The 108,964-nt window shown below is 47.6% G+C and overlaps 7 protein-coding genes across 14 annotated transcripts; 4 read left to right on the top strand and 3 right to left on the bottom strand.

Moving 5' to 3' along the window:
* Positions 1-5,478: 5,478 nt before the first annotated feature.
* On the top strand, positions 5,479-19,780 carry KHK (ketohexokinase). Of its 5 annotated transcripts, none has more exons than XM_048515900.1 (8): positions 5,479-5,737; positions 6,953-7,069; positions 9,331-9,465; positions 15,713-15,785; positions 17,290-17,436; positions 18,390-18,478; positions 18,950-19,107; positions 19,312-19,780. In XM_048515900.1, exons 1-8 carry the CDS (start codon positions 5,646-5,648, stop codon positions 19,395-19,397), a joined length of 897 nt encoding a protein of 298 aa, XP_048371857.1. In that variant the 5' UTR covers positions 5,479-5,645; the 3' UTR covers positions 19,398-19,780. The 5 variants fall into 5 exon arrangements, with proteins under 5 accessions (XP_048371857.1, XP_048371847.1, XP_048371866.1 ...); XM_048515890.1 differs by lacking the exon at positions 9,331-9,465 and adding an exon at positions 9,125-9,259; XM_048515909.1 differs by lacking the exons at positions 9,331-9,465; positions 15,713-15,785 and adding an exon at positions 9,125-9,259 and having other exon boundaries at positions 17,295-17,436.
* Positions 19,781-20,447: 667 nt separating this feature from the next.
* On the bottom strand, positions 20,448-34,895 carry CGREF1 (cell growth regulator with EF-hand domain 1). The gene is made up of 7 exons (XM_048504598.1): positions 34,830-34,895; positions 30,866-31,220; positions 29,980-30,079; positions 29,434-29,505; positions 28,409-28,479; positions 23,864-23,988; positions 20,448-21,979 (listed from the first exon to the last, which is right to left on the bottom strand). Exons 1-7 carry the CDS (start codon positions 34,893-34,895, stop codon positions 21,605-21,607), a joined length of 1,164 nt encoding a protein of 387 aa, XP_048360555.1. The 3' UTR covers positions 20,448-21,604.
* A 924-nt stretch (positions 34,896-35,819) lies between these two features.
* ABHD1 (abhydrolase domain containing 1) lies at positions 35,820-45,715 on the top strand. Its single transcript, XM_048515868.1, has 9 exons — positions 35,820-35,953; positions 38,873-39,033; positions 39,242-39,427; positions 40,101-40,146; positions 40,392-40,504; positions 43,472-43,645; positions 44,097-44,145; positions 44,264-44,429; positions 44,626-45,715. The coding sequence occupies exons 1-9, from the start codon at positions 35,882-35,884 to the stop codon at positions 44,931-44,933; spliced, it is 1,275 nt and encodes a 424-aa protein (XP_048371825.1). The 5' UTR covers positions 35,820-35,881; the 3' UTR covers positions 44,934-45,715.
* Positions 45,716-47,295: 1,580 nt separating this feature from the next.
* On the bottom strand, positions 47,296-53,841 carry PREB (prolactin regulatory element binding). Its single transcript, XM_048515879.1, has 9 exons — positions 53,514-53,841; positions 52,445-52,652; positions 51,794-52,014; positions 51,527-51,607; positions 49,280-49,404; positions 49,028-49,201; positions 48,578-48,650; positions 47,972-48,122; positions 47,296-47,766 (listed from the first exon to the last, which is right to left on the bottom strand). Exons 1-9 carry the CDS (start codon positions 53,646-53,648, stop codon positions 47,672-47,674), a joined length of 1,263 nt encoding a protein of 420 aa, XP_048371836.1. The 5' UTR covers positions 53,649-53,841; the 3' UTR covers positions 47,296-47,671.
* A 57-nt stretch (positions 53,842-53,898) lies between these two features.
* On the top strand, positions 53,899-59,443 carry TCF23 (transcription factor 23). Of its 4 annotated transcripts, none has more exons than XM_048515972.1 (4): positions 53,899-53,998; positions 55,007-55,235; positions 57,774-58,043; positions 58,829-59,443. In XM_048515972.1, the coding sequence occupies exons 2-4, from the start codon at positions 55,134-55,136 to the stop codon at positions 58,952-58,954; spliced, it is 498 nt and encodes a 165-aa protein (XP_048371929.1). In that variant the 5' UTR covers positions 53,899-53,998; positions 55,007-55,133; the 3' UTR covers positions 58,955-59,443. The 4 variants fall into 4 exon arrangements, with proteins under 4 accessions (XP_048371929.1, XP_048371946.1, XP_048371936.1 ...); XM_048515989.1 differs by having other exon boundaries at positions 53,935-54,019; positions 55,067-55,235; XM_048515979.1 differs by lacking the exon at positions 53,899-53,998 and adding an exon at positions 54,022-54,082 and having other exon boundaries at positions 55,067-55,235.
* Positions 59,444-64,495: 5,052 nt separating this feature from the next.
* On the bottom strand, positions 64,496-92,996 carry SLC5A6 (solute carrier family 5 member 6). Its single transcript, XM_048515856.1, has 16 exons — positions 92,883-92,996; positions 83,361-83,959; positions 82,322-82,387; positions 80,796-80,847; positions 76,547-76,614; positions 76,170-76,324; positions 75,825-75,965; positions 75,548-75,677; positions 74,553-74,641; positions 74,336-74,448; positions 73,938-74,005; positions 69,790-69,876; positions 69,235-69,416; positions 68,340-68,443; positions 67,312-67,433; positions 64,496-65,776 (listed from the first exon to the last, which is right to left on the bottom strand). Exons 2-16 carry the CDS (start codon positions 83,688-83,690, stop codon positions 65,600-65,602), a joined length of 1,884 nt encoding a protein of 627 aa, XP_048371813.1. The 5' UTR covers positions 83,691-83,959; positions 92,883-92,996; the 3' UTR covers positions 64,496-65,599.
* Positions 92,997-99,209: 6,213 nt separating this feature from the next.
* Positions 99,210-108,479, top strand: ATRAID (all-trans retinoic acid induced differentiation factor). The gene is made up of 6 exons (XM_048516000.1): positions 99,210-99,490; positions 100,596-100,667; positions 101,797-101,868; positions 103,576-103,697; positions 104,826-104,926; positions 105,278-108,479. The coding sequence occupies exons 1-6, from the start codon at positions 99,285-99,287 to the stop codon at positions 105,380-105,382; spliced, it is 678 nt and encodes a 225-aa protein (XP_048371957.1). The 5' UTR covers positions 99,210-99,284; the 3' UTR covers positions 105,383-108,479.
* The last annotated feature ends 485 nt before the right edge of the window (positions 108,480-108,964 follow it).

Here is a 108,964-nt window from a genome sequence, read left to right as displayed (position 1 = left end):
ACTACTGTTTTACCCCAGAGAAGTTATCTTGCATGGTGCCACAAGGTTCAACCTTGATGCCAATATCTATAGCCTGACGCTAGGAGAGATCGTCAGGCAATATGGAATGCAGGGAGGTGAGTATCCTGCAAAAAACAAACAAACAGGGCCTCCTCTGCTGTGGCCCCTGGCCTTTGGCACACTCTTCCCATTGTTGTTTATCTGGCATCTAACTTGACTTGCTGAAGTTTGCCTTTTTAAGAGTCTTCCCCTTGACCTGGATGGTCCAGGCTTGCCTGATCTTGTCAGACCTCAGAAGCTAAGTGGGTCAGCCCTTGTTAGTACTTGGATGGGAGTTCAAGGAAGTCCAGGGTTGCTATGGGAAGGCAGTCCAGGGTTGCTATGGAAAGGCAGGCAATGGCAGGCCACACTTCTGTGTGTCTCTTGCTTTGAAAACACTGTTGCAGTTAGCTGCAACTTGATGTCACTTTCCAGCAGGGCTTTTGATTGAGGTTGACAGATTAGATTAGGATGGATTTTTGTACAATTTTATTATTAGTTTCTCTGCTGGCTGTTATTGATTATTGTAAAGATTATTTTTGCATGTTTTTGGTTGCTTGCTGTTGTATCTTTTGATTATTTTTACTGGCGATCTCATTAGTGATAATTGACTATTTTTAGGGACTGTTCTAATTGAGGATTATTTTTATTGATTTATGTAAGATTCCTCAGAAGCCTTGAGAGGTATATGGGATATAAAGTATTTAAAATAAACAATATGTGTAGTTCAGTTTTCATTCAAGATCAAGAGCATTTGTAATGCATATACCAGCACCCAGACTATTATGAACTAGATAATAACTGTCAGCTGAATGCCAATAGGATTCAGTCTTGAAAATATTTAATAAATCAGATAAAATAACTATGATTGACGGATCACTGCATTGTCAGTTTGGGGAGTATGTTTATACTAGCTTGCATCACACTCCCCAGGGACGTAGGTATAGATTTTTTAGGGGGGGGGTTCGGGGTGGGGCCATACCCCACCCGCCCCAGGGCATGGCCATGCCTCCCCAAGCCCCGCCCCTGGCCTAGAGCTTATAAAAGCAGCTCTCCGAGGTTGGGGATGGCAGACTCCCCTGCCCTGACCCTCTGGGCTGAGGCATAGAGGGAAAATGGAGCCTGGTGCAAAATCTGAGTTTTGCGCCCCCCGCCCCCCCCGGGGCAGCCGCTGTGATGCAGGAATCCACCCCCAAACAGCATCACTTTCAATGGTGTTTAAACTAGATCCACCTTAAAGGGAGAATCTGGGGTCCCTAGTTAAACAACATTGAAAGTGATGCTGTTTGGGGGTGGATTATCCCCCACCCTGAAACAGCATCACTTTCAATGTGGTGTAGTGGTTAAGAGCGGGTGCATTCTAATCTGGAGGAACCAGGTTTGATTTCCTGCTCTGCCACTTGAGCTGTGGAGGCTTATCTGGGGAATTCAGATTAGCCTGTGCACTCCCACACACGCCAGCCAAGTGACCTTGGGCTAGCTCAATGCTTTTCAGAGGCTCCTCTCAAAGCCCCACCCAACCTCACAGGGTGTTTGTTGTGAGGGAGCAAGGGCAAGGAGATTGTAAGCCCCTTTGAGTCTCCTACAGGAGAGAAAGGGGGGATATAAATCCAAACTCTTCTTCTTCTTCTAAACTGAGGACCTCAGATTCTCCCTTTAAATCCATGCTGAAGGGGGGGGATTTAAAAGGAGAATCTGTGTACTGGTGGGTGCCTGCTGTCAGTGGTGTATCGGTTAAAAGAAGCTAGAAGTACCTCCAAACTTTCAGGGTATCTTTTTAGGAGTCTCTCCTAATGATACCACCCAGGCTTGGTGTAGTTTGGTTCAGGGGGTCCAAAGCATGGACCCTCAAAGTGTAGTCCTTCATCTCCTATTAGCTCCCAGTTGGAAACAATGGAGGGATGGGGCGCACTCCCTTTGGGAGTCCATAGCTTTGGGACCTCCCTGGACCAAACTTCACAAAACCTGAGGTGGTATCAATAAGAGACTTCTCCCGATGATCCCTCCTGAGGTTTGGTGTGAGAAGTTTGATTCAGGATGTCCAAAGTTATGGACCCTCAAAGATGTAGTAGCCTTCATCTTCTATTAGCTCCCCCCATTGCAGAAAACAATGGAGGATGGGGCATGCTCCCTTTGGAAGTCCATAGCTTTGGACCCCCTGGACCAAACTTCACAAAACCTGGGTGGTATCAATAAGAGACTCTCCTGATAATGCATCCCAGGTTTGGTGAAGTTTGGTTCAGGGGGTCCAAAGTTATAGACCCCCAAAGGTGTAGTCCCCATCTATTAGTTTCCATTGGAAACAATGGAGGATGGGGGCACCCCCTTTGGGAGTCCATAACCTTGGACCCCCTGAACCAAACCTCACCAAACCCGGGTAGTATCATCAGGAGAGTCCCCCAAACAATCCCTGAAAGTTTGGTGCTGCTAGCCCAAACAATGCGCCCCCTGCATGCCAAAAACCAAAAAATCACTAAAACGTTTTAAAAACCCACAAACGGGTGGGCGGAGCTTCGGACATGAATGGGGGGGTTCAAACCCGAGAACCCCCCCCCCCTTACCTACATGCAGGCCACTCCCCCTGAAGGATCAGATTTATGGTTTAAGGATTCCTTGGCATTCTGCTCTGCTGACTGATCGGTGCTGACCAGGAGTGTCTTTTATCACCTTTGGCTGATAAACTGGCAAACTAGTCAGCTACCTCTTATGTTTTGATAATGTCATCTACACTACTACAATGGGTTGTCCTTGGAGAGAACTTGGAAGTTGTAGCCATATTCTATGACCTGCTTTTTTAACAGATAAATAATACACTCATAAAAGGAGTTTGGATTTATACCGTCTTTCCCTCCTGTGAGGAGTCTCAAAGTGGCTTACAAACTCCTTTCTCTTCCCACAACCTTGTGAGGTAGGTGGGGCTGACAGAGTTCTGAGAGAACAGTGGCTTGCCCAGCAGGCATCATCTATAGGAGTGGGGAAACAAATCCAGTTCACCAAATAAGAGTCTGTCATTCATGTAGAGGAATGGAGAATCAAATCCAGTTCTCTTTATTAGAGTTCACCACTCTAAACCACTACATAATTCTGGCTCTCCTGAGCAAAGCATTCTGAGAGTAATGGGGAAGATCGGCAACTGCCTGTACGTGTGTTCTTTGTTATGGCTTTTACCTTCCATGACCCGCCTGAGATCAGGAATGTTTCCACTCTTCTATCATTCCGTCAAATATGAAAAAAAGAAATATTCAGGAAGTCATTTCAATAAAGCAATTAGAACTGTAGTACAATGAAACAATTCAGGAGGGTGCCTTTATAAGGGAATTGTAGTTTACTGCAGTGTTTATTATATGTATCATCTTTCTTTTACTACATTGTTTTCTACCTTTGTAACCAGCTTTCTGTATTATGGTGTATCATACTTAGACATTCTGTAATCCTAATTCTGGAGGGAAGGTGGCATGGTAGAGTCCGATCTCATCAGATCTCTGAAGTTCAGCACGCCGAGTACTTGGAAGGAAAACCATCAAGGAAGGCTGTGAAGAGAAGGGCAATGGTAAATGACCTCCGCTTCTCACTTGCCTTGAATGCCCCTTGCTGGGTTTCCCATAAATCGGCTGCAACGTGACGACACTGTACACACACAACCCTTAGCTCTATTGCCTTCTTTATTGGATGTCTCATGCTGTCTGAATTGTTTTTCACATTTTATAATCTGCCTTTTCTCTATGAGAAGCATTCTCTGCTTGCCTGAGACCTCACAAAGTTGCTTGCCAGCAGTGCCCGCAGTGCCTTTTCCAAAGCATCACAAGCTTGATTAAAGATGTAATCCAAATGTCAACTGAGTTGATTGATTAAAATCTGGGTCCCACAAACAACAAGGATGCTTGAGAGAAAAAAAATCAACACTTCTTGTTATAAGAACATAAGAAAGAGTCCGCTGGATCAGACCAGAGTCCATCTAGTCCAGCACTCTGCTACTCGCAGTGGCCCGCTCACCAGATGCCTTTGGGAGCTCACATGCAGGAGGTGAAAGCAATAGCCTTCTGCTGCTCCCGAGTACCTGGTCTGCTGAGGCATTTGCCAGATCAAGGAGGATCAAGATTGGTAGCCATAGATCAGGGGTAGGGAACCTGCGGCTCTCCAGATGTTCAGGAACTACAATTCCCATCAGCCCCTACCAGCATGGCCAATTGGCCATGCTGACAGAGGCTGATGGGAATTGTAGTTCCTGAACATCTGGAGAGTCAGCAGGTTCTGCACCCCCCGCCACATAGATCGACTTCTGCTCCATAAATCTATCCAAGCCACTTTTATAGCTCTCCAGGTTAGTGGCCATCACCACCTCCTGTGGCAGCATATTCCAAACACCAATCACGCCTTGCATGAAGAAATGTTTCCTTTTATCAGTCCTAATTCTTCCCCCCAGCATTTTCAATGTATGCCCCCTGGTTCTAGTATTGCGAGAGAGAGAAATTTCTCTCTGTCGACATTTTCTACCCCATGCATAACTTTATAGACTTCAATCATATCCCCCCTCAGACGTCTCCTCTCCAAACTAAAGAGTCCCAAATGCTGCAGCCTCTCCTCCTAAGGAAGGTGCTCCAGTCCCTCAATCATCCTTGTTGCCCTTCTCTGCACTTTTTCTATCTCTTCGACATCCTTTTTGAGATATGGCGACCAGATTAGGTAGAAGAAAGTGTCTACTACCAATGCTCTAAAAATGCCTGGCTGTTTGAAATCCAATAGGGGCTGAGTCTATTCAACAAAAAGAACTGAGTAGAACTGTAACTTCATCTGCCATGTGCTCTTTGTTTTAGAATGCTCCTGCTCCGCTTGGGTCCTAATTCTTTTTGTTCATAAAAGTATGAAGGAGGCTTTTTATTCCTTGCGTTCAATCTTATTTTCTCTTCCTCGCCCCTCCCCAACACCCCCCTCCCCGCGCCCCCAAATCTGGAACGCACTGGATGGCAAGTCGCACTTTAAGATGAGACCAGAAGAGCTCCCAAAGGCACCTGGTGAACCACTGCGAGTAGCAGAATGCTGGACTAGATGGACTCTGGTCTGATCCAGCTGGCTAGTTCTTATGTTCTTATGTTCTTAAGACGAAGGCTAGAAAGTCAGGCAAGCCACCTGATCTGATGAAAGGGCAGAAATGCACGAAGAGCCCTGTGCCGCTGGAAGGCCGGCGACCCTTTCTCCGAAAACATCCAGTATTGCAAACTCAATTTACAAAAGCGCGCCGAGGAGTACCGAATAACCCGGAGGAGAGGGGCAGGCCCAAAGCAAAGGCGCCTGATTGGCGACACTAATTTCAAGGGCGGACCAAAGGGACATAGCAGCAGTGATGCCCTATGCAGCCAATGGGGTGACGCTAATTTGCATAGTAGAAGAAAGCAACCAATCGGCGTGTGGCCAATAGTTGCAGGAAGCCAGGAACAGACGAAGGGGCTGGGCGGCCGGTGGAGTCTGCGTCGGCGAGGAGGGATCTGGGGACGGCGAAAGCTGCGGAGGTGGGCTGGGCCGGTGGTGGCCGGAGGGCGGGCCGGCCATCGATCGCCTCTGCTGTGTGCCAGGCGCTGTACAAGCAACGCAGGCATCGCCCAGCATCCATGGGGGAGAAGCCGATTCTGTGCGTCGGCCTCGTGTGCCTGGATATCATCAGCGTGGTGGAGAGCTACCCGGCGGAGGACACGGACACCAGGTACATGTTGGAGGTCGCTCCATATCCCCGGGGTGGGTGGGGAAAGATCAGGGCCTCGGGTGAAGGGTGATGTTGTGTGCAAGTGAGAGGGACCGACTGCGGCGGTGGTGATCGGGCAAACGGCATGTGGGTCATCGGGTGTTCTTTAATCCGAATTAAACTGCTTCTCCTGCAATAGTTGCATGCTCGACCGCGAATGTAGAATAGACTTCTCCTCCTCCTCACTTACCCCGTTCCCATCTATTAACGAGAGTGGATGCAATGCTGGTTTTGTGACAGCTAATCCGTGATGAATGTCACTCGACCTAGAGGCCAAGAGCATCGTCCAGTGACCCAGAGCCCCAAATCTAGTGGGTGCTGGCATTGCTCAGTCCGATTGTGGCTGTTATTGCTGGGCAGGTGCCTTGGCATCCAAGCAAGTTGTGAGCTCTGCCTGGTTCTGGATGTTTTGCTGAAACATGTGCAGAGTTGGCAGACCTATCAGAGTCTTTATTACTGTGTATAGTTCCTACTGCCAGTTGATGTAAATCAGATCCAGCTATATCATTTTCACATTATTAACTTGTGTCATGTTAATATTTATGCAGTGCTGTATTAACCTGGTAGACAAAAGTAGCGTATACTACAGTCCCTGCATTTTCGAGGGCCCCACACAAAATATTTGTAAACTTTCTGGTGCAATCGGCATCTCACAATCTTGTCAGGGCAGGTAATGCTAAATCTAGAAAATATAGCTTTAAAATTGTAGTTTTCTTACTTTTGACTTTTGACATTGATACCTGTATGTAAGTAGTAATGTCAGTTATTTGATGTATTATCTGGCTGAATGATAAATGAAAAAAAATAGAATTACTTTACCTTGCAAGTAAATAATTTCTGTTTTAATATTTACATGCATTTTATAGAAAAAAATTAGGGTTCCTTTATAACATATGCTGCAGTCTTCACACTAGCTTAATTCAGCCCTGTATTTATGTTTTGTTTCAGTTCTGTTTTCACATTTCTGATTTCTACAATGTTATTGCATTGCTTATTAGTTGTCCTAGTGGGAAAAGTGGACTATAATGTTAACAAACCAATAAATGTTGGTTTGAAATTGCTAATGGCTATCTGAAACACTTTTGAAAATAATCAAGATTGTGCATTTTATTCTGCCAATTGTTTTTTGCACAAAAGAGTAAGCTCCATTGAGGCTGGCCTTTGGTGTGTTTCCAGGTGTCTGTCACAGCGCTGGCAACGAGGGGGGAATGCCTCCAACACCTGCACGGTCTTGTCTCTGCTTGGGGCACCCTGTGCTTTTATGGGCTCACTGGCTCCAGGCCATGCTGCCAAGTAAGTATGGGGGAGACTTGCACCTTTTCTCCTTCAGTTGCTGGAGAAATTGATTGTCTTCTGAACTTCAGAGGTATAGCTAGGGGGGAAAGCACCCGGTGCACCCATGTATCCTCCGCCCCCGTCCTGCCCCAGAACGCCCCCGGAACACCCTCACCACACCCCCACAGGGGCGCGTGCCCAGTGCGTCACACCCCCCTCCCCCCCGGAGCTACACGTCTGCTGGACTTAAGCAGGTTCCTAGAACATGTGTGTTTGGGCACAAGTGTAAGAGCATTGGGGGACAGGGTAGACACAACATTAATCTCTGCTTCCTTGCCTTAGCCAACAGGAATACAGCTTGGGTTGGCATCGCTGCTTCTATTTGGGTAGTGCCCAACTAGTTTGGGGTAATAAGTGCTTTGTTGCAGAAAGGACCAAGGTAAAAAGTCCCCACAGGTCTCCTCTTCAGTGTAAGTTTCTGACTCTTTTCTGGTACTCTGTGGAATGGCTTCTCAGCACAGCCTCCAAAGTAATATTCAGGGTAGTGGTAGTGGAATGCATTTCCTTCTGGGGCCATCTCTTCCCTTGGAAACTGCCTTGAACCCAGAGGAAAGGCAGGATATACATGCCATAATAAATAAATAAAGCTCTCCTTCTCTTTAGCACATTTCCCCCCTCTGCTATCCTGCCGTAACCCTTGTTTCTTCTTTGATGGGATGCTCATGACCCTGGAACGGAAGCATGCTGCAGTCCGTGCTAGGTCAGTTGGCAGATATGCCCAGCATAGTGTGAGATTCAGACACAAGGGTCAAAGCATCTCTCTGTTCTGGCCACATTTACCTTTGCTGCTTTTGAGAGAGGGAGAGCCATGGTGCGTTGCAGGGCTAGTAGAGAACGACAAGCCTTGGGCCTCCTCGGTTGCAGCTGCCTACCACAGTTTCCAGATCTTGCTTTGGTTTTAACAATGCATTTGGGAGCCCATTTTAAATGGCAGGCTCTGGCCTTCAAATATGTGAAATCAGAGCAAGCAAAAATGTCTTTACATGCGCAGAGTCCTTCTGAGCCTTGGTCTTTTTAGAACAGTGGGACTGAAACCTGAAACATGGGCCATAATAAAGCCTGTGCCCCGGAATACTTTTAGTCACCATTGGGTAGATACCGTGTGTTGATTTGTTTATTTAATCACAAATCTTTCTTTCTCACAGGCTCAAAGTCACTTCCCAAAGTCTAGATTAAAGAATGGGCGTGCCTTCCAAGTGGAAGGTGGAACCTAGGGTTCCTTTCATTTTTTTTTTAGAAACCAATCACTGTTATTTGGGAGTGACATTTTGTGCAACATAACCATTAAGAGAACAAAGTATGTAGATGCACAATTTGGGGCTTGCAAGAAACTGGTTCCTTTAAAGCGGCTCAAACTGTAAAAGGACAGATAGCCTTCAGAGCTGCCTACATGTTTCATTCCCTGAAGAAGTCATATCTGCTGGCATCTTTCTTTTTTTAGGAAGGGATGAAGTGATGAGTATGAGACTCTGTTGCCCTCTATGGGAAGGAAAATAGACTAGATTGCAGCAGAGAGGCTTGGGTTCCCTGGATAGAGTTGGACCCCTTGGCACGAAGACCACTATCTCACTTGCAGAGGCGGAGCGCTCACGGGACATGTGGTGTCACATGTCCCCGGACACACCCAGCTGGTCATGTGGGGGGCAGAGAAGTGCCCCCACACCCCTCCTCTCAGCCCTGTCCTGCCAGGCTGCTCCTTTGGCTGGCAGAGGCTCTGCCGGTTGAAGGAGCAGCCTGGCGGGATAAGGCCGAGGGGTGCCTAGTGGCGGCCCAGCCAGGTAAGTGGCTCGCAGGGACGAGGCCCAGAGCAGGTTTTGCCCCGAGTGCCATTTCCTCCCCCGCCAACAACACCTCTGCTCACTTGAATGTTCACTGCAGCTCCTAGTGCTTTTGGGGGCTAGTTCCTGTTGGATAGCAGGAATGCCTGTTCTGGTTGGGAACCAGGTCTCCTGGCTTCTGTTCCATCCCCACAGAGAGCCCTCCCCAAGATGCTTCTGTTCTCTGCACACCCAGCTTTGTCCGTGATGATTTCCAACGCTGCAACGTGGACCTTGCCCATGTGGCCGAGCACCTGGCATGTTCGCTGCCCCTCTCGATGGTGATCAGCAACACGACGACAGGCACCCGCACCATCCTTCATGCCGCTAGGTGCGTAGGCAGAGTGTTCCTTGCTTTCTACTCTAATCCTCCTCTTTCTCTCCCCCTTCCCTGGCCCCAAGATTCATCCTGTCTGATTTCCAGCACCGTAACGTGAATGTGGCTCATGTGGTCTGGCAGAGCTGGGGGGAGACGCCATGTGCCTGCTGCATCGTCAACAAAACCAATGGCTCTCGGACAGTCACTCTCTTTGACACGTAAGGCCCAGCCTGGCTGCTGCTGCTTCTTCTGCCCTGCCAATGGGTGGCGCCAGAGGGCACCCTGCCATTTGCTTTAGGGACCAGGCCTACTCTAGCAAGCCCTTTGTCCTTTCAGTCAATCACTTCCTAACATGAAACACTAGGGCCATGTTGGTATTAACAGTGATTTCACCTGTTTCATGCTCTCAGTATGACAAGACAGGAAAAGTACACTCTAAAGTATATCTACCTGTTCCTCTCATTCCTATGGAGAGAGTCTTTGATGTAGAGGAGAACTCAAATCTGTCTGAATTCTGAATATTTTGCATCAGGAAGCATTGGTCATGTGACCTGCAGCTCAAGCACATTTGCATAGTTGAACCCGCATTTCTGCATTTTAAAAAAAAGTCTGCTGACCATTAGGAAGCAGCAGGAAAATATGCTGGCCGCTGGGAAAATCTCATTTAGCAGACCCTTCTCCTATTCCACCTTCATTGGCTTTGCAGAAGGATCCAAACTCCAAAAGCAGAGGCTCTTGGGAATCAGAATTATTGGGTCAAAATTGTGTTCTGCTGGTTTTTGGCTTTTGTGTGGAAGCGCTGCATAACTGGATGTAAGAACTTACCAATACAACATCTGGCCATTGCCTGCTCTGACTGGAAGTGGCTCTCTAGTGTCTCTGGCAGAAGAAATGTTTGTCATCATGAGTTAACTGGGGTTTTTTAGGTGGAGATGCCAGGGTCATTCTGCATGGATCCCTTGTCACTGAGCTTTGGTCCTCCTCTTGAAGAAAGCAAAGCAGCCATTGGGCCCAGCATTGTCTGATTTGCCTGACAGTCATTCTCTAGAGCCTTTCCCAAGAGGTCCTATAACTGGAGATATGAGGGATTGAACCAGTGACCTTCAGCATGCAAGACATTGTCTCAGTAACTGGGCTATGGGCATTGCAAGTGGAGGAAGGGGCTAGAACCCACCCCTCACACAGCATTCCTGGTTACAGTCATATTAGCAGTCTAAGACAGGTTTGGCCTTTTTGTATTCCTTGTGTGGGGAGACTAAAGTCTGTGGAGAGGTAAAATGTAGTCTTGAGAGTAAGGTTGCCAACACCCCCTGCGACACTCTTCTGCTTTCAACATCTGGGCAACATGCCGAAATATAGCAACTGAAGTATGGGTCAGAAGCCCTGCCAGAATGTCTCAGACTTATTTCTGCACATCTGTTCAGCTCTGTGGACCCAGCTGCAGAGAAAGGCTGGACTCCTGTCCCTTTAATAGTTGCCTGAAGAGAGAATTTTGGCAGAGACAGTTCTTCTCGGCCCTGAATAACAAAGCTGAATCTCCCTAATAACAAGCAGATGTATTGTATTTTCAGTGGTCATGGCCCTTCGTGCATCTGTTTTGATCCATCCTCCCAACGCCCATGGAAGACAGGGCTCTGCTATCATCCTGTGTTGCAAAGGAGATTGATGCTGAAAAAGGACTTGCCTGTGGCAAGTGAGGGGATGTTTGAATCAGGATCCTCCTAGATTACAACTCATTCTCATAGCCATTGTGCTATATACTTCAGCAGAACTATGGAAGGAACAACCTCATAAATATCTATTATTTTTTATGATGTAAAGGCTGCCTGGGAATTGTGATACTTTAGGTTCCCTGGAAAGGGAGTAGAATTTAAGGAGAAGAAAAAAACTTTTCTTCCTCAGTAGAAGAAAAATAGGCTTTGACCTGGCAGAAGCTCCTGTGGATTCCCACCTTTACAACTTGTCCCACCTTTGTGGAAAAGGATCTCTGTAGGGTGCCGTTTCTCTTCTCCTCTTGTGGTGTCAAATGGGTAGGGGAGGCACACATATTAAGGCGCCCCATGTTGGGCCCCACCCACTTTAGATGGCGGACTTTCAACAAATTATGTTTGCAAGGAATTCTGATACAGCTGCCCCACAAAATAATCTGCCAATAAAGGACCAGGTTCTCTATACGAGCTTGGTTGTTTGGATTCCAATTTGGATTGTTACCCTGAAAGAAATCTGCTTTTACTAATGGATTGGCATTATTGCTACCTGCATTACAACGGGCATCAGGGTCCTCAGTAGCCGCAAGATTGACTGCCTGCAGGACCAGACCTCACTCCTTGCTCGAAAAAGGGAGTCCAGAAGCTGCTGGTTGTTGACGTAAGTGGGGAGGTACGTACTAAAAATAGCTTCAAACAATTGGACCATACCGAAGGGATCCTCACTATAGGTGGGGTTTCAGTCTTTCCAATTATAGAAAAAGTTGGATGTGCCCATCACAGTGCAGATGGGAATAATGCTAATCTGTTAGTAAAAGCAGATTTCTTTCCAGGTAACGATTTCACCATTATTGGGCCAGGACTTTGGAGTTTGACAACTGATATAAACCCCAGACGCTTTGTTCTTATCAGCAATAATTAATATTAATTATCCATCTAGTAGTCTTGATGTACAAAGTGCTTTTTGATTGGTATCTTGTTGGTCGTCACAATGTTTTGAGATTGCCCCTTTTGACAGACACCAGTTCAGCAGGTAAAGCTTGGTACACAGAGAATCTTTGCTGAATTTCTTCTTACGGTGCAACTATTAAAAGACAGCTGGTGACCCACCAGGCAGGTTGAGGTTTTTTACAGGCTGGAAGAATTGAGGCTCAGATGATGGGATGCCACTCAATAAGCTGGTGGTTCAGCAGCCAGGACATGCAAGTTCTGATTCAGTTCTTCATCCTCTGATCCATAGCCACAGCTGTGCTGAAATTACAAACCAAACTATGTAAGGTCCTGTGACCTCCAGCTTACGGTGCTAGGATTCAAAGACAGTGCCCTGAATCAGGACGTGTAAGGGTTTGCTCGAGCAGATCAAAAGAGTCCCCACCACCCAAGCAGGTTCCCAGAACGGCGCCACCCAGTGGGAGGGAAAATACTATTTGTGCGCAATCAAGCAAGAGCTGACTCGCCTAATTCTCCATAGATTCATCTACTAATTCTACACAATGCAGCCAATCATCTTCATCAATCTTAATTCATGATTTGTCCATCCTGGTAATTGCACACTATTGTTGGGATATTCCCTTCTTCTTTGAGTCTTGTTGACTCATGGACCTGCAGATGTGAGAGCTTCTAGACCAGAGCAGGGGACACGTCTGGAATCTGGACAGCGGAAGGTGAGAAGTTGTGGGCCTTCAAACAGGCTCACCTGGGACTGGTAATGCAAGGCAGAATGAAGAGATACCATTGTGCAGTGGGAGTGGGGCAGTGCTTCTGTGAACTCGGGAGGAGTCTCGGTGTTCCTCCTCCTTCCATGTGCTGCGAGAATGCCCTCCCACTTTCCATGGTTGTCTTTTGAATCCTGTACCTGCTCAGGACCTAGTAAATATTCAACCTCGCCATTTAAATATGATGTTGTGCTCAAGTGTGTGCTCCTGGGGGCAGCGGGGGTCTTAATCTTCGGGGATAGGGCGGTATAAAAATCTAATAAATAAATAAAATAAATAAATCTTTATGGGAAGGGGACACAGAATTCCCATTCTGCAGCCAGTGGAGCAGAAAGCCTTGGTTAATGATTTCTAGGGGCCTGCCCAGGTCCTGGAATGTCTTCCAGGCGGCCTTTGCCCCTGGGGCAGGTTTTGAGGGTTCTAGTGGTTAATAATTGAAATGGGGTAGAGTCCAGTTCCCAAAATGGGGGCTGAGAGTCAACTATTAACCCTTGGCCTACTAGCGCCCCCCCCCCCCCCCCGACTGTAACCCTCAATACCTCACTGTGTCTCAGTATTGTTTTTAGTAGTAGAGGTCCATGAATTGAAAATATGAGTTTTTCTGCGCATGGGTGAATGTTCTTTTCCAGCCAAATGGAATAACCACAGTTAAGCCCCACACGTCTAGGATTTGGACAAGCTTGCCCAATCAATGTAACCCTGAACCCATCTTTCATAGGAAATGGAGCCTCTCTTGTATACCAATGAAGGCAGTAGGCCTGAGATTGGTGTACAAGGTTTCTGTGCAATCACTTCCAGAACAGCCAAAGACTGACCAGTTTCCATGGCAACCAAAAAAGGCAAGGTCAAGCAGGTGGTGATGTACTTTGGCATTACTTGAAACTGATTAACTGCCCATTTGGGGGTGTCTGATCTGATGCTTTGAACGCTGAGATATCTAGTAAGATGGGCTACCCTCTGGCATCAAGGTAGTGTCAATTTCTTACCAGTACGGCCTCTCAAGAGGGCTTGAAGCACAAGATGATTGATACCCACTTTAGCCACTTTGTTACTGCTACTATGTGCTGGTCCATACTACCTTCTTTTCAGAAGAAGAAGAAGAGTTTGGATTTATACCCCACCTTTCTCTCCTGTAAGGAGACTCAAGGTGGCTTACAAGCTCCTTCCCCTTCCTCTCCCCACAACAGACACCTTGTGAGGTAGGTGGGGCTGAGAGAGTTCCAAAGAACTGTGACTAGCCCAAGGTCACTCAGCACGAATGTAGGAGTGCGGAAACACTGAAGCTGTCTCCTACTTGAACGTTTCAGAGTGGAGAGCATCAAGAGCTTCTTTTTGTTTGGGGAGAGGGGTTGAGGCCTGTCCCAGTCATTTATAGTCCTGTAAGCCCTATGGGCCTTTCCAGTCGCGGGGCGGGGTGGGGGGATTGGAGCTTTTCCTTGCTCCCCACACCACTGGAAGCCCGATGGAGGCGGCAGGGTGGTGTTTCATAGGCGCCATGTCCTGCTGGCTCCAGCTTGATGGGGCTGTATAGCATAGATAATAAAATCACATTGTAAAATGATTAAAACCAACTCAAACACTTGTTTGTTTCCTCTGTGGCTGGCATCTTCAGAGGTATATCACAAAAGATGCCAGCCACAGAGGCAGGTGAAACATTAGGAACAAGATCCACCAGACCACGGCCACACAGCCTGGAAAACCCACCACAACCAGGAAATTCAGAGTTTTGGTGCTTACTCGTGGGTTGTGTGAATAAAGCACTGTTTAATTGCAGCTGACTTATGGTGACCCCATAGAGTTTGCAAGGCAAAGAGACTAACAGAGGTGCCTTCCACTGCCTAAAGACCCTGGACTTCCTTGGTTGTCTCCCATCCAAATACTAACCACAACCAACTCTGCATACCTTCCAAGATTTGACAAGATTGGGCTATCCTGGGTCATCCAGATCAGGACTCTTCTGAGCGGCCACCCACCTAATCTCAGAAGGTGGGGGTACACAAAGCAGGACCTTGGAAGATGATCAAGATGAGTAGGTTCACAATGGAGTAGACAGCCCTTCAGGTATTCTGGTCCCAAACCGTATAGGGCTTTAAGGTTCAAAACCAATGTTTTGACTTCTACCCAGAAACAAACTGGAAGCCAGTATAGATGGGGCAAGATTGGAATGACATGGTTCCTATGACCCACTCATCAACATCCTGGGTGCAGTTTTCTGCACTAAAGGAAGTTTCTAAACACTTCTTAAGGGTCGCCCCATGTAGAGCATGTTGCAGTGGTCTAATCTAGATTTAACCAGGGCATGTACCACAGAGGTCAGATCTTTTCTGCCCAGGAAAGGCTGCAGCTAGCTAACTCTTTGAAGCTGGTAAATTATACTCCTGACCACAGCTGCAATCTGTATATCCAGTACCTGGGTCCAGGAGCACCCTAGTGGTCTGTTCAAATTTTACAGCATTGAGTTAAGAGTCCAGGCTTCTTGGACACATTGTCATGACATCTTCAGGATGTTAGAAACAAACCCCTCAGGGCTTCGTTAAGTTGAAGCCAACACTTAGAATTTCTTCCTGAATACTGCTGGGAAGGAAAACTACCACTGTGCTTGCAGAGCCTGCCCCCCCCCCCCTTACTCATAAACAGAACCTCTGTGGTCAGAAGCAGTCTGCCCCTGGGTACCAGCTTCTGAGGTTGAAAGACAGGGATGGCTGGCTCCTTAATGCCTTGGCTATGAGCTGCCCAGAAACACCTGGAAGGGTGCCATGGAAACACAATTCTAGGCAGTCTGGTTTCTTTTGGGGGGGGGGGGGAGGGTTGGCTACCAGACAAGGAAGGCAGAGTTGAACAGGGTTAGTGGAGGCTTAAGGGTTGTTCTCTTGTCAATTTTTTCCGACAGGTATGCATTTTAATCATGATTGCCTGCTTTCCTGATTAATTGATTTAAATAAATAACCTGGGGTGGTGAAGGGGGGGGGGTCACCATAGCACGTGTCCTCTGCTGTCTCATCGATCCTTGTCTCCATATCTGTCCCTCCCACCCCTCTCTAAAGCAACCTGCCTGATGTTACAGATGCTGATTTTGAGCAGGTTAACCTGTCTCAATACAAGTGGATTCACTGGGAGGTGAGTGAGACTGCTATCCTAAGTGTGGTGAGCTAAAAGTATACCCACTAGACAGAATGGAGCTTGCTCCTAAGTAAGACTGCAACCTGGAATGTTGACCCTTTGTGTTTCTATCGCCTGTGGAATATCGATAGTGGAGCTGTCTGAGAAGATCCTCATTTGATATAAGAGTATCCTTTTGCTTATCTGTGGATGGTTCTTTGCTTCCACTGCCTGCTGCTGCTGAGTTCACCAAGTTATGCATCTCTCTATAGATGTTTATTTAAAACATTTATTACCCTTTCTGCCTTGCAGAACTCAAGGCAGCTTACAGTATATTAAAAAAAAAAACAATTGTAAAACACACATGCAAGACCACAATTTAAAATTGCCTATGAATGCCTCTGTATGATAGTGGCAGACTTTCTCCTGAAAATTACTAAATGCCAGTAGATTTCCTTCGTCCTAACATGTATATCCTGTATTGTATATGCTTTTTAATCTGTTTTTATTATTGTTGTACTGCTGTCTATACCAATAAAGGCTTGCTAACTAGCCTATGAATGCTCATCACAAATGCCAACAAATAAAAGCTAAATGAGTCAAAGAGAGCACTTCCTTCCAAAATTTGTTTGCTGCCTTTGTGCCCATAGAGGGGTATCAAGATGGCTAACAGTTAAAATATCATAAACAGCAAAAAAAAACCCATTAAGATACAAAGCCATTAAAAACAAAAATAAATATTAAAATACATAAAATAGTAATTAAAATATACAGCAGGAAGAGGAGAACTCTAGATGAAACAAAAAAAGTATTTGTCTGCTTGTGGAAGATAATGATGGAAGAAGACAGATAAATATCCCTGGGGAGGGAGTTCCATAGTTTCGGTGCCATGGCCAACAAAGTTATTTTTCAGTTTGTCACCTGCCTAACTTTTGGTGGGGGGGCATGTGTGACCCAAAACATGGCCTTGGAAGATAGTGGATATATGCTCCTCCTTTTGTATTCAGAAGGTCTTAGCTTTGGTCCCTTTAAAAGAGCCTAACCTGCTACTGATGAGAAGGCACCATCAATGGTCAGTTAGTATAAGGCAACTTTATATAAGCAGATGTTGGCTCAGCCTTAGTCCCAGGGCTGCTTCCCCAGGGTTGTTTGCCAAAGCCCCAACATGAGAGAAAAACTTACCCTACACCATGCATGGAACACCTGAGAGGACAGCTCAGACATTTGCGGGTGATGATAATACAGGGTGTGTATTACAGAACTATTGGATTATCATGAGATCATAGATGTGAAGCATTAGGGAAATGCCATGTGTCAGCTGTGGATCAGGGAGCTTGCAGCCTCCTGGAGAAATTGGAAGGGGCATTGTCCATCCCTACAATTCTCTCCACCCAGTTTGTCATACTCACAACAGGGTCTTCACCGAGCTGGAGATTCAGCTATTGCAAGGGATGGGTGGGGCAGAGGTGTCTGCACAGACAATCTGAGTAGCCTGCCCCACTAAGAACAGTTTTCTTCCCAGGGCAGGAATGCCTCTGAACAGGTGAAGATGCTGCAACGGGTAGAAGAGTATAACCACGCCTGCTCTGAATCTCAGCAAGTGGGCACATCTGTGGAGGTGGAGAAGCCACGGCAAGAACTGTACCAGCTCTTTGGCTATGGAGACGTGGTAGGGAACCCTAAAAGGGAGGAAGCTGTCGGGAATCTAAGGGGGTGTCTTGGCTGAACTTGGGAAGGCTGTGGCTACTTGAGGAACAACCCAAAGAGAGGCATTCCACCCTGGACCAGGAAGTGCCAGACAGCCATTATCCCATTAGTGGTTACACTGCAAGCGTGCAAGATCTGGTTGAGCTGCACATCTTCTGCAGAGTTTTTGATCGGCAGCTGCTGTAGAGATCTGCATCTGTAGCATTACAAAAAAAATTCCTATGGAAGAATCTACAATGCTCAAGATACTTTGGAAGTCAAAATGTATTTTAATGGCTTAGTTGGCCTTCTGCTATTGACTTGATCTTCCTTGATCTCAGATTGCAAATTCCTTAGCAGACCAGGTGCTCAGGAGGAACAGCAGCAGCAGCAGCAGCAGCCCATTGCTTTCACATCCTGCATGTGAGCTCCCAAAGCACCTGGTGGGCCACTGTGAGTAGCAGAGTGCTGGACTAGATGGACTCTGGTCTGATCCAGCAGGCTAGTTCTTATCTTCTTATGTTGCATCCATTTGTTCAGCTAGAAGCACGGGCAGCTGGCATGTCCAGATACCTGCTAGCTAATTCTAACAACAGTATAGAAGAGAAGAACCAAGGGAGGGTCCAGTGCCCAAGCATCTGCTTTGCAAGCAAAAAATCCTGGGTTCAGTCCCCAACACCTCCAGTTTAAAAGGATCAGCTAACGCGGAAGACTTCTAGTCGAGGAGAACCTCTGCCAGTCAGAGTAGGCGATAACTGACCTAGATAGAGCAATAGTGTGATGCAGTAAAAGTGGCTTCCTGTGTGCTCAGCATTCCTTTCGTGGCCTGTTTATGAAGCCCCCTACACCCCAAGCTTCTTGCCGACAGGCAGCTGAGCTGGGCTAGACAAAGGGGCTTGTAGTGACAGTGATTTTTCTGCATTTCTCTGTCTCCAGGTGTTTGTCAGTAAGGACGTGGCTAAAGATTTTGGTTTCTGCTCTGCTTCTGAAGCTGTGGAGGGGCTATACGGGCGTGTGAAACCCGGGTAGGTGGAGGCCCCAAAGTCAGGTGGAGTGATGTGGCTGGACTTGCCTCAGAGTACTTTCGCCAGTCCTCGGGGGAGACGGGAATGTATGAAGTGGATCAGTGGCATAGAGTCAGAGGGCAAAGGGTTCCCTTCAGCAGCAGGGGAAAGTTCCTGCTTTAACCCACAGTTGGCATCTGCCCTTAACACTCTTTTGAGGAAGCCGGAGAGTGAGACTCATTAGCCTTCTGTCACAATTCCCTCCACCAGTTTGCTCAACTGGTCTGAAAATATTTCTTGACCCCGACCTGAAGCTGCTTCTCGTCCATGAAGGCACATGTATGCACACTGCAAATGGCTCCCACTCCCAAAGAAATGCAGCTTTCTTTAATAACACCACTACCTTGCAGTGTTCACAAGCAGGGAGCGTGCTGGGAGGGGGCTCTTGCATCCTCACCCCACAAACTCTCTCTCTTCCCTGCTGCCCTCTAGGGCCACCTTGATCTGCGCTTGGGCTGAGAAAGGGGCCGATGCGATGGGGCCAGATGGTCAGCTGGTCCACTCAGACGCCTTCCCCCCTGACAGTGTTGTGGACACATTGGGGGCTGGGGACACGTTCAACGCTGCTGTTATCCTTTCCCTAAGTGGAGGTGAGTACTGGTATCCCACCCCCCCTGACAACAGTTCTGTCCTGTCTAATTTAACAAGCCTTGTCAGATAGCAGCACTAAGGTACAGCACAGATGTAGATGCTTCCCTCTCCAGATTTACCCTTCAAGCCTTAGCAGATTCAAACAGGCTGCTAGCCATTCCCCTGCATTTTGGACACAGCTGACACTCTGCTTTCTGCGGCAGGGAAACCCCTTCACGAGGCCATCACATATGGGTGCCGGGTAGCTGGCCGGAAGTGTGGGGTGCATGGCTACGACGGGATCGTATGAGCTGCATTCCGGAAGCCGTTTCTGCAGGGTCTGGGACCCTTTTCTGAGCCAAGGACCAAAATCTCCCACCGCTGCACTGCAAACACACCACGGATGCTGCTGCTGCCTCTATGCAACTCTCAGCTGGTGGGAAAGGGATAGGCCAAGCCTGACTTTCTGCCAGTGGTGGGATTCAAATAATTTAACAACTGGTTTTTTACAAGCACCATTTTAACAATCGGTTCTGCTGAAGTGGTGCGAACCTGGTGAATCCCACCACTGCTTGCTGCCCTACACGCCCCCGGCCATCTGCTCTGGCTGGCCCTGGCACTCTTGTCCCCAGTGGGGATTCTCCTCTAAGTCACCACTTCCCAACTGAAGATCAATAAAAGCACTCAAACGTACAGACTGTGACTGACTCTGTGTGCAAGTTCCACACAAAAGGTTTGCAGAGAACGGCTGTCAATCTCTCGGACAGCCAGGAACGGCACAGATTACAATTCAGAAAAGACCCAGGACAGGAGCAAGGGGCAGGCATCTGGACATGGCTGGGGCGTTCTTTGTCTTTCAAAATGACAGTGGAAGGAGGGAGAAGTTGCAGCTGAGGGAGAATCAGGATGTGTAGTTTGGCACTCTTCCTGTGCACTCTCCACCCCGCCATGCATTATGCTTCATGAAGAGTCACGGGTATCTTTTTTTGTGTGGGGGGAGGAATTCCAGCCTTATGATAAACAAGTAGCTTTATGGAGTATGAGCGTGTGGAGAATAGGAGGCTATTAATCGCCAGCCGGAAGATCTCTAAAGGGTGGAGATTCACTATGGAACAGATGCTGCCACTGTGGTTTTCTCTATAGCATTGGGAGGTCACAGTGAGTTGAATGAGTGCCAGGCTACATGATCTGATTTGGCCTGACAAGTCTTGAGAGTCCTGAGCATTGCTGATTCTGCTAGCTTAGATTACTGTGGACAGAGCCCAGCACAAAACACAGTCCAGACTGCCCTGGTCTCCTGAGCAGCTCCCTCCAAGATGTTGTCGGGCCGCTTGTTTGTTTCTTCTGTGACACAAACACATGAAGGTCAAAGACACTTTATTAGGACAAAACACAAGAGTTTTATCAAAATACAGGAGAGTGAGAGATGTTGATGCTGGAGCAATGCAGTCAGCACTCGTCCCCTTATGGGGCCTACACAGTCAACAGCAGCTACCCACTTGGGAGGGATGTTGTGGCTCAGTGGTGGAGCGTCAGCTTTGCATGGTGGAGATCCCAGGTTCAAATCTGGGTATTGCTAGTTAAAAGGATCAGTTGTGATCAGCTGATGTGAAAGACTTCCACTGCAAGACTTTAGAGAGCTCCTGCCAGTCACAGTGGACAACACTGGCCTTAATAGACCAAGGGCCCCTTCCGCACATGCAGAATGATGCACTTTCAATCCGCTTTCAATGCACTTTGCAGCTGGATTTTACTGTGTGGAATAGCAGAATCCACCTGTAAATAATTGTGAAAGTGAATTGAAAGTGCATTATTCTGCATGTGCAGAAGGGGCCAAGTACTCGCTTGATAGAAGACAGCTTCATGTGTTGGGAGCAGCCAAGGCAGCCAAGGCACTCCCTTGCATGGAGTGAGCAGGAGGCGTTGTGCTTCTCTATTGCCCATCCTGAGTCTAGAGGGTGGGAGTGGGAAATGGTTCTTTGCCTGCTTGGCCTGGGTAGGGTACTTGGGGGAGGAGAGCATCACTGGCACTGCAGCCCCTAGAGCTGCTTGCTTGGTATCCAGAACGGTGGATGAAGCCTTCTCTGCCAAGAGGTGTTGTTCTATGAAGGATATCAAAGTCTGGTCCTGGGCTTCTGATCCGGGCAAAGCTGATCAGTCCATCAAAGGATGGATGTGTCTGGAATTCTCAGTCGCCATTTTGAATGGGATGATATTTAGAGCAGGCAAGGGGAGCAAAGGTTTGTGGCCAAAGCTCTAGAGCTGCAGAATGCACTGACAACTGAGAGGGTGAGAGGTCTGGGTGGTTCCAGGGACACAGGTGCAATAGGAAGCAGCAGCGGCAAGACTGAACTGGCTGAAAGGGAGTGAACTGAGGGACTGGGGTGGGATTTTTCAGTTCCAGTTCACCACCTGCCTGCAGCCCCTTCTAAGGAACTGCTCTGGGGTAGCTCTGTTCCTCTGTCCATAAGACCAAGCCAAACGCCAGGATTCTTCCTTTCCTGACCCAGGTATGTTTCAGTTTCTGGGACCAGGAGGCATCTCAGGTGCTTGTTCCTGTGTGTCCAGTGGTGCTTCCTGGCCAGAATCCCCTTTATGCATTTGTGCTGCAGGACTCAGGGAGGGGGCCTCCATGACTCCCTGCTCCTGAAAAGTCTCTGGGGAAGATGATGGCTCTTCTGTACCTTCCTGGAGCGGGAGGTCTGAGAGCCCAACACTTTGTGCATCCGACTCTGGAGGGGCCCACAACACTGCCCCATCCTGTCCGCTGGGGGCGGCAAGCGCTGCTGGTGCCTGATCTTGCCAGGGGCTGAGAAACAGCTCGGAGGGCTCCAGCAACCCATCCTGGTTCAAGTCCTGTGTCTCCAGGATGCTGTCCACCATCAGCACAACCTGCACAGGGAGATGAAAAGGTCAAGCCAACATTTCTGTTATGGTCTCTGTTTTTCCAGAGATTTAATCTTTTATTTGCCTTTCTTGCAGTCTTACTAAGATAATGGAGTTTATTTAAACTCTACCTAACAGATGCCTCCAGTGTCCTCTATCTATACCCATAGATCTTCCTTCCAAGCATCTTCCTTCTAAGCCTTAAAATACCACAATGTTCAACACTATATGTGAGGTCATATTGAGGTCATGTGACAAACTCTGCTAGATGCAGCCAAGCAAGTGCCCTGAAGGGCAAAACAAATGGGACACAGAGAATAAGGTCAGTGGAGCAGCATAGTCTTTAGGAATACAGTGTCAAAAACCAAACTTAGGCCTCAACTTCACTTCACTTGAAGGCCCAGTTGTGCCCACCTTCTGGATGATTTAAAATGAGGAAACTGTTGGCAGCTAGGAATTCCTAGGGAACAAACTTGAATATTCCTGCCCTTTTTATAAGAAGCCTGTGGCAACCAGAGTTTGAGGTGACGGAGGCAACTCCAAAAGACCTGTTCTGGTCTCATAATTGGGTAACGAGAAGAGCTTGAATGGGTTTTGCAGAAGGGGCATGCAGACCAGAGAAATCAAGTTAACTCAAGCTGATCAGTTTCCCCAGGGAAAAGCTTAGTGACACCTAAGAGCAGGGGTCTTCAAACTGTGGCCCTCCAGATGTTCATGGACTACAATTCCCATCAGCCCCTGCCAGCATGGTCAAGTGGTAGGGCTCATGGAAATTGTAGTCTATGAACATCTGGAGGGCCATAGTTTGAAGACCCCTGCCTAAGAGCCTTGAACTTCCATGGCCCAGCTACGCCTCTGCTGTGGCTCTGCCTGGGGCGTCGCGCCTCCCCCACACCCTGTGGGCACTACTGCTGAGGCCTGTTTCACACATGCCCCAAGAATGAGAAGAGGAAGGCCTGAGGAAATAGAGGAGACTGTTTCACTCCACATTGCAGGTGGATTTGAATGTGCTAATCCAGCAGGGGAAAAACTAATCCAGCAGGGGGGGGGAAACATTAAAACTAGTAGGGAGGGAGAAAGGCTCTTTGCCTGAAGTTTTTATACAATGGGAAAGATGCTAAAAATAAAAGGTGATCTCCCTGCAGTCTGAAGTGGTACAGTCTGCTCTGCATATCTGCTCCAGGCCTCTTTAGAACCATCCCTGAAACTCAAGGGAATTTCACTGAGGAGGAGAAAACTGAAACGTAGCAGGAGACAAAAGATTTTATTCAAATATTCTGAGCAATTAGCGCTCTCAGGGGACTGTCACAAAAATACATTAGTAATAAGACTGCTGCATTCACATGGAATAAAAATAATAAGCACATTGTGTTCTTGAAATATTTCTACACAGTGTTTTTTTACTTGCATGTGAATGCAGTATAGTATAATGACTTACATATTTTGTTTTTTGATAGATCCCTGAAGATCTAATGGCTTGAAACAGCTGCTCCCACTATAGGAAGATGCTTGTTTTGGTACCTTCTAACATTCTGTGTAACCTTGACAACATTTTGTGATTGACCCAGGGGCAGCCATTTTGTGGCTGGCCCCAGACACCATGATCGCCATTTTGCCATTGGTTCCAACTTCCCCTCCATGGCAGCCATTTTGTTGTTGCGGCCTCTACCTCCAGAGCGCTCACAGGTTCAATAAGGTTGACAGTCCCTACTCTTGATGGAGTTATGACGGAGAGCCAAGAGTGGTGGCCACAGGGGTGCAACAGGAAATGGAAACCAGAGGATGCAAGCAACAGCAGAACAGGATGGCAGAGGGTGTATTTCTCTTAGGGCTGGCAGAAGTGCTGATGCACCTGACACAACAAAGGCCAAGGAACAAAACAGTACCTACCAAGTCAGGCACGGGCTGTCTTTTGGCCTGTCCTGCTGCCAGCTCACTAAGCAACCGCATGAATTCAAGGCCATCCAGTCGACCACTCTTGTCATAGTCATGAAGAGCAAACAGAAGCAAGAGAGCTGCAGGTAAGGGGAGAAGACTGTGTAAGCCACAAGGAAAACGACTGGGGAGACACTGTGGGAATGATGATGATGGTAGTGATGGATTTCCATTGGTGGTCCATCTTTCTCACCTAGACTCAAGGAAGATTACAAGCAATGAGACTTCCTGTTGGCTCAACACATATATCATACCATACTTGTAATCTGACTGGAGCACCAGTGAAAAAGGTGGATTATTAATGAAAATACAGAAATAACCCCTTCATTCTTTCAATTTTAATCTCACTCTTCCTCCAAGGAACTCAGGGTTACACGTATGGCTCCCCTTCACTTTAGTCTCACCTCAACCCTATAAGGTATGTTTTCTGCCTCCTGCCTGTAACTTGCCTGTATGAAGCTTGCAACTGAGCAAGCGCTGAAAATAAAGGAACAGTGGTAGGAAGGTAAGCAGAATTCAATTACTGCTGATGTGCAGTGGAAACATGGATTGAGTTGCCCGCAGAGACTGCCATGAGATTACAATAGCAAAACCATCACATTTTAATGGTAGGGGAGCTGTTTTTCTCATGCAGCACAAAGGGGCCCCACTGGGTAAAGAAAACAAATCTAGGTCATTTTAGTAAACTGGCCACCAAACTTAATGATAGGTCAAATGCTAGGGCTGGAATTGGGCTGGAATTGGGAAGCATGCATGTACTTCTGGCAGCAAAATTGGGGATGCTGAGCCTGAATGCAGGCAGCTGGGTGGGATGCACGGAGCTTGCTGGGCCTGGAGTTTATAAGGTGCTTCTGGTAAGGTGCACTGGGAAGGAAAATGTACTCAGCACAGTTCTGTTTGCACAAGCAGTAGCCCCATGGGTTCTTCCAACACATAGCACTTCAAGGAGCAATCAAATGTGCAATCCATGCTTTGCAACGTTTAATTTGCATTTCAAATTGTACCAGAAGAAATAGCTTGTGTTGTATGTGTGTTGCACACCCAGGGAAAGGTGTAAGGCCTGGAGTACACAGAGATTTTCCAAGAGATTCAACCCAATGTGTCTGCTCAGGGTCTGCTCTGATGGGACAACCTCTGCTAAGTTGCACTGCTTGCCACACAGGGAAATCCTTGCAAACAGCATTTGTAAAGAGAGAGAGAGCTCCCCCTTGGCTTTAAGGTTACCACTAAAGCACTCTAAAGGCCACTCTAACTTGGGGAAGAGGAAGCAAAATGTGTTGCTTGCCTGCTGAGGTGCAGCAGCATCCTCAGCCTCCAACAGGGCAAGGTACTGTAAGCTGCAGCCAGCTAGTTTCTTATTTTAGGTCTGTGTTACACTATGTAATTTTATTCTTGGTTTCTGTTGGTCAAAGCTGATCACAAGGCAGCAGGGGGGAAACAGTGATGTGCCACATCAACTCAGTCCATGTCTCAGAGAAAGGGAAGGACATCTTTTAAGGTGGAATCATTGCCACCAGGCATTAAAAATGCTGACTGTTTCTCATCTGAGAGCCTTTTCCAACTTCAACTTCATGAGTATTATTTCACATTAGAAGAGTGGGAATCTGCCTTAAATCATCACACCTTCTAAGAATCACATGCCAGCTAAATCAAAAGGAGATGTGTAATACAATCCTATGTAGGGTCACTCAAGTCTAAACAGACTGAAGAAATTATCTGAAAAAATTGAAATTCTCTTTTTAATTTGCTTTTTATTTTTATCAGGATGTACATACGTCACGGCCCTCTGCCTCCTCAGGTATTGTCCAGCCCGCCTGCCACTTAAGACCCTCTTCCCAAACCTTGCTCTCTCGCCTTCATATCTGCAGATGTCAGGTAGATGTTAATCAGTGACAAGGCTTTTTCAGTGGTGGCACCTAATTCATTACAGTCCTGTAGGTGCAAAGCCAAAACATTTTTTTACCCAGGCTTTGAGGATTTCAATATGTTAAAGCTTTTTTAAAGGGTCTGCTTGAACATCATTTTAGGTTGCTCAGTGTTTGCCTTATTGTTTTTATATCCCTGACTTATTTTTAGTGGCTTGTTTTAATAATAACTTTTATTTTGCAGCTTATTATTTTATTATATTGCTTCTGTTTGTTGAGCTGCCTCAAGCAGGTCTCTGGAGAGTCAGCATATCAATTGTCTAAATAAATCAATAAAATATACCTCTGTGCACAATTAGATGATATCTTTATCAAGATTAATTAACACATCACAAAGTCAGGAGGGAGCTTTCAAGATCTCTGTAATTGTTCCTCAAGATGGATGTCACCATTGTTCAACTTCAAAGAGCGACTCCAGTGTGAAACAGCTGAAGTAGAACTGAACAATAAGTTTAATTGTCTTAACCAGGCCTTGAACAGACATGGTAACTTTCTGGGTCAATTATAGCTATTAAATTACTCAATAGAGATTATGTCAGCACCAATTACAGTTATTCTGAATGGTCACTGTACTTGTATATATATTTAGTTTTGCATAGGAATGTATGGTGTAGTGCAGCGGTGTCCAATTCTGGTGCTTCAGATGTTCATGGACTACAATTTCCATCAGCCTCTTTGGCCATGCCACCAGGGGCTGATGGGAATTGTAGTCCATGAAAATCTGAAGCGCCAGAATTGGACATCCCTGGTATAGTGGTTAAGGTGTCCAACTAGGACCTAGAAAACCCAGGTTCCAATCTCCACTAGCATCATGGAAGTTTGCTGGGCAAGTCACAGACTTTGAACCCTGACCCTGGCTAGTGGTTGGATGGGAGACCTCCAAGGAATATGAGGGTCGTGACACGGAGGCAGGCAATGGCGAACCACTTATGAAGGGTTGCCATAAGGTACCTGTGTCTTGGTAGCAGAAAAAAAGGAAAAGGTCCGGATTAAACCTCTGGCATTATGGCCTTTCTACTACATAGTGTACACATAGGCATACATATTGCCCACTACTCAATATATATACAATGTAACCCCCCTCCCCCAAGACTGTGGTAAAGGGCGGGTTATAAATGTAAATAGAAATAGAAACATACACATACACTGCCCCTGAAGTTTCCTGATGAAGTAAGCTTGAGATTACACTATAGTAAATCAGTAGTGGATGTTATACAAAAAACACCCACACACACACCCTATGGAAGGGAGTGAGATATGTTCTTCAGCAATATTGGACTAGCAGACTTTGGTGCAATCAAAAATCTTTTCTGTGTCTAGCATGGACTACCTTAATTAAATCTACATCATAGATCCTCCATTTTGTTCAGTAATATTTCCCCCCTCACTTCCCTCCTTTGTGTTCTCATTTTTGTTTAACAACTGGACTGAAGAAGAGTTCTGGGGAAATCAAAAGCTTGATAATTGCTTTGATCCTAATGAGGATATGTACTCTATAATTTTACTTTAGGGTTTTTTCCTTTTAATGGATCAGTCCAGTTAACATGCAAGTTCTACACACTTTGTTATTACTTTGTTTGCATTTTTAAAATTCCATTAGAAACTTATTTCTGCATTTGCTTTGGAATGCTTCATTCAGCAAGTTGCTGCATTCCACTTTTTCTCATGTCATGCAGTAAAATTTGTTCAGATGTATTCTTTGTGTCCCTCTGTTTCCTAGAACATCAGCAGAACTATAGAGATAGGGGATAAGAAGAGTATGGATTTATGCCCCCCCTTCTCTCCTGTAAGGAGACTCAAAGGAGCTTACAAACGCCTTTCCCTTCCCCCCTCACAACAAACACCTGTGAGGTAGGTGGGGCTGAGAGAGTTCCAAAGAACTGTGACTAGCCCAAGATCACCCAGCTGGCATGTGTTGGAGTGCACAAGCTAATCTGGTTCAGCAGATAAGCCTCCATAGCTCAAGTGGCAGAGCAGGGAGTCAAACCCGGTTCTCTAGATTAGAGTGCACCTGTTCTATTAACCATTACACCACGCTGGCTCTCAGAAATCCCAGACTTGGGATTTCCTTACTACCAATCCACTCAAAACAACACCAGGCACTTGGGGCAGATCACCCACTCATCCTGCTTCAGCTCAGAACAGTCAACCAAATGCTGTACTTGCAGGGAGGGAGTGAGGGAGAGGATGGGAGGGAGTGAGGGGTGGCATGCAAGGGAGGGGAGGGAGGGGCCCCGGCATATGGACATGGCCCACCCACCCAGAGGGAGAGGGAGGGGAGGGAGGGGTGGCATGAAAGGGGAGTAAGGGGTGGCATGCAAGGGAGGGGCCCCCGCATCTGGACCTGGCCCACCCACCCTAGTGAAGGGAGGGGGAGGGGTGGCATGCAAGGGAATGGGAGGGAGGGAGGGGTGGCATGCAAGGGAGGGGACCCGGGATCTGGATATGGTCCACCCACCCTAGCGAGGGGAGGGGTGGCATGCAAGGGAGGGGGAGGGGACAGACCTTTAGATATGAGATCGAGAGATGCCACCTACTGCCAGAGGCTGGCCTCAAACACGAGTGTGGTTCTTACCCTGTTCCCTTGTCATGGCATCAGCATCCTTCTCAACCTGACCAACGTTCTTCAAGTAGTCTTGGAGCATCCTGTGACAAATGGAACCACCAGTTGGTACAGATAGAGTTGGAAAGCTCCAGAGTGAGGGTAAAGGATGATAGCGACTGGAGGTATTGCTTGAAGGGCCCTGGAATTGCTTTCAGATATGCACCCAGTTGCTCCAAATGAGCTGAGACAGAGCCCTGTGTATCCTGATAAATTTCAGGGGGGGAAATCAGGACTTAAGTATGCCTGGAAAGGGAAAACGCATTAGAAACTTTATCCCAAAATCCCACATGTATGCAAGGTTCACCACCAACCCTACTCAGCAGTGAAGAAACTACACTCTGTGCATGGGCAGAACCTGGTTGAAAACATCGCTGCCATTTCATCTGGCCTCCTGTGGGCATAAAGGTAGGGAGGGGGGAGGATGACACCATCTGATGAGATATGGTTCCGGTTTTTATTCTTATTATTGCAAATAAGTTTTTATGGTATGTTTTTAAGTTGTTTTATCATTGTTGTTCACCGCCCTGAGCCCCTAGGGGAGGGCGGTTTAGAAATCAAACAAACAAACAAATAAAAACCTTAGCCCTGAAAACGAGCTCTGCAGTTGACATCTTTCTAGTTATGCACTGAGTGGCCACCAAGCACAACTGAGAACTTCCAGTTTGTTCTTGGGGTGGGAGAAGGGAGTCTTTTCTGCTTGGCGAGGAATCAGAACTGAATGGCTCATCTTTGGGACTGAAGGGAAGGAGGTTCTATACTTGAGCCGCATGGTGTGGTTATGCCTGTTAAAGACAGGGGTGTGAATTTGTGGGAATCACAGCAGGATGGGAGGGAACTTTTACCTGTCAATTACTGTCTCCATCTATTCTCTGTTCCCCTGCATCTCTGCCTCCGCTCTAGTCAAAAAGGTGCTGCTGAACAAGGCTTAGAAACCTGGAAGCAAACTTGGTATGGGCAGTGTGTGTTTGCGTGGGTGCAAGGGACAAACCACTCACCTCACATTCTCCTTCCCTGGATGCAGAGGGTTGAGGATCGGATGATCCCTTGAATCATTGAGGGTCTCTGGCCTAGAATTAACAAAGATAGGGGGTAGATCAGGGGCTGATTGGCCATTTAACTTACAGTGAAATGTCCTGGTGGGCTACTGAAAGCCAGGAACAAGCAGAGCAGACCTCCAGCAGTACTGCCAATTGCTCAGGAGCCACTCAGCCCAGCCCATACATCAAGAATAGTGGTAGGTGTCTTCTCCCGCACTGCATCCAATCTGGGGGGGGTGATGCAGTGGTGAGCTAATGCATGGAGTGACCCCTGCAGGGCTGGACTGCTGCACAGCAAAGGCTTGACTTGCTCTGGAGCCGTTTTCACTCTGCAGCCCACTCCTGAGGAGAATGCCCTTCTGAGCATCTGAAATGGGGCAAAACACAAAAGGCCCCACTCTCATTCCATCCATCTAGGTGTGAGAAGACCCTGCTTGCTCCAGCATCCCCGATTTAGAGAGGCAGTTCCCGGTTCCTTCCCCTCCTCATTTCCCTCCCTGGTACCTCTTACTGCCATCCTTTGGCGCTGCCCAGCTGACTGGCAGAATGAGCAGCAGAGCAGCTAAAAGAACCTCCTTCATCCTGGCACCATTCAGGAACCAACCTAGGAGGAAAATGAAGAGCCTGCATCAGTGAATGCCCTGCAAGGGGTCAGCATGGCAGGGAGACCTCCAGTGGCTACTTCCCACAGCATGATATACCATTATTACTCTAGGTCAGGGATGTCCAACTCTGCCGCCCCAGATGTTCATGGACTACGATTCCCATCAGTCCCTGCCAGCATGGCCAATTGGCTGATGGGAATCGTAGTCCATGAACATCTGGGGTGCCAGAGTTGGACACCCCTGCTCTAGGTAGTAGTATGGGTACAAAGGGGTCAAGGCATATTTCATACCTTTATTGGCAGCAAAACAAGTCAAGGAGGAATGTTGTAAATGGCCCTGGGTCTCCACTGGGGCAAAAAGCAGGGTGTAAAGATAAAGAAATGGTTTTAAATGCCCCCAAATCAAACAGATCAGTGGAGTACATTACACAAAATAGTGAGTTGCTTATCAGGTATTTTTCTGCCCCCCTCCCCCCCTCCTGCATTCTGTTTCCAACAGCGGTCAGCCAGAGGTCCACATGCACAATGGTGCCATCTGATGGACCCCCCCAGACACACAGGCAAGCTGTCCACAGTGACCCAAACCGAGCAGCCACACAACATCCCAGGCAAATATTCGACAAACGGAGAGGAGCCCCCGAAAGTGATGAGGCTCGACTCCTGCCCATTCATTCCTCTGGCAGGCACCAAGCTGCCCTCCGATCTGAAAGCACCCCCCCCCCCAAACCACGTGCAGCAGGTGCCAGCCCCCTCCCAGGCAGACCCTCCGGCGCGCGCGCCGCCCACCCTTCCTCTCCCCTCCTGACACTGCAGTGCGGCGCCGTCCACGGCTGGCCGCGCACACGCGGGGGGAAGGCTCCTCGTCACGCACCGGCCTGCAGCCACCTCCGCTCGGCTTGCAGATGGCGCGTGGGGTGGAGGGGGACACGGGCTGCCTCTTTCTCCCTCCGCCGTCGCTTGGGGCCCAGCGCAGTCCCAGGGGCCACGTGGCGTCGTGTGGTGGGAGAGGCGGGCGCTGGCGGTCCCTCGCTCGGCTCTGCCCTGCGCCCCACCGCAGCCCCACCCCGGCAGCCCCCTTCCCCCGCCCTCTGGCCGCGTGGCGAATGAAGCTCCCTGCGTCGGCTCTCCCCAGTCTTTGTTGCTAGCAGTTCTGCCAGTCAGCAACGCTACACGGGGGATCGAACCTGGGACTTTCTGCAAGAGGCGTAAAAGAGCTGCGGGCCGGGTGTGTGTGTGTGTGTGTGTGTGTGTGTATTGGGCTCTCCCTCATCATCTCGTAAGAACCAGCCCAGAGTATGTACAAGGAATCCCTAACCGAAGCGGACTACAAAATCGGTTTTGTGTGTGATTTTGGTTTTAAGATCCTTTTCGGTTTGCTTAGGAGAGAGCTCTAGAGCTGGCGTGAGCTTTGGGATTCCACAGGTCTCTTCCTATCTCGCCTTGGACAGTGGCAGCTGCCCTTTCCAGATGTAGCCCTCAAACAAGCCGCCAGCAAAAATGATAGAAAGAGATGTAAGGACAATTCCACGCAATAAATGTATAACGGGTTGCAGTCCTGATAAAGGAACCTGTTTTCCTGTTTACCCATTCACATGTGTCCCGTGCAGGGAGTGATTGGAGCCTAGGGAAACAGTCTGGGTTGCTGTGGCCTTTGCAGGGAGATGCTTCTCTCTTTTAAAAAAATTTCTGGCAAAACATGCATAGCTATGCAGGCATGCAGTGATGAACCCCCACACCCATGCCAATCACCCCACAATATGACTGGCTGCACCTGCGTAGCTACGCAAACGCAACCCACAAATTTTTTTTAAGGAAAAGGAACTTCCCTGGAATAGGTGGGCAATGGCAGGCTCTCCCCGTTGAAGGCACAGTTAAAGAGAGGCAAATAAAGCGGCTCCTGCCTGGTCATTCACTTAGGAGCGGCTCCAACTCAGGATTTTTCAAAAGAATAACTAGTTCAGAGATTTTTGAAAAACCCAGGTTGGGGGAAATAAAATAGGACAGACTCATTTTGGAGGCGGGATCTGTGCAAAGTCCTCCCGCCAAAACAGGTTTTATAGCATCCTACAGCCTTGTTTGTTGGCTGATGTAGAATGGGCCTAAGCGCTATGGATTTAGACGAATGTTTATATGTGTTTGACTTCAACCATTTCCCTAAAGAAGATGCTCGAAACGCACTGGGATTTGTGTTATATTTTGTTGTTGTTGTTGTATATTACAAAACAGATTTTTAAAAATTGAAATAGATTTCTGTCACACTTTTAAAAAGAGGCAGTGTGATACAGTATGTATTTATTTGTGTCATTTGTACCCCACCTTTCCTCCCACATGGGGTCACAAGGTGCCTTACATAACTCTCCTCCACTTTATCCTCACAACAACCCTGTGAGGTAGATTTGGCTGAGAGCGTGTGACTGGGACTGGCCAAAGGTCACCCTACAAGCTTCCATGGCACATCTGAGATTTTAACCTGATTCTCCCAATTCCTAGCCCAACACTGAGAGTCCCAGGTTCGAATCCCCAATGCCATAGAAGCTCACTGGATGACCCTGAGCCAGGCACACACTCTCAGCCTACATCACAGGGTTGTTGCAAGATATAAACAGCTTTGGGTCCCCATTGGGGAGAACATTTGGCTATCAGTGTCATAAAAATAAATGAATAAGATTTCAGTTTGCCTTGTTTTTCCACATCATCCCAGAGGTGTCGTGTAAAGGGGAGGGATGGTGTGCATCCGTAACCTTTCGAGCCAGGCAACCAAGAACAATGCAGAGACTGTTGAGCCTCTGCCAGGAAGATTTGTGTTGAAATCGCGACTCAGCCTCTTCGTGGCTTTGGGAAAATCTAATCTATTATGCCGTATAGTTAGCCTTCCAGGCTCATCTACCTTGTCGGGTTGTTGTGTAGACAAAATGAGACAAGGCCATGTGTGCCATCCTTTGCTTTTTGAAAGAAGGGGTTAATGCAAATGTAATAGTTATAAGGGGCTCAGAACCAGCTTGCAAATTTGAGTGAAGGAAAGAAAAATACTCTATGCATGCTCAAGAGGCACTCTCTACTACTCATCAGCTGGTGTTCACAGCAGTTTTGAACATTGTTTTTATTGGGCTTGGGGTAAAGGGGCAATGGTCTTGTCGATTTCCCCCTGCGATTCCCCTTTCTTGTTCCAAGTCACAATTGGCAGGCTTCTCCACCTGTGGGTTAGTATGCCACCAGTCGCCAAAAGGAAAGGCAGGGTACCAAGCCTTTAGTAAAGACATACTCAGAAGTAAAAAGCTGGAATCCACAGAAAGATTCAGTGAAAGATACTCAAACCTTGGTGTGGTGCTTTGAGACAACCTCAGCCTCACTCTCTCTCAACAAATACCCTTTCTTGCCCACTTGTTGTGAAACAGAGGAAACATTCAGAAGTTTAAATAAAAAGACAGAGAGAAATGCTATTGAACTGTTGGAGAAGGCATCAGGCAGTGGTCCGAAGCGTTAACAGTTACAAACAGCAAATGTTAGAAAAAGCCACCCTGGAGAATAAAAGAATTATTCTGCCAGAAGCTTTCTGGGCAGCAGTCCCACTGGGTCACAGGCACGAGATGCGTTTTTCTCTTTCTATGAAGTGGGCTTTAGCCGAGGAAAGCTTCCGACTGAGGCAATAAATTGGCTAATAGCTCCAGAGGGACAGCCGTTTAAGTGAAAATAAAAAGGACTAGAAATCTTGTACCGCCTTAAAGGCTAGCCATGTGGTATTTCAGCACAAGTTTTGGGGGAATAAAACCTGCTTGTCAATATGCTATTGTTACCGCCAGGAAAATATTAAAAAATATTTTCCTAAGCCTATCGCTAGACTGCACTGGCTAAGGACCAGAGCAAAGAGACCAGTATTACCCAGAAGTCTCCATAGGGTCTGGAAAGGACGTGTATATGTGGTTGTGCCAATGTTTCACATGATTTTCTTCCTGCTTTTATTTCTTTTAAGACTTAGTGTAGGCCCCTCAGTGTTGGATTTATTGTTTGCCTAATGTTTATGCTTATGTCACTCATACGTCTTAACTAGGTTTTCCAGTTGATTCAAGGTTTATTAATGTTAGTTTAGGATATTCTTATTTACATATATATGTGGGTGCTGTTTATTACATTGTAAGTTCTTTAGGATTGCATCTAATGTTTAAATTAGAAATGTTACTTTAGATATTTCTATCTGTTAGTAAAAGCAATCACTTGTAGCAGCTGATACCCTGTTTCCCCGAATATAAGACATCCCCGGAAAATAAGACATAGTAGAGGTTTTGCTGAAGTGCGAAATATAAGGCATCCCCCAAAAGTAAGACGTAGCAAAGTTTTTATTTGGAAGCATGCCCGACGAACAGAACACAGAAAAATAAGACATCCCCTGAAAATAAGACATAGCGCATCTTTGGGAGCAAAAATTAATATAAGACACTGTCTTATTTTCGGGGAAACACGGTATTACAGCACCCAAGGAAGTTAGTCCTGGAATTCAGTTTGGACCAACACCCGGTAAATCTCTTCAGCAAAAACAAAAACCCGTTTGGAATTACAAATTGAATCTGATGACGGCACCCCAGATGTCCCAGTCATTGAAGAACATGCCAAGACCACCATTGGACCATTTGAACTTTCTTTTGTTGCAGGACTGAGGCGCAGGAGCCTCAGGACATAACTCAAGGAAGCAGCCCATCTGATAACCGGATACCTGGGTGCATTAACAGCCTCACCCAGTTTTATGAATGGACACTCTCCGCTCCCTGTTCCTGCGCTCTTGTAAAGTCTCGTGGGAAGATGCTTGACAGCGAGATCTCATGGTTCCATTCACAAAGTTGTAACTGTACCTTTGATGTTTCTTTATTGTTGCAAGGTAAGGGGCCTGCCCCCTTACCTGCCCCCTTGCCCTCCTTTGATGTTTGTGTATAAAAGGTCCTGCATTCAGCTACAGCCGCACGGTCCCCTGCCTGAGCTGTGGCAATCACTTTCGAATAAAGATATTCTGTTTTCGAAGAGCATCAGCTTCCTGCGCCTCACTACGTTGCCTGAACTGAAATCACTTAATGTTACCCGAGCAGCAGCAGTAACACTATGAGGGGATCCTCAAGGTTTCAGGTGGGTCTGTGGTATATGGCCAAGGTTCGAGCACAGCAGCACCTTAAAAACCAACCAGTAAACTTTCCAGGGTATAAGTTTCTGGTATCTTACCAGATACCCTGGACATCTTGAAGATCATTAAGTAAGGGGTGGCCAGCTCTGGCCCTTCAGATGCTCATGGAGTATGATTTCCAATTGGCAATGGTGGCAGGGACTGATGGGAACACTAGTCCATCAACATCTGGAGGGCCAGAGTTGGACACCTCTGCTTTAAGGTGTTACTGAACTCGAATCTTGATCAATAATACAAACATCTCTTTGGGAGAAATTTGTAGCAGGTCTGCTCAGAAATAAGTCCCACTTTACTTAAGAGAGCTCATTTCCAGGAAAGTGACCTTAAGAGTTGCAACTTCCGTCTCTAAGGAGTCACAAGACTCCTGTTGTCGGTGTTGTGGTTACTTTGGCTGCAACAGACGCGAGTCAGAGGACAATACTCTTTCCCTTTGCTTCTGCCCCCCTCCGGCTTGAATGCATTGTGCCCGTCACAAAGATGGCCGCCAGTGGGCGGGGATTGGCTTCAGCCCATCTCAAAGTGGGCAGCCCAGCTGAGGAGGTGGGCGGTGCTTGCAGCTTCCTGGTAGGGGCCGTCGCCCGAAAGGGATAAGGATTAGTGCTGGCGACAAGCCGCGCTGCTTGGGACGGGAGAAGATGCTGGGATTGTCGCTGCTGGTGGGCTTCAGCACCGGTTTGCTCGGCTATTACTGGGCTCGCGTCCCCAAGGTCAGCGCCGCCTCCTCGAGCGGCTTCGGCGGGTCGGACAGGCGGGAGGAAGCGAGCGTGGTCTCCCTCTACGGGAACCGGGGGTAGAAGGACGGGCGGGAAGGGCTATTCTGCCCGGCCAGCTGTTCGCACCTCTGGAAAACGAGTGTGGCTCAGCTTTGGTCCCCTGTTTCTGCTTCCTGCGCTTCATTCGTCCTTTTGTGCCGACTGAACATGTGCAGAGTGCCTTCCCGCTTTCCATGAGAAACCCCAACCATCCCAGCTTGCTTATTCGGGGAGCGCGGCTTTATGCAAAAGGGAGGTTGCGGGGGTCTTCTCCTTTAAAGAAACAACCCTGCTATGTCTTCGCTCTGAACTCACTTCCTTGTGTGTGTTTAGGGGGGATGATATTAACGCTAGGCCTGCAGGTTGGCACGGTTGTTGGGGGTTTCCCAACTACCCCTCCCCCCCCCCCGTTGGCACAGCAGACTGCTTATGCCCCCGCCCTTCCCCTATGCCTGCCTATGGGATTCCTAGTGGTTGATTTAAAAAAAAAAAGTGGTGGGGCTTTCCAGAAAGTTTGAAGTTCTGCCTTGATATCCCAGACGGAAGTTTTTTCTTGTGAAAGGAAAAAGATGCTGTGAACATACTTGGAGACTGGTTGTTGTGGGTTTTCCGGGCTGTGTGGCTGTGGTCTGGCTGTGTGACCATGGTCTTCTCCCTGTGATACACCTCTGAAGATGCCGGCCACAGATGCAGGATAAATGTTAGATACAAGATCTACCAGACCACAGCCACACAGCCCGGAAAACCCACAACAACCAGTTGAATCCGGCTGTGAAAGCCTTCGACAATACTTGGAGACATTCTTTCCTTGATTATGAAGTCACATGTTTAAGGCTTATTCCTGCCTCAGAGTGTAGGTCTTGAAGCGCTAGCTGGGAATCTGATAGTAGTTATTATTAAGTATGGAAACGGACACCCGGTTTCTCACCTCCCATCACCGGCTTCTCCTGTTTGTTTCTCTTGTCTCTTTCCTCTTGCTTGTGGGCCAGCAGGAGACTGCATGCGAATGGATTTCCATGCAGAGGTTGTCATCTGGACCCCTCTAGCATACGCTGCTCCTTCTGTGGTAATGGTGCCTGAGGCTCTCTTGCTGATTTTTGTCCCGCAGCTGGACGCTTTGCCCAAGTGGAGAAAGTCTCCAGTTTCCAAGGAGAATCAGCTTGCCTCCTTGTGACTAGACACTTGCCGGTAGGGAGAAAAAAAACCACCACAAAGCCAGTGTAAACCCTGTTACTCTGGGGTTGGGAATGATTGTGGGTTGGTCGGGAAGTGCTTCTGTCTAAGGGCAGCTGATCCACTTCACAGATACTTCTATTGTTCATCAAAGCAAAGATGCCTGCATGGGAGCCATCACCTGAAGGAGGATAAGGAGAATTGTACACCATGGGCAGTTCCTGTGTTATCCTGGGAATTTGCCTCAGTTCTTGACTGGAACTTAATTACAGGCTGGGTTCCATGAATTTGAGATCTGTGTAATCAGAGGTGGCCAACCTGTGGTGCTCCAGATGTTCATGGACTACAATTCCCATCAGCCCCTGAACATCTGGAGCACCACAGGTTGGCCACCCTGGTACCTGAACAGATCAAGTGAGAAACCCATCTCATATATCATTGTTCACCTGGGGAAACGCAGGCTCAAATCCCTCCTCAGGCATAAAGCTTGCTGGATGACTTTAGGCTAGTCACCACTGCCACCACCCCTCTCAGCATCACGTACCTCAAATGGTTATTGTGAAGTTAAAATGGAGGAGAACTTTCCTGTACTCAAACCCACCTTGCCAGATACACAATTCTTGAGGACTGGTTGCATTGACTTGGTCTTTGAGTTTCTGAACTGGAGGTCTAAAACTCTAAATGGCTGTTGTGGTTTTTCTGAGCTGTGTGACTGTGGTCTTGTGCTTTTAATGCCTAATGTTTTACCCTGCACATGTGGAATGACATTTCTTGCGTGTCACAGAGGCATGCCACAGCAAGTTGTATTTCTTTCCATGGCACAGTGTGGAGTGATTTGTATTGTTGGGTATCTATTTTGTCCTCCTCTGAAATGGGAGAGGGTGAGGCGCATCAGATGGAGTTCATTTATTGCATGTATTTGCATGTGTCCTGGTAATTTGAATGTATATCACTCATCTCAGAAACCAGAGTGCGGTGGTGGGAGGGGAATGGAAGGAGTTTGTAGTATCTGGTGGATTGCTGAATAGTGTTTGAAAGATCCCCTGGTTTTTGGTCTTGTTATTTTTTAGTACCAGTAGCTAGGTTTTGTTGAATTTCAGACTCTCTTTTTGCTGAAACTGTCTCCATGTTTGTGGATTTCAATGGTTTCAACAAAAAGGAAGAGATTCTGAAAATTAACAAAAAACCCTCCCACCAGACAGGTGGGCAAAATAAATATCCACCTACACACAAATCACTCCACACTGTGCCATGGAGAGAAACACATCTTACGTTGACTTGCCTCTGAAGATGCCAGCCACAGATGCGGGGGGACGTTTCGTGCTAACTGCCAGACCTCCAGCTCTGAAAACCTTCAACAATACAAAGGAGTCTAAATCTTGAAAATAAGTTATCTCAACTGCTAATTGATTGATTGGCTGTGGGGTGCTGGACATAACAACAGAAGCAGAGGTCTGTTGCATCTTGTCCCTCAAAACCACTAGCCTGCTTGCCCATGGATACAACGTAGCCATTTGCAACACATAGACAGCCTGAAGTTAAAAAAAAGAACTCAGTTTCTTTCCTGGTTGCCTCAGGACAACTGTTACCTCAGCAAGTGACGATTACAAATCTCCTATTTTATCATTTCCTCCCAAAAGTCCTGGGGGTATTGGTGGGTCATCTGAAACTGAAACCACTTTGGCTGTTTTTCTCTTACAGCGCCCCCTGCTGGTGGCTTCTCAGCCGTTCCGCTCCTTCCTGGAGAAATATTGTCCCATTGTGAATGAGACATTCTACCCTACACCATGGTGCTTCGAGGGCCGGCTACAGACCATTGTCCGGGTCTTCCTCAAATCCCGCCCGCCTATCTCCTACCGCAGGTAGTACTGGAGGGGAAGACTGGGAATGGCTCAGGGGGCAGTTATTCTTCCTTAGACTTCATTAGCAGCTGTTGGCATCTGTTTAGGCAGGTGAGCACCTGGTTTTGATCCCCTTGCATACTGTTGATCCCTGCCCGGCCTCTGTGCTATAATGTCCTGTTTTCTAGTCCATCTACCCTATGTCCTTGTTCCTCCATTTTCCATTCAGTGAGGTGCTACAAACTGCAGATGGAGGGCAACTCTTGCTGGACTGGGCCAATGATGAAGAGAAGAGTTCAAGTTGCTCTGACCCAGAGAGGTGCCCCATTGTCTTATTCCTGCCAGGCCTGACGGGAAACAGCGAGGAAACCTACATTCTGCACATGGTGCGCACTGCCCAACAGCAGGGCTACAGGTGAGAAAGCTTCACTAGGTAATCTGTGCCAAGCTTGATAACTGTAGAGCAGGGACAAAGAACTATGTGTGGAGTACCTTCCCCTTGGGGTGTGCAAATTTTAAATAATCCTCTCGTATCTACAAGAGCTGGGACCTGTCTGCTTGAAGGATCGCCTCATCTGACAGGAACCTAAGGACCCACATCAGGTTCCCTCAGATTCTGCTTCAGTTGGAGCTATTCATCTGACTACCATCCAGGCTTGCTTCTTGATAACAGAAGCTCTAGTTTTCTAAAATGGTTAACTGGAGAAAATACAGAAGGCTCGTACTTGGCCTACTTCTGCAGGCAACAGAAGGTCACTTTATTCAGGCAGGCCTTTTAGGTATTAAATGGTGAATCATCTCTGCATAGATTTTGAGGGGCATTTTAAAATCAAAAGGTTCACAGAAATGTAATGTCTAGCTTTGAGTCACCCTGAGTCACCAATGTGAGGTAAAATATTTTAAAAGGTGAGGAAGAGCTTCATTGCCACCTTAGTTCAAATGACTACATTTAAAAGACTAAATATTGTCTGAGGGGCAAACGTTGGCATGAGCCAGGGATAGTGAGTGCTGAAGGCCTCTTGGGTAGGGCAGTACCAAGGTAGAGGGAGATGCTCCGTCAATTGGCTCATCTTCTCTTTCTCTTCCAGAGCAGTTGTGTTCAATAACAGAGGTTGCAAAGGAGAAGAATTGCTGGTGAGTGCTTCTAAACCCTGTTCTTGCGTTCCCCTTTTGCCCACACTTTGCTTGTGTGATACTGGGCATGCTGGGTGTTTTTGGTGATAGATTCTTTGGCATTTCTGGGTTTGAAAATGCTTATCATGCCCATTCCAGACTGGGCAGGTTGGTTTTCTCTGCAGAAAAGGTAACTTCTCTGCCACTGGGCTGAAGTTTCCCAGTACTGTCACTAGGTTTTCACTAGGCCTGCTTCTCTCTCTCAGACCTACAAGGCTTTCTCTGCCAATAACACTGAAGACTTGGAGCTGGTAGTGGCTCACATCAAGAGCCAGTTTCCTTGCGCACCGCTGATGGCAGTTGGCGTTTCATTGGGCGGGTGAGTTTCAGCTTGGGCGACAGTTTGTGGAGGAAGATATAATTGTCAAAGGAACACAGATGAACATTTGAATCTGCCTTATGTTGCCTCAGACCACTGGTACACCAAGGTCAGTAATATCCACTTTGATGGCTATTTTCAGGCATTGGCGTTTTATCAGAGATGCTGGGGACAGAACCTGCGACCTGATTACATGCCAAACAGATACTTTGCCATTGACATCTTGACCAAAAAGAGGCCCTAGTCTATACTCCTATTCACCTTTCAGATTGGTCAACCTGCTTGGGTATTTCCTGGCCCAATCAGGAGCTTCCTCAAAGCTACAAAATCCATAAATCTTGCTTGGGCCACATGCGTCATTTGTTTGTAGGGAAACACCACTAAACAGCCCCACCCCAGCTAGTTCTTGCTCTGTCAGGGCCTGCTTGCAGGGTGTGATCGAGTTGATGACTTCCCCATTGTTTTGTCATCCTTGTTTTTGTGGTATGTTGCCCTTGGGCACTTTTTAATCTTGACAGACGCAATCCCATTTTTAAAGAAGTGAATGTTTTTCTAAACCACTGGCTCCCCACTCTCTTACACAGCTGTCAGTCCCACTCATTTTAGTCTGCTGTGTTATTCCACCCCACCCCACCCCCCTCTAAGGGCTGCCAGTCATTCTTTTCCTTTATTATATTAGGTGGGCTTGGAATGTAGAAGGAAAAGTCCATTTTTAGGAGCAACCAGAAAGAGAATTTTTAGAAAAAGAAACCCTGCTACTGACAATGTGATTCTAAGCAGATTTATACCCTTCTACGCCCATTGACTTCAATGCACTTAGATGGGTGTAACTCTGTTTAGGACGCACTATAGCAACGTGTTTCTGTTTTTTCTAATCACGTTGATAAGTCCTGGAGCTTTTCTATCCACAAAAAGGAAAAAGTCCCTTGGGAGCAAACAAGCTGCCCCGTCACCTTTTTAGGGGGCAGCTAAAATCCTAGTCAATGAGCTTCTACACCTCATGAGGTTCTTTTTCTGGTGGGTAATCAGAAATAAGAGCAAAACCAAATATTCAGGCCTTGTCAAATGAGTAGCAGCCACAGCAGACAGAACCAGTATGAGGTTTCAATGTGACTCATGCCTACTGGTCCAAATTGGCTGGTCATCAGTTTCATACATGAGCCAAATAATGAAAAAAAGTAAGTTACCCCCGAATAATCGCACAACATTTAATGAACAACAACATAATACAACTAGGAAAAATGTGATTTAGTTCAAAGAACGGAGAAGACACACCACAGAGGTTCTTTTAACAGGTCCTTAAAATCAGCAGAGCCATCCAAATGAAATGTACAAATGCTTCTGGGCTGTGATTTCAGCTTTTCCTGAGTTATAAGAAGGCCCACATCTTCAGTGATTTTTGCTAGTTATAGTTAAAGATCCCAATTGTCTCCACCCACACCAGATAAAGCTGACAGTACCCCTCTGTGTTCAGAGTATCCTGCAAAAACTGTGGGGTTTTTTTCCTGCTGTCTAGTTATATCTGATTTATGGTGACCCCTGATGGAGTTTTCAAGGCAAAATACATTCAGAGGGGGTTTGCCATTGCCTGCCTTTTTTGCACAGGGGCTCTAGACTTCCTTGGTGCTCTCCCATCCAAAAATTAACCAGGGCTAACTCTGCATATCTTCCCTGATCTGACCAGAATGGGCTAGCCTGGGCCATCCAGCTCATAGCTTTATGAGCTTTAGAAAAACAAGTATTCAACTGTGCACATAATTAGTCACTTCCTTTTCAATATTGTATCCCTTCCCCTCAGACTTTGATGTAAACCAGCATGCATGTAAACAAGCATGCTGTATCTCCCTAATAGTAGTGATGTTGCTAACCAAGCACATGCAGCTTATTTGTGTGCAAGACTAATAGTCCTGAGTGACTCAGAAACTTGCTGTCACAAGACAAGTACTCCTCACTGAACCAGCTGGTATCTCCTAGCCTGCTTAATGCTTCGTGTGGTGAAAGCATTCCCAATATCAGCAGGGAGAAATTGCAGATTTTGGCAAAAACTGATACCCCCTTTCCCCTTGGTGTCCTAAGCACGTATTTATTGTATTTAATGGTTAATCCAGGACTGCCTGATGGCTATACTCTTTTCCACTGAAAGGTCTAAGTTCATGGTTTGGCGGAAGTGAAAGAAGCGTATTTTCACTATTCAAAATAGTCCCTATTGTTTATGAGCATTAAAGAATATTTTTTTAAACACAGCCTTCGTCAAAACCATAATTCTGTGCACTGTTAAACATGATGATCAGATAAAATATCATTTAAAGTGCATTGGACTACTATCAGCAAGACATGCTTTTTTTCTGTAATTGCACGTGCCATTTTCTGCTCGGTTCAATGCTTCTTAACGGGAGGTAGACCAGCCCTCTGAGTGGTTGCTACTCTAATATGCATTCTGCTAAGCTTCGAAGATTGTTCATTTAAAACAAAAAAGAAAGAAAATAAAAAAAACACATGTTGGCAAGGAACACAAACCTTATCCACCAACTTTTTTAGAGTGAAATGGCCATTGGATGATGGCCGCAGCAGCATGGAGGCTCCTGAACTGGGCAGAAAATGGGGGGGGGGGGCGCAATTATAGAAAAAGACCAGTTTTGCTGATAGTTGTTCAATGCACTATAAATGCCATTTTATCAAATTACCATGTTTAATAGTGCACAGAATTCTGTTTTTGACCAAGGCTGCATTCAAAAATGATTCTTTAATGCTCGTAAATATTCAAAAGTGTGGGGGGAACGGAACTAGGTAGGCACCAGGACCACTGTGGAGCATTCCCTAAAAAGGTCCAGGAAGAGGTGGCGGTTAAATTCACAAATATCTTGAGATGTTTTGGTGGAAAGGGTATAGCTGTCCTCAGGACTATAGTGGGGGAGGGCGACTCTATAACCTTTGCCTCCCACAGATTGTTTACCTCCTCCCTGGCAGGATTTTGGTGCTCAACTACCTGGGGCGAAAAGGCCGCGAGGCTGGGCTGGTGGCTGCCATGACCTTCTCTGCTAGCTGGGATTCCTTTGAGACCACCCACTCACTCGAGACCCCCCTCAACCTGGTGCTTTTCAACCAGCGGCTCACGGCCAACTTGCGGAACCTAATCCAACGGTGTGTGTTTTGGAGGGGAGGCACAAGAAACGGAAGTACTGGACTCACATGGTTGAGGACAGAATGAAAGGGAGGGAGGGAGAGGATGTGTGGATCTTCAGAGTAAGGAGGACCTCAAGACCCTGTTCAGGATAAAGCTAGGTTTATGAATTCATCCACTATTTTCTAGATCGTCTTTGTTCTGGAATGCTCTGCTTAGGTCCTAGTACCTTGGGGACAGCACTAGGTAGGCACTAGGACCCAAGCAGAGCATTCTAGGACAAAGACGGCCCAGAAAATAGCAGATGAATTCACAAATCTCTTGTCACCTTTATCCTGAACAAGGTATAGGTGACCACCCCCAGAGCAAATGGGATCCTTCTCCTTCTGTTGTGGTGAGACCCCAAGAAAGGTCTTCCCTCCCCTTCTCATTACCTTTTGGTCCCCCCACTGACTCTGCATCATATTCCAGGCACAGGAAGGTCGTTGCCGAGATACTGGATGTGGATCATGTGCTGAAGGTACTATTTCCCCCAATCCCAGCATCTTTTTGTCTGCCTTCCCTTGCCCTGGCCTTGCAGTGCCTAGAGGCTTGGTGTGCCCTCATTCTTTTCCTTCCCCACCCCTCCTGCCAACTAGGCTCGCAGCATTCGGGAGTTCGATGAGCGCTACACAGCCGTGGCCTTTGGGTACAATTCATGCGAGGAGTACTACCAAGCAGCTAGCCCATGTCACAAAGTGCAGCGCTTCCACGTGCCTGTGTTGTGCCTTAATGCCTCTGATGACCCTTTCTCCCCTCAGCATGGTGAGTTTTATACCACCTCCCCCCCTCCAACCCATTCCTGCTCTTCCAGGCTGAACTCTCTGGAGCAGTTGTGTCCAACTCTGGTGCCCCAGTCCCAGGGGCTGATGGGAATTGTAGTCCATGAACATCAGGGATGCCAGAGTTGGAAACCCCTGCTCTGGAGAAAGCAGCTCTGACTTGGCTTTTGCTGTTGCAGCTATTCCTCTGGATGCAGCTCAGGATGTGCCCACGTTGGCCTTCCTGGTAACATCCCATGGGGGCCACATAGGCTTCCTGGAGGGCCTCTTCCCACGCCACAAGAGTTACATGGACCGTGTCTTTGCCCAGTTTGTGGGCGCCGTCTTTGAACATCAAGAGGAACTGCAGGCTGCCACAGCAGCTGAGGGAGGCAAGGAGCATGAACAGGGCCAGACTGCTCAGCCGCTGGATCAATCAGATGATGCCCATGAAGATGACCCTGTTCTGTCCATCTATGGCTCTGATCCTACAAGCCCTCACGTGTGAAGGGTCTGCATTAACCATCTCTTTTAGGGAGGTGGCCAGCCGGAAGCCAAGCCAGGTGCCAACATGCTACGAATTCATCTTTGTCTCCTAATGTGATGTGTCCCATATGACAGGCTGTGCCCTGAGGGGATATCCCAATGTGTTCTCATCAGCATCCTCTGCCAGGATCCGAGAATTGATTCATTTGGAGAGCAAATGGTGGGATGCTGAGCCAAAGACAAAGCTAGTTTTCCAGTGTCACAGAGGGGTAAGCATTTCACTTCTTGGAATGAAGCTAGTTGTGGGCTCCGCTGAACCAAAGAGAAATGCTATTTAACCCTCTTGGAGAGCACTTCACTTGCGTACCAGTATGAAATCTGCTACTCCTGCCAATTAAACTTCCCTTCCCCTTCATTTCACAAAAGCAAATGGCTTCAGCCAAAAAAGGCTTTGTGCCATGTCTGCAATACAAATTGTTTATAAGAAAAGAGCATGTACACTGGAAAAAAAATACATTTCCCCATGAGGCCACAGAGAGCCTCAACAGAATCTCATCCCTGCACAGTCAAGGGTCAGAGCCGGTTCCTTCCAGGTAGCCGATGGCACCAAACCACTGAGGCCTATTGCATATTTGCACATAATCTAGTTGGAATCATAGAGTTGGCAGCGGCCATACAAGCCATCTAGTCCAACTCCCTGCTCAGTGCAGGATCAGCCTAAAGCCAAATGTTTTGTCCAGCTGCTGCTTAAAGGTAGCTGTTAATGCGACTGTGTGTGTGATTATTAAAGGGGAAGGTGGTGCACAACTTGACTCCTTGCTCTCAGTGAAGACAATGTTGTTTTCCTTAGGGAGGGGCACATTTACAGCAAAGTGTTCTTACAGGAAGTTTCACTATGAGGTCAGAGGCCCCTAAATTCAACTTTATGCACCAAAACCCAAAAAGCTTTGAAGACTAAATTTGAACAGAAGGAATTCAGGTGCTTGGAATATTAAGCTGCTCTATGCTTCTGCCACAAGGAGAGGCAACAGTAAACGGGTAGCATGTTACCCTTGGCTGTTCAGACTTTCACATATGATCACATTATCTTTCCTTCACTAGTTGTGAATTTAAGAATTTAAGATAGCAGGGATGTGCTGTTTCCCTTTTCAGTAATGGCTCACACAAAATGCCTACAGATTGGCGTAGTAGATAATCTCACCGCTGGCCTTGAGCAGCCCTCTGCAGAGAAGGTCACAGAAGTGGGAGCAGAAAGCATGGATATTGGCCCACGGTCCACCTCTGTTCAGATTTCCTTCTGCACCTGTCAGCCTGGGCCAAAGCTCAGGGCATCCCCCTTGCCATCTTTCTGGCCTGATGGGGGGCCATCTTGGGCCCTGCCCCAATATTTTAAGCAGAGGTTGTGAGGAGGATGAATCACAAGTCACCTGCTGCACCCCTGAGTCCAGGCTAGCCACGGCTCTGGAGAAAAATGCCACTGAATGCACCTGGGTGATCACCGTGCTCTGGAGAAAAAGACCGGGTACCTTCTGTGGCCAATGGTAATTTCCGTTTTGGAGACAAGCTAGCTGTGGGTGCTTGTTGCACAATGAAAGGGGGAGGGGAGGGAGAAGAGCATGCAGGACGGCAGAAATACTGCAGTGGGGTGGCCCAGTGGCACTAACCGGTAGGAAGATCAGGGAGGCCAAGGCTAAGCAGCCCCTAAACTCAAGTTCCCAGTTAGTGGCTGCCTCAAGGGGTAAGAGAGGCCCAGTTCAGAAGCTGTGTCAATTGAAAGAATAAGGAACTGGTGATAGGAGCAGGGGCATTCTCCATTCACCTTGCTTAGCCCCAGAAGAAGTGTTAATGCAAACAGGTGCAGGTAGCTTGGAGTGGCACAGAGAATTCCTAGCATTCCCTGTTCAATGGGCAAAGGCTGTTGTAACAGCTGCACCTTGATGATACAAGGAACATCCAACTGTGGACCGAATCACACACCTATACATTTACTTGGGACACGGGAAATACCTGATACTGAGACAGTCCACTGAACTGAACAGGTCAGTATTGTCTACCCTACTGAGCCATCAGGTAGAAAGTTGTCACCGCACCTGCTGCTTAATTCTTTCAAGTGGAGCTGCTGGGCCTTGAACGTGGAAACTTCTGCATGCAAGGCAGGTGCTCTACCACCAAGCCACGACCCCAACCCTTCCACCCACACTGGCAATGCTAGAGCACTAAGCAGCAGCTGGGCTCCACCCTTCCAAGCCCAGCAGGAAGCACTGCTGTTAGTGATAGCAAAGGACCTGCTACAGTCACCCCCCCCCCCTTCAAATAGAGCCCTGCATAAGCCCCCAAAGGAAAGGAAGAGGCATCAGACAATCAGGGACAGCAGGGAGAAGAGATTTTGCTCCGTCATCCTATTTAATTACAGCTGCGAGGCTTTGTCCGTGGGATGGAACGGGACTTGCCCGCTCAGAGCAGTCAAGGCTGGAATGTTTCAATTGAACAGTCAAAAAACGGAGCGGAGGCGGGAATCCTCCTCCAGGGTATAAGACAAGAAGGAACAAAGTTCATGCCCAGGACTTGATCCAAACATGGTCCTGCCCCCCTTCCTCCAGGCAAGCAGCTCAGTCCAGCTCATCTGAGCACACGTTCAAGTGGAGTGCTCCATGCCCAGCTTTCTGAGTCACTCCAGCCTGTGAGCCCAGGAATGGGGTCAGCGTAGTCCCCGAGGGAGGCTAGAGCGGACTCCATGCTTCCTGTTGCGAACAAGGAGGACTAGAGGAAGCCTGGGAAGGCCAACTGTAGCAGTAGGATCGTGCCCACAAGCAGTCCAGCACACAAGAGCAGCACCAGCCACACCGGGAAACTCCCTGTGAAGAGACAGGAGTGTTTAAGTTGTGTGTGCTGAGCACATGTGTGTTACCCCACACTTCATTCAGAAACAAGGAGTGCTGCCCCACGTCCCACCTCCTAGAAAGACCCACTGCGAGAAGAGCTCACAGGAAGGCTGAGATCTCCAGCCTTGGCATTGGTACCCTTCAGCCCCAGCTTCCACCCTCCTACCCCGGGACGTACGCCGGCAGGGGATCCGGTGCAGACGGCAGCGGCTGTCCACGGCCACACTCAGCAGGGCCACCTCATTCTCCTTCAGCAGCTCAGGGGTTTCGGGCAGGAAGGCAACAGCAGTGACCACGATGCCATGGGCCTCCCGCACATAGTACAACCTCTGTGGGTGAAGACACAGGGTTTTTTTTTAGCAGAGGCTCAGCTAGACCTAGCGTACTTGAGCAGGGGCTTGACAACATTATCACTCCAGTGCCCTGGTGACCCCCCACCCCCGGAGGAAAAGGCATCAGATTGCCAGCCCTATGTTCAGTCCACAGGGACCATAGTCTGCCTGGTGGTTAATCCAGCCCCACGAAATAGTGCACGCAAATCCCGTGGCCCCACTCCAAAACACAGCCACCCTACGATCTAGCTCAGGGGTCTGCAACCTGCGGCTCCCCAGATGTTCATGGACTACAATTCCCATCCCAATTGGCCAAGCTGGCAGGGGCTGATGGGATTTGTAGTCCATAAACATCTGGAGAGCCACAGGTTGCAGACCCCTGATCTAGCTGTACAGATGCCTCCCTTCCCCTGATCTGGCTCAGTCTTGCACATGACCTGAAGACTCCATACCTGCAAGGAGAAGGAGACAAAGATGGCAACGGAGCCCGTCACAGTGCCCAGACCCAGGAACGTGCCACTGTCACTGCAAGAGACAGACACAATTGGTAGCTACAGAGCCAGGCAGACAGGTGCTGAAGTGGACTGGAATTGCTTTTTAATCTTGAAACGCACAAACAACTTCTAAGACAGCAGACCACCTTTCTTTAGTCACTGATTATACCTGGGATTGGGGAATGCGCCCAACAGAGGATGCGACTTGCAAGTTGGCCTGACTTCTCTCTTTTCAGAAATAAAATTCTATCACATGCCACCTACACGCAATTCCTTTCCTGGCCTCCTCCCAGCTTTCCAGAGGAGGGAGAGAGGGACATAAAAAAGAAGCCTGACCATTGGCTAGGGTAGAAATTAAATAAAAGTTCTTAAAAAGTAAAAGGAAGAAAACCTTCCAGGTGGGCCTACCTGACAGAGAGGCAGGAGATTACCTCGTTACCGCATGGCTGAGTAAGTAGGGGCAGGAAGCTGTGCCCATCCCACTTGGTAATGTAGCAAGGGGGTGGCCGGCGTTCCCGCTTGTAAGGGATCTGCACCGTGTACAGCCGCAATGCCTTGGCTTGGTCCTCCACTGTCCCAAACCTGTGCCAGGAAGAGAAGGCATCAGAGCAATTGATTTGCTTAAACATAAGCAAGCACGTGCAAGGCCCAGATCATTACCTGCAAGCCTGGTAGCGGTAGGCCTTATCTGGGATGCCCGGAAGGTTCTCGTTCCAGTGCAGCGCTGTCACCATCTGGTCCCGCTGCCACACGCAGCACTGGAAGTCCCGTCCCACTGTCACGATCTGCGGACCCACAAGAGGGCGGTGCTACATTCATCGCTAGGACACTCAACACCTGCCCTGCACAACCCCAGCCAGAGGGGGACAAAGGTCTCAACTGCTCCGCCTTTTTCTGCCTCTGAGTCATGACCAACTCAGAGCAACCCCACGAACTTCCACCTCATGGAGTTTTCAAGGTGAGAGATGAGCAGAGGTGGTTTGCAATTGCTTTCCACTGCACAGTCGCGCCAGTCTCTCTTGATGTCTCCCATCTCATCTAAGTGCCGACTCTTCTTAGCTTACAAGCTCTCATAAGAGCTGGCTAGTTTGGCCTGTTATGGAGATTTTTCTATCCATTAGATTATCTCTGAGGGAACAACCTACCAGAGGAATCCTCACCCCACCCCATGTCATCTTATACCGGAATGCCTAGCAATCAGATTCAACTGGTTGTGGTGGGTTTTCCAGGCTGTGTGGCCGTGGTCTGGTGGATCTTGTTCCTAATGTTTCACCTGCATCTGCGGAATCCAATGTGAATCACTCCCTGGACTGAAAAACCCCACCTGCAATACTATACTATCAACCACACTCTTGCATAGCAAGTTCCACACAAACACTTACTGATTGGTTCCCCACCCGAGGACATGACAATTTATACCCCATTAAAACATTCCCTTCTCACTGGATTCAGTGTGTAACAGACGTCCCTCTGTGATAAACCTCTGAGGATGACAGCCACAGATGCAGCCGAAACAAGATCCACCAGACCATGGCCACACAGCCCGGAAAACCCACCACAAGATTTGGAATATTTTTCCAGTTCTGAATGGTACATGCATTCAGCCTTTGTCTGCTTCAGGTACAGATCGAGACTGTTGGTGCCAGGCAAGGCAAAGCAGATTTTTTAATCCTTTAAAATAAGGGACTTCTGCTCTGAACACCTGGCTTGAGTAACAGCTAAATGCATCTCTATAAACATTCCAGAATATTAAATATACCTAGGACTAAAGACAGACTTTGTTTTGTTTTTTTTACAAAAATGTTCTTTGGTCTTTTTCCCCTCAAATGCTGAGGTGCTGTTCCCTGGCTGCAGAAAACCAAGATGCTCCACTCTGACCGAACAGATCCAGATTCAATATCCCAGTGACATTCTGAGAGCATCTGCCTGAGCCGAGGACATAAAGGCACACAGTCCCTACATGTTCTCGCAGGCATCTTTTGCCGTCAAAAGCACTGCTTTGGGTTAGAACCAGGCAACTCTCCTGAGGTTTTGACCATCTACACTAGCAGCTCCAACAATCAATTCTAATGGGCACTCAGGTTGCCAAAAGAGATTCATATAGCAGGGGGGGCAGCTCAAAGCACACAACTCCACGCAAATCTTGAGCACAGGCTTAGAGGTCTCATCAGATGCATATTTGGGCGGGGGTATGAAATGGTGCCTGAATGCACGCACACACACCCGCCCAGCCCCTGCCCCCAACCCAGCAGCTTCTACCAGTCTCCAATAGAGGTGGCGGGGTGCCGGCAGCCTGCTGCGAGCCTGCCAAAGTGCCCCTCGAAGTGCGCTTGCAGCAGGCTGCTACACCCCCGCGCCCCCAGGTGGGGAGGCTGGCAGAAGCCGGTGCTGGGAGCCTTTCATAAGCCTGCCGGGCGCCCCAAGTCGAGGGACACCTGGCAGGCCCGTGGCAGGCTTTGGTGTGTGGGAGGCGATTTTGTGCCCCCCATGTTACCTGCCTCCTGTCCCACTGGCAGGTACACCCCTGGGTCTCATGAATAACCATAAGATCCACAGAAACTCACGAACAAGAAGGGGTAGGGAGTAGTATTCCAGAAGTGGTGGGATGCAGGACATCAGCTATCCACACAGACAAGACAAACAATGAAGACTTGCTGACTACCCATATGTATACTGACCAGGAAATCTCTAGCATAAATTATTTCATGTTACATATGTCAATACATCACAGTTCACACTATTCTTCCCTGCCTAGGTGGCGGAGCAGAAGGACACTGTTGCTGTGACATGCCAAGGATAAGGCTGTGGGAAATCTAGCAACAAACCTCTCTCTTCACCGACAAATACAGCCTTTCATAGCAGGGACACGGTAGATAAATCTGGTCTTGGACAAGACAACACCCTCACCTTATTATCCGGACTGAGTGCTATGTCTTCAATCTCTCCCTTGTGAGCCTGGAACTCAAGAGTTTTCTTCATGCTGGGAAACTAGGGGACAGAGAGAAGAGGCATTTGCATTGCCCTCAGGAGGACTAATTTGGGGAAGAGAGGGAGAGCACTTCTTATGCTTTCACATATAAAGAGCCAGTGCCTAATTACAGCACGCTTTTAACCCTGTCCTCAGTTGCAGGCCATCTCTCCTGGCCCCCACCCCTGGACCAGAGTTGCTTGTACCTCCCAGACCCGCAGGAATCCATCCACACCACCAGTGGCCAGGAGGGTATGGTCATCACTGAAACACACGGCCTTCTGCAGGGCATCTGTGCTGGTATCTGTCTGGACACGGTGCAGAGTTTCCACAGTCACTTCAGTTGTCTCTTTGCACGTATCGCTGTTACTTCGCGGTCCACTGGGTAGGGGGCCCTTGCGCCTCCGGGGACCCTTCTCGTCACCACCTGCAGGCAGAATGAAATTGATAGACAACTCCAGGCACATCTGCCCTTTATCTGCCACAGATCACCTTGGTAGGCTTCTCAGCCCTGTTTCCTTGGCTTGCAGGAAACTGTTCAGACACCACTAAACTAAGTCAAGAGGGGCAGGCTGTCCTGACTCTATTTGCTAAGCAGAGCCCTGCACAGAGGAAATCTATAGGCCAACATTCCTATTCTGCAGATCTGCTAAAATCTGAACAAAATAGAGCATCTTCAGAAAACACTGAAGGTTGGTAATTAATCACTGTAGGTAATGTTTATTTCTGCATACTGTATATTTTAATGGACATTTTATACACAGGACTCTTCTCTTGACTCTTCCACCTGCCCTGGACTCTCTAGGTGGGATAGGTTACATAATCCCACCCCCTCAAAGTAACCACTAAGTCCTCACTTGCTTTATTGGCGGCAGAATCACCACTGCCCCCTTTCTGACTGGGTTTCTGCAGATGGAAATTCAGGATGTGGCAGTCGGCATCCTGTCCAGCAGCAATGACGTCCCCTGCCAACGCCATGGTCATGGTGGCTCGTGTCTCTGTGTCGTGCGCATGCAACAGTGAAGCAGACAGTTCGCCTCCTCTCCAGTCCAGTTGCAAGAAGTGCTGGGAAAGAGAGACGGAGAAGAGATTTGGATGAAGAGCCCACAACATGCATCAAAATCAATTCCATAATTGACTCCTTTGTATTTCCACAGATTTTGCCCCTGCCCCCCATCATAACGGAGGAGTTGTTCCACACAATTGCCAGTCCCCCTTCTCCCCACCACTGTGATACCGTCCCAGCATCCTGTCTCTGGTCCTTGAAACTAGGAGGACAGCAGCAGGAAATCCACAAGCCAATGGTCCTTTGGGGGAACAGCAGCTCCAGAGCACCCCAGTCAGACTCTCCCACATTGCACAGGGCAACCTTTCCCTTTTTGCTGGCCTGATGCAGTACCTCATTCCAGAGCACTAACTAGCAAAGTAACTGCTGTAGCACACCAATTCCGGGTAGCTGTGTTAGTCTGTAGCAGCAAAACAAAATAGGACTCAGAAAATCTGTTCCTGCATCATGGGTCACTTCATCAGATGCATGAAGTGCCCACCTGCACATCCTCTTTGGACATCTGCACCTGATAAAGTGTCTGTTAACACACGAAAGGTAGGCTGGAATAAATGCTTTGTCCCTGAAGTACTGCTGGACTCTGTTTGCTTTCTCCAGAAAGCGCCAGGTAAATGCGGCGCAATGTGTCCGTTCAGTGGGCAGAAACCAGTTACACCTAGAGGTGGCCAAACCTTGTACCCGAGCAAGAGTTCCACCTGTCTCAAGACACAGTGACACTGCTTCTGCCCGATGGCCAGATGATGGGCACAGAACTGGCATTCTCTATGCCAGTCCGTGCCAAGTTATCACGGGCACGTTGACAGGTGCAGACCCGGACCGACGCCAGGCGATGGGCGCAGCAGCTCCCTCCCTCTGCTTACCAGGCCATTCTTGATGCCGGTCTTGGCAGCTCCGCCGCCACCCGCGATCAGAACCAGGCCAGCCTCTCGATGGACGCGCAGGGCGTAGAGGGGGAAGGGAGCCCGGTAGAGCTCCGGGGGCCGCCGGGGGGCCATGGCCGTGGCGACAGAGGGGCCAAAGGTCAGCTCATGCCAACCCTAGGGAAACCTTCCCCTCACTTAACCCTCCCTCCGACACGACCTTTGACCTCTTCCTCGCCCGCCCCGACGTCCTCCCCTCCCCTTCCTCCTTAGTTTCAGTCCGTTCCCGGTAGCCGCAGCACTCAGTCCCCTACTGGGCATGCGTAAACTTCGCAATCTTCCGCACAGCGCAAGCACGGACTTCTCGGTACACGTCAGCATAGAAGCTCAGCCGGCCGGCGCGCCGTGCCTCGCATCACGTGATCATCTCACGGGCTTCACATACTTATACGCGCCATCTTTCTGAAGGGCGGAAGCTGGACAGGGTAGACACTTTGAAAGAGCAGGTAGACGAGGGCAAACGACTGTGCCCGATGGATAGGCTTATGCACGTTTATGCTGACTTGATTGTGCGTATGTGTGTAGAATTTGCCTAAATACTGTGTGCTCTCTAGCAGACTCCATCAGGAACTACGTTCCCACATCTGACAAAAGGATCTTTGACTCTCAAAAGCTTATGTTGCAAACATGTTGTTGGTTTCTAAGGTGCTATTGTGTGCCACACACGTGTGTGCCATTGAAATCATAGAAACTTCAGTTGGTCACAGATGAGGTAACCTTGGTATTGTCAGGGCTGGATATCAGGATGAAATCATCGCTATAGTGTAAGATCCGCAGGGGATGCATACTTGCTTCCAAGTACAATTTAGTGTGCTGGTTCTTGCCTTCAAGGCCTAAATGGCGTGAGTGGGCAGGATATCCAAAGTAATGTCCCCTCCCATAAGTCCATCCTGCCAGTTAGGAGAACCTTTACAAGGCCAGATCTCCGTGCCCAACCTGCAGATGTGGTGTATAGGTTTTTTTCAGTCATGATATCCTTGCCTTTGGAAGATTTGCACCACCACCACACCCACATCCACATGCAATGAACATGCAACCCCAACTTTAGTGTCCTTTAAGTACAAGGTACCTTTCCCATTAACTGAAGTGTTGCATATTTAAATTGTTTTTAACGCTCCGCTTTTAGGCTGAGGTATTTTATGGATATCATTTCAGAACCTTTAATTTTTTTTGTGGCTTGCTTTAGTAATTATAATTTTACAGTTATTATTTTAATGATGTTATTGCATCTGGTTTAACTTTTTGAACTATCTTGAGCAGGACTTTGGAGAAGTGGCATGTCACTTTTCTAGATAAAAAACGTTAACTAATGATAGGGTATGCCAAATAGCACACCCTATTTGGCTCAGATTGGAAAAGGGCTACCACAGAGCTGGCTAATTGCATGCCTGGTCTTCTTTAAAGTTTTTATAGCACTATTAATTGTCTTCTAGGTGATGTATGCATCCTCTGAGAAACACAGCTCATCTCCAGAATGCTTTGTTTTGTGCTAGGTAACCGACTATTCAATCCTAAAAATGCTTTCCTGGGAGTAAGCCCTGGTGAACAGACCTGCTTCAGATGGCACTGAAGAGTGGCCAAGGAATAATAGGATGGATTCAGGATGCCTCCAGTGAAAGTGGAATCACAGCTAAGGAAGTTCATGGAGCATTTCTTTCCTGGGTCAGAATCAAGAAAAGTATTCTCTTTCTGTTTGATCCCCATGGGAAGTCTACAAACATGGCAGGAAGCCACCCCAACCTCTCCGGCAACTGGTATTCAGAGATGCACTGCCTTTTAGTTTGGAAGCTCCATTTGTGGTGAATAGCTGAGGATGGGCTTCATCTCCCTGAAAAGGCCTTGTTAAAAATGTGGGCCTTGAAGTGGAGAACGAAGTGGCTTGACAAGGGTGTTGCAGTGGTTCTCAACCTTCCTAATGTCGCGACCCTTTAATACAGTTCCTCATGTTGTGGTGACCCCCAACCCTAACATTTATCCATTTTACAGATGGAGAACACTGATGCAGAGAGTCTTAGGCGACCCCTGTGAAAGGGTCGTTGGACCCCCAAAGGGGTCCCAACCACCAGTTTGAGAACCACTGGTGTAAGGGAAGAGGGGTGGCACACTTTGGAAGAACACAAGGAGAGAACAGCGGGAGAAAGTGTCTGATTGAGAAGAACAACGTCATGGGAAGATGAGAAGTATATTGTCAAGGTGCAGAGGTGGAACATTTAGTTTGGAGCACAGTACAAAGTCTTCTACCCATAGTGGGATTCAGCAGGTTCGCACCACTTCGGCAGAACCAGTTGTTAAAAAGGTGCTTGTAAACAATCAGTTGTTAAATTATTTGAATCCCACCACTGCTTCTACCTATCCTGTCCATTTTATACATGACTTCCAGGCTGATCCATTAAGCTGTGGCTTAAAAAAAAAGTAGATGGGAATATTTTGCCATCCTCCCCAAATGGTGAAGGTGATGGACAAATTACGGGAAAGTTGGATTGCCCTATCAAAATGAAGGCAACAGATCTTTCCCCCAGGGAGGCGGCTCCTGGCTGCAGATTAAGCAGGAGCCCTGCCTTGAAGCACAAGTTTAGGTTCATTGTCAGGCATTTCTAGCTAAAAGATTTTGGTAGCAGGGCTGAGGATAGAACCTGTCAGAGTGGACCATTCTAGGCTACATGGGCTAGTAGTCTAACTTTAAGGGTAGCCTCTGGAGTGATGCCAAGATTTGGGTCCTCTATGTGCCATTTGGCAGGGAAGACCCACAGGTAGATCAGTGGTTCTCAACCTGTGGGTCAGGACCCCTTTGGGGGTCAAACGACCCTTTCACAGGGGTCATCTAGGACTCTCTGCATCAGTGTTCTCCATCTGTAAAATGGACAAATGTTAGGGTTGGGGGTCACCACAATATGAGGAACTGTATTAAAGGGTCGCGGCATTAGGAAGGTTGAGAACCACTGAGGTAGATAGAATATAATGTAACTAAGCCCCTGTTTAGTAGGCTAACAGGACACAGGGAAGGGCTGTGGCTCAGTGATAGAGTCTGCTCGGCGTGCAGAAGGTCCCAGGTTCAGTTCCTAGCATCTCCAGTTAAAAGGAATCAGGCACTGGGTGATGTGCAAGACCTGAAACCCCAGAGAGCTGCTGGCCAGTCTTTGTAGACAATACTGACTCTGATGGGCCAAGGGTATACTCAGTATAAGGCAGCTTCATGCATTGTGTCATTTTCTTCTCAGCGCTGATTCCTAGTCCTTTGGGGGTTCTGCCTGATGAGAGGATCCGAGGTGGAGCTGGCCAAGCTTTCCCAGAACAACAGGGGGGCTGGGCTGGTGTTTGGACCTCCCAGGAAAACTGTGCACTGCATGGGGGGTTGGGAGGCAAGGCAGGCTCCCAGGGAATCCACCAGGAGTCAGCATCTCTCTCTGCAACAGCACAGTGGTAACTACAACTTCTGCCCTTCCTGGAAACCGCCAGCTGATGAGGTACACTGGGTGCCTTTTGGCCTCTGTACCAGTAGCAAGAGGGATGTTTGAGTTCAAGGAGGTGGGCGCTGCTCAACAACTACTCACGCTGGACACCGGGACCCTTAAACCAACTAATCTCCCACATTGTGGGAGTTGCAAAGACATCCAAAGGAAGACGTGGTCTTCCTTTGGCACTAGGAGGATGGGACGAGCGGAACGGAGCAGGGGCCAGAGGAAAACCGGCAGAAGAGAGACCCTGCTGCCCAGCGATGGACCACAGATCTCAGCCACAAAAGGGGTAATGAATGAAACACACTTGGGGGGGAATAGCAGGAGATGCTTCACAGTACGAGGTTGGTGGGTGTGCTGACAGTGCAATCCCGAGCAGAGTGACACCCTTCTAAGCACATGGACCTCAGAGGGCTTAGAAGGGTGTCACTCTGTTAAGGACTGCACTGTTAGCTTCTTAGTATTGTGGGATTCAGACTATCTGGAACTGTGAAATCTTGTAGGTGCTTTCTGAACTGGGCTTAAATAGTTGCACTTATTGAAGAGACAGGACAGCAGAGGATGAAGCTGCCTGGAGCATTTGAGGAACCAGGGCAGATTGCGGAGATGGGGTAGAGCCAAGCTGCTCCAGTTCTTGGGGAAACTTTAAGCAGAGGGTGGGAGGGGAAGCTGGCAATTCTAAGCAGCTGGGCTGGAGGCAAGTCCACTTGTCCGTGTCTCTCAAGCGGCTGCTTCCTCCACGCAGGGCCGGAGGCGTGCTGCTCTTGCCCTCGGAGCTGCCGAGAAGGTGCAGTGCCCGGTGAATGCTGCTCGGGAGCGAAGCCGTGTGCGGACTCTCCATCAGGCATTCTTGGCGCTGCAAGCGGCACTGCCCACGGTCCCACCTGACACCAAGCTCTCCAAGTTAGACGTGCTTCTCCTGGCAACCAGCTACATTGCCCACCTGAGCCGGACCCTTGAGCAAGGCCTCCCCGGACCCAGGATAGCGCCAACAGTCTTCTTGCACCCTCTAAAGGTACTGGATGCTGCTGAACTCCCATGAGGGGGATTGGTTAGGCATCAATAGTAGGGTTGCCAGCTCTAAGTGGGGAAATACTTGAAGATTTGGGGGTGGAGCCTGAGGACAGTATTGTTTGGGAAGGGACTTCAATGAGGTCGAATGCCATAGAGTCCACCTTCCGAAGTGGCCACTTTCTCCAGGTAAACTGATCTCTGGAGAGGAGATGTGATCCCCAGAGATTTGCAGCCACCACCTGGAGGTTGGCATCCCTAATCATTAGGGGAAAGCTACTGCTAGGTAACACCTCACTGTCACTTTTCCCTGGTTACCTCTTAGTCTGTACTGCCGTGGAGTGGTAGCAAAATGAATGGATAGAGGGATGGTCTAGGCTAGCCTGATCTCAGCAGATCCCAGAAGCTAAGCAGGGTCAGCCTTGTTTGCTATTTGGAGGGGAGACCACCAAGGAATCCAGAGTCATTAGGCAGAGGTGGGCAATAGCAGACCACCTCTGAACTGTCTGGCCTTGAAAATCCCATGAAGGGTTACTGTACATCAGCTGCAGCTTGAAAGCATAGAAAGGGGGAATGGTGGAGCCAGGTTGGGGGGCGGTAGAAGAAATGCAGGGCTGGGGACCTCTGCATGGCAGCCCCCGTTTCCTTTGGGTGAGGTGCTGCTGAATGCCACAGCTCCGGAAGCCCCTATAGTAGCCCACTTGTGTTTTATCAAAGAGCAAAAACCTTTGAAGACACAGAGGGCTTGGGAATTCCATCCTTAATATTTCCCCTCTTCTTCTGTTGCAGAAATGGCCCATGAGGTCCTGCCTCTATGCCAGTTCCTGGACCGGAGGCATCCCCACACCCACTCCCTTTGCTGTCTTTAGTGGGTGGCCCCAGCCAAGACTTGAGGCAAGAGGAGCAACTCTGTGACCCCAACAGTACCTCCCTCTGTAAACTGCACCATTGGGGCTTTTGATGGTGATTGTTGTTTCTCTTCACCCTGTGGCAGGACTCTCGCTACACAAGGAAATCTACAGGCCTTTCCTTGCCCTCTTCTTCCCCTCACCTGCTTGCCAGCTTCAGAGAGAGAGACCTCGCCTGCTTGCTTTGTGCCAGGTTTCCACCCCTAAGTTCTAGCTGCCCACCACTTTAATGGGGAAGAGGGGTTGAACAGCCCTTCAGGGTTTACTGTCTCCATAGCTTAGTCACAAGACCTAGTTTTGTTTTCCCAATTAAATGGGGAGTAGTTAGATCACTGATGCTTCCGTGGCTACTAATCACACTGGCTTCTAACCATGATAGATACCTCCTGCATCTAGTATGCCTGTATAAATCAGTTGTTGGGGAGCACGGGAAGAAGGCTCTGTGGCGTGGTGTAGTGGTTAAGAGCAGGTGCACTCCAAGCTGGACAACCAGGTTTGATTCCCGGCTCTGCCACTTGAGCTGTGGAGTCTTATCTGGTAAACTAGATTAGCTTGTGTATGTCAACACATGCCAGCTGGGTGACCTTGGGCTAGTCACAGTTCTTTGGAGCTCTCTCAGCCCCGCCTACCTTGCAGGGTGTTTGTTGTGAGGGGGGAAAGGAAAGGAGATTGTAAGCCCATTTTGAGTCTCCTTACAGGCGAGAAAGGGGGGTTATAAACCCTCTTCCTCCTCCTCCTGCTTGTGGCTTTCCTAGAGGGCAGCTGGTTGGCCCCTGTGTGCACAAAATGCTGCACTAGATAGTCCTTTAGTCTGATCAAGCATGGCTCTTCTTATGTTCTTATGGTCATTATTACTCTCCACAGCATTTTCAGTTTTCCAAATGGATGATAGCAACAAATGTTATACCTGACAGTAGCGTTTTATGTAACAGCCACCCCTATATTTTTTGCTTATTTCCCTCATTTCCCTCCTCCTCACTTTCTCATTGGAAACATGGATTTTTGAAGCTGAAAATTGACTGTTTGAATTATATTGGGACATGCAGTTTTGCCTTCACAGAAGAGAAATTCACAATATGTTTTCCGTTTGCAGTGGGTGGTGCTCTTGTGTGAAGATCGATTCATAAACATTGTAAACAAAGAGCACTCTTTCCTCCCAGTACTTCTCTAACAAGGTTCTGTGAGCATGCCCAGAGTGCCCTAAAAAGAATAAGGAAGTAGATTTTCCACGTCTGAATGTCCAGGGAGTCTAGGCAGTTCTAGGGCCGGCCCAGCACTTGAACCTGTGGGGTAAGGTAACATGGGGTGAGAAAGTCTTTCTTTCTGTGGCAACTGATGGATGCTTGGGTCGGCAGGTAGGAAGTTTCAGCAGCTCTCCCCACAGCCAGCCACTCCCCCCCCCCCACAAATATAGGGGAAAGACTGCAGCTGCAACTGTTTTCTGGGAAAGAGGCCGGGGCCAAGGCTGAGCTCATAAATCCATCCTGGGCCTGAACTGGAGCCTGTACTAAGGAGCACATTAATGAGCCAGTCTCCTGCCTCCCTCTTTCAGGTGCTGGCAGGGAGACATCAGAGGAGGCGGGGGAGAGTCACCCCAGCCCTGTGTACTGCTAGCTTTCTTTCCCCACAGATCTCAAGACTATTTTTAGGGGCTACTTGACCTGTTACATTCTCAAGAAAACTTGGCCAACAAATTCCTAAGCAGCTGGGCTACCCATGGGTCAAGGCTGTCCAGAGTTGTTGCCTGGGAGATGCAGGAAGGCCACGAGACAGAGGAATCTCAGACCAGCGGGGGAAGTATGGAATCTGGGCTTACACTCAATCTTTCAAGGGGAGTGTAGCCCCATCCCAAATGAGGAGAGTCCCCATTTCCATGCCAGCACTGGTCCTCACCCTGAGCACATCTGCTCGTCTAAGTCTAAGCTTCAGTTTACCTCATCCAACCCTTCACCATTTCCAGATAGCAGTTTAACACAAGAGATGCTTATACATAGGTCTGTGAATGTGTGTTTGCCTTAGTTAAATGGTAGGAGTAACCCAGAACATCTTTTACCAGCTGAGATTGCGTCTTCAGTTGCATCCATTCTTAGAGAAACCTGACCCACCTGTATACTTCCACAAGGTTTTGCTCCAGAACTATGTCCATACTTCACCATAGAATATATAAAGGGATCAGTGGGAAGCAGGTACCTTCTGAGCATTTGCAGAATGCCTTTTCCTACTTCAGGCCCACAGGTGTCTTGAAACCAAGACTTTTCTCCTTTGTGCCAACTGTACTATCCAGGAGAGGGGCTGTGGCACAGTGGGAAAGTCTCTGCTTTGCCCCCAAAAGGTCCCAGGTTCAGTCCCCAGAGTATGTCATGTGAAAGACATCAGAGGCCCTAGAGAAGTGTGACCAGGCTGAGTAGACAGTATTGATCTTGATGGACCATGGTGTTCATGTGTGATCCATGTATAAAAGCAAATGGTGCATGCCAACAGAAATGGGTGTGAATGGTGTACTTTTCTTTCATAAGGACTAGATCTAACTTTTTAGCTTTAAAAGGGGCTTGGACAGATTTATGGAGAAGTCGATCTATGGCTACCAACCTTGATCCTCCTTGATCTGAGATTGCAAATGCCTTAGCAGACCAGGTGCTCAGGAGCAACAGCTGCAGCAGCAGAAGGCCATTGCTTTCACATCCTGCATGTGAGCTCCCAAAGGCACCTGGTGGGCCACTGCGAGTAGCAGAGTGCTGGACTAGATGGACTCTGGTCTGATCCATCAGGCTCTTTCTTATGTTCTTAACACTTGGTTCTAAGACTTAACACTTGGTTCTAAGAAAGCACCCAAGTAGTGGAAATGATAGCCTGATAGGCTTTGTGAAGATCGAGGTCAAGCCAGAAGCTGGAGGTTGGAAGGAGGGAGGAAATCTGCAGGCCAGCAGCTTCAAGTATCAGCTCTTGGTTCAAAGGAAATGTGAAGATGCTATGAAACAGGCAGCCTGCCTCCTCCAAAAAAGGTAACAGGACACTTGCATACAAAAGCAAAAGAGATTGCAGGCACTGGGAGAGGGGACATCCCAGGACTGGAACTTATTTCCAAGATGACCTGTGTTCCCCTGTGATTTCTAAAGAATGCCACAAATGTGCCATGGAATTATTTCAGATGCCAGAGTGATACTCTTCTAACTGCATTGATTTCAATGGTCTCCGAAGTGTGTGAGTCTGCTTAGGAAGGCAGTTTATGTGCCCTGGTTGAATAGCAAGGGACACACGGAGTCGTGCTTCACATCTGCACTGCTTTCCCCTGGGAACTTACCAAGGTCTGAGCAATTTTTGGGAAGTATTCTAAGTACACCTCACACAGATGAGTTTTGAGAATCACAGCTCAGGTACAGAGAGAGTTGCCTTCTGTTGCTACTATTTTTGTATCCATTTCACTGTTTTTTGGATAAGTTCCTTGCATTGCTATTTGGAGTCCAAAGGATGAGGTGAGTTGTGGACAAAATGGTTTGCTAAGCAGGAAGGGGGCTTGTGGGTGGGGGAATCCGCTGTGGCTTCCACTCTCTACCAGGCTGGAGTGATGGGAGGTTGTAGAAGCCTTTGGAGAAACACAGTAGGCTGCAGTTTCTCAGCAGAGTCCTTCACAAAAACATTCAGGGCTGCACTGACCCCCTTCTTGAAGTTGCTAGAGTTTAGACGTAGCAAGACTGTAAACCGACATCCTTGACTCTCCAAAGCGATTAAAGCAGTGAACCTTGCACCTTGGCATGCCTGGCCAAAACCGTGGCTGAGCAGCTGTAGTTGTTGCATTAACCCTTTTTAGTTTCTGTCCTGGTCACAGGAGTGTGGCACAGCTTTGTGAGAAGGGGAATGAATAAATGAATAAATAAAACAGCTGTTGCTGGAGACTATGGGGGTGCCCTTGTAGACAACTCCCAACCCAGCATCATCCTAGCCCCATAGCTCCATTAAGGAGTACAGAAGGATCAGGAACCAATCCTGGATTCCAAAAAGGTGGGGAAGTAACTCTGAGATCAGGCTCTGCAATCCTGTTCTTTTCCAGAACTTGTGCTCAGAGGGCAGAGGGGACAGAAGGAAGATGACAACCAAGTCCTACCCACTTCAAGCCCAATAGGCCTGAGAATGAAAACAAGAAACATAAAGCGTTCCTCAGGGCCAGGGTCAACATACCCTGAGGTGGGGCAGCTGCTGGGGCCTACTGCCGTTCACCCTCCACCCATGTATCTCCTTGGCCAGCTGACTGCATGCCCTTCCCCACCTGTTTGCTTGAAGTGATCTGCTACCCATACTCCCAGCTGCCCCACTTCATTGGGGAAAGGCATGCATGCATTAGCCAGTGCATGCAGCTTGGAGTGTAGCGTCTCCACTGAGCAGTGGAGATGCTGAACTCCCAAGCTGCATGCACTGGCTAATGCGGTTGAGGGAAAACGTGGGCAGGTAGTGAGCATGGGCAGTGGGAAGGCTTACACATGGCAGAAGGTTGAACATGCAGGTGGAAGAGCACAGGTGGGAGGTGGAAAGTTATGAATGGGGACTGTTGGTGGGCAGAGGGGGCCTCTGGGCACTTTCTGCCTAGAGCCCCTCAAAACCTGAAAATAGCCCTGACATTATTTGTTTTGTCATATTCTTTCATCATACCAATTACTGGTCTGTTTCCTTCCACTCCAATTAGCAAAATTTGAAACCTTTATCCACCCCAAGAAGCCTTCCTCCAACTTAAGTGGCTGTAGTATATATCTTTATGAAAACAAACTTATAAACCTCTCTCTATATATATTTATAACTACCTAAAAATACGTACAAGAGGGCACCCTAACAACAAAATTCCCTCTTGTGTTATTATCACCTATCCAAGGGGAATCCGCTTCCTATAGGTGAAAGGATTTTCGAAAACTGATACTGACGCAGCAGGGGACATAAAGCTCCACTAGGGTCCATCAACCTTAAACTAGGGTCCATCAACTAGGTCCATCAACATAAAGCTCAACTAGGTTGCCATCAACCTTAGGCCTGGCAGAATATCCCCGTCTTGATGGCCCTGGGGAATTGAGCTAAGAGGGGCAGAGGTTAAGAGCAGGTGTACTCTAATCTGGAGGAACTGGGTTTGATTCCCCGCTCTACTGCTTGAGCTGTGGAGGCTCATCTGGGGAATTCATATTAGCCTGTACATTCCAACACACGCCAGCTGGGTGACCTTGAGCTAGTCACAGTTCTTCTGAGCTCTATCAACCCCACCTACCTCACAGGGTGTTTGTTGTGAGGGGGGAAGGGAAAGGAGTTTGTAAGCCCCTTTGAGTCGCCTCACAGGCAAGAAAGTAGGGATATAAATCCAACTTTTCTCCTTCTTCTAAGATCCACAGGACCCAGGTCTCATTCGATAGTGATTCCCACCAGGCTGGGGTCAGGGTCGAAAAAGCCCAGACTTTGGTCAAGATTGCTTTGTCAGCGGTACAACCATGGAAAGAGGATGATGCCAGGGTCAAGATGACATGATCCCTGGCAGGAATCCACTTTCTCCTCCCCATACACCTGAAACCAAAAGAACCAAACATAATATTTTTTTATTAGCAGCAAAAATTGTTGCTGAGTATCAGAGAGACAAAAAACATGGTCCAGGAAGTATTCACACCTTTTCATGGACAGGGAGTACACGGTACAAAAACAGAGAATGAGGAGAAAGGTCTAGCATTCGGTCCCACTCTCAACCCTGTCCCTGCCAAGACAATACAATAGGGGGGAAAACAGGAATTACCTTTAGATGGACCAAACTGCATGAGATTTGGCTATGAGTCAAGCTGGGGTTCTCCTGACCCAGCTTGTATTCCAGACAGAGGCATTTTCCAGGCTGACATATCCCTGGGGGCATAATTTGCCTTCTTGAAAGGCTGCATATGAACCGAACGCAGGAGAACCTGGACCCAACTCACGGCTGAACATCTTCTGTGGCTTGACCCTAGGTGACAAGAGCCACTCAGGAAGCAGGAATGTTTCCCAGAGCGCAACCCACCCTCCTCCCTGAGGAGTTTGGAACTGAACCAGGCAATCCGAGGACACTACGTATGGATTATTGAACACTTGATTCTGCACCCTATCACAGCAGTACTTGCTGCAGGTGACAAAAGCGGAATGAAACTGTAGCCCCCATTGGCTGATCCACTGCAAGGTTGCTGAACTGGCGGCAGCAGCAGCAGCAGGGTGACCCCCACCACAAGACCAAGTAACTTCTTTGGCAAGGCCCGCCCTCCTCCAGATGAGTGAGTGGGAGACATGTACGTACTGAGAGCTGGGTGTGGAAGAAGAGGCACCTCAAAGCCACGGAGAGTCCTGCTGTGGCCTTTTGTGCTTTGGAATTTGGGGGGTGGGCAGTGTGCACACATCTCCCCAAGGTACATTCACAATACAATACCAGAAGCAGCACTGAACTTTGGAAGGGAATGTACCACAGTCAGGTCAGGTGAACGTGGCCCCAAGGCCACTTGGCACGGCACGACAGGAGATTTACGTCCAGCACACAATAAGCCTTGATGGAAATCAGGAGGCACCAGGAGCACCTCTTGTGCAAGCAGCCCCTCCCCGGGGGGCTCCCATCCGAGGAGAGAACCAATCCCCGCCGATATTCACTACCAGGCTCTTCGCTCTGCCCAGGTCAGAGGGCCGTCTCCTGCATGATGTAGGTGTGAGCCCCATCTGCCCGGGGAAATCCTTCACCCGTTTCTACTTCCTCCGTGTCATTCCCTGGGGGCAGGCCTTCTGGCAGTCCATTCGGCAGCCCATTGCTGGTTTTCTCCAAGGCTAAAGATGCTGGGTCTGAGCAGCTTCCATCCTAACAAGACAGCCAGAGGCAGCAAGTCAGCCACTGTCCTCTCCAGTTCGTTCTGGTACACACACACACACACACCCCATTCCCGGTTGACCTCCAAAGCGGCTCATCAGCATCCTGGTCCCTTAGATGCTTTTTCCAGCACCATACGCACTAGTCCTAACCAGACCATGCCAGCTGGTCACATGGGGGGGGGGCAGAGAATCGCCCCCACATCCTCCCCTTGGCCCGGCCCTGCCGCTGCTTCAGCCGGCAGAGACTCTGCTGGCTGAAGGAGCAGCCTGGCTGGGCTGCCACTGGGCACCCCTTGGCCCAGCCCCACCAGGCTGTTCAAAGGGCGGCCCGCAGCAGGCTCCCACCGGCTAAGGTAAATGGGGCAGGTTGGGGTGGGGGCGCCTTTCCGCCCAGGCGCCTTTCCCCCCACCCCCTGCAATGCCTCTGGTCCTAACAGATGGCTGAGCTTCCCTGACGTTTTCCATTCAGCCCCTTTCAAAACCCAAAGTTATTGTCCTTAATAGCCTTAAACTGCAGGCCAAACTCCCCATCCTTTGGGCAAGGCTAAACACAGTCTTCCCTACGCCTGAACTTTGCAGCTGTGAATCCTGGCTCAAAGCCTTTCCCAATCCAAATGCTTTGGGAATTGAAGATGTCAGGCAACACTGCAGCTGCTGCTCCTTTCAGTTAATATTTACTGGTCTATAGCACTAATGGCGCACATCAGGCCTTGCACAGCTGTGGAGGAATGCCAACCGAGTCTCAAGCCAGGCAGCTTGCAGTTGTCTGGGATAAAGCAAGAAGCCAGGGATTGAGAAGGCTGGGAAGTCAGGAGGCAGATCACAGCCCGGCATGGCTCAGGCATGGATTTGCTGCAGGAGTGGAGATTAAGGAGGGGAAAAAGTTCAGCAAGCAGTGAAAGAAGGTTTCTTTTGCTCCACATTCAGAAAGCAGAATTGGGGAAGGGGTGCCAGGAGTTCAAGTGCTGGCTGAACGGGGGTGCCAGAAAGAATATGAAGGAGAAAAGAAAGAGAGGAGATTTGTCCAGAGCACCGAGGGAGAAGCCAGTAGAGAGAAGGACCTGTTACCTGACACAGGGGTCCTGCACAAGACTCAGCCGAGCACACTGTGCTGGACTGGGCATGCAGAGTAATCGAAGAACACACCCTGGACTGGGGGCGGTGGGGGTGGAAGGCACAGTACAGAAAGACCCAGTGAGTGACAGCCGTGACTTGGCAGTGCTGACCCAACTCCAAGGGCCACAAATTGAAAAACAGGGACTAGAAGCTTGAGGCAGACATGGAGCATGACAGAGAAGGAATGGAAAGGTTCCAGGAGAACCACAATGCTTCTCTCCTTCTGTAGTGCTGATGCGTGTCTACATGGCTTCATTGGGGAATGGAGAGATAGTGTCTCCCTCAAGCCATCCAGTTGGCACATAGTATGCAGGTTTAGGGGGCTCCTGCAAATACACAGGGGGAGGAGTGGGGAAAAGCCATATCCCAGCATGCAATGCTTTTCATTCCCCCACCCCAGGCTCTCACCTCTGCAACATCACGGACGCCACAGCGCAGCTTATCGCGGTACTTTGGAGGCAGACAGCAAAACAGGCGTGGCAGCACTGGGAAGATAGTGCGGGGGTTTACAGCGTCACCATGCATAGGGCCTGTGTAGGATGGAAGGCAGCATTACTGGGAGCTTTGCAGGGCCACTCTCTATACTGTAGGGACCAGAAAGGGAATCAGAAAATTATCAATGCCCACACCTACTTCACTCATGGGGAAGAAATATCTCATGCTACCATCTGCTAGGCCAGATAGGATAGTATCCTTCACATTCCAAAATTTAAGCACAGGGCTCAGAGTAAAACATGCACACCTGATCAACACACACACACGCACGCACGCACACACTCATTTGCAAATGATTTTCGAGACCCTTCCCTTAAGTAACTGCTGCCACTGAATTATCCCGCTCCTCTTTCGAACTTTCCCCTTCACTTTTCACTAGAACATCAAAGGCCACTATTATGTAAACTCTGAGATATTAACAGCAACAACAACCCACCTTTGGTGCCAGGATCACCCATATTCAGCCTCCAAGACATCCCAAATGCAGAATGTACACGAACACACACACGAGGGAACAACACTGAGCTAGAGATATCTGCAGTTTTAGAACAGCACTTCATGTGTTGATACATCCCAGGCTCCACCAGGTAAAAAGGCCCGGGTAATACTACAGTGGAGTAGTGGTTAAGACCAGGTGCACTCTAATCTGGAGAACCGGGTTTGATTCCCTGCTCTGCCACTTGAGCTGTGGAAGCTTATCTGGGGAACTAGATTAGCTTGTGAACTCTAACACATGTCAGCTGGGGGACCTTGGGCAAGTCAGTTATTCTGAGCTCTCCCAGCCCCACCCACCTCACAGGGTGTTTGCTGTGAGGGGGGAAGGGAAAGGAGTTTGTAAGCCCCTTTGAGTCTCCTTACAGGAGAGAAGGGGGGTAGGGTTCTTCTTCTCTTCTCTTCTTCAACTTGGCCAGAGCTTGGTAATTCTGTAGAACTGTACATACCTGTGAGAAGGCTAACCAGGAGTCCCACAACAACGACAGTGGTGGAGTTGTGTGCACTGTACCACATGTATGACAAGTTGTAGAATTTCTTTAGTCCTGTGGGCCTAGAGAGAACGCAAGTAGACCCCTATTAGGTTCTGCAGTGGGCCAACTCTCATCATGCAGCTCCAAAGCTTTCTACTGGGACAAGGGCGACTCGCCAGAAGCATGGCCCAATAGTCATTCCCCTTTTCTCTGAGACCTGAGGTTCGTCTTCCAGAAGAATCATACACCCCCCCACCCACAAACTTAATTTGCACCTCTAGCCTCCCAATGTCCCATGAGCTCAGAAGTCCTTCAACTTCTTTCGAGGCGGTTGTACAAAGGAGTGCACGACTCAAGAGCTGCAGGATCCCTTGCAATGAGAAGTGCAGCTGCTGAGGGAACATCCTGTGCCAGCCATGCTTAAAATTAAACCTCTGAAAGGCCTTCTGAAGTGCAGGTCTGGCTCAACAATGGAGTCATCTGTCTATGGGAGACAAGGGAAATCCGCCCCTGCCCCCTGCATGGGGTTTCCATAACAAGGCTTGATATGTGGAGAAGACGCTTTATGTACGTGCTAGATACTGCTAGGTCTTAGGATAGGGTTACAGTGACTATCCTAGGGGGCCATGCTGAAGACAGATTGTTTTTAACTGGTTGGAGGTCTTAACCACTTTCCTCCCTCCTTTGTGAAGCCACGCAAAAGCCTACAAAAGCACACATTAATTTCACAGCTGTTGCAAGACAGCTGACTGGAATAATTTACTCTGAACATGGACTTTGGACTTCTGCAGTGCCAAGTGTTTACAACTTCTTTTCCCTCTTTCAGCCCAAAAGGCTGCTGGGAATTGGATTTTCTTTGCACCCTCCTTACCTCTGTGGCGTCGTGGCCGAGGTGAGCAGCGTTGTCATGACAACAGTTGTGATGTTCCCGTCCAGTGAAGGGATTCTGGTTCCATTGGGCAGAGGAGGCTGGACCTGTACATTGGTGAGGAAGCTCCCAATGCCGACCCAGAAGGCCATAGCTAGCCCAGCCACCAACCCAACTATGGCACCCTGGAGAGGCAGAAGAGGGGGGAAAGAGCGTGAGGAGCTTCCTGCACACAGAGGCAGCCATTTGCCCCAAATGGCTTCCATTAAAGCCTTTGACACAGACTCGCAGAGGAGAGTGGCTATAAATGTCTGACTCCCTCCATCCCACATTGGCCACGTCTATGTACTAGCCCTTGGCATGCTCCCCCCCACCCCCCAGGAGTGTTCATGGGAAAAAGAACCTTGGGATTGTTCTGTCAAACCCCAATTCCTGGCTTTTGTTGAGAGGGGAAGCCATGAACTGCGCAGTGATGGATGAAAAGAGAACCAGTTCTCAAGTAATCCCTCAGGGTGTTTGGCAGACTTCCCACCCCAAACCTCGGGAAGCAATACTCACCACAGAGTTGGCACAAGGAAAGAACATGCCAAGGCAGAAGACTCCCAGGAGTGGCCCCCCCACCATGCCGAAGATGCTGAAAGCAGCCTAAGGGCAGGGGGAGGAAAAAAATGGAGATTTCCCAGCATTCATCCTCTGAAGTACATCAGAAGCTGTACATATTTTAAATTTTTTTTTAAAAAGACACATTCCTTGTTCACAGTCTAAATAGAGCCACCACCCCAATAAAGGAATCTTAGATGATTCAGAATCTGAATAAATGTGGATACGAAGAAAACAATCATTTTTTAAAAAGGGAAAACACACACACACACCCATTCTTTTCAAACAAGCCTCAAATGCACCACAGATGGTGCCCTCTCAAGAGGAAGCATTTACAGCTATGCATGACAGCGAGGCAGAATTGCGTCTTCTGAGATGGAATTTCTCACTGCGAAGGACAGGAGGTTGTCCTGCCCCTGAGGGGAAAAATCAGTCCCTCAGATGCACCCACTGGAGTGCTGCTCCAGCATCCAGTTACTTTCAAGAAGAGGGATGAGATGTTGGAGGGCACCCAGGAGAAGAAGCGGCTGAGTTCTGCCTCAGAGACACCTCAGGTCTAGCTCAAGAAAAGAGCAGAGTGAAGGGTAGCTCTGCCTGGCAGTGTGGCAGAGTGGTGTAGCTCCATCTCTGAGAGAGAAGAGAGTGCTCGATTGTTAGACCTGTCTCTGAAGATGAGCAGACCTTGCTCAATTTGATTCTGGGAAAGGGCAGGGTGGTGCGAGTAGACTCTAGTGTGTGAGAAAGGATCCAACCTAGCTTGTCAATAAAAGTCTATTCATGCCTGAAGCCTTGTAGAAAAGTCCAATTACTCTCTAAAGTCTTAAGCAGTTTAATTTTTTGTGTCACTGCCAGGTTTTGTCTTTGTCTACTTGGAGATCTGAGCTGCTGGTTTGTTCCTTTAAAACCAACCTGTAAATAAATAAATCTTCTTAGTTGTTCATATATTAATGCAGCCTCAGTGATCTCAGTAATCTCCTTTTGCGCCACAAAATTAACCTCACACTAGTGAACCCAAAGCCTATATTGTTGCTACCTGTAGAACCCAATGCTTAAACACTTGCTACCTGTAGAACCCAAAGCCTATACCCTCGCTACCTTTATAGTTCAAACGAAGCCTAGATCCCAAAAATCTTAGAAGGCTGTGTAGGGGGAAAAAGGCTTGTCATAGCCACCCATAATTTTTGTAAAAACTTGTGTAGGAAAAATAACACTTGGGGGCTCCTTTTAATTCAAGTTTTTACTTACTCAGTAGTGGGCCCAACTACAGACGTGATACGGCGAAAGAAAATGGGAGGGTGGGGGAAACCAAACAGAACTAGAAAGTAATGGAGGTGCGAAGGGAAGAGTTTTCAGTGGTTTTCTACAGAAAATAAAAATTGTGGAAGGAAATTCCATGTACAGAGGATGGTATGAAAGAATGTACAGTGGCTAATCAAGGCTTGATGAGAAGATAAACTAGGAACTAGGTATGCACATTTTGCTTGCACATAAACAGGGAATGGGACCAGCATAAGTGGGGCAGTATCCCCTCCATTCAATTTTTCCTCCTTTTCTCATATTTGGTTGTGTGTAAAGGGGTTGTGTGTAAATGGCCACAGCCCGGGGACATTTGACCCCATGTGTCCCCCTCGGCAGTACACCCCTGTGCAGGTGGATGATCTGAGATCTAAACATATTTGGTTGTGTGTAAAGGGGCTATTGTTAGGTGAGTAAAGAGAAAAGGGGGAAAAATTGATTAGAACAGCTGACTCTGGGAAGAATCCCATTCTCCCCTACTGGTTTATTGGCATTTAATAGAAGGGCCTTTTTGTTCATCTGCTGCAGTCTGTCTGCAATTTCTGGCACTCTTCCTGCAGCTCCAGTTTCATCAATTTCAGGATCTTTAGTTGCCCCTTAAACTTCATCCTCGCTAACCTAATCTGACCTTACTCCAGTTGACCTGATAACAAAACAAAACTTTTGTTGCTCTCTCCATGTGTGTCTTTGTGTGTGTAGTCAAATGTAAATTGCCTGGTTGATCAATCTGGAGAACTGGGTTCAATCCCCCGCTCCTCCACATAGGTTGTGCTAAGTGGTAAGAGCCAGCATAAGCTAAGACTGGTGGAGGATCAAGCAAGTGCCAATGTTAGAACGCTGCAAAAGGGAAATACCTTACAGGCATGGAGTCGAGTGAGGACGTGAGGAAAGAAATACAGAAGGCCCAAGTGGAGGGGAGAACAATAAAAAATGATATCTGAACACAAAGAAGAAAGTCAAGGCTTTGAAGTAAAGCAGGAAGATCTCCATCTTCTGGATACTGGGGAGGGGGACAGGGGTGTAGTAGGGAAAATGTAGTCCAGTGCAAAATCTAAGTTTTCCACACACACCCCACCCACGACCAAACAAAATTTTTTGCACCAGGGCTTGAAGTCAGTATATGGACCCGGGGGAAAAAAAGAGGGGCATGGGGGCAATTTGCCGCCCCCCACGCGACTAAATGGCCACAGCCCGGGGACATTTGACCCCATATGTCCCCCTCGGCAGTACACCCCTGTGCAGGTGGATGATCTGAGATCTAGTTACTTAGAGACAGCTGCAAACTCTATGAGAAGTGTTAGAGAGGATAGAGGATGAGAGAGATGAAACAGGAGAGTCTTGGCATAGCAGTGAGTCTGCTGGCTGTAGGCAGAGGGGACAACTGCCCAGCAAGACCACAAAGGGTGTGAAAGGAAGGGAGGGGGGGTGAGAAGCTGAAGTACAAGAGAGACCAAACCCCAAAGTGTGCACCAAGCACAGGAACAAAAGGGGGCGGGGTCCAAGGAGGGGGAAAAAGGCGACAAGAGGAAAAAGCCCTTGTGATTTAGTGACCAAGGCCCAATCTGAACATGCTGGAGAAGGAGGGGCTAGAACAAAGTGCAGCACTCCAGACTGAAGGTTGGAGAATCATATTTTGGAATGCCCCCTATGCTAAGACTCCTGGCTAAAAGAAAACTAGCAATGCAAGCAAAGAGACAGCAGAACCAACCCTCTCCACGGTGGTGGTTTTCTATTTTCATGGAGTTCTTCATGCAAAGAGCTCATAAAATCTGGGTCTTTATAATGTATGTGTGCAGGTTGACTTCAATCAGTGAAACAGAGTTTTAGACAACAAACAAGAGGTGAAGTTTTAAACAACAGGCCAGCTGAGAAGAGAAACTGAAGGAAGCAAAAAACGGGAGAGGAGAGTAGGCAGGGAGAAATGACCCAGTCATTTTGCATGTCTTTTGTTCTTTATCATTCCCATCTTATTTATTAGCCTAAGACAACAACCCTTAAAGAGTAACCCAGGGGCGGAGCGAGGGGGAACTGCGCCCGGGGCATGAACGTGCCCTGTGCCCTTGCTGTGGCAGCGCCTGCCCCGGAATGCCCCAGCCATGCCCCAGCCACGGCGCCGCCCAGGGTGTCACCCCCCGCCCCATTGGCACTACGCCACTGGAGTAACCAGCTCAAGAGCAGCCAAAGTAGGGTTGCCCACAAAAAATTCAGGACTATCATCACAAGTGATTCATGGAGTCCCCTCATGGGGTTTTCTAGGAGGGAGAAGCAGAGATGGTTTGCCATTGCCTTCTTCTGCAAAGCAATGCTGGTCTTCCTTCGAGGTCTCCCATCCAGATACTAGACAGGACTCACCTTGCTTAGCTTCCAAACTCTGATGAGACTGGACTAATCTGGGTGATTCAGGCCACTCCTAATCCCTTTACTAGAGGACTAGTGGGAGGTTATTTTCAGGTGTTGTTGCTAGCCATCACGCCCTGAAAAACTTGAGCTGCCAAATTCTACACCCAAGCATCTATTAATGAAACAGGGCATTTTCCTCCAGATTAGTTGGCAACCTTACCTCAGGGGAAACTGGGCTGAGGTGGCATTGGGGATATGGGTCTCCCACAGTCAAAACCAATCTTGACTGGTGAACATTTCACAGGGACAACTATGTATGTGGCAGCATGTGGGTTGGGGACAAGATCAGGATGAAAATGTTTTTTAATCTGGGCCGACCCTCCTTCTCGCACACCAGAAGCCCAGCCAACATGTGCACAGACCAACCCCCTCCCAGAATTTTCCTTTTTTTGCTCCTTACCCTCCCTTACCTGCAGCACTGAACCCATCATGGATGAGATGTAAGCCATGCCCAGGCAGATGAGTCCATAGCCCAGAGCTGAGGAGAAAAGGGAGGTGGGTGGGATGGGGGTCAAGAGAGCAAAGCCAGCTGGGTATTAAGAGGCAGGGAAAGATAGAAGGCCCGGGTGGAGGGGAGATCAATCTGGAGAACTGGGTTCAATTCCAGTCCCAAGTGTCAGACAGTAGGTTTTACAAGTTTAAAAACTTGCAAAACATTCTAATGCCGACAGCACCAATATATAAATATAAAAGTTCCCTGTGCTGTGACAGTTCGCCCGGCTTAGAGGAAGGAGCTGGGGCACCAGAAGCTGCATCTGACCAGCGTCTCTCTCCCTGCTCTTCCAAATTCTAGAAAGGTACCACTTACCTAACAACTTGGAGTAGAGTGTGGCACGTCGCTCAGAGATTTCAGCCACATAAGGGCGGATAAGGTCCTCCATTGTCACTGCTGCCAGTGAGCTGAAGGCCGAGGAAATGGTGCTGCATAGACAAAAGAAGACAAGGGAGCCAAGGAAAGCTCAACGATCTCTACTGGACCACACCTGGTCGTGGAAACAAAAGAGGAAGAGGACTGGCACACTCACCTAAGAGAGCCACTGAAGAGGCAAGCCACAAAGAGACCAGGGAGCCCGGGCATTTCGTGCAGCACATCCATAACAAAGTAGAGGACCATCTGCAAAGAGGAGAGTGTGGGGAGAGGAGAGCAGGGAGGAGAGATGCAGTCAGTGATGCTGTTCAGATGGGTTGAAATTGCACCAGGATTGGACCCAGAGCTGATGCTTTGAAAGCATCCTGCCTTAGAACAAAAAGCAAGCATTTCATATGGAGATATACTGCCCTCCCTCGAAAGGCTCAGGGCAGTGCACAAGAGAATAATAGCCACATCAATCAGCATAATGGTTACAATAATCGTAATATCAGCAACATCAATGAACACATTATCTCAAATATCAAAATATCGGCAATCATGACATAATCAACATAATAACATTTCATAGCATAGCAGCATAATAGCATAACATAATAGCATAACAACATAATAACATTATATCATAAACATACTAATATAACATCAAACGAAAATAACTGTGAATGTAACATCATGACTAATAAGGTGAGTAAATTCAGATGGCGACTTTCTATTCTATAATCAATTTACAAAGCATAACCTATTAACAATAATAATAACGAAGAAGAAAAAGATTAGCAAGTGTCATCATTGTTATCGCTATGCTTTGGAATGTCGGGCGAGGATCACTTTCTGTGGTTGTTTTTGAATAGATATTGATTGCAATTTCCTTGAGCCCATTTCTGAGGAAGGATATAAATATTTTTCCAAAAACAACCATCGTCCCCAAGTACTCTGCCTGGACTGCTGCCAGACCTAGGCAGTATCACCCAAGATTCATTTGTCTGCCCTTCAATGTGACAATCTATGTGTGGGGGAAGGGAAGAGGCATAAATAAGGGACAAAGTAAATGCATCCATTTGCAGATCTCAGCTCAACCCTGTTCCAATCTGACAGCTGCAAGAAGGGGAAAGTTCTGGCTGTATGCCGGATATGGCAACGCTGACAAACCTGATCAGGTGAGGCATTCTTCTGCTCTGGTGTCAAGGAGTTCTCCTGGTAGTAAGCGAACATGACCAAGCCGGTGAGGCAGCCGAGACAGAGCACTATTTGCTGGCAGGGGAACACAGCATAGCAGGAGCTGGAAAGGGCAAAGATCAGACGTTGCCCAAAGGAACGAGCGGCACACAAGCCTCCCCCACGCGACCAGTGACTGCCTCAGGATGGATGGGTGGGGCATGAGCCGCATGAAGCACCATGTTGGACTACACCCGCCGCTCACACTCACAGCACAGCCTGCCGCTCTGTGCGGGAACTCAAGTATCGCTGGACTTGGGCCTGATTCACCCCAAAGAGAGAAAGCATCATGAAGACTCCTCCAAAGGCCAGACTCCAGAAGGTGTGACGTTCGTAAGGATCGGGATTCAGGCTACGGAGGACGAAGGGAGTTATGTGACACAGCAGCAAAGAGCATGCACACACACACACACACACACATCCTTCTTACAAGTCATTGCTTCTGGGTCCTGGCACTCCATGGTGAGTGATCTCAGCAAGCACAGACCCAGTGTGCTTCACTTCACCCAGCTTGGACAGAAGATGGAGGATCCGGTAAGCCTGAGCTCACACTTACTCGATGCCCGACACTTTGCCATGCTCATCTGCCAGCTGCCAGACGCGACCGATGCCACCCACTTTGATGGTTCCAACCACGATCACGGCCACTTGTCCCGCAAACATGACAAATGTCTGGAACACGTCTGTCCAGATCACAGCTTTGAGGCCACCCTGAAAAGGGAAGGAGGGCACAGTCTACTGGAAGGTGGAGGTCCTGGAGCAGCTACTGGTGGAGCAGCTGACATAAAATCTATGCAATGGACGCACTAGTGGTCAGCAAGCAGCAGTCCTAACCTGGGCACATGGGGTGGGAGGTGTTTCTTATAGGAGCACCTGCTGATGTTGACCAGATGGGCTCAAGCTTCACTCTCCCCTCCTTGGGTCTACACTTACCAGGGTGGTGTAGAGGATGCAGACACAGCCAACGGCGAGGACTCCAACCCAGAGGTCAAAATGGGTCACTGCATTCCAAGAAAAAAAGAGTCCTCAGGGAGGGGCTCAGCCACTTGTTCTCGCATGTCCAGGCTGCAGCCGAGACTCCCTTCAAGTACATGACATTCCCCATCCCTTATTAACCAGTACTGAGCCTCCAAGCAGAACAGCCACAAATCCCCAGGCCGGTCCTTTCAGATCCCCACATTCCCCACTGACTCCCTCTGCAGGCGCCTTGCTCAGTTGATGCCTTCAGGAATCCCAACCCCAAAATCCACCTTTCCACCCAGACCATCCCAACAAAAGAGACCGTCTGAGCCAGGGATGTAGGACTCATTAGTTATGAGGGCTGGATATGACAGAAATGTGACTTGGTTGGGCTGGGCCGGGGGGGGGGGGGCTGCCTTGGCAGGAGCAGGGGAAGTTGCCTCAGCTTGCTTGTGGGCCTGATAAGCTTCCTCAAGGGGCTGGATTCGGTCCCAGCACCACATGAAAATGCTGGGGGGAAGAATTAGGACTAATAAAAGGAAACACTTCTTCACACAATGTGTGATTGAACATAAGAACATAAGAACAAGCCAGCTGGATCAGACCAGAGTCCATCTAGTCCAGCTCTCTGCTACTCGCAGTGGCCCACCAGGTGCCTTTGGGAGTTCACATGTAGGATGTGAAAGCAATGGCCTTCTGCGGCTGTTGCTCCCTAGCACCTGGACTGTTAAGGCATTTGCAATCTCAGATCAAAGAGGATCAAGATTGGTAGCCATAAATTGACTTCTCCTCCATAAATCTGTCCAAGCCCCTTTTAAAGCTATCCAGGTTAGTGGCCATCACCACCTCCTGTGGCAGCATATTCCAAACACCAATCACACGTTGCGTGAAGAAGTGTTTCCTTTTATTAGTTCTAATTCTTCGCCCCAGCATTTTCAATGAATGCCCCCTGGTTCTAGTATTGTGAGAAAGAGAGAAAAATTTCTCTCTGTCAACATTTTCTACCCCATGCATAATTTTATAGACTTCAATCATATCCCCCCTCAGACGTCTCCTCTCCAAACTAGAGTCCCAAACGCTGCAGCCTTTCCTCATAAGGAAGGTGCTCCAGTCCCTCAATCATCCTCATTGCCCTTCTCTGCACTTTTTCTATCTCTTCAATATCCTTTTTGAGATGTGGTGACCAGAACTGAACACAGTACTCCAAGTGTGGTGGCACCACGGCTTTATATAAGGGCATGACAATCTTTGCAGTTTTATTATCAATTCCTTTCCTGATTATCCCCAGCATAGAGTTTGCCTTTTTCACAGCTGCCATACATTGAGTTGACATTCCCATGGAACTATCAATTAAGACGCCCAAATCCCTTTCCTGGTCTGTGACTGATAGCACTGACCCCTGTAGCGTGTATGTGAAGTTTGGATTTTTTGCCCCTATGTGCATCACTTTGCATTTTGCTACATTGAACTGCATTTGCCATTTCTTAGCCCACTCACCTAATTTATCAAGGTCCGCTTGGAGCTCCTCGCAATCCTTTGTGGTTCTCACCACCCTACATAATTTGGTATCATCTGCAAACTTGGCCACCACGCTACCCACCCCTACTTCCAGGTCATTTATGAATAGGTTAAGAGCACTGGTCCCAATACGGATCCTTGGGGGACACCACTCCCCACATCTCCATTGTGAGAATTTCCCATTTACACCCACTCTTGCTTCCTGTTTCTCAACCAGTTTTTAATCCATAGGAGGACTTCCCCTCTTATTCCTTCATTGCTGAGTTTTCTCAATAGTCTCTGGTGAGGAACTTTGTCAAAAGCCTTTTGGAAATCCAAGTAGACAATGTCCACTGGTTCCCCCTTATCCACATGCCTATTTACATCCTCAAAGAACTCTAGTAAGTTTGTAAGACAGGATTTGCCTCTGCTGACTCTTTCTCAGCAGGTTTTGCTTTTGTACATGTTTTATAATTTTATCTTTAATGACATTCTACTAATTTACCAGGAACAGATGTCAAACTGACTGGCCTGTAATTTCCCGGGTCCCCCCAGATCCTTTCTTAAAGATTGGTGTGACATTGGCCATCTTCCAGTCTTCAGGGATGGAGCCTGATTTCAAGGATAAGTTGCATATTAAAGTGAGAAGATCAGCAATTTCATGCTTGAGCTCTTTAAGAACTCTTGGGTGAATGCAATCTGGGCCAGGGGATTTGGTAGCATTTAGTTTATCAATGGCTGCCAGAACTTCTTCCTTGTCTACCACTATCTTCGTTGGTTCCTCGGATTCGCCTCCTAAGAAGCTTGGTTCAGGTGCAGGAATTTTCCTCACCTCCTCTTGGGTGAAGACAGATGCAAAGAATTCATTCAGCTTTTCTGCAATCTCCCTGTCATCTTTTAGCACCCCCTTTGTTCCTTTGTCATCTAACGGGCCTACCGCTTCCCTTGCTGGCTTCCTGCTTTTGATGTACTTGAAGAACTGTTTGTTGCTGGTTTTGATGTTCACAGCCATGCGTTCCTCATAATCCTTTTTTGCCTCCCTTACAGCTAACTTGCTTCTCTTTTGCCACCATTTGTGTTCTCTCTGGTATTCTTTATCAGTTAAGTTGGACTTCCATTTTCTAAAAGACATCTTTTTTCCCCTAATAATTTCCTCAACGTCCCTTGTTAACCATGGTGGCTTTCTTTTGGACTGGGCGCTGCCTTTTCTAACCTGTGGAACACATTCCAGTTGAGCTTTTAAGACTGTGTTTTTAAATAACCTCCAAGCATCTTGGACATTTTTGACTCTCTTGATTTTCCCTTTCAGCTTCCTGCGCACTATCTCCCTCATCTTTGAGAAATTTCCCTTTCTGAAGGCGAATGTAACTACATTAGTAGTTGTCACTTGTTCGCATGCAGAGATACTGAATCTGACAGCATTGTGGTCGCTGTTCCCTATCGGCTCAACAACACTGACTTCCCGCACCAGGTCCTGGGTCCCACATAGAATTAGATCTAGGATCACATCTCCCCTGGTTGGTTCCACAACCATCTGCTCTAAGCCACAGTCATTTAGCATATCCAGGAATGTTCTCTCCTTATTATGACCTGAACATGCATTTTTCCAGTTTATATGGGGATAGTTAAAATCGCCCATTACCACGACATTTTTGCTTTTGTTGGCCTCTCTAATTTCTTTTTCCATCTCAGAATCCTCTTGTGCGCTTTGGTCAGGGGGACGATAATATATTCCTAATGTTAAACTATGCTTCACCCCTGGTATTGATATCCACAGTGCTTCTGTAGAGGAATCAGCTCCCCCTGCATTGTCTATTTTATGTGACACTATGCTCTCTTTGATGTAGAGGGCCACCCCACCCCCCAATACGCCCTGATTGCAGAAAAGAGGATCTGAAGATGCCAGCCACAGATGCAGGCGAAACGTCAGGAGAGAATGCTGCTAGAACACGGCCATACAGCCCGGAAACCACACAGCACCCAAATCTTGATCCTCCTTGATCTGAGACTGCAAATGCCTTAGCAGACCAGGTGCTCAGGAGCAGCAGCAGCAGAAGGCTGTTGCTTTCACCTCCTGCATGTGAGCTCCCAAAGGCACCTGGTGGGCCACTGCGAGTAGCAGAGTGCTGGACTAGATGGACTCTGGTCTGATCCAGCAGGCTCTTTCTTATGTTCTTATGTTCGACATCCCTGCTCTAACACGCAACAAGCTGTCTTTCATTGGCCCATCACGGCCAGTATTGTCTACTCAGACTAGCAGAAGCTCTCCAGGGCCTCAGGCACAGACCTTTCACATCACCTGGCACTTTTAACTGGAAATGCTGGGGACTGAACCTGGGACCTTCTGCATGCAAAGCCAAGCCTCTCCCACAGGTCCTCCCAATGCAAAAACTGTGCTGGCACTTGGCACTGGGCCTTCTGAGAGAACCAGCGTGGTGTAGTGGGTAAGAGCAGGTGCACTCTAATCTGGAGAACCGGGTTTGATTCCCCGCTCTGCCACTTGAGCTGTGGAGGATTATCTGGTGAACCAGCTTAGCTTGTGCACTCCAACACATGCCAGCTGGGTGACCTTGAGCTAGTCATGGTTCTTCGGAGCTCTCTCAGCCCCACCTACCTCACAGGGTGTTTGTTGTGAGGGGGGGAAGGGAAAGACTGCAAGCCCGTTTGAGTCTCCTACAGGAGAGAAAGGGGGGATATAAATCCAAACTCTTCTTCTTCTTCTTACCTGCATTGAGAGCCAGTGCTGGAGCATAGAGAACAACACCCATGTAAATGACCTGTGGGAGAAAGACAGCTTCACTGCCCCTGCAGAATGCTTGACCCAGCTATGCTCAGGCCAGAGGGCAGCCAGTACAGTAAAGAAGGGAGGCCTGAACAGGCTATACTTATGCAATTCCACTGCCCTACATGTCTCTCTACAGTCTTCCCAGCTTTGGTACACACGGTCAGTTTCAACACCACAGCACTGAGTGATCCTGAATGCCCTACTACACCATGTCTCTCAGTGGTGTGCTCAGTTGAGTGTGAAGCTAGGGAACAGACCCAGAGCAAGAAATACCAAGCCTCGTCTTGCCTCTTCTTCTGTTTTGCTGCAGATGGGGTTGTTAGTAGTCAGCTCCCTGCCTCCTCCCCATCCCCAGCCAGTAAAAACCAAACCGATTGTGTCTGCTTGATATATGGGTGTTTTTGCCCAGGAGCTATTGAAGAGGTATCAGGAATGCGTTCTGTGAATGTGCAGCTGTGCGTCCCGTGGCTGCTGGCCAAACATCTGGACCGCCTTTGCCTGGCAAAAAGCCGGTGCTTCATAACCCCATATCCAAAGACCTGAACCTTTGGTGCAGGAGAGGCACTGGTTATCCAGTGCAGGTTTCTTCGACCAGAGCAATGTGGTTAGGAGGTCGTGTGCCTCCCTGGCAAAAGGTACCACTGTTTCAGGAAAGATGGAAACCTACAACTGCAGAACTCCCTGAAATCATATTCATTCCAGGCCTCCTACTGGTCACGGCCCTGCCTTTCCTGCAGTGGGGGTACTGTGTTCCCTTGTGTTCTGTGTGTGGTTGGTGTGGGATGTCAGGGGTCACAGCCATCATGGGGGTATCATTGGTGTGCTGTTAGTGGTGGGTTCCCGTGGATGCCTGTACAATAGGTATTCTCTCTGCTGCTAGTTATCTCCTTTCTTTCTACCCTTTTCCTCTTTTTTATCCTTTAGCAGTGATTCCTCAAACACTCTGTCCCATATCACTTCAGATAAACAAGCTACGATGGTTCACTTATTTGGATTAAGGATGGTCTGATAAGGGCACAGCTCTGATAAGGGCACATTCCTAACGAATTCTTAATATAAGTGCCAGGGCATAGTTTTCTGTGACTCTTCCTATCCGCATCTCCTCTATACTGGTTCAGTCTCTGATTGTCCCTGCACCTGACCCAATTTTATCAGCCTTTTCTCATGTAGCTTGATAGTTCAGTTAGCCTGCCTTTCCAGTTTGCTCCAGTCCACATTCTGCAATCTTGGCAGAAGAAACAAAGATGGGAGTAGCAGTAGAGGACAAAAGAAGTGAGGTTCAGGTAGAGTGAGAAAGGTGGGTGGGGGGGAGGAAGAGATGAGAGGAGACAGTTCACCACAGCTGGAAAACCTTAAAAATGAGGACTAGGAGCTTGATGTCCATGTGAACACCATGTAGAGGTTTTTTCCCCCTTTTAAAGAGGCAAAGCACTCCCATGAGAGGCAAATGCCATTTCTGTACTCACCATTTGGAAGATGAAGGTGACTGTTCCACATATCCTCACTGCTTTGTTAAAGCGCAGTTCCAGGTACTGGGGGACAAAGCGGCAGAAAAGCGAAGTCACGAGGGAAGAAAGGGATATATACCCTTGAGAAGGACTGAGGGGTGAAGCATGGAATCTTTCAGCGATCAGGACAAAGGGGAAGACTGAGGCACAGGAGATGTGACCTGCATGACTCATACTGGAGCCTTAGTGTCCAGGCACAGATACAAAAAAGATCTTCCTCCCTTCCATACTCTTCCTCCATACCCACACTATCTTCCTCTCACCCAACTATAGTATATTTAGATTTCCAAAAAGCTTTCCACACAAAAGTGACACCTTTATGTGCGAAATTTAGGACTCGATCTCCCAACGTAAACATGTTTTCTTCTAAAATGAAACACAGCTGCAGCTGTTGCACAATTCTTCTAGCGCAACACAGGTGTGAACCTCATCCCTCCGGTCACATTTTCTTCATCCAAACTGCTCCCTTAGGCAGCAGTTTCCAGCATGATGGGAAAAAAATTCTGGCCTCTCTATTACTCTGGCTGGTAAGAGATAAGGAACACGTAGCAGAGGGCACAAATCAAAGGACAGTTCTCACAATGCAGAGAAATAAGCGATGGCAAACCCAAGGGTACACACTGCAATTGGAACCATTTATCTTATTACTAAATTATTTAGTGTTGGGGTAAAGAGCTTTTGTAAAGCATGACCAGCTGACTGAAAAGTCACCTCAGTCAGCAGCAAAAGTAAAGAAAGCATGACCCATTTCTTTGGGGTTGCCACAGCAGAAAAAAAAAGATTAATTACACTGTTACTGTTCACCTCACTAACAACAGCCGTTCTTTACGACTCTGCCAACCTATGCTTTCAAAAATCTTGGTAGGCATTCTTCTGCCCAACTGGCAGAAGACAAAATGTGAGATTAAGTGGTTCATTAATTAAGATGCTAATCCTTCCTTCTACCAGCATCCTCTTCGGTCTTAGGCTTAGTGCCACTTCCAAAGCTGTCACTCACCTCATATGCGCTGGTTAGACGCAGGCGGTAGAAGATAGGAATGAAGACATGAGCTGGGATAAGGAGCCCCAGAAAGTATGAGCATCCGAGGAACCAGTACTCAGTACCAAAGCGATAGATCTCAGAGGGGACACCTAGGATGGCTACAGCAGATTGGAATGTGGCAAGCAAGGAGAGTGCCACTGGCAAGAAGGTCATACTGCGATTGGCCAGCAGAAATTCCTGGACTGTGCGCTGCTTCCCACCACTAAGTGCATAGAAGAGCCCAATTCCTGCTGAGAACACCAGCAGTAGCACAAAAATGACATAGTCTGTTATGCCAAACTTCATTTTGGCGACGACACCACTGGGGCCGCTTCTTGAGAAAGTGCCCTCTGTTGAGGAATCGGGTTGCGCTGGTCACTGGATCCTATCCATCACTGGATCTTGGGGGAAGCACCCATTACTCCAGGAAGGTTACACAGAATTTTCACCGAGGCACCTGCTTCAGCCATTCAGTTCGCCCCTGCCAATGCGGACTCCATCCCATCACAAATGCACTGAACGAATTGGCAACGTCCAGGAATCTCTTTTCTCTGTCATGATTAAGAGGAACTAGTCTGAAAGAGAGGAAGGAGACAATATGAGAGACTGCTTAAGAGAGCATTCTCCTTATATTTCCCAAAAAGTCTGAACGCAGGAGAAAACCGACCTTCACTTGGCTGCCGCCAATCTCCAAGTCTCAAGGACTGCGAGCCAGCTGAAGGAAAGTCTTTTCGACCCAAGAAGCACTGGCTGGGCCCCAAGTAGTGCTGGTGTCAGCCAAACATAACCCTTTCAGGCTCAAAGCAGTTCTTGCCCTTTACTGGATCTAGCCCTAAATGGAAAAGTCTCCACAGCAGGACAAGGTGGACTTTGACAGTGGTCTGCCCTGGCTTCCTGGCCAAAGAAACAGGGACTAGGCCAAACAATATAGTCGGTACAGCCCAAGAGCAGATCTGCTCACAGAGATCAGCATGGGGTGCCGCCAGATTAATTTTCCAAGCATGGCAACACCTTGTCCCCGGCTGAGCCATGCCAAGACACACACTGGAATGTGTTGTTAGCAGTCCACGCATGGCACTTCCAATAAAGACGCTCTGAAAATATGGTAAATGTGTGTCCACTTCAGGCGACAAGTGGGCAGCTCACTTAATGAATGCTTCTCCATACCAAAAAAAACCCCCCTGCATGTGGAAAAGTAGCACATCAAAATAAGAACCCTTACATTTACTTAGAACCTTCTTACTTATTGATCTTTAAAGCCCATTCTCCAAGGACCTCAACTTAGAATACTATTTCACTCTGAGACAGGTTGAGTCAAGAGAGAATTCTTGGTTCAAGGTCACACAGTGAGCTTCGTAACAGGAAGGGGATTTAAACCAAGAGTTCCTCAGACCTAGCTTGACACTCAATCACTGTAATATGTTGTCTCTGCCTGGCATCAGAACATGAATCCCCATAGGATGTGATAAACCAGCTTACATCTCATATACAGCCCTGGAAACCCCAATCTGAGACCTAACTGGGGAGGTGGGGGGAGAGCTGAGACTTAGCTCCTTCTTCCTGCTTTAACTATCCTATAACACACTGGCCTACTCCATTGCAGCATAAAGAAATGCTACACGGTGCATCTCAAAACAAGCCCTTCCCTACACACAAGTAAGGCCTGTACGTTGTTAAGAATAACCAAAACATTATCTTTCAAAGGAGAAGAAATGGTGACTGGATTTCAAGTAGTTAGTGATCACTGTAGTGAAATAACTTTATCACTGTAGTGGAAGAACTTAGGGGAAGGTCAAGAGGAGACCAAGCAGTTGGATCAAAGGAGCTGTGGATGTTTAAAGGGAGGTCTAGGCAAGGGCCTGCCAGCTGCCCAGGAGACAGGAGAAGCAGGCCAACCAGCCCCAGCTCATCTCAGACTCATCTCTGCTCTGGAATGCTCTGGGATGGGAATGACAGGTTGCAGACTGAAAAGTGGTCCAGTCCCTTGCTACATTTGTATGTCTGGCTCATTCCGCACATGCAGAATAATGCACTTTCAAACTGCTTTCAGTGCTCTTTGAAGCTGTGCGGAATGGCAAAATCCACTTGCAAACAGTTGGGAAAGTGGTTTGAAAACGCATTATTTTGCGGGTGCGGAAGGGACCTCTGTATGTTGCTGCATTTGCTGCATTTGTACTTTTAAAAAAACTATATTTGTTCTACTTTTGACTTCAGTATTTCAAAATCATGTTCTCTTTTTTTGTTCCCCCCTCTACCCACCCCATATATCTTCTCATAGGTGTATTTATTTTATGGCTTTCAGTTGAAAGGTGTTTTATTTATTTTTAAAGGGAATTTTATGTTTTTTAGGTAGCACAAATCACTTGGGGGAGTTATACACTATATGACCAAAAGGGTGAAAACACAAGGATTTTCCATCCCAGCCTTAAATAAACTACGCTATCAATGGTACAGTGTGTAATGCTTGATGCTGGTGTACTGCTTAGAATGTCAGACTAGAGTTTGGGAGATCCAGGTTCTGAATTTCTATTCTGAATAAGGAAGCGGATTAGATAGGCTTGAGCTAGTCACAAAAACTCAGCCTAAACTACCTTACCGAGTTGTCATTGGGAGGGTAACAAAAATGAAAGATGAGAGAACAATACTGTAAGCAGTTTTGGGTACCCAGCAAAAAGGAAACTAGAGTGTGTGTGCATGTGTATAAATTAGCCAGCAGGGAGACATTCTCAGCTGTTGACCACTCCCCTCTGGGGGGGACCCCGCCTGCAGACAGTTGCCAAATCTGTGCTCCAGCTACATGGGGGGGGGGAGGGGTCGCAAGATCTGAAGAAGAAGAAGAAGAAGAAGAAGAAGAAGGAGGAGGAGGAGGAGGAGGAGGAGGAGGAGGAGGAGAAGGAGAAGAAGGAGGAGGAGGAGGAGGAGGAGCTTGGATTTATACCCCACCTTTCTCTCCTGTAAGGAGACTCAAGGTGGCTTACAAGTTCCTTTCCCTTCCTCTCCCCGCAAAAAACACCTTGTGAGGTAGGTGGGGCTGAGAGAGTTCTGAAGAAATGTAACTAGCCCAAGATCACCCAGCAGGAATGTAGAAGTGCAGAAACACATCTGATAAGCCTCTGCCACTCAGGTGGAATAGTTTAAAATGGCTTAAAATAGCTTAGAAGAGATCTGAAAGTAAACAAAAGAAAGAAAAGATCAGACGGTTGCTACAAGTCCTTCTCATGAAGATTGTACCACCAAATTAAATGTCTGCTGGTGTCTAAGGACAACAGTATAAGAACCTGTCATAGAAAGGGGGGCAACCCAAGGATTCTTGCAAGAGCACAGAGGATGTAAGTGTGTATCTGGCCATGGGGCCATAGAAAAGGAACTTGCTTCCACGCAACAACCAGAAAAGCATGCAAGCACACCACACATGCCAAAGGAACTCTCCTCAGGCCAGCTTAGTCTAGGGCACTGGTAGAGAGAAAGGTTTATGGGTGTGAGGTGAGGGGGGGGGGGGGAAAGGGCAGAGCAAAATCTGGAAAGCCATGGATCTGCAGGCACTTCCAAAGCCCTTGCAAAGAGAGCCATGCATAGGGAAGGGACAGGGAGCAATCCACAGAATAAAGCCAGTGGCAAGGAGCAGAAGGAAAGAGAGCAGGCCAATTTAGATGCTCTGAAAGTGGCAGCTCAGCATGATCAGCAGGGCGCATTTGAAACAGCAGCTGCCAACAGAACATGTCTGCAGGCAGGCAGGCATATACTCCAGCCATCCCATGTGGACCACATGCAAAGCACAGAGGGCTCCTACAGATCTCTCTTTCCCTGCCAGAGAGCACAGCATAAGTCTCTCCCTTGGGCAAAATATCTGAATGTGTCTACATGAATCTGCAGTCATGCTTTGTTCAGTAGCTGGTTATGCTGGATCTGCTCTTCTGTTGCAACTCCGATTTTAACTTAGTGTATTCGTTACCCAACAGAATCTGCTTGTGATGAACCCAACTTTATCAGTGAGAAACGGACCCACAACTCTCTCATCATGTACATTGGTTTAACTGAGGATCCCACGTGCATTGGAAATGTAGATTAGTATGATTCGTTGAGGAGGCGCTGCCCAAGAAAGCCAAGCCAAGAAAAGTAAGGAAAACCCCTTACCAAAACTTGTATCTGGCAAACCATTCACATTCCAAGCCAAATGAAAAATCAAACCATAAGATTTAAATTTTTGTTATTCTGCCCTCTTTTTATGTTCACTTTGTTGCACAGATAGCACTTATTAACACAGGAGTGTTGGGAGCTGTCCTGACATTTAATCAAGAAAGGGCCAAGGGCCACTGTCTTAAAGTCCAAAATGACACAAACGAAGGAAGAGTTCTCCTGGTTCAGCTCGCTAGCAAAGAAGCAAATGCAGAACTGATCTAAACAGAAACCGCCTTTGGGGATGAGGCGGTCTACGAAATCCAATATAATAAACAAACAAACAAACAAGCATATTTTGCAATACCCAAACTATCTGAGAAATGTAGCAATTCAGTTTCACAAAATGAAAAAATCTATGATATTGAGAACGACTGCTACTGTGAATGGTCTCTGTATTGGCTGTTATGGGTTTTTCAGGCTGTGTGGCTGCGGTTAGGCAGTTTTTGCTCCTGACGTTTTGTCCACATCTATGGCTAACACCTTTGGAGGTATATCGTGGTTAGATGTGACATACCCCTGAAGATACAAAAGGTGAGTTTAGTGTAACAAGGAAACAACATCAACAAAAATAGTTCTAAACTCACTGGACATGAACGCAGTGCAGCTATACTGAAACAAAACCACAGGCTACTCTCTGACACCAGGGGAAAAGACAGTGAGGAAAAGGTGAGCTCTGTTTTTTGTGGGAGTTATCCTTAAAGCTCAATCCTTATCTGGTGTGTGTTTTTGAGGGTTTGGGGAACATAAGAAAGAGCCTGCTGGATCAGACCAGAGTCCATCTAGTCCAGCACTCTGCGACTCATAGCAGCCCACCAGATACCTTTGGGAGCTCACATGCAGGATGTGAAAGCAATGGCCTTCTGCTGCTGCTCCTGAGCACCTGGTCTGCTAAGGCATTTGCAATCTCAGATCAAGGAGGATCAAGATTGGAAGCCACAGATCGACTTCTCCATAAATCGGTCCCACAATACAGACTGAACACAATATTACAAGCAAAGAATAAAAGCTCCTATAAGAACTTACGAGGTAAGTTAGCACCACAAGGGAATATACAATCAATCCAGCTTTCTCAGTCAAAATCATACAGTCAATATTGGTGAAACAGGCAAAAAGAAAGTACAATGAGGTGAGCCTTAAGGTGTGCTAGTTTTAAAGAAAGACAAAGATACATTTGGCTTGCCTGATTTCCTAAAGACTGAGGAAGCAACAGAATAATGAGTACATGTCTAAAAGCTGAAGAAGGGGCTTGGTGGTTCCCTGCGAAACCAGATTGTTTATACCGGTTGTCTCATTCTGACTACTTATAATCATATACTGACTATTAGTTATATAGAAAGTGACTGAAGGAGCTAGTTTGACTATTTGCACCTTTTAGGGGTCTAGCTTACCTCATTGTACTTTCTTTTTTGTTTCACCAATACTGACTGTATGATTTTGACTGAGAAAGCTGGATTGATTGTATATACTCTTTGCCTCATAAGTTGTTTCAGGAGCTTTTATTCTATACCTCTGAGGATGCCAGCCAGAGATACAGGTGAAATGATAGAAGCAAAAACAACCAGATCCCGGCCACAAAGCCAGAAAACCAACAACAGCCAGTTAGTTCCAGCCATTAAATGCTTTGACAACACATTGAAGCGGTCTGTATTTTTCTGCATTACTCATCATTACATCCCATTTGGTGTTTCCTAAATTTCATAGCCCCTTGGCCCTGCTGTTTACAATCTTTTTTCTTCCCAGATTTCATATATTTGTACATTTCCCTAGTGAGGATCCACTATATTTATCTGACAAAATGGGCTCCAGTCCAGGAATGCTTCCTGTTAGAATTCAGCCCTTGTTAGTCCTTAAGGTGCCACAAGATGTCTGTTTATTTCTGCTATACAGCACAGCGTCCCCCACCCCCACCCCTGAGATTCTCTGGGCATTCACTTGCCTAGTGTGCAAGCTCAGCTGTCAGAAACCTTCCCTTAATGACCAATCATATTGCTCACAAAACCTCAACATATCAAAGCAAAACAGAACAAAACTGGGAGATTAAACATCCAAGCAGAAGGGTAGGAGGAAGAGCAGCCTTTTCAGCGCTTATCTTTTGCTGAAGTGAGTCATCAGGCCATTAGCAATACAGATGGAGGTAGGGGCAGGCAGGAGAAGACTAGCAGATTCTGGGGGAGAGTAGGGGGTACCTACTCTCTATCCTTGAAGCAAGAACAGGAAAGTTGCTCTTGTACCTACTCTCTATCCTTGAAGCAAGAACAGGAAAGTTGCTCTTGTACCTACTCTCTATCCTTGAAGCAGGAACATTGCTCTTGACTCCAGGAATATTGAGAACATAGTTGCTTGGATTAAGGAATTGATTTGGCACAGGAAAGCAAGAAAGGGCTTGTTAGGACCTGCCGGGGCCCCATGAAAAGAAGGAAAGATAAGGGAAGGCAGATTAAATGAGAGACTTTGAGAAGGGCCCTCTTCTGAGCAGGCACTCCTGTCCTGACCCCATCTTTCCTTTTGAAGCAATGCAAATGACGACCTTGGCCAGAAGCTGAGAATGCCCCTTTACCTAAAGTCCTTTTTCTGTGCAACCCACTAGGGAAAGCGGGGGGGGGGGGGGGAGGGTTCGACTTTTATATCTGCTGTGCAATCACAGAGCAGCGACACCATGGTGAGTCTCTTTCCAGTCTGCCTTTCCCATGTAGGGCCCTCTTTGTCCAAGGGAAGGATGCAGGGCTTCGGGGGGGGGGGGGGGATGCTGGAAAGGTGTGTGTGGCCACTCATCAGCAAACTTACTATTTGCAAAACAAACAAAAAAACCCTTTCCACTTTGCTCCCCCCCCCCTTTGCTCCCTGAGTTCTATTGCCTGCAACTGGGCTACTCCTTTGTTGCTGAAATGTTCCTTTTGTTCCATGGCCACTCTGTGCCTCACAATCAGCCCAATTCAGCTTATCTCCATCCAGCAGAGAACACTCATATGTGATCTGAGAGAACATTCTGCAAACACATGAGCTAGATTCCAGACATTACCCAGTGCCCTCTGCCTGATGGTTTTCCCCTGATAATTTCTGTAGATTCTTGCCCTTCATTCAAGGGCATAAGTGCAAAGTTTTAGTCTCACAGCCATAACTTCATATGAGGAAGGTCAAGCTGGGCGATTGTGACTCACCAAGGGTCACAGTGGCCCTGGAAATTTCCCATATCTAAACCCACCTCCACAAGTGGCCACAATCCCTTTTTCATCCTTGTTATGCCATAAATGTTGCAGTGTCCTCTATACTGCACAAGGCTTGCCGCCTAGATGTGGGAGGGGGCTGCTGTTATCCCAGGCATGGCTCAAGCCAAGAAACAGTTTCTTAAACTAAATCCACCTATCACTTAAAATGCTTTCCAGCTCTTCTCCTCCTATTGTTGTTGTGCAAATATGGAAACAGAAAGCAATTCTAAACATACTTGTACTAGATTTCTGACTCAGTGGATGGCTGTACAAGTTGATTGACAGTCACATTTCCACTCTCCCGCTTTGACAAGACACATAATTTCACCTGCGCAAAGATGGCAAAAAGAACGGCCCAGCATCTTTTACCCAAGGAAACATGAAAGTTGCAGTCCCAGCAACACTATCCTTAGTTTTGAGTGGGCCCACCCAGGCATTACTTTTTTCCAGAAATCTCTCTGTATTGATTGGGGGCTAGTTAGAGCATTCCTCACTTTTTAAAAATTTGCCAGGGCTCCAGAGTTTTCTTTAAGCCAGAAAGCCAACTCTTCAGACTGAGTATCATGCCAAGGCTATAATTACTTAAAAGCAAGAGAAAGACACATCTGTTCTCCCAGATGTGTTTACACACACCTACATCCCTGCTGGGTGACGTTGGGCTAGTCCCAGTTCTTTGGAACTCTCAGCCCCACCTACCTGACAAGGTGTCTGTTGTGGGGAGAGGAAGGGAAAGGAGCTTGTAAGCCACCTTGAGTCTCCTTACAGAAAGGAAAGGTGGGATATAAATCCAAAACTCTTCTTCTATTCCTCTTCTCTCAGTGCCAGATTATCCCATGTATCATATGAGCAAAGTGATGCTAGAGATTAAAAGAAGGTTCCAGAGTTGAGCCTCCAATGCAAAACCCTGGAGATGGGTTCCAACCACAACTCTCAGGCAAAGCAGATGAGAGGGTCATTTTCATCTTCAAAGTTCTCAGTAACCAAGCTAAGAGTTCAGCAACTTTCCAGCATGCTGTATCAGCAGGGCCAGCTGTTTTGGGAACAGAGTATACTGTGTAACTTGGCTTCAGGCAACCTAAGTGGAAGACGGATAGTTCTTACATTGGCGGCAGGAGACAGGGAGAGGAGCCAGTTCGCCCCTTAACTATGGGAGTGCTGGAGGATCAACACTTGCTGCCAACTAGCATGTGATTTCATATCAAAACAGGAAACAATGCTGCCCTTAATAACAAAAGGTCTGTGCTTTCAGGAGTCGGAAAGGTGGATAGCTCCCATTCAAAAGCTGCACCTATTGAATTATGGACTTTCTGTCACTGATCTGCTAAAGCCACAGTATTCTGATGTTAGGTAATACTTGTGGTAGACAACAAAGTTCACCGATGGCAACCGTTTCTGCCAGCTAAATAGATATATTTAGGAACTGCCTCAAGAGATTAAGAACTGCCTCAACAGATTTGGGTTCTTCTAGACAAATTTTAAAAATATATACTGAACCCTAATCACAGACTAGTCAAATCCACACTTTTCACACGTGCCAAGTTTGCAGCACCAAAGGCCAGGTTAGCAACAAGCTGTGGTACCACTTTTGACATCACCACCCTCCCGGTGCTGTTCAGGTGAGGTGGTTTAGCTGCATGCTTTGCTTTCATGGGAGGTGACATGGAGTGGAGATCATAGCTCTTGTGTGTCAGCTGCGGGTACTTAAAAAAAAACCCAGGGCCGTTTATTTTCGTTATAAAAGTATGCTTTTGTGATGCTCTCTTCCTCTTCGCCTAGATCAGTACCTCCAGCCAACAAAACTACAATCGCCGCCAAGCTAATCTTGCAATCCGATCACAAGTTTTGGTTTGGGGCCCCAATCGAGTCTATGCTGAGAGTGGGGGTGGAGGGAAAGAACCTCGCCGGGGACGCCGCATGAGAAAAGAAATGGTCTCTGTGTTGGGAAGACGATCGGAGCTCCATTATCCCGGCACATCATGCAGCAAAAACGAAGAGAAACAAGAGTGCCTCTGAGCGCGTGCCGCATGCTAGGCGTTCGGGGCTAGCTAAAGAGATGAGGAACGGCCTGAGCCCCATTATAGGGAAGGGACCGTCTTTACCGGCTGCCACTCACCGCCAGTCCCGGTACAAGCAAACCCATGAGGAATCCACGTGCTTCTGTTGCCGCAGCTCTCGCCGTTGCACTGCCAGATATAGACCAAACGGGGACATTCCCAAGGGCAAGCACCGCCCCCTTCCTGACGCGCCCCGATGGCATCACGAGTGGGGCATGAGCCTCTCCGGGTTCTTACTGCCCGCCATCTTGACGCCTGGCAGCTGCTTACTGGAGCCTCTGAATTGCTTGCAGAAATTTTGTTCAGTTGTGTTTAGGAGGAATACGTCCTGTTAATTCGCTGCTGCTAAATTCAATAATAAGGGTCTTGGGGCACCGCAGTCGCTTTGTCCCGTTCCCGCCCAGTTCATTGCCACAAGAAATGGGCTAGTGTCAGGGGGATTGTATCTAGTGATTGAGATGCATTCCTAAATATGACTGCTACAAGATATATGTAACTACCTCGCTACAAGATATATATAACCAGCCGGCTATATGTTATTGCTGCTATTCTGGGACATTCTTTCCTTTATCTTTGCTTTATGGCTTCACATGCCGATTAGATAATGAGGCTTACCCCTGACACGCTAGTCCCATGGGAAATAGGGTTGTTTCTGCTGTGCTGTGGGGGTAGGATGCCAGGTGGCTTTATTTCTATCTATCGCTAACTTTGGGGTGCCTCTGCTCCAAACTAACTGTTTCTCACATTCCTTGGGGAAAAGGGAGGGGGGGGGATCCACATTGTATTAAAACATGTAGCAAAAGCCAGCTTTGGCTTTGCCAAGCTTGGTGCTTTGATGCCAATCAAGAAACGCTACTGATCAATAATACAGAGTTTGTTTATTGCTTCAAGGTTCCAGACCTGACAGCGCCAGCACAGGGGTGAGGCTAAGAGCAACACGGGGTGGTGTGAATCAGACCATTTTCACTTGTGAATTACTATTCAGTCTCTGTCATGCTGTTTATGAGAACCAAATAGGACGAAAGGGGAAACTTTCTAATCTTCACAGATAATTAACTTGTGGAACTCGCTTCCATGGGATGTTGCAATGGCCACTAGCTGAGATGGTTTCAATGTAATGTTATCCACACTTTGCAATGTGTACAATCAATCTGACATGTTTCATGGGCAGAGCCCCCATCTTGTTCGGTCTGCTGTATATTGCACACTACACATACCAAATCAGTGTTATGTCTTACTGGACATTAAATTTTCTCAACTGCTGTTCCTCAACTCAACACACCGAACCAACATCTTTATGTGAAACAGAGTATACCTGACAAAGTAATAGTGCTGAACTGAGAAATAGTTTTGTGGGAAATGCCACCCCTATGTAGGATCTCATTCCATGTTACAGAGAATTTTGAAGGACATTTGGCAATATTTCTTGCAAGCAAATGCTGGAATAATCAGGGTGCCTCAGAAGGCAATGTTATGTGACATCGCCACTCCCTCTGGTAATTGACCAAGTGCCATCATCCCTAGAGTGCAAAGTCTCTGTTCTTGTTCATAAAATCAGTGTGAATGATCTACCAGCTGAGTTGGGTTTCAAGACCTCCCTGGCATGGAGCTATGTGAGAAAGGAAAGACCAAGATTGTAAGCAGGAGTAGCAGCAGCTGCCTGGCTCAGAGTTGCAGGTGAAATCTGGATAGCATGTCTGATTCAGGTCCCCATTCCTTTTGTTATTTTGGGATTCACTGCTGAAAGAGTTGTAATCTGTGGGTGGCGAATTTGTGAACAGTTTCCTTGACCTGGTTCCATTCTCCACAGTGCTCAGGTTTGCTAGAATTAAAACCAATTATATGTTCAGCTGGAAAGCACTTCCATGCTGCTAGTTCAGTTGCATTGGAATAAAAGTGAAGGGATTTCTTGCTAGAGAAGGCCACCACTGTTTGAGAACAGAGGTTTGCAGATGCATCCTTTCTCTCCTCACAAGCTGCACTGTTTCAAATCGCACTGCACACAGTTCTAAAATATGTTTCTGCTTCCTTATTTGCAGAACATGTTCAATTTGTATCTCAGCTTCCACTCCACTGACACCCCATCCCCCAAGGTTTACATCGTTCTTCTCTCCTGTATTTGCTCTACAGAGTAAGAGAGTGTCTGGCCAGGCCAAAATCACCCAGCAAGCAAGGATTTAAACCCAGATCCTAATTCAACACTGCAGTCACTACAACTCACTGGCATTAAACTGAAAACATTGCCCAAATTGACCCTGAATGGATGAAATACTTGTGATGCTGCAACTGCTTTGTTTTGAAGTACATGTGATGCCGCAATCAGATGTTTTTCTTAACTGGTTTGGACTGCTTTCTCAATGCTGAAGATTTCATAAGCATTCATGATGCCCAAATATCTATTGTTGAGTTTATCCTGGGGATGGTAATCAAAACAGTCTCAGTTACTAGTCTAAAACAAGAAGTGCAGGTTTCTTTGGCGACTGGAAATGCTCGAGTCCAGATGGTCAAGGTGATGCTATGGAAGCTTTTAACAACGGGGTTCCAGCTGTTTGACAGTCTGCTGCTAGCCTGACGATTGTTTCATTCATATCATTTTAGACTGCTGTGCTGTTTTGAGTGCAAGAATGTGTCTTGCTTTTAGTAGTGGATTTTATTGGTATGTTTGATTATCATTGAATTGGATTTTATTAGGTGTTTATTGTTATAATGTATTTGTATTGTGTGTGTTGGTTTGATTTATCATTGTGAGCCCACTTGAGCAGGTCTGGAGAGGAGCCATGCAAATTGTCTGAACAAATAAATGTTTGTCAGCTATCAAGTAACGCAGAATCCTTGTTGCCTAGAACTGAAGTTAAAGAGAGCATCTATTTAATAACTGTTCTCAGTCAGAGTCATACTTTCTCACAATGTAGAAAGCAGCGTGAAGTTCATCTTAGAGAGGACTATTTTATTGTTTTCTACCATGTTACCCTTCCCTTCTATTTTTCTTAGTTAACTTTATTTAAGCTAACCAGCAGCGTCTGTGATCATTTACTCTGCTAACTATATTTTTTCACCAACAGTAATACTGGCTCACTTTTTGCCATTTGCCACCATTTGACAGCAAGTATCTGTGACTGGACCTTCAAATGTATAGTTTCTTTGCAAAAAGAGCTCCCCCCCAGTATGGACTGAGTTATAACACATCCCCATCAATTTCACAATTCAAAATACTTCCAAGCAGAGAACAAATTGGGTTGTCCCTGTATTAGCAAAGCAGGAGAGTAGTTCTAGATGGTGCTTTAGCACATTGAAAGCCAAACTGGTTAGTAATCATGGGGTTATAACTCTCATAAAGTTTAGGGCTGAAAACTGCCTGGAGAAAAAATATGCCCTTTCCTTTTAATAAGAGGCTTAATTAAATTCTGTTTACCAGATGATGCTATTTAGCTCCATGCTAGCTGTGATGCCCAGGGCCTATTTACAGGCAACCTCGCCTGGTTCCTCAGCAACATCCACGTTGCTTAGATCTTTGCTTCCTCACACTTCAAACATCCTTTTGCTTCAAGGATAGAGAGCAGAAGCTGACTTCTGGGTGAGAGGAAAAGAGGGCAGGGGTGTGGGGGCTTGTTCCCTGTGCCTATTCCAACCATGAGGCCCCAATTGCCTGCATTTGGGATCATGGCTACAAAATTGTGGTCATATTGACTGACCCAAAACCCTGACAGGATGAACCACACATAGAAGGAGGAGGAGTAGGCGTTTGGATTTATATCCCCCCCTTTCTCTCCTGTAAGGAGACTCAAAGGGGCTCACTACCTGCTTTCCCTTCCCCCCCCCCCACAACAAACACCCTGTGAGGTGGGAGGACCTGAGAGAGCTCCAAAGAACTGTGACTAGCCTAAGGTCACCCAGCTGGCATGTATTAGAGTGCACACACTAATCTGGTTCAATCACCAGATAAGCCTCCACAGCTCAAGTGGCAGAACGGGGAATCAAACCTGGATCTCCAGATTAGAGTGCACCTGCTCTTAACCACTACACCACGCTGGCTGTCAGTATGTAAATAAAGTATATTGTAAGGCATGCATTATGGAATGCGTCTTTGGCCACCTGAAGAAGCAATTCTGGTGCTTGCATCACTGAGGGGCAGCTGATGAGGTATCTCACCATGGTGGCACAGGTCTTATTGCATTTAACATGTTGCTTAACATTGCTGTGTACCAGCAACTCTGACTGTAGTCCTGGGCTCCCCCAAGAAGTCACAGTCCCCGGAACCTGTTCCTAATGACTAGGTTTGGCCCACTTAACCCCACAGGGAGATTGTCTTCTGAAACCACATCACAGTACCGATACATGGCGACACAGAGTGATGATAGGAATGGCTGCCAAGTGGTACCATCATCATCACTCTTTCCTAGCAGGCCATGACTTATTTTGTAGGGTCCCCCACAGTGCCAACGTCAGTGGTGTGTGACTACTTTGCTTAGCAGCACTGTAATGTTACAACTGGCACAAGATTGTTGAAGTCACTGCGTAATGGATAGATTGTGGCTTGATGACATGAATGCAATCCCTATGCCATTCCTGGTGAGGCCATGGGAGATGCAGGGCAGAGCTGGCCCCCATGGCTTGCTGACGCCATGAACTTGATGCTGTGGACCACTGGGGAAAACCCATATCTCCCCATACAGATGGCAAGCACTACAGTCCCCAACAGGGCTGCCTGGTTGGCCACCCAGCAGGCCATGCAGGATCTAGGCCTGGCTTATAGCACAAGCCAGCTTCCGCTTCACTCTGAAAGTGTGTGCTGCAATAAATCTGTTAGTCTTCAAGATGTCACAAGAGTTCCTTTCTGTTAAACATTAAAATATTCACAGCTACTAACCTGGAATCTGTCCCTTTTAAATGTGTGATTTATGCGTAATGAGTGACTGTTCAGTTCGACCAGCGTAAATAGCAGAAGGGCATGACTGAATCCTCTTTTCATGCTTCATTGGATGTCTGGTGAATGAGCCCTCAATGGTATGGCTGGTGTGATTGGCTTAAATATGTGAGAACTGCTGCATCAGACCAGTGGTCCATCTTGTCTGGTATGCTGCTTCACAAAGAGGCCAACCAATCACCCAAGAGGGTCAAACAAACAGGCTTTCCTGCTATACTGCCTTCTAGTAATAATATTCAGAGGTTTGCTGCTTCAGTCACCATGGTTAGCACTGCAGCCATTGGTGGACTCTATAAATCTGTCTAAACCCCCTTTAAAGCTTCTGGCCACCACTATGTCCACAAGAAGCGAATTCCCTAGTTTACAAATTTCTGTGATAGTAGTGGAGACAAAATTGGGCCAGGGTTTATTGCAGGGGCTTGTCCCTGGGTTTGCCTTTCAGTTGCTGAGACAGTGAAGGGAAGCCATGAAAGAACCAGAAAAGACTCTTAAGGCAACGAAGATTAAGTTAATTAATGCCATAGTATTCGCTATTGCTATGTATGTGTGTGAAAGTTGGGCAATGAAGAAAGCTGACAGGAAGAAAGTTGATTCCATTGAAATGGGGTGTTGAAGAGTTTTATAGATACTGTGATCTGCCAAAAGGCAAATAAGTGAGTTCTAGATCAAATCAAGCCTGAACCGTCTCTAGAGGGCTGAAATGGTTAAATTGAGGTTGACTAAAATGACTAAATTCAGGTTATTGTACTTTGGTCACATTATGAGAAGACAAGAGTCACTGGAAAATAAAATAATGCTAGGAAAAGTGGGGTGCTGTGTGGTTTTCAGGCTGTATGGCCGTGTTCTAGCAGCATTCTCTCCTGACGTTTCGCCTTCAACAATGCTAGGGAAAAAAAGCCTTTGACAATGCTAGGAAAAGTTGAAGTCAGGAGGAAGAGAGGAAGACCCAACATGAGATGGATTGACTCAATTCAGGAAGCCATGGCCCTCAGTTTGCAAGACTTGACCAAGGCTGCTAACAATAGGACATTTGGGAGGACATTGATTCATAGGGTCACTGAAAGTTGGAACCAACTTGACAGGACTTAACACACACACCTTCGATTAGGGGACTGTCTGTTATCAAGGACCACCGGTTCCTTTTTTAAAATGCAAGTCACCCTTAATTACCTTGTAGTATCAGAATTCAGAGTAGTACAAGGGTGTGTCCCTCTTGTGATGGTGACTAGTTTTGAGAGCCTTCAGAGTGGATTAGACAAATCCACGGCAAAGAAATTTATGAATCACTATGGAAATTAAATGATACTTCCATGGTCAGAGGCAGTATACCTCTGTAGCACACAAGGAAAGGGACTGCCTGTTCGAAAGTCAAAGGATCCTGCCTTGTGTCAAATGAAGCTGTGCTGGCCTCGCCTGGCCAATCCGGGGAGTGATTTAGCCGGTTCTTCTGTACAGGGCGGACTGGAGACAGACATCCTTGCCGGTCAGCCGAAGGGGAGGACCCAAATTCTTCCCAAGCGTTGTCATGTGAGCCATCATGGCTGCGCCCAGCTGGTTGCTCCTGTGCTGGTTGGGGAGCGCCATCGCGGCAGCCTCGGGCTCCGATCCGAGCCCCCCGCAGATTTGCAGCGGCTGCTGCGCGGGCTCGGTGCGGAACGGCTCCGCGGTGGCCGCCTTCTGTGATGCTCGGGTCGGCGCGCAAGTGCAGGGCCGGTGCTGCTTGGAGCGGGAAGCCGTCGTCGGGTGAGTCGCAGAGAGAGCCGTCGGGGCTCTGGATGGCGCCGCCTAACCCGGAATGGGCACGGCTGGCTGCTATGAGTAACCTCGATTACTGTTTGGCATCCTGAGGCAGATTAGTTTTCTGGTTTACCTGGAACAGGTCGGTTGGGCGAAATGGACCCTGTTCAAGCGAATTTTCCACCCCACTGGCGGAGGAGGGCATGCATTAGAGGGTTAATCCTATCCCCGCCGCAACTTCCAGCACTTGGTGATCTGAGGGGTCTACCGCCTTCATCGTTGACTAGCTTCTGGGATTCCCTCAAAACCGAGTTCTTCTGCTCTCATTTCTTGAGATCTAAACACAAATCTGAATTAGTGAATTTTTGAACATTCTTTAAATGTTTGGAAGAAACCGTATGTTTTCATTCTACCTTTCTTCCAAGGAGTTTAGGGTGGTATGCTTTCCCCAGTTTATTCCACAACTATATAGACATTTATACTTCCCAGTGATGTCCAAATAGTGTTGACAACTTCCAGGGGGCGGCTGAAGATCTCCTGGGATTACAGCTGATCTCCAGGAGAAAGAGATCCGTTCACCCAGAGAAAATGGCTGCTTTGGAAGGTGGACTGCATGGCATTTTACCCCATTAATCTCCCTCACCTCCCTAAACCCTGCCCTTCCTTAGGCTCCACCCCCCCTTCACAAAATAATCAGGTATTTCCCTACCCACTGCTGGTAACCCAAGATCCATAGCACCCTGCAGTGTTGTTTTCCCCATCTCCATTTTCACAACAACACAGTGAGGTAGGCTAGGCTGATAGAGAACGATTGGCCCAAAGTTCATTCATTGAGCTTTCATGACTGAGTAGGGTTATGAGGCCTGGTCTGCCAAATCTTTGTTATAACTGCTGTATGACACAAAGGGTAGCAGGCAGGGATAGTAACTTTACCTTTCTAGACTATTTGAGTACTTTTGGCGGGTTGAAACTGCCATGAGGATTTGCTTCTGTACCTCATCACAAGAACACATCCCTTAAACTCTAGTAGGTGAAGGGAACCTGGAAGGGCCTGGCCAGCCGGCTCATCCTCTGTGGTTTTGGGCAACGACTCCTTTCTTTTCTTCTTCAGGCTGGATCTGGGGAACTGCTCGCTGGGTCACCTGTGTTCGAGCTTTCAGGAGGCCAGCACTGCTGTGGTCATGTGAGTTCACATTTTTGTTTTGGGCCAGGTTTCTCCTATAAAGCCCATAATGGAGAGTTGACAGTTATGACTCTCTTACTGCCACCCGTTTGACCAATATAGCCATTCCTGGGGATGTCTGCCATTTTGAAGACATCCACCATTTTGGAGCCGTGAGTTCCCAGCTGGAAACTCCTTTAAATTGTGCCATGGGAGTCCAAAATATCTGGCTTGGAAAAATGGGGGGAGGTGTAGGAGCCCACCTGTACCAGTTCCAGCCAGAAGCGACCTCCTGCAACACAGTTTAAAGGAATTCCTGTTTGAGAACTCATTGCTTCAAAATGAAGGGTATTGCCGGGGATGCTCCTGTTGACTAGTTTGTCCCTTAATTCAAAGGCAGGAGGCATCTTGGGGGCTCAGCCACACCAGAGTTGTAACCTGAAGACATCTGTTGCACCAAGCAGGGCTGGAATGCTGGTCTCCTGAGTCTTTCCTGATTGCATTCCTTTTTTGTGGAAAGAGAATATGTAATTGCCTGCTAGTTTGAGGTGTCCTTTTGAGATGTGCATATACTGTTTATTTAATACATTTTTACTCTGATTTTTGTCTACGGAGTTCAGGGCTGTTCTCACCCCCCCCCCCCGCATTTTATCATGGCCCCTCTGGGAAGTAGATGGGGGTGAAAGTGAATGTCTGACGCAAAATCACCCAGTAAGTTACACAGCAAGTGGAGTTTTAACCTGGGTCTTCCAGATCCTAGTTCAAGGGTGTCCAACTCTGGCACTTCAGATGTTGGCATGCCAGGGGCTGATGGGAATTATAGTCCATGAACATCTGAAGCACCAGAGTTGGACACCCATGGCCAGGCCTAGTTCAACACTCTAACTGCGACATCCACTCTGAAGTGCGTGTATTTTTACTGAGGGTATGACCTTTCCCTGAGCAAAGAGATAGTTATTGGAATTCTGGGCCTTCTGTCCTTTCTCAGACTACTAAGGAAGTCTCAGCAGGCTCCCTAGATTTCAGCAGCCCAGTCAGATTTCAGCAGCCCAGTCAGACCAAATGCTGAGAACTCATAAGTCATTTGTAGGCTTGAAGTGGAGGCACAGGGCTGATCACCTGAGTAGGTTTTCTTCCCTCCTTTATGCAGTGATCTGACAGTCAATCAACTGGAGCATCTCCCTGAAGATACCTTCCGGGGATTCACCCAGCTACAAACTCTGTAAGTGTTGGGATTGCTGTTCCAAACTTTCTTTAATTTAATTACTGGGGTCCTGCTGCTCTTCTTTGTATGTTTGCTGAGATAAAGGGAGGGGAAGGGTCATGGCTAAGTGGCAGATCCTGTACTTGGCGTGTAGAAGTTCAGTCTTCAGCACTTACAGTTAAAAGGGTCAGGGAGCAGATGATGTGAAAGACCTCTAATTGAGACCCTGGAGAACTTCCTCCAGCCAGACTGTTATAGTAGGAAGTGCCTTTCACTTTTTTCTATCCTAAGGAGTATCAGTATGATTTATAATCACAATCCCTCCCTTTCCCCACAACAGGCACCTTGTGAGGCAGGTGGGGCTGAGAGAGTTCTGAGAGAACTGTGACTAGCCCAAGGTCACCCAGCAGGCATCTAGTGGAGCAGCAGGGAAGCAAATCCAATTCACCAGATTAGAGTCTGCCACTCATGTGGAAGAGTAGGGAATCAAATTCACTTCTCTAGAATGGAGTCCAGCACTGTTAACCATTACACCACTCTTGGCTTAGCCATAGACCAAGGGTTCCCTGGAAAGTGCCCTGGTAACCCACCATCACCACTTAGGTCCTCCTGAGAATCTCTACACTATCCTGCTGAGAATGCCCTCTTTCAACACAGTACTAGAACAATAATAAAATAGGGTGTTGTGGGTTTTCTGGGTTGTATTGCCATGTTCCAGTAGTATTCTCTCCTGACGTTTCGCCTGCATCTGTGGCTGGCATCTTCAGAGGATCTTCATACAACCCGGAAAACCCACAACATCCTAGTGATTCCGGCTGTGAAAGCCTTTGACAATACAATAATAAAATAATTAATCACCAACCTGGTAGCACCCGTGCAGTCTAGCACACAGGGAACAGATAAAGAGAAGTACCCAGAGAATTGGTTTGTACTGAAGCCAAAACGTGTCTTTATAAAAAGGTTTATTATGAAAAAGAGAAAACAAAAGGGAAAGGGGGGCTGGATTAAAGCAAAGGCAAAACAAAATCAGGGAAAACACATAGCAACAACAACACAGATACTCAAATGAAAAGTAATGCAGTTCAACTAACTAAGGTAAGCACGTTACCTACGCTGTAGCTGGTTCCTTGGAGCCTGTCCAGAGTTCTTGTGGTAACAAGAAGTTGAAGGAGTCCTTAATCCCTGCCCAACATCCTGTGGACCCAATTTCCACTGAAGACAAGAGAAACCCAAATGGACAGATTTTTATGATAAATGGAGTTGGATCTAAGCCAGACTCCTTTCTGAGATTGACAAGTGGATTTCTCCAATACCACAAAAATCCCCTCCTCTGATGTCACAGGCTACTTTTACCAATCAGACCTATATATCTCACCTCCATCAAGCAGGTGGTAATGCCTCTGAATTTCCATAAGTAGACTAAGTCAGATCACCCTTTGTCCAAAAGGGATTAAGACTGCCTGGATGGCCCAATGCGGGACAGACCTGAATACCTTTACTGAAATGTAATTTAGAGTTACAGATGCTGTACATGGCCTGTTTGAGCCTTAGCAGGTTTAGGATTTCTGTCATGCAGCCAGACCTTGATGGACTGCTGGCAAATCTCTCTCCTTCAAGTTGCAGGACTAGGTTTATTTTGCTTCTGCTGGTTGGACTGATGTGGGCAGAAGGAAAGCCAGTTCTCAGTCCCATGCTTGCCTCTAAGAATATTTTATCTCTCCCCAGAGTTTTGCCAGTGGAGTGGGATTGTCCTGGAGGTAGCATCGTGTGGGACAATGTCACCACCGAAGAAAGCAGCCGGATCTGCCAAGGCCAGAGAAACCCCTGCAATGGCTCTGGGGGACTTGGTATGTCAGGGATGGGGAAGGCACCATGATGGTTGTGGAACAGCAAGATCTAGGACGGAAGAAGCCAAGTAGCAAGAGGGGATTCCAAAAAGGTCATTTACATGCACCCTGGTGGGGAGTTGCTAAGTCCTGTGGATTGTTTACCTGACTACTGGGGTTAAACCATTTAGCTTTTTCCCAATATGTTTGCTGCAGGCAGGCAGGGCATGGCCAGATCCAGTCTCGCAGGACGGAACAGGCAGCAGGCAAGAGCGTAGTCAGAAGAAAGTCCAATGGGTTGAGACAGGCAGCAGGCAAAGGCGTAGTCATTGGTCAGCTCAATAGGTCACGGCACAGGAGATCAGGTAAACAGGCTGGGAATCAGCAGTAGCCCAGGCACACGGAGGCAACACCATGGTTCTCCCGTCAGGAACAATCCAGTGGGAGGTTGTGGCACAGCACTATTCAGGAAAGCCCCCTGAAGTAGAGAACCATTTGCCAGATATTACCATGGCTATGGAACATTGCTGAGAGGGATGTCGCTGTAAAGGTTCCCATCCATAAATTAATTTGCCCAGTTAGTTAGTAGATTTAGCTAGCCTATGTAGAGGAAAAAAATGACTCTTTAGTCGTTAGTAGTCAGGGTGGAATAGGGAATACTTGCTGGATATATGAGACCAACTTGAGGTTGTTGTGAGCTGGATAAGTCACAGAAGAGCCTCAGGTTTTTGAGGGGCTGGAAGTAACATCTTGCTTTGTGTGGGGAAGAAAAGAGTGGCAGGTAAGGGTGCCGAACTGCACAGGTGATCCAAGTAGCTGGGTGGGTCGGGATTTAAAATGGCAGGCTCCAAGAGATGTGCGGGACCCCTTGTGATGGCACTGAAGATTCATGCTCTATGCACATATATGGGTCATCATGGATGGTTGGGTGCTCATGGGAGGGGACTTCCAGGCAGACAGAAGCAAAAGAACCAATTACAGAGGCTCTTTGTGGAGCTGCACAACAGAGTAGCAAGAGAGTGAAAGATGAAGTTTGCAGCCTGAGACGTAATTATTAGGAGCCCTGAGTCAGTGCGGAGGGGCCCTGGAGCCCATGCAGCAAGAAAGAGGGACTGCATATTTATCATCTTGCCTGTTCTTTTTCTGCAGGTTGGCTGTGCCCCGAGGACTCGCTTTGTGCTCCTGATGGACCTGGCCTGCACCAGTGCCTTTGTGTAGGCCAATTCCATGGCTACAAATGTTTGCGCCAGGTGAGTTGATGTGGTTTGGTGTCTGGGAACAAGAAGGGAAAGAGAGATGGGCAGGCTTTTTTGTTTGTTTGTTTCTTAACAGGAAGGAAGCCTGGACTGGAACTGAGCCTTGGAATGCAGGAACTCTTGGGCCCCTTCCGTGCATGCAGAATAATGCACTTTCAATCCACTTACAGTGCGCTTTGCAGCTGGATTTTACTGTGCGGAATAGGAAAATCCACTTGCAAACAATTGTGAAAGTGGGTTGAAAGTGCATTATTCTGCATGTGTGGAAAGGGCGTTGGTGTCTCTGTATGAGTCCTGCCTTTGGGCAGCAATCTAGCTGGTCACTTATTTGTTTTTGCTTTGCAGGGTACCTTTCCCTACCCGCTGTTCTATGTGACTTTGGGAGCTGTCACCACTGGCCTGTCCATCCTGCTCTGGGTCACCCAGCGGAGCAAAGTCAAGGCCGTGTAACAACCTCTTTCTGCTTCACACCCAGCCCTGTGGAGGAGATGGCTTTTTCTCCTGCCTGTTTGAAGGCTGTTGTGGCCCCTCCGTTCGTTGGTCCTTCAAGATCTGTGGTTTCAGCCTGTGGCCCCTGTTCTCTTATGCAGTCTTCCCTAAAACACTTGATCTTAACAGTTTCAGGAGGGGAGCAATTACATAGGGTCTGGCTGGTGCTCGCCACCATCTGTTGCTTGTCTATACTTTCACACTCCAGACCAAAGCGCAGTAAAACTGGGCTGGATTGGGCATGTTATTTGACTCTCTCCGGCAAGAGGAGTGGGAAGATCAGTTTTCTTGCTTCCCTGTCGGACCGATATCTTTGGGTTTCGTATGAAATTATAATAACCCCGAGTGAACTGGCTTGTGCTGATGGTGTAGAGAGGAACCGCCTCAATTGCCGGGAAGCATTTCAGGAGTTGCTTTGACTGTTTTGAAAACTCTCTGACTTTCCAGTTTTCTTGTGCTGTGGAAGAGGCATGTGTGCTTCCTGTTTCTCCAACCGGAGGCTTCTTGTTCTGTCAGGCTTCTGGAAGACTCTCCAAGCCACTTAGAGGGACAGAAATAGAGACTCCCTTTCAACCTCGCTGTACAGTAACAGTGAATTCTGCAGCCCAAAGAACCAACTGCATCCTGCAGAAAGAGGCGAGGTTGGCCTGAGACCCTAGAGGGCCACTGCCAGTCTGCACAGACAATACCAGCTTTGATGGACTGGTGGTCTGATTCAGTGTAAAGCAGTTTCATGTCTTCTGTGGCATGCAGATGTTTTCTGGAATGTTTTAGAAGCCCCTCTGCATCGCAGGGGAGTAATTTCTTGCCACTGACCCACAAACGGCTAAGGAGGGTACTATAAAGAGATAGGATGAGATGGGCATTGCGCTTGAAGTCTAAGGGCAGGGGAGTTGGTTTTTAACCTGCAAAGCTGGGGCAAGGGAGTTCCTTGTATGCATACATGCTGAGCACCTATTCATACACGGCTGCCCTGGCTGATGTGTAACTGAAGACATCTACTGTACTCTTTTGCACTCCTGTATTTGAAAACTTCTGTATTCAAAACTCAGTTGATTATTCAGATGTTTTGTGCTTTTGAAATAACTTCCATATTTCTTCCTTGTTAGAATACAGCTAGCTACTGATTTGACATTGTATACACATTGCACGTGGACGTTAGTAGTAGAAGAAATCAGTAAAGGAGAGAACATGGAAGTAGGGAAGTAAGATTTCACACACACGCCCCCCCAAAGAGAGACGGAGAACAGCAGACAAGCAGGAGTTACCACTGTTGACTGTTTCTTGCCCACATGTTTAAAACGTATTTTATTTGAAAGAAGCCTAACTTGGCTCTTTATTTTTTGATGTTTTATATGTATTTTATTAATATTGTAAGCTGCCTTTAGCTCTGTGGAAAGGCAGCCAATAAATAATTTAAATGAAGAGAATTAAGAATAAAGAAATGAAAATAGATGTTGGGTGGCTTAAAAGTAAGAATTGAGACTGTCAAAGAAGTCCCTCTGACTTTCCATCACAGTAGTTTAGCTAGCACTGAGGGTGCCTTTTGAGACAGCTGGGGCAGGCAGCTGCTTTCTCCTTCCTCAGTATTTCTCAATTCCTGCAGGCTTGTGTACTACGGTTCCATGAGGATTGACATCCTCCCAGAATTCTCTGCTGCAACCCAGTCCCGCATCACATTCTTTCACGTGCCCCACCGCCTCACAATCAGCTTTCCTAGAAATGCAGCACCACCATCTAATGGGGTTTGTGTGCAAAACAGACCAAGAGGGGCTGCTGGTATTTGGCTTCTTAAACCACTTGGTTAAAGTTGGGGCATGGAAAGAGTCCACTGCAGCTGGAGCAGATGCTTGCTTAATAAAGGTCCTACCATGGTAAAAGCAGCTGCTCGAGGCCAGCCCAATGAGCTGCAATTCATGATTCCAGAGGATGCACCCAAAGTCTTCTGCATTATGGCAAAAAACTACGAGGCACCCCTTAAGCTGTTTTCCAAGTGTGTTGTGGGTTTTCCGGGTTCTCCTGACGTTTCGCCTGCATCTGTGGCTGACAACTTCAAAGGATCTCTGAAGATGCCAGCCATAGATGCAGGCGAAACGTCAGGAGAAAATGCTACTGGAACACGGCCATACAACCTGGAAAACCCACAACACCCTAGTGATTCCAGCTGTGAAAGCCTTCGACAATACATGTATTCTTAGTGTTTGGTGGCAAAGCTACCCCTGCTTTTTGTGCTATCACAAATGTTGTTCTCTCTTCGTTTGGCCCAGTGGTGAAAAGAGAGAAGCAATTAACAATAGTTTTGTGGGAATGGGAAGAGGTCCCCATCTTAAAATTTCTGGCATGGAGCTTCTGTTTTATATAGCAAACTGACCAAATTGTAGTGTTGATACCGTTTGGGCACTGGGGAGTTTGCCTTGTGTGTCACAAGAAAGGGGCTATGTCTCACCACATGACTGGCATGTAGCAGGATTAAATTCAATTGCTAGCCTTGGGTATCAGGTGTTGTGAACATGTCTCAACCAGTGTAGACAGTGCTTGGCTAGCTGGATCAATGTTCTGAGTCAGTATATGGTATGTAAATTTTACTCTGTTTTGCCTTTTATACTTGCTGCATGGTTTATAGTTAAAATTAAATCAAATTTGTACTTATTTGGGCAAGCTCTGAAGTTCCATTTAAATGTTTTTCACATTCTGGCTGTAAATGGGTAAAATGACGGTAGCTATACATAATGGTTGGTCTCTGGGGGGTTGTGTGGTTTTCTGAAGATGCCAGCCTCAGATGCAGGCGAAACGTCAGGAGAAAATGCTACCAGAACATGGCCATGCAGCCTGGAAACCGCATAACACCCCAGTGATTCCAGCCGTGAAAGCCTTCGACAATACAGTGATTGATCTCATTAACTGATAATTTTACTGTTGTACAACATCTGGGCTTTTTCTTACTAGCCTAAATCTGGTTTTTGCTTTGGTTCTGTGAACTGAATATTTTAAATCCTCAGCTCTATTTGACTGGGCAAGGGACTTATCTCATGTGAAGAATAAACTACTAATAAGGAGAGATTGAGGCCTGTTTATTGTCTCAAATGTGCATTTTAAGTATTCATTTTATTTAAAAGCAGAAGTCATATCATAAAGTCCAAGATTTCATGCGAGTTTTGGTTTAGTGCTGGTTTGGGAGTTTTGGTTTAGTACTATGGCCCGCATCCATCACGTGGGTTATATCAGGGGCTGAAAAGAAGCTAGAAACCTATGAAGAACCCAGTGCCTCTGAGCAAATGCAGGGTTTTTTTCCTCTCATAGTCACAAATGAACCTTTTCCCCGTTTGAAAAGAAGAAAAGGATGGCATGGCTTCTAGGCAAATTTCACAGCTGATGTTTTTGTTGTGGCCCAAATATATGAGCTGGATAAATCTAGTGGAACTACAGCAGAATATACAGCAATGGCTCCTGTTTTAGAGCGGCTGGTTAAACTGGCCCATTTCAGGTAACCCACATATCTTCCTGAACAAGAAGATTAAACTGCAGAATTCACTGGGCCCAGCA

The sequence above is a fragment of the Sphaerodactylus townsendi genome, linkage group LG01 (assembly GCF_021028975.2).
Source record: "Sphaerodactylus townsendi isolate TG3544 linkage group LG01, MPM_Stown_v2.3, whole genome shotgun sequence".
Lineage (NCBI taxonomy): Eukaryota > Metazoa > Chordata > Lepidosauria > Squamata > Sphaerodactylidae > Sphaerodactylus > Sphaerodactylus townsendi.
The sequence above is the reverse complement of the archived record's forward strand: the minus strand, read 5'-3'. Positions and strand labels throughout refer to the sequence as shown.

Excerpts from the sequence above, each read along its gene's own strand:
- SLC5A6 (XM_048515856.1), bottom strand. The coding sequence starts at position 83,690 with ATGAAGTTTGGCATAACAGACTATGTCATTTTTGTGCTACTGCTGGTG. Across the intron at positions 82,388-83,360 it reads GTCTAACCAGCGCATATGAG|TACCTGGAACTGCGCTTTAA; the intron begins GTGAGTGACAGC and ends TTTGTCCCCCAG. Across the intron at positions 67,434-68,339 it reads CCTGGTTAGCCTTCTCACAG|GCCCTATGCATGGTGACGCT; the intron begins GTATGTACAGTT and ends CATCCTACACAG.
- CGREF1 (XM_048504598.1), bottom strand. The coding sequence starts at position 34,895 with ATGAGATCTCGCTGTCAAGCATCTTCCCACGAGACTTTACAAGAGCGC. Across the intron at positions 30,080-30,865 it reads GTCAGGAGGGGAGAGGAAGG|GTTGGTTCCTGAATGGTGCC; the intron begins GTGGGCGGCGCG and ends TTTTCCTCCTAG. Across the intron at positions 29,506-29,979 it reads CCAAAGGATGGCAGTAAGAG|GCCAGAGACCCTCAATGATT; the intron begins GTACCAGGGAGG and ends TGTTAATTCTAG.
- TCF23 (XM_048515964.1), top strand. The coding sequence starts at position 57,033 with ATGAGGTACACTGGGTGCCTTTTGGCCTCTGTACCAGTAGCAAGAGGG. Across the intron at positions 57,318-57,773 it reads AGATCTCAGCCACAAAAGGG|GGCCGGAGGCGTGCTGCTCT; the intron begins GTAATGAATGAA and ends TCCTCCACGCAG. Across the intron at positions 58,044-58,828 it reads TCTTCTTGCACCCTCTAAAG|AAATGGCCCATGAGGTCCTG; the intron begins GTACTGGATGCT and ends CTTCTGTTGCAG.
- PREB (XM_048515879.1), bottom strand. The coding sequence starts at position 53,648 with ATGGCCCCCCGGCGGCCCCCGGAGCTCTACCGGGCTCCCTTCCCCCTC. Across the intron at positions 51,608-51,793 it reads GATTCCTGCGGGTCTGGGAG|TTTCCCAGCATGAAGAAAAC; the intron begins GTACAAGCAACT and ends TCTGTCCCCTAG. Across the intron at positions 49,405-51,526 it reads CACTCAGTCCGGATAATAAG|ATCGTGACAGTGGGACGGGA; the intron begins GTGAGGGTGTTG and ends GTGGGTCCGCAG.
- ABHD1 (XM_048515868.1), top strand. The coding sequence starts at position 35,882 with ATGCTGGGATTGTCGCTGCTGGTGGGCTTCAGCACCGGTTTGCTCGGC. Across the intron at positions 40,147-40,391 it reads GCAAAGGAGAAGAATTGCTG|ACCTACAAGGCTTTCTCTGC; the intron begins GTGAGTGCTTCT and ends TCTCTCTCTCAG. Across the intron at positions 44,146-44,263 it reads ATGTGGATCATGTGCTGAAG|GCTCGCAGCATTCGGGAGTT; the intron begins GTACTATTTCCC and ends CCTGCCAACTAG.
- KHK (XM_048515900.1), top strand. The coding sequence starts at position 5,646 with ATGGGGGAGAAGCCGATTCTGTGCGTCGGCCTCGTGTGCCTGGATATC. Across the intron at positions 7,070-9,330 it reads GCTCCAGGCCATGCTGCCAA|ATTCATCCTGTCTGATTTCC; the intron begins GTAAGTATGGGG and ends CCTGGCCCCAAG. Across the intron at positions 9,466-15,712 it reads ACAGTCACTCTCTTTGACAC|CAACCTGCCTGATGTTACAG; the intron begins GTAAGGCCCAGC and ends CCCTCTCTAAAG.
- ATRAID (XM_048516000.1), top strand. The coding sequence starts at position 99,285 with ATGGCTGCGCCCAGCTGGTTGCTCCTGTGCTGGTTGGGGAGCGCCATC. Across the intron at positions 99,491-100,595 it reads GAGCGGGAAGCCGTCGTCGG|GCTGGATCTGGGGAACTGCT; the intron begins GTGAGTCGCAGA and ends TTTCTTCTTCAG. Across the intron at positions 104,927-105,277 it reads GCTACAAATGTTTGCGCCAG|GGTACCTTTCCCTACCCGCT; the intron begins GTGAGTTGATGT and ends TTTGCTTTGCAG.